The sequence below is a fragment of the Primulina huaijiensis genome, chromosome 8 (genome assembly GCF_012295235.1).
Source record: "Primulina huaijiensis isolate GDHJ02 chromosome 8, ASM1229523v2, whole genome shotgun sequence".
NCBI classification, from domain to species: domain Eukaryota; kingdom Viridiplantae; phylum Streptophyta; class Magnoliopsida; order Lamiales; family Gesneriaceae; genus Primulina; species Primulina huaijiensis.
The window spans coordinates 21,763,069-21,879,360 of NC_133313.1; the positions used below are offsets into that span (position 1 = coordinate 21,763,069).

The 116,292-nt window shown below is 34.4% G+C and overlaps 19 protein-coding genes and 1 non-coding gene across 38 annotated transcripts in view; 13 read left to right on the top strand and 7 right to left on the bottom strand.

The window, feature by feature from the left end:
- Positions 1–320, bottom strand: part of LOC140982504 (uncharacterized) — a 6,025-nt gene extending 5,705 nt beyond the window's left edge. Inside the window, exon 1 of one of the 3 annotated variants that reach the window (XM_073449036.1) lies at positions 180–319. The gene's annotated coding sequence lies outside the window, so the exon portion shown is untranslated. Of the gene's footprint in view, positions 1–100 lie in introns of all 3 variants that reach the window. The other 2 variants (XM_073449039.1, XM_073449037.1) reach the window with 2 other exon arrangements.
- Positions 321–2,292: 1,972 nt separating this feature from the next.
- On the top strand, positions 2,293–10,499 carry LOC140982786 (uncharacterized). Of its 6 annotated transcripts, none has more exons than XM_073449484.1 (16): positions 2,293–2,505; positions 3,837–4,048; positions 4,534–4,670; positions 4,749–4,862; positions 4,957–5,058; positions 5,215–5,323; positions 5,435–5,635; positions 6,017–6,185; positions 6,257–6,338; positions 6,433–6,526; positions 7,482–7,578; positions 8,657–8,750; positions 9,125–9,197; positions 9,586–9,759; positions 9,838–9,960; positions 10,171–10,499. In XM_073449484.1, the coding sequence occupies exons 1-16, from the start codon at positions 2,493–2,495 to the stop codon at positions 10,342–10,344; spliced, it is 1,968 nt and encodes a 655-aa protein (XP_073305585.1). In that variant the 5' UTR covers positions 2,293–2,492; the 3' UTR covers positions 10,345–10,499. The 6 variants fall into 6 exon arrangements, with proteins under 6 accessions (XP_073305585.1, XP_073305587.1, XP_073305586.1 ...); XM_073449486.1 differs by having other exon boundaries at positions 6,275–6,338; XM_073449485.1 differs by having other exon boundaries at positions 4,752–4,862.
- A 3,154-nt stretch (positions 10,500–13,653) lies between these two features.
- Positions 13,654–16,760, top strand: LOC140983329 (zinc finger protein GAI-ASSOCIATED FACTOR 1-like). Its single transcript, XM_073450326.1, has 5 exons — positions 13,654–13,965; positions 14,108–14,327; positions 14,414–14,810; positions 14,977–15,191; positions 15,673–16,760. The coding sequence occupies exons 2-5, from the start codon at positions 14,189–14,191 to the stop codon at positions 16,503–16,505; spliced, it is 1,584 nt and encodes a 527-aa protein (XP_073306427.1). The 5' UTR covers positions 13,654–13,965; positions 14,108–14,188; the 3' UTR covers positions 16,506–16,760.
- A 2,907-nt stretch (positions 16,761–19,667) lies between these two features.
- Positions 19,668–22,435, top strand: LOC140983356 (cytochrome P450 734A1). Its single transcript, XM_073450379.1, has 4 exons — positions 19,668–20,247; positions 20,418–20,662; positions 21,135–21,498; positions 21,816–22,435. The coding sequence occupies exons 1-4, from the start codon at positions 19,753–19,755 to the stop codon at positions 22,227–22,229; spliced, it is 1,518 nt and encodes a 505-aa protein (XP_073306480.1). The 5' UTR covers positions 19,668–19,752; the 3' UTR covers positions 22,230–22,435.
- A 1,120-nt stretch (positions 22,436–23,555) lies between these two features.
- On the top strand, positions 23,556–28,168 carry LOC140983022 (probable protein phosphatase 2C 55). Of its 3 annotated transcripts, XM_073449879.1 has the most exons (6): positions 23,556–23,720; positions 24,588–25,498; positions 26,008–26,332; positions 26,452–26,601; positions 27,168–27,458; positions 27,816–28,168. In XM_073449879.1, exons 2-6 carry the CDS (start codon positions 24,744–24,746, stop codon positions 27,843–27,845), a joined length of 1,551 nt encoding a protein of 516 aa, XP_073305980.1. In that variant the 5' UTR covers positions 23,556–23,720; positions 24,588–24,743; the 3' UTR covers positions 27,846–28,168. The 3 variants fall into 3 exon arrangements, with proteins under 3 accessions (XP_073305980.1, XP_073305981.1, XP_073305979.1); XM_073449880.1 differs by lacking the exon at positions 23,556–23,720 and having other exon boundaries at positions 24,453–25,498; positions 27,821–28,168; XM_073449878.1 differs by lacking the exon at positions 23,556–23,720 and having other exon boundaries at positions 24,457–25,498.
- A 2,576-nt stretch (positions 28,169–30,744) lies between these two features.
- LOC140983507 (ricin B-like lectin R40G3) lies at positions 30,745–32,903 on the top strand. The gene is made up of 4 exons (XM_073450587.1): positions 30,745–31,221; positions 31,313–31,435; positions 32,397–32,625; positions 32,745–32,903. Coding segments are annotated over exons 1-4 (789 nt in total). The 5' UTR covers positions 30,745–30,786; the 3' UTR covers positions 32,747–32,903.
- Positions 32,904–33,739: 836 nt separating this feature from the next.
- Positions 33,740–41,929, top strand: LOC140982576 (uncharacterized). 5 transcript variants are annotated; one of them, XM_073449136.1, is made up of 14 exons: positions 33,740–33,945; positions 34,453–34,588; positions 34,689–34,822; positions 36,561–36,599; positions 36,779–36,871; positions 36,984–37,100; positions 37,986–38,081; positions 38,775–38,888; positions 39,125–39,178; positions 39,476–39,523; positions 39,858–40,008; positions 40,666–40,831; positions 40,994–41,063; positions 41,378–41,929. In XM_073449136.1, exons 2-14 carry the CDS (start codon positions 34,513–34,515, stop codon positions 41,633–41,635), a joined length of 1,416 nt encoding a protein of 471 aa, XP_073305237.1. In that variant the 5' UTR covers positions 33,740–33,945; positions 34,453–34,512; the 3' UTR covers positions 41,636–41,929. The 5 variants fall into 5 exon arrangements, with proteins under 5 accessions (XP_073305237.1, XP_073305239.1, XP_073305240.1 ...); XM_073449138.1 differs by lacking the exon at positions 36,561–36,599; XM_073449137.1 differs by having other exon boundaries at positions 33,750–34,588.
- Positions 41,930–49,898: 7,969 nt separating this feature from the next.
- On the top strand, positions 49,899–57,082 carry LOC140983667 (J domain-containing protein required for chloroplast accumulation response 1-like). The gene is made up of 8 exons (XM_073450807.1): positions 49,899–50,628; positions 54,769–55,163; positions 55,312–55,378; positions 55,653–55,720; positions 55,881–55,946; positions 56,026–56,103; positions 56,283–56,459; positions 56,745–57,082. The coding sequence occupies exons 1-8, from the start codon at positions 50,295–50,297 to the stop codon at positions 56,781–56,783; spliced, it is 1,224 nt and encodes a 407-aa protein (XP_073306908.1). The 5' UTR covers positions 49,899–50,294; the 3' UTR covers positions 56,784–57,082.
- Positions 57,083–58,457: 1,375 nt separating this feature from the next.
- On the top strand, positions 58,458–62,103 carry LOC140982668 (deSI-like protein At4g17486). Of its 2 annotated transcripts, XM_073449308.1 has the most exons (4): positions 58,458–58,854; positions 60,744–61,000; positions 61,180–61,467; positions 61,562–62,103. In XM_073449308.1, the coding sequence occupies exons 2-4, from the start codon at positions 60,790–60,792 to the stop codon at positions 61,807–61,809; spliced, it is 747 nt and encodes a 248-aa protein (XP_073305409.1). In that variant the 5' UTR covers positions 58,458–58,854; positions 60,744–60,789; the 3' UTR covers positions 61,810–62,103. The 2 variants fall into 2 exon arrangements, with proteins under 2 accessions (XP_073305409.1, XP_073305410.1); XM_073449309.1 differs by lacking the exon at positions 58,458–58,854 and having other exon boundaries at positions 58,877–61,000.
- A 285-nt stretch (positions 62,104–62,388) lies between these two features.
- Positions 62,389–63,389, bottom strand: LOC140982667 (peroxisomal membrane protein 11A). The gene has a single exon (XM_073449307.1). The coding sequence runs from the start codon at positions 63,282–63,284 to the stop codon at positions 62,508–62,510; it is 777 nt and encodes a 258-aa protein (XP_073305408.1). The 5' UTR covers positions 63,285–63,389; the 3' UTR covers positions 62,389–62,507.
- Positions 63,390–64,506: 1,117 nt separating this feature from the next.
- On the bottom strand, positions 64,507–66,669 carry LOC140983253 (protein BRASSINAZOLE-RESISTANT 1-like). The gene is made up of 2 exons (XM_073450211.1): positions 66,196–66,669; positions 64,507–65,599 (listed from the first exon to the last, which is right to left on the bottom strand). Exons 1-2 carry the CDS (start codon positions 66,505–66,507, stop codon positions 64,904–64,906), a joined length of 1,008 nt encoding a protein of 335 aa, XP_073306312.1. The 5' UTR covers positions 66,508–66,669; the 3' UTR covers positions 64,507–64,903.
- Positions 66,670–68,597: 1,928 nt separating this feature from the next.
- On the bottom strand, positions 68,598–72,187 carry LOC140983222 (NEDD8-conjugating enzyme Ubc12-like). The gene is made up of 6 exons (XM_073450175.1): positions 72,031–72,187; positions 70,433–70,546; positions 69,487–69,595; positions 69,256–69,334; positions 69,062–69,178; positions 68,598–68,971 (listed from the first exon to the last, which is right to left on the bottom strand). Exons 2-6 carry the CDS (start codon positions 70,539–70,541, stop codon positions 68,834–68,836), a joined length of 552 nt encoding a protein of 183 aa, XP_073306276.1. The 5' UTR covers positions 70,542–70,546; positions 72,031–72,187; the 3' UTR covers positions 68,598–68,833.
- A 66-nt stretch (positions 72,188–72,253) lies between these two features.
- TRNAD-GUC (transfer RNA aspartic acid (anticodon GUC)) lies at positions 72,254–72,325 on the bottom strand. Its single transcript has one exon. It is a non-coding gene; the product is annotated as a tRNA-Asp (tRNA).
- Positions 72,326–73,489: 1,164 nt separating this feature from the next.
- On the top strand, positions 73,490–76,404 carry LOC140982490 (uncharacterized). The gene is made up of 6 exons (XM_073449024.1): positions 73,490–73,675; positions 74,100–74,278; positions 74,629–74,861; positions 74,966–75,136; positions 75,242–75,521; positions 75,864–76,404. Exons 2-6 carry the CDS (start codon positions 74,113–74,115, stop codon positions 76,076–76,078), a joined length of 1,065 nt encoding a protein of 354 aa, XP_073305125.1. The 5' UTR covers positions 73,490–73,675; positions 74,100–74,112; the 3' UTR covers positions 76,079–76,404.
- Positions 76,405–82,521: 6,117 nt separating this feature from the next.
- On the top strand, positions 82,522–84,159 carry LOC140982491 (uncharacterized). The gene is made up of 2 exons (XM_073449025.1): positions 82,522–82,668; positions 83,281–84,159. Exon 2 carries the CDS (start codon positions 83,305–83,307, stop codon positions 84,013–84,015), a length of 711 nt encoding a protein of 236 aa, XP_073305126.1. The 5' UTR covers positions 82,522–82,668; positions 83,281–83,304; the 3' UTR covers positions 84,016–84,159.
- Positions 84,160–85,721: 1,562 nt separating this feature from the next.
- Positions 85,722–86,998, top strand: LOC140982426 (probable galacturonosyltransferase-like 1). The gene has a single exon (XM_073448924.1). The coding sequence runs from the start codon at positions 85,867–85,869 to the stop codon at positions 86,716–86,718; it is 852 nt and encodes a 283-aa protein (XP_073305025.1). The 5' UTR covers positions 85,722–85,866; the 3' UTR covers positions 86,719–86,998.
- A 4,132-nt stretch (positions 86,999–91,130) lies between these two features.
- On the bottom strand, positions 91,131–95,062 carry LOC140983335 (vacuolar lysine transporter YPQ1-like). Of its 2 annotated transcripts, XM_073450334.1 has the most exons (12): positions 94,744–95,061; positions 94,568–94,610; positions 94,261–94,287; positions 93,939–94,034; positions 93,742–93,845; positions 93,247–93,439; positions 92,990–93,109; positions 92,487–92,576; positions 92,311–92,331; positions 92,135–92,193; positions 91,533–91,623; positions 91,131–91,388 (listed from the first exon to the last, which is right to left on the bottom strand). In XM_073450334.1, the coding sequence occupies exons 1-12, from the start codon at positions 94,974–94,976 to the stop codon at positions 91,287–91,289; spliced, it is 1,179 nt and encodes a 392-aa protein (XP_073306435.1). In that variant the 5' UTR covers positions 94,977–95,061; the 3' UTR covers positions 91,131–91,286. The 2 variants fall into 2 exon arrangements, with proteins under 2 accessions (XP_073306435.1, XP_073306436.1); XM_073450335.1 differs by lacking the exon at positions 91,533–91,623 and having other exon boundaries at positions 91,153–91,388; positions 94,744–95,062.
- A 5,660-nt stretch (positions 95,063–100,722) lies between these two features.
- On the top strand, positions 100,723–101,767 carry LOC140983197 (probable calcium-binding protein CML41). The gene has a single exon (XM_073450135.1). It carries the CDS (start codon positions 100,968–100,970, stop codon positions 101,556–101,558), a length of 591 nt encoding a protein of 196 aa, XP_073306236.1. The 5' UTR covers positions 100,723–100,967; the 3' UTR covers positions 101,559–101,767.
- Positions 101,768–103,515: 1,748 nt separating this feature from the next.
- LOC140983182 (protein LYK5-like) lies at positions 103,516–105,527 on the top strand. The gene has a single exon (XM_073450113.1). It carries the CDS (start codon positions 103,677–103,679, stop codon positions 105,525–105,527), a length of 1,851 nt encoding a protein of 616 aa, XP_073306214.1. The 5' UTR covers positions 103,516–103,676.
- Positions 105,528–105,662: 135 nt separating this feature from the next.
- On the bottom strand, positions 105,663–112,818 carry LOC140983183 (protein DA1-like). Of its 4 annotated transcripts, none has more exons than XM_073450118.1 (12): positions 112,396–112,818; positions 111,207–111,324; positions 110,162–110,246; positions 109,786–109,969; positions 109,502–109,622; positions 108,819–108,902; positions 107,138–107,257; positions 106,829–107,041; positions 106,648–106,710; positions 106,420–106,538; positions 106,264–106,322; positions 105,663–106,170 (listed from the first exon to the last, which is right to left on the bottom strand). In XM_073450118.1, the coding sequence occupies exons 2-12, from the start codon at positions 111,315–111,317 to the stop codon at positions 105,878–105,880; spliced, it is 1,452 nt and encodes a 483-aa protein (XP_073306219.1). In that variant the 5' UTR covers positions 111,318–111,324; positions 112,396–112,818; the 3' UTR covers positions 105,663–105,877. The 4 variants fall into 4 exon arrangements, with proteins under 4 accessions (XP_073306219.1, XP_073306215.1, XP_073306216.1 ...); XM_073450114.1 differs by having other exon boundaries at positions 112,305–112,818; XM_073450115.1 differs by lacking the exon at positions 112,396–112,818 and adding an exon at positions 112,077–112,274.
- Positions 112,819–116,292: the final 3,474 nt, after the last annotated feature.

Below are 116,292 nucleotides of genomic sequence, written 5' to 3' on the forward strand. Positions count from 1 at the left end.
ATTTAGGGCATCAGTCAACAACATCAATCACCCAAATTCAGCAACTGACAAACAATTTTTTTTTAAACAGAAATTAGTCAAGCTCAATTTCTGACATTACTAGACACTATCAGAAATGGGAACATCGAAGCAGCTATTTTTCTGTAGATTTTAGCTAGCGCTATATAAGCGTATCTAACCTTTGCATTCAAGCACCGGCCAGCGTCCTCCTCCTAGCCATGTAGATAGATCTCTCGATTTGGATGCGCCTTATCAGGCAAAAAAACATAAAAATAATTGAAACGAAATCAGCAACCAAGATTCGATTCGCGAAAGTCCAAAAAGTACAAACAAACTTGAACGCAAAACCACAAAAATCCAAAGCAAAGAGGTTTCACCTTTCTTCGAAACCTCAAAAATCAGCCGCTTGTAGGGAGAAAAAGGAAATGGATTTTAGTGACTATGGGATTTAGTAGTTGGTGTGTGTTATCTCGCGCCAGCGTTTGGCGGGAAGATGTTTCATTTTTTAATTATTTTATTATTATTATTAACTTTTATTAATTTTAAGGGGCCGGGTTGCTAGCCCTAGAGGGTAGACACGAACCCGGTTTATTTTTTATTGGCCCAAACCGAAGTCGAGACCAGATCAACGTGTATGGATGTTGCAAACAGGATGGTCGAAGGGCGGATGGAGGTGGATTACTGCATGATGAGTCTGAACATTGAATCACATGTATCATGTTTAACATTGGATGTTGTTCGATCGAAGAGGCTGAGCTAGGACTGTTCGCAAGAAGCTTGAACTAGCATGGAACCGATAGCATCAAAAGTTCATGTTTGAAATTGATTCAGTATCCGTGGTGAAGTGGTTGCATAAAAAAAATGTCTTATTAATTAGCATTTAGTTTGATTTTCTTGTGCATAAATATTCTAACTAAAGACTGATAAGTAAGAGTGAGACATATATATAGGGAACATAGCATGACGACATATTTTTTTGGCTATTGAATCATTGAAGTATGATCGAATATACAGATCTATCTCGACTCCTCTAGCAGATTTACAAGATATCATTGACGAATACATGATGAGAGTAAGAGTTCGTAGAAGAATAGCTATTCGTTAGTTGTTATGGTTGAGTTTCCCCCTCTCTCGAATAAAAAAATATTACATTTGATGTCATGATATGTATTTTATTTAAAAAAATTATTTTTATCTATGCGTTTGAATATTAAATGATTATATCATATATAACATAAAAATTTATTATACAAAATTATTCATAAAAAATATTTATTTCCTCTATTTTTTTCAACAATATTAATTTTTTTAAAACGAATGGTCAAACCCTAACTATAATCTAACTGATGGTTAATAAACCGTAATGAAAACATTAAAGAAGGTTACGTTAATGATCGAGGTTTTTGAACCGACAATTCTGAACCGTATTCCTGGCTAACCACGGCACCTTAATTTTTACTTTTATTTTCTTAAACATGGTGGAGTAGCAGGGTTATTTGAATCTCTCAGCAAGACAATAACTTTATATATTTGTAATAAAAAAAATTAAAATTGGACATGGCAATCTCGATTGTGAATACAACAGAATATTCAACGTTAATGAATTTAATTATATTAATAATATGATAATAATATATATTTTATCAAATTTCTTTTACTAAGTAATTTTGATAAATATTTTTTTTATACTTCTCAAAACACCTTCTAATCATCCAAATATACATACCACGTTTATTTATTTTCCTAATAAATAATTTCAATTTAAAAATTTAATAACTTTTATTTTAAATTTTATATATAAAAAAACTTCATTTTCTCATTAGTCAACAAAAAACATTAAATTCTAGTAATAATAATAATAATAATAATAATAGTGTGAAAAATAAACAAGGAGTACTTATCTTGTGAGACGGTCTCACTAATCTTTATCAATAAGACGGATCAACCCTACCGGTATTCACAATAAAAAGTAATACTCTTAGCATAAAAAATAATACTTTTTCATGGATGACCCATATAAGAGATCTGTCACACAAAATACGACACGTGAGGCTGTCTCATATAAGTTTTTGTCATAACACCAAGTTAATAAGCAAGCAACTGCATAAAATATAAATTAAAAAAATGAGAAATTCTATTTCCATATCAAAATTTGTGGTTATATTGTATAAAATTATATAAATATGTAATTTATATATTGATAGAAAAATTGAGAATATGGAATTGAACGAGTACAAAAACAATCGTACAAATAGAAGATGAAAGAAACAACAAATTAAATGATAAATTGAATTACGTGGGATTTCCAATAGAAAAATGGGAGCGCCAGTATCAATTTCCCCTGATCTTTAATATGGGTCGGTAATTAAATCGACAAATTCCAGATTACGAGTCGAATTTGCTCCGAATTATCTGAAAATAAACATCCATTTTGAGATCGAAGAAAGTTGTTAATCCAGTGAATTATCGATCACCGTGTGGAACAAACACCAATGGAGAACTCCGGTTTGTGCTTAACTGTTACTGTTTTCTTCAGTAATTTGTAAAATCTGTCAAATCTATGTTATTTTGATTCAATCATTCTACTGTTCTTTAGAGTGCAGGGGATATATTGATGATTTCCTCATTTAATCTTGCTGCCATTTCTTTTTGTTATGTTTTTATGTGGTTTTATCAATACCAATTTATCTTTGTTGTGAGAAAAATCCGAGGAAGGAATAAGAAACTATTCTGTGGAAAAAGTGATTTTTTGCTGTTTCTGAAGAGTTAAGATTCCTACTTTAAAGCGGGAAGTCAAATATTTCACTTTCAATAGTTTCTTTCGGTTGCTTATGCTAAGCATTATTTTGTCTCCGGGGTGATTTGATGTTCTCGTCGAGTTTAGTTATTGAGAGGAATATATCTGGAGTAACAAAGTTTGACGCATTAAGATGGAGATAGGAGTCAAAGTTATTTTTCCTGCCCCCGTTCTACACTTATTTTCACTTGGATGAACTAATGTTTATCTCTTTATATTTATATAGTTCTTTAAACCCTGCAACTCTCTGCTTACTATTGCCATTAAACTCTGTAAACTTTAAATTTTATGATCAATTCTCCTTTTTCATCTGGATCAAACCCAAAAAACTAACGGAGTTGGTATACTGGTTATATAAGTCTTTGTTGTCGGTTTTGAAATTTACCTTATTTTATTTTTGTTTTCACATTATGTGTCTAGTTTCAAAACTCAAATATGTGTAGTAATAATAATGTATTATCGATACACTTGTCATCAATAATTTTCTACAGTAACGAGGCTTTACAAAATCAAGTTCAACGACTATCAATGCATTTTCAGATAATTTTCTGTTTCAAAGAAAGCATCTGATTACATGTTTTTAATGCAATATGATTTTAGGATGTAATGAACAGATACCTCCCATGTACTTTGTTTATTATGTACTAATAAAATGTGACTTAATGTATAACAGACTATTTAAAGTATGAAAGAAGACAAGTTTTAATTTAGTTCATGTCGGTGGTGATTGCACTCGAGCAGAAAAGAAATCACATGCCGCCTAGCGTACCAGCAAAGATTAGGAGTTCATAGGCAGAAGCGGTAAAATTACAATAAATTAATGAACCTTCTGATTTTTTTGCTCACATGAAATAAGGGTGTAGATTCTATCTACTTGTGTTAGCAGAGATAAATGAAACAGATTTGAAGATCTGAATTGCTCCATGATTTTGTCTTTCCTCCATTGTAGTCACTTCCACCATATCTCCGGACTGATTTTGTTGCTGCCGAGTAATTTTTAGGATGGTGCTGAACATATATTAGGGCTGTTCTTTTACAGGGAGCCATAAGGAGATGATGGTGCCACCAGTTGAAGGTGTTGCAGGAGGTGGGACGGCATATGGATGGAGTGACAGTGGCACACAGACTCCAAGTTTACCAACAGGATTAATCGATCCACTGAAAATTCATTCTTCAGAATTAGTGCATGTATGGTGCATACCAAGCTCAGCAAACGTTGGGCCACAAGACATGCCTCGAACCTTAGAGCCTGTAAGTGTCGATGAACTATATTTTCTGATGATATACATATAGCAGTTGGTGTTGTTTCCATGTTATACTCATAAAGTCTGCGAGTTTCCCTTTTTCATGTTAATGTTGAATGATATATCCATTATGGTATGTGAAATGCTTACCTAAGTTATGCGTCAGATTGATAATGCCTCAATGATCATATATAATTTCCACAATGTCATTATTTTTATGGTCTGTTTACCTGATTTTCATGTAAGATATATGCATGCATTTATGAGGATGTGCATTCCCTTAGTGATTGCTAAATTTATTTGAGTGGCTGTTCATGTGTTCTAGTACCTTGTGAAGAACTTAATCGAGGTGAAAATCTTTTTATGTTATTGCTACTTAATCATGATCATATCTTACTTGCCTCTGTTGGCATTTCAATGATGGATTCATTAGATGCTATAGAATGATTTTGCGACAGTAGTGCCTTCTATCTGACATGGTTTACCTCAAAGATATCTCTTTTAGCAGCGAGAAATGAGAGGGAAAGTGTTCAAATAGCTTTACGCCCAAAAGTTTCATGGGCTGGATCCAGTTTTGCTGGAACTGTGCAGGTGCAATGTAGTGATCTGCGTTCCACATTTGGTGATAGGTTTGGCTTTTCAATATAAAATTTCATAAACTCATGGTGTGATGAAATTAATCCTGATGACCTTTTTTTACCTGTTAGCAGGTTAGTAGCTGGTGAGTCAATAACAGTAAGGCGTGTTGTGCCTATTTTAGGTGTTCCAGATGCTCTTGTCCCCCTTGAAGTGCCTGTGTTCCAGCTGACCCTATTTCCTGGGTACTGGCATCTTTTTAATCATAAAACAGTCACTGCTTAACCATTAAGACTCAACATCTAGCTTACGTGTTGCATAATGCTTATTGCTTTGCAGAGAAACAACTGCAATATGGGTTTCAATTGATGTACCAATTGCACAGCCCCCAGGTCAATATGAAGGAGAATTAATAATTACAGCTAACAGAGTTGACACAGAGTGATTGTCTTTACTCTTTCTTCAGTTAAATATTGTTGCATTGGAATTAGACATACCATTGTTACTTCATCAAAATTTGATGTTAACAACATATCAGCATAAAATGACTAATTAGGGTATTTTTTTAATATGCATTTCTCATTCTGGTTTATTAAGATCTACTGCACAATGCCTGGGTAAAGATGAGAGACATCAAATGTACAGAGAAATAAGGAATTGTCTTGATGTCATGGAGCCAATTGATGGAAAACCACTGGATGAAGTGGTGGGTCAATTATTACTTTGATAGAATCTCATCTTCTTTTTATTTGAGGATTCCTGTGGTTACTGACATTAGCTTCTAATTCTTTTTATTGTTCTATACCTTAACTACCAGGTAGAACGAGTGAATTCTGCATCATCGTCTTTGAAAAAACTGCTTTTATCCCCATCATTTTCTGATTTTTATTCAGATAACGGGTCAGTAGACATGATGGATGAGGATGCCATTTCAAATCTTTCAATCCGGGTGAAGCTAAGTCTGACAGTGTGGGATTTCATTCTTCCTGTGACACCTTCTCTTCCAGCTGTTATTGGAGTATCCTGCTTTTTTTATTTTATTTTATGATCCATGTTTCCCTGTTGCTATTACTTTCCTATAGTTTTGGGTCCTCCATTTCATTTATAGCTAACCTTTTTCCTTTCCATTGTTTCCTTCATCTTTTTTGCACAACTCTCGTAAATGATGATGCTTTATCTTGTAGTTTAGATTTTCTATGTTAACTACTCTAGAATGCTACTTTACAGATGCTGTTCAGAAAAAAATGATACTCGTAGCATATTGGACTTTTCGGTAAATTGATGCAAGCAATTTCACAGCAATTAAATATTTTGATACATTTGGTAAATTGGTACTGAATAAACCTTTCATCTAAATGAAGTATAATCTCCCCGCTCGAATCTGCTTAACTATACACAGATATCTGATACAGTGATTGAGGACCGTTTTGGTGTTGAGCATGGAAGCAGCCAGTGGTACGAGGCACTGGATCAACACTTCAAGTGGCTGCTTCAGTATAAAATCAGCCCGTACTTCTGCAGGTGGGGAGAAGGCATGCGAGTACTGACTTACAGCTGTCCCTGGCCTGGTAATGCAGTATGGCAGTATTCACTTAACCTAGACCACTTAACAGAGATAATCCATTTATGTGCTTTGCAGCTGATCATCCCAAATCAGACGAGTATTTTGGTGATCCAAGGCTTGCAGCATACGCTGTGCCATGTAGGCCAGTAGTCTCATGGTATACATGCGATTTCCCCAAACCCCGTTTAATTTTATCAATAATTCTCTTTCTTATTTTGATTTTTTTATATTTGCCTCTTAATGTGCGTTAGTGGCGATACAGCAAAGGATTTTCTGCAAAGAGAAGTCGAGATTTTGAGAACGAAGAATCATTGGAGAAAAGCTTATTTTTACTTGTGGGATGAGGTATGCACATGAAATTTTTAGCGTCCGCTCATATCATATCCTACATATTCTGGATTGGCTCGTTATGTCATTTTCTGCATTTCTTAAAGTGATCTTTTGAATGACAAGGAAATGAAAACTGGTGACCAATTTAACCGCATTTGGTTTTGTTGTCTTTTATGACTTGGGTTTGAGTTACATCAGATGCTTCCATGGGTAAATAAAGGAATAGGGGGAAGAAAAAATAACATTGAAAATTGGAAGTTATTGACCTGAGTTAAAAAGCTTGAAGAATCTGTGGAAAAGATATTTGAAAAATCTGTCATGAAATATGTCAACAGTGGGATCATTTTGTTTCCGAGGGGCCAAAGTAAGAGTCAAAAGTTAGTTATATTAAATTATACACCTCACACAAAGGGGTGCTGACGTGTAACTTAAAAAACAAAATTATATCCCTCCCCAGAAGCAATATTTGAAGTGTATGGGTGTTGAATTATATCATGAAATAGCAGCTGGAAAAACTGTTAATTTTGCTGTTATTGAGTTGCTATACCAAAGTATTAGATAATTGATCTAGCTATGCAATTAGATGATAATATTTATAAACCAAACTTTAGATTTCTGTAGACCTTTTTTTTCCTCCAAAAAAATTGTTACTCGTCAAGTATGAACAAAATTCAGTATCACTTGGGAATGCTAGAGTTTCTTAGTCTGAGAAGCCCAAAATGAATCTACCTCAATCTGCTTTTTCTTTTTCTACTTTCTACTGAATGTTATAAAAAAACTGAAGGTCTAACCCCTATTTTCTATTGATTGAAAATCTCACGTTTTGTACATATTGTTACTAGATTGCATGTGCCAAATTTTAGCATCAGTTGAATATATGTTTGGTTAATGAAGTCACATTTGAATTCCAATTTTTTTTTCGAACATGTTTCTGTTGCTTCTTTGTGAACTGGCATTCTATGACGTACAGCCACTAAACCTTGAACATTACAATGCTATTCGTGACATGGCGAGTGAGATTCATGCTTATGCACCTGATGCCCGTATTATGACTACCTATTATTGTGGTGAGCAGTTTCCCTTACGCTTCACAAATTGTAAGACTATTTAGGTTCTCATTTTTTCCTTTCATTGAACTAGATGTAGAACTGGTTGAGATATATCTAATGTAGGAAAACTGATATGGCTTATCCATTCTACTCTTAAACCAAGTTAAAACAACAAATAAGCTGCAGCTTTAAGTGACAAAAAATGGCTGAAAACTTGTTTCCTTTCAGAAACCTGTTTGCTTTGTACTCGCGGCTGAAATTATCTTTGGTATGACATTGGTTACAGGGGAAAGCACATTCGCTGATGTTATTGCAACCAAAAATTGATCCGAGATTGCGTGTTATTTCCAAATCATTTATTTAATGCCTGGACGTCTTGTTTTTGTTATTGTGCTGGGTACAGTTTGATGTGCACCCTATCTGTTTTATCCAATATTTTAGTATCCTACTTTAAATGGATCACTTTGTCGAATACATTGTTGACTTCTTTTGAGTACGATAAATTTGTCGCCACTATGTTGTACTTTATTTAAGTATGGACTTGTGACCATTATTGAACACATTTGACATTTACCCATAAACTTTGCATTGTCTCTGGACTTTGGCCTGCCACCTGTCTGATGTTCGCAGCTCAAACAACTGCGTGCTGTAGCACGGTGTTCACAATAAGATGTGATTTTTGCTGAAAGGGAGATTGTTGTATATCTCAAGCAGCTATGTGGATATGGAAGGCTGATTTTGAACAAAGGGACTGACTGGAGAGATTTTTTGTTTGTTTGCAGTTTCACTGACTAGACATAGGTTATATTTCAGTTTTTTTCCTATGATCACTGCTACTTAGACATTTTTTGCATACTAAACTAAGATATTAAATGATGGTGGTGGGATGAGGGATGTAACATTGTTATTGAATTGCAAACAAACTTTGAGCCATGCAAGTATATAAATAATAATAGAGCTAGAAAGCTGCAGCTGCTCCACTGGCTGGTCGATCTAACCATTTCTATTACACATGCTACTGTCAGAGACGCTCTCTGTATGATAGTCAAGTCATTTATACCAGAGATCTTCTCAGATGAGTTTGATCTTATTGCAGGCCCAAGTGATGCACCCCTGGCTTCCAATAACTTTGAGGCTTTTGTTAAAGTTCCCGAGTTTCTTCGCCCTCACACTCAAATCTATTGCACAAGGTTTCTATTTTCACCCATATCTTCATGGTTTTCAATATATTTTAGTTATCAAGTGCACATATTCCATTTCTTGAACCCCGACATGCATCTGAAGTTGGAATTTTTACCCTACTTAGTCTTCAACGCCAAAGTTCCTGGCAATCTTGAACTTTGGCAATTTTGATCCAGGGCAATCATTGTAAATATATATAGTCTCCAATCTCTTGATTATTTATCCCGTCCTTATTGTTGCTTTTAGCGATGGAGGTTGCCATGGATGTGCTTGGTAGAATTGAGTTTGAGATTGCTGCTTTAATTGCGTCATTGGTCAATTATAAATGTAGCTTTCCTTTGATGGTAAAGATTTCTCAGAATCATCAATCTTTCCCTAACAGTGAATGGGTGATTGGCAACCGTGAAGATCTGGCGAAGGATATTATTGCGGAAATTCAACCTGAAAACGGTGAGGTAATGTATCCTGCCTTTTGGAATGGAAAAGGGCACAGAGAAATGATGACATCGGTTCACAATAGAATTAACTATCTAAAATGCAATGTGATTGGAATGTTGCAAGGAATGAGCAAGGCTAGTTCATTCTTGCTATCGATGCTATTAGCAAATATCTGGAACTAGATTTTACTGACAGATGGGACTTCTCATGATATGTAGTGCTCCTCTAGCATGTTGATATGCTACGGCAGAATAGTCATGTTTACAAATGATGGATTCTCGCGAAATATTTACTCCTGATTAGTCTGTATGATTTATAAATTGAACCAGTACATTTGGGTTCTCGGACTGTTGAACTTGGTCTCTTCGAATCGTCATTTGCTCATCATTTATGTTTATCATTCAGGAGTGGTGGACTTATGTGTGCATGGGACCATCGGATCCTCATCCAAATTGGCATTTAGGGATGCGAGGCACACAACATCGTGCAGTAATGTGGCGTGTATGGAAAGAAGGTGGAACTGGCTTTCTGTATTGGGGTGCCAATTGCTATGAGAAGGCAACAGTTCCTAGTGCTGAGGTTATTGGATCTACCTAGACGACATTATGTTGATCGATATGTATTGGCATCTTTGACGCATACGCTTATTCTTTCCAGATTCGGTTTAGGCGTGGCCTCCCTCCTGGTGACGGGGTTTTGTATTACCCTGGTCAGGTGTTCTCATCTTCACCGGAACCTGTTGCTTCACTACGACTAGAGCGGCTCTTAAGTGGCTTACAGGTACGTTTTTAGTGTTTGAATTTGCAAATGTTCGTGATTTATTTAGTTTGTTTTTTTACTAATTTTGTTGATGGGATTCTTTTTAAAGAAACGGATACCCCTTTATGTTGCTATGACACGATGGGTATCATGACATTGAAGCTTGTGAACGACAGCATGATTTCTTTAACCCGGTCTCTGATTACCTCTCTCTGTAACTTGATGTTCTAGGACATCGAGTACCTGAAATACTACTCCTCAAGATTTGGTAGGGAAGAAGGGCTTCATCTTTTGGAAAGGACAGGAATGTACCTAGGCCCTGAGAGGTACACTCATGACCACATGCCAATAGATGTTATGCGGGCTGAAGTTTTCCGGACTTGCCAAACTGAAAGTGAGTTTTGATTGGTTTGCATCCGCTCTTGTACAAGGATTTTCCAGTTTAAAGCCATTACCTTGTTCTAGTGTCTGTTTACGCGGAAATACTAAAATCTTAAACTTCTTGTGTTTTGTTGGGAGATTATATAAATCGTTGTTTATGTTTTCTCGTGGATATTTTTTTTTTGTTTGATTTCCTTAGAGGGAAACTCCATTTTGTTTGCATTTATATATTTCATCTTTTGAGAAAATTATGTTAAGTTTACACCATACTACCATAGTTTCGATATGACTAGAATTATAGGCACTAGTTCCAAATATGGGTCGAAATATTCTCCATTTTGATTTATCCAACTTTGGCCTAACCACACATCGAGCGGTTGAGATCACTTCTGAGCACATCTGAACGTAATTGTTGAACTAGGATTATTTGTTTTGATCACATTGTGGACATGCTTATCTTATAGTTGACTTGTCGATTTCTTTTTCTTTTGATTTAATAATTTGTATTTATTGAAATCTCGACCATGCAAAAGAACTAGATTTCTAAAATTATTATGATTCTACTGGCCATCTTAAATTAATTTTTAGGAGGCAAGGATAAGTAGTTTTCCTAGAAAGTTGTCGTATGCATAATTATATACAATTGAGTTGAGTCATTGACCAAAGGGAGTTGTGTAGTCATCTTTCACATATGCCCCCACAATCTACTCACACGCCCTACTAATTGTTATCATGATCCAATGTAGGTGACGGGTGGATTTAATGATTAATTATGAAGAGAAATATTTTAAGTTGTGGTGTAAAAATCTTGATTTTATTCACTAAAATTTGAGAGAACTGAATTTTTTTTATAAAAATTATATTTTGAACTTTGATAAATTTTCGATTCTCGTTCATCTGTTCGTTCCACTGCATTTGTACTTTGCCCATTGCCCTTTTTTATGATGGAGCTTTAGAAAGGTGGTGATGAGAAAATATTTATATTCCCTAAAAAATTCAACAGACAATTGGAGCTTATTAGAATAAGGGAAAAAGGGACAGGAAAAAAGCAACAAAAAAGATTATCAAAATGGTGATGATTGCCCCTCATGTCTTTCACTTATTAAGATCTCTTTATTGACAATGTTTTGATCTTACAGCTGTGTGCGCTTTGCAACCAGACCTCTTTTTCCTATAGGGAGTTTCATTTTTCCCCCACCATGCCCTTGATTATGTAGATAGAAGAGAGTGGGGTAGATCTATTTTTTATGCTATGTGTGGTTTTGGACTGTAATCAATGCTAAATGAGTCACAATATTCAAATTATCAGTGTGACATAAATTATATCGTATTGTTTTACCTCAAGGTTGAGCGATGTTGTGCCTAAAGATTTGGGTTTTAAAAAAATAAAATCGTGGCGGTCCGCATATGCTACGTTTCGGGTGCACAATTTGTAAATTTTCGGGTTTAATGTGGTAGTGTGCAAATCACGGTAAACTGCACCAGATAAGTTTTGTAAGATAGTTTTGACTTAGAAAATGTGGGAATTGAACTCATAATTATTTAGGCGAAAATTGGGTTTTATGAGTGATTATTTGTTTCGGGCATACACGACAATGATATTTTGTCACTATGAAAAATCAATCAGGGGGGACATTGAAATGGAGGCATGGGAAGTGAGATCGGAAAAGTGCTTGAAATTGATGAGGGGAAGTTATATTTATTTTCATTTACTTGACATAAAAGAGAGTAAAGTAGGATCCTGCAGGTATCTGATTTTGTATTTATTATATTATTTTACGTGAAACATTTCCCCCACCACTCCCCAAATAGAATGTCTTAATTACGTCCGTCTCCCTAAAGCTCTAAATCCCGGGCATGTCCCGTTTGTACCAACTCTTGGCCACATGTTAATTAAACAATTTCATCTAAAAACAAATTTAAACAAATCAAATCCTTTGATTTGCTTTAAGACATGGTCGAATTTGTTGGTATTTAATACTCAAAGCAGTTCACCCAAGTTAAAACAAAACAAGTAATCATTAATTTAAAATAGTCATGGAATTGTAGCTTGCATTGCTCAAATCGAACACTCAAATTCTCGATCATTGTGAAATATCAATATATTTAAATATTTTATTATTTATTATTATTACTATACGATATAAAACTAAGTCGGTAATAATTGATTTAAGGAACTTAATGCTCTCGGAGATGTCGTAGGACACATGTTATGCTAAATATTTGTTAATGTTTACATTTTTTTTGGAAATTTAAATAATTTTATTCTATAAATATTATTGGGTCACGTAGCGAGAAAGACCAAAGTGTATTTAATGTTTAAACAGTGGGTTTGTTTGGTACCAAATTCCGTCACGGGATTTACCAATTTGGGATTATCCCATTCTTTCCCAACAACCAATTTATTTTCATTTGACCGCACTGACTCATCTTCATCAGTATCCATCCACATTTTTCACACTCTATTAGAATTAATGTGATTTAACGGTGTCTATTTTTAAATTATTATTAATAAAATTTAAATTTCAAGATTTTATTCTTCAAAATATCAAGATTTTTATAAGTTCAAAACCAGATTTTAAAAGAGTATTACCTAAAAAATGAGTTCGAATGATACAATTGATTGTGTTTGGATTGATAAATTTTATTTAAAATTTTTTTTATTTGATTACATGAGAAAATTTAAGTGGATAACAAGTTATGTAATTTGTAATAATAAAAATCTTAGATTTCAAATTTTAATTGGGATGAATATCATTTGAAATTATGAAATTAATTTTTTTTTCCAAATTAAATTTATTGCATGATTAATTTAATTTGGAGAAAGATTTATTTCTTATCACCGAATATGACAAGTCATGGAAAGGTGTATTTTGAAGCGTAATTTGTTTAAAAATTAAACTATTTTTTTTATTGTTTATACATATTTATTTTATAAAGAAACATATTTTACAGATTATCTTGAAAATATAGAGAGTGACAACAACATATGATATACAGTGTTGAATGAAATAATTTCTCAATTATTTGAAGTGAATTTATGATTGGAGGCTAAAAGCGTCTTTACAAAGCACGAGCTTTATAAAAAATTTGAAGGTTCAAATTCCCAAGAGATCACTAAACGTCAAAACAGTGCACAGAGCAGTAGCGAGTTCCTCCGACAAGTGTCCCAGCCATGTCAAATCTCGCCACGTGTACGGCCGGATATCGATCAATGTTATCTTCGAACCGAAGAAGCTGAATTTCACGGCTTGGACAAGCACAACTAAGGTTAGATAATCCAACCATGGTTAACTGCCGCCGCTTAAGAAAAACCAAGAAGTTGTATAATCCGAGAGAGAGCGAGGATTATTTTAAATTCCAATAACTAGTTGGAATTTTATAATTCAGTTCAAATCTCTCTTTTTGTTTTTTGCTCTCTCTATATATACAAACAAAGCACAATAGTATATAATAGTAGGCTTGAAAAAGCGCCGTTGTGTATGAACATGGGGTGTTTTGTGGAAGGTGGTGGGTGCTGATTTGAAACAGCGTTCCGATTTTTGCTTGCTCCTGTAAAAAGTTATGCTGGAGTTTTTCAGGTGGTTTTAATGTTTATTAGATTTTCTTAGGAGTTTGGAGTCTTGGGTTTCTTTTTCGGAAAAGGTAATAATTTTCCCAGAAATGTAAAATTTTACTGTTCTTTTCCTCTTTCCCTTTTGGTTTCGTTGCTCAAATTTATTTTTTTCTTGCAAAGGGGGCGTGATAGTATAAGTGTGATTGAGTTTGATTTTCCATATGTTTTCAGCTGCCTTGAGGTTATGGTGTCCATGTGCTTCAGTTATCTTTAGCTCTTTTGCAACGTTTGTTGATTTTTGCCCAAGAAATCATGGCGGAAATTGAGAATTCAGCGTCGCAAGCTTCTGGAGAATCCAGTTTTCTTCTTTCCGATAATCATGTGAAATCCGAACAGTCCGTAGAACCAACTTTGCCCATGAAGAAAAAGCGGAATCTTCCCGGAATGCCTGGTAAAAGAAACTCGATTCCTTTTCGTGACAGCTTTTCTTGAAAAACCCAGATGAAAAAGAGTTGAATGTTTTGTTGTTCTATACAGATCCAGATGCAGAAGTGATTGCTCTATCACCAAAAACCCTGATGGCAACGAACAGATTCGTGTGCGAGATCTGCAACAAAGGATTCCAACGCGACCAGAACTTGCAGCTACATCGAAGGGGCCACAATTTGCCGTGGAAACTCCGGCAGAGAACCAACAAAGAAGTCAGGAAGCGAGTTTATCTATGCCCCGAGCCCACTTGCATTCACCATGATCCGTCGAGGGCTTTAGGTGATCTTACTGGAATCAAGAAACACTTCTGCCGTAAGCATGGCGAGAAAAAGTTCAAGTGCGAGCGGTGCTCCAAGAAATATGCAGTCCAGTCTGATTGGAAAGCCCACATGAAGACTTGCGGCACTAGAGAGTACCGCTGCGATTGTGGCACATTGTTTTCGAGGTGAATTTTCAATTTCTACGGCAGTAAAATGACGCTTGACGTATGGGATTACGCTTTCAATACCGTCAGTTTTTGTTACAAGTTTTTACTCCAATTATGGTTGTATTGGGATCGTTTTCCACTGATTGAATGCTTCTTTTTGTGTTGTATAAATTAATATATATAGGAGGGATAGTTTTATCACGCATAGAGCTTTTTGCGACGCATTGGCTCAGGAGAGTGCGTTGGCTCAGTCTTTGGCAATTACGAGTTCTGGAGGAGATATGACGAAGCTGCAAGTTGTTGCGCCGTCAGTTTCGGCAGTGGTTTCAAGTCCGCCGCCACCACCTCTTACTCCGTCCACTGGCGTTTTGTCGCCGGTGCTATCCATTCAAAGTTCAGGTTGAGTTTTGCTATTGCTAATTATACGGACGCAGACTCTAAACTTTAAAGTTACAGCGATAACATGATCTATGATTTGGCTGCATTGTAAATTCCAAAACGAGGATTTAGTGTAAATTTCTTGCTTTTGTTTGCTTCCCCTCCCTCCCTTTATCTTCTTCTGGAACATGGGTTTTTCCATGGAGTTTAATTTTGTCCGGTTTTTCATGTCTTTGTTTTGTGTCTCGTGTATTATATTATCATAAATTTCTATTCGCATCATTTCTTCTNGAAATTAATTTCTGCTTAGGAACGAAGTGCATCATTGCGTCTGCTTTTTCTGGAAAGGCTGTTTTTAATATCGAATTATTGCATGTAATCGAGAACGATCAGTATCCCAAGGGCTTTTACTTTTGGAAAAAGTTTTATACTTTCATCCCCGCCTTTTCTTGATCGTGTGATTTTTCTCGCTCATGTTGTATTCTTTCTCCTGTTGCCGCAGAGTTACCTGAAAATCAGACAGCCCAATTGCAGCTACCACCAGTAGCAGCACCACCATTCGCAGACGTAGCCACCGTCACTGCTAGCAATTCGTCCACGTCTAGTGGCAACATTGCGGGTAATGGTGGAGTTTTCGCTAGTATTTTCAATGTAGCGACCTCTGCGGAACTCTCCCACTTGGCGGCTCAGCCACCTGTAGCATCTTACTCCACCATGCTTTGCGCAATGGCTGGACAAGATCGACCCATTATCGATCCTATGTCACTTTCTTTATCCTCGACTTTATATCTCTCGAGCGGATCATCATCTCTATACCCTGCGGCATTGGATCACCCTCATGGGCACTACACACCTACTCCACAGCCGGCTTTATCCGCAACTGCATTGCTACAGAAAGCAGCTCAAATGGGCGCCACTTCATCCAACTCATCATTTCTCCGTGGGCTTGGATTAGCCACAACACCTCCTACGGACCGGCAAGATTTGAGAAATTCCATTATAGCCCCTTCACATTGGAACAACACTACTCATGTTAAGCTTGAAAACAGCTCAGTTGCATCCGGGCTTGAACTTGGGCTTCCCTCAAGTAGCTCGCCCGCGAGCTTCAATGAATTGATGATGAACTCTTCTTCGCTGTTTGGGAACAGGCCCGCGACCCTGGATTTCCTCGGTCTAGGAATGGGTGCCGGTGAAGCCTCGACCGGCGGGTTCTCTGCCTTTCTGAGCTCGATCACAGATGGACTCGACATGACAACAAGTAATTCGTTTGCAGGAGTAGGTTCGACGGTGGATACATGGGATTATCCGTCTGATAGGAAGCCTTCAATGCTTTAAAGACATGTTAAAACCAAGATTTAAAATTCCCTCTTCATTTTATGGGGATGGATGGAGTGTGTCTCGTGAGATCTAGCTTATATCAAAACATATATGCTCGTTTTCATCAACGGAGGCAATATTTATTTTCTTGATGTTTTTAAAATTTGAGTAGGGTTTGATGTGGGAAGATTGTATAGGATCTCTTGTAATTTTCTTGCATGGTTTACATTTAATGTTTCTTTTTATTACTCGATTCTTGATTTTGTTGGTAATATACCAAATTTGTTTTCTTTCCCATGTAGAAACGTGACACGATGCCTCCGTTCGTTAAACATCTGAAAGGAAAAGTTTTGCATGCTTTGGCACTTTTCCCTGTCGTAAACGTAAACGAAGGAGTTTGAGGTCATCGTTCATGGATCGATCTTCGGACTTCACCCTTATTTTCGATCAATTGATCATCATCATTATTATTATTATTAGTATGTCTCTTGTGAGACGGTCTCACGAATTTTTATCTGTAAGACGGGTCAACTATACCGATATCCACAATAAAAAGGAATACTCTTAGCATAAAAAGTAATACTTGTTCATGGATGATCCAAATAAGAGATCTGTATCACAAAATACGATGCGTGAGATCGTCTCACACAAATTTTTACCTATTATTATTAGAAAACCAAATACTTTCAAAAGTTTTGACATTATTGAGAATTAATTTCTTCGTGGACATAATTACTGGGAGTACTATTAATTATCCAGTGATTGTTCCAATTTTCCACCGGACGTAACAACTAATTATGATTAATAATCATTATTATTTCCACTCAAGTTGTACTATTATTCAGCAGTCACAATAATAATTATAACTTGGAAAAGGAAAAATAGAGTCGGGCCGAAATTGGAATATCGGATAGTAAAAGAGATGACGCAGACAGCTAAAGAGTGGTTTTTTTTTAAAAATATTATAAATTAATAAACTAATTATAAAAATATTACAACTTGAGATTGTTTACAAAAATATAATAATCCGCATGTTTCTGCTGCGGATTCATAGTTTTTTCAAAAAAAATTTAAAAAATCAAAAAAAGGACAGCCGTAATCCGTGTTTTGCTGTTGCGGATTTAACAAAAAAAAAATTACGCATTCTAACTTTTTTTAATTTTTTTTTTTTAAAAAAGGAGTGGGGCACGGATTCTAAAAATCCGTGACAGACTGGCACGGATTGTCACGGATTCTTAGAATCCGTGCCCTTTTCTCCCTTTAAATCCGCAGCAGTCTGTCACGGATCTTCTTTCAATCCGTGCCTTATATTTTTTTTTAAAATAATTGAATCCGGAGTTCAGAACTCCGGATTTTTATATTTTTACAAATCCTACTAATTTGCAATATTTTAATATATACTTTTTAAAAACATATTATTTTTAAAAAAAACCCCTAAAGAGTTGGGACATATATATTGTATAATAATAATAATAATATATTAATTTCATTTTATTTTATAAATAATAATAAGAAATACTTATTATTTAGATGATAAAAAAAAGAAGGAAAGATAGGAGTAGTCAAATCCGCACTTAATTAAAGCCACGTAACCTTACTGTCGGGTCGACTTCAACTCCTCCCCCACATATTCAATGCATGCACCGATATTTCGGACTCCAGATCTTGGTCCACAATTGATTTTTACATGTCATGTTATTGATTGATGTGGAGAAAATAATATAATATTATAGTTTTTTTTTTTTTTAAAAAAAGTGTGTAACTGTCAATGGATTTTATACATTTATGAATCATGCTATATAATTGAGCACAAATTTGCTTAAAATAAGGGGAATAATTCATTTTTTATATCAATTTCTGTTTTGGTAATGTAATTACAAACCTAAAAAAACAAATTGACCGTTATCATGACAAAAAATGAAAAAAAAAATGGAAGTTACATTATTAAAAATACAAATCCACTCAAGAACAGAATTCAAAGTTGTAAAAAAATAAGATGAAACACCATATCTTTCAAGAGAATACCCATATCGGATAGAAGGTACGACAAAAAAACACGAAAGTTACAATATAAAAAATAAAAAATCGCTATTAACATGATAGAAAATAAAAAAAATACAAATTACAGAACCAAAAATATAATTTCTTCCTCTAAAATAATAGCATTCATGTGTTAAATGGACTATAAGCCTTTTCTCTCATTGAATTAAAATAAAATCATATAGAGCTGTATTTTTATTTTTTTTTAAAAAAGTAGACCTGCATTACTTTTTTCATATTACATTTCATGTCAACTTATTACTTACTGAATGGGTGCAGTCACAGTTTCCTAAATATAGAACTGGAACGACCATGTTAAAATAGACTAAAACAAAGGTTCCTGCTATAAATAAATTGCTTATTCCTGCGGAATGTAATAAATTAGCATGATGGGTCATTATTAAATATTACTGCAGTCACACTTAATTAACTAATTAATTTCCATGATGTCATCTAATAACCCCACTGTTTTCAATTCATTTATTTCATTTTTTTCTCCCAAACATAGTCGACATTAACATGGAAAATTGAATATACAAAAGTTTTAAAGGTACAAACTCAAATTCGATCTGAAATAGTTTGAAATGCTCAATATTTGAACATATTTATGAGCTAAACAATATTTGAACAAATTTATGAGTTATTCGAATAGTAACTCGTAAATAAATATTAGAAAGATCACAAATGTTTTGAAAAAAGTTTGAATCCAAGTCGAATTCAATAACTTCGAAATTAAATCAAAAAAGTTTAGCCCGATCAGGTACCTTAATTCCTTGATGATGATAGAAAAGTTAAAACCCGAAATTTCCATATTTCGACTAATCAAATTTGGGTTAAGTGACGTTTAATGATAAAAAAAAAAAGAATAATGCTATATGTACAATCAAATTTGTACAACAATTCTTACAACACAAAAAATTCAATACAAAAATTTTATTTATCAAAATCTCATAATAAATTCAATGAAAAATATCACGATTTAATTGTTATAAATATAATTGTAAGATATTTTGATTTTACATTATTAAAAAAAAATTGAAAAAGTTTCAAATAATTGAACTCCATGTATGACGTCTTCATCTTCCCAAATGTCAACATAACCCCAACTGTCTCCACTCACACCGACCTTCCCACCCACACACACACACACACACACACACTTACTCGACGCAGTGTCTCTGTCCACCTCCACGAATCGCAGCGTAATTTCGATGAAGTAATTTCGATGAAGCCTATCGCAGTTGTCTTCTTCTACCTCACACCCCTCGTATTCCTCGCGTATTTCATCCGAAAACTCATAATCCTGCCTCTGAAATTCCAGGCGCACTTCAGAAACCAAGGTGTCGACGGGCCTGCATACCGTTCGATTTTCGGGAACTCCGCCCAGATACGACGATTGATGATAGCCGACGCGGAGTCGAAGCCGATCTCCGGTATCTCGCACGACATAGCTCATCGAGTGATTCCTCATTACAAAAAATGGTCGACTCTGTACGGAAAAACTTTTCTTTACTGGTTCGGGCCCAGGCCCAGATTGGCTGTGGCGGATCCGGATATTATTAAGGATATTTTGTTTAATGCAAATGGGTGGTTTGTGAAGGTTCAGTTTAACCCGAATTCTAAGGTCTTGTTTGGTGAAGGGCTTGTTGTGCTCGAAGGTGAGAAATGGGCAGTTCATAGGAGAATCACTAGCCAGGCCTTCAACATGGAAAGAGTTAAGGTGAATTCGCCCTTGCTACTCTCCCTCCAAATAATTCTAATTAATAAATATTTTATTTTTAAAACTAATTTATGTCGACTAATGTCGCCCTTCGGGCTTCGAGTGTTTCTTGATAAAATTTTAGCACTCGGATCGTAATTGTGTATTTTATTATGATATTTAATTAACAGGGTTGGATTCCTGAAATAGTAGCTAGTACTCAAAATATGCTCGGCAAATGGGAGTCAAAAAGAGCAGATAGAAGTGAAGTTGAGATGGACGTGCATAAAGAACTGCATGAACTCTCGGCAGATATCATATCCCGGACAGCTTTCGGTAGTAGTTTTGAGGATGGGAAACGAATCTTTGAACTTCAAGAACAACAAATCGGTCTTGTTTTGGAGGCATTGCGAAGTGTCTATATTCCTGGATTCAGGTGACTTGGACGCAGCATGCTTTCTTGGTTTTCTCTATAAATGAAAACTTAATGAATAGGATGTATTTTTTTGCCAAATAGTAAATTGCTCCATTGACTAGGTTCCTAGGTCTGCTTCTGAGTATGTGTTAGAATGGTATATTGGATGACTATATTGACTAGCTGCGAGCATAGCAGTCTGACTTCAAAAAATACTCAGATTTTGTGTGTTTAAAGTCTTGGTGCTTTATTTACTCAAAAAAAAAAAGTCTTGGTGCTTTATGTGAATTTCTAACCTGTGTACGTCTAATTCATCGTTTGGAAACAACACATGTTTTATGTGCTTTTCAAAATCCTTAAAAATAAAAAAGAAAAAGAAAAAGAAAAAGGAAAACTTGATTTTTGTCCTTGTGGGACTCATATAGACTTGGTTGTCTTGATTTGTAAGAGTGGGAATTTTCAACAATGATTCCGAGTGTGAAACTTGATTCAGGTTTTTACCAACAAAGAAAAACAAATTGAGGCATGAACTAGATCAAGAAACTCGACACTCAATCCAAGCATTGATCGAGAAAAACAGCAAGAGCAGAGAAAATCCAAAGTCTCTGCTTACATTGTTAATGTCTCCATACAAGAATGAGGAAGGTAAAGAAGAGAAACTTGATGCAGAGGAAATAATAGATGAATGCAAGACATTCTACTTTGCAGGAAAGGAAACGACTGCCAATCTTTTGACGTGGGCACTTCTTCTTTTGGCTTCTCATCCGGAGTGGCAGAGCCGGGCACGGGACGAAGTCCTTAGCATCTGCAGTGACAGTGCACTGCCAAATGCAGAAAATTTGTCCAACTTTAAACTTGTAAGCTCTACTTATAAGTTAAATTTAACATATCTTTTATTTTCTTGAAGAAATCATTCACTATTTTGTCCTGATAATCTAGATTGTTTTGGTTGCAAGAAAATAATTCATATATGCTAGAGGGATGGACGAGTCTGGAAAATCTGTGCATATTTAACATGAATAATACAAGTTTTTTCGCGCTTCACTAAAACTTTCTGTTTCCATTGATACATATCTGAGTTCTTTCCTAAAGCTACTGTTCTAATTCAATCTTTGTTTTGTCAATGATCCATGCTTTTTAAAGGGATGATTTTTTCTGGATGTTCAAATGACAGATAACCATGATAATTAACGAGACCCTCCGCCTCTACCCTCCAGCAGTAGCAATGATGAGGCGAACATCAGAGAATGTAAAATTGGGACGCCTTGATGTCCCAGCTGATACACAGTTCTACCTTGCTATGACTGCTGTCCATCACGACACTGATATATGGGGATTCGATGCAAATGAATTCAACCCTCTGAGATTTTCTGAGCCTCGAAAACACCTTGCTTCGTTTTTCCCATTTGGCTTGGGTCCAAGAATCTGCGTTGGTCAGAATCTTGCTGTTGTCGAGGCCAAAATCGTGTTAGCCATGATCATTAGACGGTATTCTTTCGAGGTTTCTTCCACGTATAGGCATGCTCCCATGCAGTCCATGACCTTGCAGCCTCAATATGGTGTACAAGTCCTTTTTAGCAGGATTTAACGTTAGAAATGTCTGTCTATTAATGGATTGTTGAATTAGTCTAGTTTTTATTTGATAAAGACGACTGGCTGTACTGTGGGCTTGATGAAATACGGAAATAAATGTGCTGTGTATATTCTCCATAAAATATGAACTCCCCTAAAAAATCTTGTATTTGAATCAGATTGCGATATTCATAAATTCTCTCTTCAATATTTTAAAAATAATTACTCTTGTTTGATTGGTGGAATAGAATAAAATTAATAAATCATTTGATTAATCACAGAAGGCTGGGAACGTAAATCTAGAGTAAATATAGCGTTGAAAACATGGTTAAAGCACATTTTGTAGGTAATAATCTCCAATTGCTTACATGCGATATTAACCTATTGCGTTGAATATATAAAATAATCGAGATTCTATCATGACAAATTTAAATTATATCAAATCCAAGTAATTATGAAAAAGGGTTAATAATTAAAAAAAACTATTTTATTAAATCTGCAACTTATCTATTATCTAATGAAATATTTTAAATTTTTAGAACTATTTATCTTTATCTATATTTATAAATTTTTAGATAACCATATCTTCTCTAAAAAAATGTGAAAAAATAAAATAACAAAAATTCATCATGTTAAACACTAATATATATGACACATGAATAATGATTAAAATTTTAAAATATAATTATCGTACGAGCTGGTTTGAGAAAACATAATTTTGTTGTATTTTTTAGAATATCAACACAAAATCATATAATAAATTTATGCGTGGATGATCCTGCCGAAGTCTTGGATGCTGGATTTGCCTGGTGGGTGACCACGTGTTGTTTTAAGTGAAATCAATTAGGTTTTAAAATGTTGGTTACCAAACTCTCACCAAAAATATTGATTCATCAAATCAAGTTCTAATTATAGTTTGTGTTCGAATAGAATTTAATGATATAAATAACAAAATTTAAAACTATAAATGCTTCAAGGAAAACACTTTATCTATTAATTTATATTAGTTTTGGTTTGCAAAAGTTGTATACATGTGTATTATAGTATATAATATAAATTAGAATAACGCTAAAAGTACAACCAATACATCGTTACAGCGATATTTACAACCATTATATCGCGAGATTTTATTGATATATCGCGAGATTTTGTATTCTATATATAGTGAAATTTTGATAAATTGAATTTTTGTATTGAATTTGTTGTGTTGTACAAATTGATGTACAAATATAGATGTACATGTAGCATCACTCTATAAATTATTATATGACTAGTAAGTTTTTGGAGTGAAAAAGGTTATATTTTTGCAGTAAACTATTTACACACTTGTGGCACGCCTTTAATTACTCAAAACTTCGTTGGGCTTTCTCTCGTTACGAAGCTTCCGGGTGCCACCTCAGTGGGTGAATTGGCACGTGGTTTACGTGTTCCCTGCAGATAATCGTCAATCAAATCTCCGAACGCTGTTGGGATATCTCATTGGTTCCAGTTCCCGGTATCAATAAAGGTGTGTTTTTTTTTTGTATCTTTTGTTTGCTGAGTGATGACGAGCAAGCGAGGTGGGTTAGAGGCTGGGGTTTATGTGGATTTGACTAGTTCATCCTTTTTTGTTGTGTGCATGTGTTTTGGAACTGGGGGAAATGCGCATATGCTGAGATTGTGTTCTGGTTAGCGTTTGATTTGAATTTTTATTAATTTTTATTAGTGATAATGGTTTTGTTAACGACTGAGTAGTATGGGGTTTCGGCACTTGGTAGAATTTAATCTCACCGAGTTCCACTTTCTCGCCTTTTCTCGGAAGGATTGGCTCTTTCCAACTTTCCCCTCGAGGCTACGCCGACTCAATTTCTCCGGTCCCATCCTGCAAACGAAAAAAAAAAAGATGACAGTTTTATGTTATTGTGTTTTGGACGTGCAAAAGGGAAACTTTAAAACTTCGTAGAGTTGGAAGTTGATCACGACGCGATATACTCTCTCCTTCCTAGTTGGCTCCAGGATGTTTTACGGGTCAAAAGTTAGAGTACAATCTTTAGCAGTTGTTTTTTCATATTTGGATTACTAACTTGTTGTCATGATAAGGTAATTTGGAATTGTAACGAAAATTATAAAGATCAGTAATTATTTGGTTCACATGTTCTTAGACGAGCCAAATAATTTTTCATCTACTTCGCACGGCACAAACGCACAGATTCTGCTAATTCAAAAGTGTAAATCATTAAATATTTTCAGTAAAAGCTTAGTTGTTACTCGTTGAAATCTGTGTATTAAGTTCACATCATGCGATTGGTACAATGACAACGCATTGAACTATTCTATTTTATGTTTTTTACCATCAGTTTATTCATCATCCATGGCCTGCGTTTAAAATTTTCAGAAATCTGAGTTCTCATAACTTAAATTGGAGAGGAAGGTGCTCCTCCTGACTGTTGTGGATAGACGAACTCCTAGTAATGAGATCATCTTTCATTCATGGTCCTTGCGGCTCCTTCTACTTAAAAAGGTGCTAGATTTACTTCAATCGAGTCAGGAAATGCCATCTAACTATTTTTTAAACCTTCGTGGTGCTATCGAGCATGAAGTCCGGAGAACAATCTCCAGGAATCATAGGCGAGTACAAGAACATGAAAATGCTTTGATTGGCCAAGGGAAGTTGCTTTTTGGTAGCTCAGGGTTTCATTACGTGTCCTCAAGGAAATTCACTGACCCGCGGCTACTTGTAAATCCTGGCATTGTTGCCGCTGCTCGAGCGAGTTCTCATATTACCCGTCGAAGAAAGAATCTTTCATTTGTTGGAGCAGTTTTTCGTGCAATTTCTATACCATCTGTGTCAGGTCCTTCATTTCAAGTTTGTGGATACCACTTTGAGAGTCTGTTTTCAGAGGCTACTCCAGTCTTAAGCATAAATTTGCAAAAGGCACTTATGGCTGCTTGTGTATCTGGATCATCTCTTACCAATTGTTCAAGTTTGACTACTAGGCCTGCTGATCCTGTTGTGGTAGCACACCGTTTTTTCAGTTCTTACAGCAGAAGAAGCTTTCACAGCCGTAGCAAAGTTAGCATGATTTCGAGAAATAAAGAACAGCCAAATAACTTGATGTTCTATGGGTATTTTATACACAATGTTTCGAAGAGAAATGGCAGTGGCATTCCATTCCCAGGGTTTGACTTTGAGGGTATCCATATATCATCATCTGCTTGTTCCTTTGCTGGGACTGCTCATGATGTTTCTTTCGATAACTCTACGAGGGAGGAACAGCAATTGAGTTCTTCTGATTCATCGGAGCTGTACGTTCATTTCAATTTGTTGAATTTATACCCACTTCTAACAATAAAGGGATGGAACATTCTGCTGCTTTATATTATAATATAATATGCTTTTTGGTTGCTTTTAGTTTTAGTTTTGATTCCCCTATTAGATGCTATTTTTGCTTTAAATCTTGCGGGTGCATTTGTCTGACATTCTTTATTTCTTTTAGAGGCTTGTTAGGCATCAGCATTTGTTTTTGTTGTTCGAATTCTTCTGATTTTTTGACAGTGAAACACTCTCCTCATCCTCGATCTCTGTAAAGAACTGTTCATAAAGTCCTTCAAAGCTGGAAAAAACTTTAAGAGTGTTATCTAAACCTTGTTACAAATCAAATAGTCTTGCAATCACCATCAAACCTCAGATCAAGATCCACAATGTGGCTCATGTTCCTTATCAAACACAATCCGCGAGTCCACCTAAGAAACTTCTTCATGGTTAAAATCATAGTTGTATTTCTTTTTAGATTTATATTCCTGGCCGGTTGCAGGAACATTCCAACTGACAGTAGGCTGAAACTAAATTCAGCATCTTGTTACCTGCCCCACCCTGACAAAGAAGAAACCGGTGGAGAAGATGCTCATTTCATTTGTACTGATGAACAAGCAATTGGTGTTGCTGATGGTGTTGGTGGATGGGCTGATCTTGGTGTTAATGCAGGGTATTATGCTCGTGAGCTCATGTCTAATTCAGTTAATGCAATTCAAGACGAAACTCGGGGTTCTATTGACCTGACTAGAGTCCTAGAGAAAGCCTACACTAGCACAAAAGCTAAAGGGTCATCAACTGCCTGTATAATTGCTCTCACAGACCAGGTAGCTTGTAATCAGCATATATTTTTTGTGTCATAAACATGATGAGCTACAACAGTGGATCATCATACTTGTTGTATGTATGGTTTAATGGACTTTGACCAATCCTCTATTTTGTTCAGGGTCTCCATGCCATTAATTTAGGGGATAGTGGGTTTTTGGTGGTTAGAGATGGATGTACGGTTTTTAAATCCCCTGTTCAGCAACATGATTTCAATTTTACATATCAATTGGAAAGTGGTAATGGTGGAGATTTGCCTAGTTCTGGACAGGTTTGTTTGTCCCTTCTTTGTTTGTGCTTTCTTTCTGCTAAATTTTATGATTGACTTGTCAGTTAAGAACAGCAATCATTTGGTAAAGTACGCCCTTATTTTTTTAGGGTAGTTTTTGTCAAGTGATTTCAATTGCTCTGTAACGTAATTGAAATTGTCTGCTCGGTGATTGGTTGAACATAATTGTTTAGAACTCTGATATTTAGGTTGTCTAAATGTCTATAATTTCAGATTGCATTCCAATTTCCTGAAATTCCAACATAATTCGATTCTGTTGCTAAAATACTGTTGCAGAATATTTTACCAAGCACATTTGCATTTTGCTGATGGAAGACAACTAAATGATGCCTTCCACTGTGCTTTAAACTTCAGATTCTCTCCATAAATTCACTCTTCTTTCGTTGTACATCTGCTACTAGGATATTGACATTCTGATCATGACAGATTTCAAATATCTATTTGGCCTTCAAAATGCGCACTGTTTTTCATGGACCTTTCTCTTTATGTTGGAGCACTGCTGTTGAACACTTGACCCTGAATTGATTGAATTTTTCTGTGCCATGCAGGTATTTACCATCCCCATTGCTCCAGGAGATGTTATAATCGCTGGGACTGATGGCCTTTTTGACAATTTGTACAACAGTGACATTACTGCTGTTGTGGTTCATGCTGTGAGAGCTGGTTTAGGACCTCAAGTGGCAGCACAGAAAATAGCAGCTTTGGCACGACAAAGGGCAGAGGACAAAAACCGGCAGACGCCTTTCTCCACAGCTGCCCAAGACGCTGGATTCCGTTATTATGGTGGGAAGCTCGATGACATCACTGTAATTGTTTCTTATATCACCAGTGATCACAGTGTATGGCCTCCCTCTACCCCCTCTCTGTATTCACTACACGTACACATATGCACAGATTCTTGTGATTGCTGATTTTCTGTCTGTTACCTGTGAGACGTGCATCATTAAATAGTTTCCTTTTTCGAAATTTAGAATTTCCAGTGTCTAGCATCATTAACCATTATATTGTTTCAATTCCGTAAACCGAAGAGAGTGAAAAATTTGAACATAGAAACGTCTTGGTGATTGGGAGGGGCTGGAAGTTTTGTGGGAAATATTTTTCTTCTTTTGTATTGTTGGATGTATTTTGGAATTATTCAAACATGAGTAATTTTCTCATAGAACAGGTTTGTCACGCTAGTGCTTTTTCTCATGCAGGGTAGCCTTTCAGCCAAAAGCTCTAAATAGATGAGCAATGAGAATTCTCATCAACTTCCACAAGTCAAATTCCATAAAATCTTTTGGGACGACACTGCGTTGTGCGTGCTTTTCCGAACCAGTTGACGTTTTTATGGCGCATGCAAACTGTGTGTCTCTTGTGTGTGTATATATATGTGTGTCTCTTGTGTGTGTGTGTGTGTGTATATATTTCATTCGAGGATTCCATACTCTGTGATTTTCAAAACCGATGCGTGCTCAAATATTCTTGAAATGGTCTTACATAGATTTTATATATTTTTTGGGACTGTGCTCATGGATTTCAAGGCTGGGAGCCATATCTTGAACGTTTCGTTCTTTCGGGATCCTTGTGATGGATATTTATTCATGTTTTACGTCGGAATTGAAGTGTTATTAGTCAGTCTCTCAGGTGAAATATATTGGACGTACGCGTTGTCTATAAATTGCATTTAGAAGTCGAGGGTTATGCAGAAGTATATGTTAAGACATTATAGTATGAAAAATTTAATCTAATAAAACGATGTGGACTGGGATTAAGAGTCAAAATTTTAAATTTGCTATATATACACATTTTTTAAATAAAAAAAATGTCTTTGATATTATAATATTTTTATATCTTTGTTAATTTAACTTAATTTCGCTAGGTGGTGAAAGCAAGTCAATTTCAATCTACAATTGAATTGGATGGATAGTGACAAAGTAGCAAAGTCACAACTCTGTAGACGTCTGAACAATTAAACATTTGCTACATCTGTTACGTGAAAAGTTCGATTGGTTGATCAGCTCTAATGATATTGCGAGTCTAAAATTGCATTTGGATTGGAGGATTTGGACTTTAGAGAATATTGAAATGAAGAGTTTGAAATGACTTCACGTTAGAAATATATTTGAAATCCATCACATTATTATAAAAAACTAATTGGGCAGAGTTACCAAACAAATCAGTGAATTTGTTATTATAGATTTGAATTTTTTTCATCAATCTAAATACAAACAAAGTTTAGTTCAACACACTCAATTTTAGTATTTATTCATATCTTGATACTACAGTTTCTCTATTTTGTAGGTTCTCGATATTTTCCTGGTTTCTCTTGATAATCTGTTCCTACTCTTCATTTTCATCGAGTCCTTGACATGTTTAACTTTCTGTATGTGGTTTACTTATAGTCAAGCTTCCAGTGAAACTGCCTTTGTGGAAGACTTAGTCATATCAATGTACCGAAAGTATTCATATTAAACACTAGTTCAAACATCTACTTTTGATTGGTTTGTCCCATGGATAGTTGCTGCTCCTAGTAGGTTAGATGGATAAATCCATCATAGCAGATAAATTAGTTTCATACTTTGTACTCGGTTTCGAAAGGCAACTGATTTATGCCACATTTTCAGTCTTGTTTCCATTACTTGATCAACAAATTGTTTGTCCATTCACTCCGGTTTAAAATTTTAAACACATGCACTGATTTTTAACTCAAGAATAATGGGGCTTTAAGAACCGACTATTAATTGCTAAAGGCCTAGTATTGTCACTCACCATGCTTCCAGTAAAAGTCGCATTCATAAGCAAGATACCTACGATAAGTTAACGTTTATTCATCCTTTTGATCCGGTGGATCATTGGCTGGTGAAGATGGTGCGTCTGGGGTATCCATTGAGGCTGGGGATTCCTTTAAATATACTACTGTAGGGTCAGTTCCACTTGAAACTTCTTCTGAGGTGTCCATCGAGAGCGTAGATTCTTCACTGGGGAAAGGATCTTGTATCGGTGGAGAATTAGTCTTGTCATCAGGAAGGGGTTCGAAGAAAATATAGATGTGGGAACTGTCTTGAACCCCGTATTCTTTGAGAGAAACGTCTTCTTCATTCATCACATCACGCTGTTCAGCGTCGAGCATCAGAATAAGTCGATCGATGGGAAGATTTTCTTGATTTGCAATCTTGTTTTTAAGGTCCCTTACCGTGGCTTCTTCTTCGACTTCTAAATAGAACAGGCCTCCAGTCAATACCTCTGCCACCACCTTCATTTCAAGAAAAAGAAGCCAATTTTGAGTTTTGAGTTTCATTTTAGATGAGTATGTAAATGGGGTTTAAAGAATTTGTTCATGCAAATCGGATTTTTGTGTTCATGGAGACTGCATTCTCGTGGGTCAGTTCTTCAGCATGCTCTGCTTATTCTGTGTTGTTAGTTGTGTAGATGAATAATTGAAGCAAGTACGACAGGACTTCAATTCATGCAAATCTTCTTTTTAACTAAAAAGGGGAAACAAAAAAACTTTGATTAATAGGATTGATTCCATCCTACAATATAGGACACTACCCATGATAGAATCAAGGGTCCAAATTTAGCCACACATACATAGGGTCCATTAATTTTTTTAAAATCAGATATGTGTGTGAATCTTGTCTCCACATGGAACATCTGGACTTGTCATTCACGTCATTAATAATAATAATTAAATAAACGTGTCATTAATTAGCTGCAGAATCTTTGCCTAATTAATATGAGAGATCATTAGAGAAATTGACTCCTATTTCAAAGTCGTAAAGATTAATAATTATTTTTAAAAATATTTACAATGATATATCATTATTTTATTTTATTTAAATATATACATTTGTAGTACTATTTTTTCAATTTAATTTAGATTATAAAATTTTGAATATGAATTGTATAATTAAATTCATATTTTATCCGCTATTTTTATTTTAAAAAAAATTAAATTGGTTTTTTCGCTAAATCAAGTTCAAAATATAATGGAAGGAGGTAAAGAGCCGTGGAGGAAGAAAACACGATACACGTGTGGAATTGGATTGTTCGAAATTTACAAAAGTCAACGGCTATGTTTTTGTGCTGTTCTATATTTCTAATCGCATCCACTAAAGTTTAACGCATAAGTGTTCCATTTTGCCTTCAAAGTTCAACCACCGGAAATTGCGGTGTATACAGCACATGGAGTACCCCTACGGCAACCACCAGCACCACCTTCATGATCGAGACAGGAGAGAAGTAGAAGATTACCCACCTCCGCCTCGGCCGCCGCTTCCCATTTACGGGGAATTTGCGCCTCCGCCTCCGCGTCCGCCGACGTCGGAAGTCTACCACGCTCCCTATACTGATATTCCAGACCCCTATCCTCCTCCGCATGGACCGGCCTTCAGCAACTACCCTCCGCCGCCACAACCAGCGGGAGATCACCATCACAGCGTCCATCCTCATTTACCCCACTTTCCGTCGATTGTGCACCAACGCTCCCACCACAAGGATGGAGAAGAAGCTGTCAGATCCTCCGTTCGAATGTATTGTAAGGCAGATAGTAATTACTCCTTAAGTATTCGGAATGGGAAGGTTATTCTTGCCCGCCACGATCCATCAGATCCATTTCAGGTGACTCATTTTTCCTTAAAAACTGATTTGTTTCGTAGAAAAATAGTATATGAGTTCTTTGTATGATTTTTGGTGATTCTGATTATTTCAGCGCTGGATTAAAGATGAGAGGCACAGCACGAGAGTGAAAGATGAACAGGGATTTCCCAGCTTTGCTTTGATTAACAAAGCCACCGGACAAGCTATGAAACACTCGATAGGCGTTACTTATCCAGTATGTTTTCTCTTCTTTTCTGTTCGATAATGTTTCCTTATAATAGCTTAACTTTTTGTCTAAGTTTTACTATTTGAGCTTAATGATGGTGATCAAAAGTCAAAAGTAACATTGTTTGATCCGCACCCATGTTTCTAGATGTTTGAGTAGGATCCCAGAATTATCATTCCTGGGAAAGTCAATATATGATAATGATTTTAATTTAGATGTTTTCATGTTTAAATCGAGTTTTTTTATTCGGTGGAGATGAGCTAACAATAGTTAAGGGAGACGAGCTCAAAACAATAGTTTTTAAGGAATGTTTGAGATTCAAGATGATAAGTGTGGCCTGTCCAAAAGGGATACTGAATTCAGTTTACTAGCATGAGTAATTAATTAATGACACTAACTCGGTAGAGCTCTTTCTCAAATAGTTTCAGCTGCTGCATCGAATCTCAATGGGAACATTAATTAGATTATAAGATGAAAGTTGAAATTCACAAAAGACTAGTCTTCGACGCAGAAGACTCTTCTAAATTTATCAGCCATTCCAAACTAAAAGGATACTTGTGGATATGTCACAGGGTGCGAAAATTTGGTTCCCTCACACTCTTGGATCAATCTAAGTAGTAAGATGATTTCAGTGATCTCACACATAGCTACGCTAATCCAAAGATGAGCGAAGGACGTGTAAAGTTGGTCTGGATCCAAAATTAAAGATATTCTTGATTCATGGGATTTAACCAAAAAAGAAAAAATCGCCACATGCATGTGTTGAAATCCACTGGCAAGATGACTAGGTGACGAAGTTGTAGACCTTTGTCTCAAAATAGTAACTCAAAGATTTAACTTTGAAGCTGAAACCACTATGCAAAGAGAGATTACATTTATTTTTCATGCATCCAATATGAGGCTGTGTGTTATGTGTATCCAGAAACAGATCAACAGATGACATGTAACCGTTGGAATAATTTGTTGACAGGTTCAGTTAATTCCATACAATCCTGATGTTCTTGATGAATTCATCTTATGGACTGAGAGCAAGGATTTGGGTGATAGCTACCGAGCTATAAGGATGGTTAATAACATTCGACTCAATGTTGTCTCTTTCCATGGAGACAAAAACCATGGCGGGGTTCATGACGGCTCCACGATTGTTCTTTGGGAATGGAAAAAAGGCGATAATCAGCGCTGGAAGATAATTCCTCACTGTAAGTCTTACGAAATCGTACGAGCTCGGTTCACTTGCAAGAACCGTTCATTAACTTTGTTCTTTGCCAATGTTTTTAACTTTTGTGACGGTTTCCTATTTCTTTTCTGTTCTTTGTAGGAACTAAGAAGGGTTTGTGGGCTGCAAATGATCTGTGGCATTGCTGAGATTCCCATATTCAGTTGTTTCTGTTAGGCGTTGGAACTTGGCTGCATTGTAGTTTTTCCCATGTGTTGTACACCAATAACTTGTGATTTGTATTTATCAATTGGCTTCCACGCTACTCCCTTTAATAATATTTATTTATTATATCGGTTTGATACATAATTCTTTCGCACGTACTTTTTATTAAATTTTCAATTTTTTCATTATGCCCAATGAAAAGTAAACACGTATTGCATAATATAATCATAATATAAATAACAAAAAAAGATAAGATATTTTGCAATAAAAAAATAATATTTTGAGCATAAACATTAAGAATTTTCATGAGTCAAATATTGTTAACGCAAATCAGCATGCATTACACAATATTTTTTCATTACATATAACTAAAAAATGATACATTTGCAATGAAAAATATTACTCTAAACATAAAAAAAAAATAGTTATATGGTTCGATCGGATATCCATTTTACATAAGGGCCAACATTCGGTTTAATTTTGTTATCGACCGATCCGAATTAACCGAATTTTTCGAGATTGACCGAACCGAATTTTTATCTAAAATCAAATTAATCGAACAAAATTAAAATCTATAATTGAATTAACTGATTTTTTTGTTAAAATAAAAAATTATATAAAAAATTAATAATTGAAATATAAGATTTTTTATCATAATAAAACACATTATGCTTTAGAAATTAAAAACAATAAAAACTATGTACAATAATAAATATAATAATATTTTTTGTGAGTTTTCAAATTATTTCGGTTCGACCATTAGTCGATATAATGGTCGATTCTAGTATTGCAAAGTTGACCGGTTAGTATTTGTGAATTTTTTTTTAAACTTAAATATAATTTACTTCAAGAGTAAATTTTATACATTTGGTTTAGACACAATTTGAGTGTAATTTATTTATCACAATAAAAAAAACTAATTTATTTGTTTCTGAGAAGCAAATTTTGTCATTTGTTGGAAGCGATTAGGGATCCCGAAATAAATGTCCACACACAATACAAATCTCGCGCACAGGCATTGTTGGATCTTGCCTTCGGCGATCACTTAATGTGTTTCGTAGCCTGACGCCGGCAAAAAATTCCAAGGACTGGATCGATTTGCCTAACTGTTGTTGTATTTGGATCTTGTTCCCTTACGGTGATTAATTATTCTGATTCAGAATTGATTGATTTATTTATTCTTTAGGTTCGTTGCTGGTTATAATGCGAATGTCTTCTATGGTGGTTTTAACGAAAGATTCGGGACTCGGATCTGGAAATATGGTTGAAAATTGATGGATTTATTTGTTTATTTTGTTGATAATGTGTGCTCATTGAGTTTACTACATATGTTGAGGGTTAAAAATGAAAGTGAAACTATGGAATCGTGTTCCAGTTGTGAAAGATGAATTCTATCTGAGTGTTTTGTGTTATTGGAAAATTATTCCTCTATTATTGTTCATTATCTCTAGCTGGTGCTTCCCCACCCAAAGTTCAACTAAACTTAACCCTGGGAAAAACGTTCGTTAAATTTTTAAGTATTGAATCACAAATAATCTTGCGAACTGTCACCCGTTTGAGGGATCAGATTGTGTTTATGTGCCCCATATCAGCTCCATCTGTTTATACGACGTCATGTATGTTTTCCTCTTTATTCTGCTCGCAGTTGTAGTTTTTGGGAAGGATTTGATTGTATAAAACTGCCTTTTTAATCTCACCTCCATCTATGTTTGGAGATCTTGTACCTAACAACAGTCCGCATTTACGCAAGTCTGGAAGCCGATCTGTTGTGTTTGATGTTGGTGAGAGAAGATTTATCTCACACTTTCTTTTAGACATGGTTTTTCTCCTTTTTCACTGATTTATTCCATATGTTAACTATGTTATGATGTTATCTGCTAGGTACAAATGAACTGGGAAATAGTGCTGAAGAAGATTTCTTACATTCCACAGTGTCAAATGTAATGAAGGGTATGAGTTCACCGTTGCCAAATGTAGCTATTATGCCTTCTCCTGTTCTGCTATGGAGATTCAAGGTATCACTATAACCAGGTTTATCGGGTTAGTTATAAATATAATCTGGTCTCAAGTGATCTTTTGATTTATAACCTTCTTTGAATTTTTAATTTCCCGGGTATATCAACAATTCTTCATAATTGAGGGAAAGAGTATTATGATGAGTGCATTTGGATATTGTAAGGTCCATTTACTTTTTTCATATATTTTTCTTGGTTGCTTGAAGAAAGGGGAACCATTAACAGGAAAAATGAGGCAGATTAACGATTTTTATTTTTCTCACTTTTTGGTTTGATAAAGTAGGAAATTGTAATTCGGCTACACGAGTAGAATTTTCATCATACATTTAATTTCTGTTTTAGTAGAACTTATTATGTGCACTCGTGGTTTGATCTTATGATGTGAAAACATTGTTGGTGGGAGGTCATAGATGCAGGAATCTCTGATTGGAGCAGTAAAATTAATGGGATAATTGAATATTTCATCTTCAAATCCTTAGAACTAGGAGACCGTCTTCAATATGCCAAAATTGTTGTAATTTTCGATGAAATAAGACATTTGCTCTAGAAGAATTTCTACATTTCCCATTTACATTGAAGTTCTGAACTTAAGAACACCAAATGAAATTTGCCTGAAAAGCATATTTCAAAATTAGAAGATTATGAAAACCAACCAGAATGAGCTAAATGTAAAAATAAAGTATATTTAGAATTTGGGGCGATGAGAAGTTCAAAATAAATAAAAAATATAATAATTTGTTCTAAAATTATGAAACAGAAAAGTCTCTTTACACAGGCCAAAATGACTGGATTTGCAGAGAACTTTAACGTGGTCAGCAACTTTGCGAACACTCCTTGTTATCATCTTGTACATCTCACAATCCAAAATTGTCAAAAGTTATGAGTCCTATGGCCATTTGAAGTTTTATCAATATATCACTTTTTTGTTCAGGCTTTTGTTCTAAACTCTTTGGAATCATACTCAACTTGTAGGGCCCTTGGTCTCACACTAGCGAACAAACATGGGGTACCGTGGTGTTACACACCTTTTGTCCTACTTCAATGTCCTCTCTTACCGTAGTTGTACAAAATTCACTCTCTATAAATTGCGGCAAAGTTTATAATCCTTGAGCTTTACTCGTTATGTTATGGATGATTGACATGTGTACAATTTTAATTATTTTATTACTTTTTTTCTATGTTTCTTTAGAAATGATATACATGTCAATCATCCAAGTCATGAAGTGTCAAGCTTCCAGAGGAGCATAGACTTACTAAAACTGTAATGATTCTGGTGTGGCCAAGTGGGTATTAATGGATTTTTATGCTGGAAAGAATTTCAACAAATTGAATTTTTTCATTATGGTAATTTATTCCATCTGGGGTTTCTGCTTCTGATTCTTCATCTTTTCTCCATGATTTATGTAATGATATGCTACTGACTTCAGGTTGGCACAATTTTAAATATGTAATTGATAGTGATAGTTTTGAATTGAGTTTACTTGAAGATCTTGCACCTAACATATTCAAGTCGATTATTTCTCTTTAATGCAGTAAGAGTTAATCAGTTTTAACTTAATATTTTTGTGTTACAAAATTATTATTATTATTATTATGAAATATTGTGATGATTGAGTTCAAGCAAGGTTGACTATTGTGTTACTCAAATCACTGCATCAATGACATAGGATCACAGCTTCTGTTTGAATAATATATCTTTTTGTCCATCGCCTCATTTTTAATCTTACTTTATGTTTAGGTATTGCTGTTTTTCATATGGGTATTCATTTGTTGCAAGGTCAGTGTTATACCTTAAAATGGATGTACACATGCATGCATTCGATTTCTCTAGTACGTCTTTGAATATGTCTTGGTTGCATGTATTTTGGTTGGATGACTAAACCTCAAAAGTTTTGCATGATATATACTTCATTTCTAGTTGGCTTCTATTGAGTTTTTTCATGAATGACACTGCAGATTGGATGGGATTCTGTCATGAGAATGAGTGCAGATCTGAGGGATTTATTTTTGTATGAGGCTTTTTTGTATTATAATCCACTTCTTCTTGTGGTGAGTGAATACCGATATAAGTTGATCTGTTACACAGGAGCAAAAATGTTAAAATTTATTTGTTCTATTGGCCCATAATGTTTTTCAACATATTGTGTTTGCTTTATTGCAGACTATGATGGTTTGGCTATGGGGAATAAATCTGTGGGTTTTTTCCCAGGCTAATATTGGTTATGCTAAAATCTTTGACTTAGATCAAAGTCATCTCGCTCATAAAGAAATATGGACGGTATGCCTTACTGTGAAATCGGAACCTTTAATGCTCTGAGATGTTTGATGGTCCTCCACTGCCCTTGAACCTGTTTGCTGTTTGTAAATTCCCTATCATCACTGTGATATATAAGTTCCCTGTATATTGGGATTCTTGTATTTGTATCGTGAAATATAATTGTTTTAAAGGGTCGAAATTATTGATGTATGCTTCATTTTGTTATTTCTTTGGGAAACTTATAAACCGTGTCTTTTATTTCACTTTTTTCTTGTTCATGTGTTATTTGATAACCTTTCGGTCGTTGTTTTATCGTGCGGTTGTTGTTTGATGCAGTAATTCTTGGCATGTCTATTTGTTTATGAATTTTGCAGTATGCTTTTCAATTTTTTCCCGGGAAGCCATTGTTGGATGTGTATGGACATCAATTTGTATTGAGATTTTCTAGATGTATAGTTTGGACATGCGTTGATAGTACATTTATGCTATCCTGCAAACTGGATGCATTTCATGAATTTCCAATGCTGTAGTCTTGCAAAAATCGGACTTCAAATAGATGAAAAATCTTCTAATGATTTTACTTCTCTGGTTATGAGCTTTTCTTTTACGATGAGTCTCGGCCAAATAATTTTCGTGTCCTATTTGGAATATCAATACTCACTAGTAGTCTTTCGACATCAGTTATTCAAACATATTGTCTTTCCATAGTGGCAAACAGCATTTGGCATCAGCTGTCAAGAAATTGAAGTACCAGTTTCTTTGTTTGGGCTTGAACTAATTTTTCTTTGATTTCATTTCCAATCAGACTTCTAAATATCAAAAGATAAGATTTGGTTTCCCTGTCTCATTTATCTGTGCCATACGTTTGTTATTTGTTACTTACTCATGATTTAATTAATGTCTCAGTGTGCCATCTGGATGACGATCATTGTCCCAACTAGCATGACAGCATATTTGTATCTTTACTCTCATGGAGAAGTTACTTTGGCCGCATCCCAACCAGTGTAATAGATGATTCCTTTCCTGGATATTATTGTAATGTGTTCTCCATTTCAGAATTTCTTGCTGATGATTTGATAGGCCTGTACAAATGATGTGAACCGAGGAGTTCTCTCGTTTTTCTTTAACATATTCTCTCGTTATGCTTTCTTTTGCTATGTAGCTTGAAAAGGAAAAAATGTAGAGGTACTATAGCTACAACAAATGAGGTGACAATGTGATGACCATGTTTGTGATGTGTGTTGAAATCATTAGACTTATGGTGAAGTTTTTTAGTGTTTAAATCATTTTAATTAAGATAAGCTATGGGATAGAATTCCTTAGATGGAGATGTGAAGTTTGGAGATTAATTTACTTTGGACACTTTTATGATTCTTGTCAGTTTGTAGACTAGTTTTTCAAAAGGTCAATTGATTCTATGGCATGCCTCTTACTAATGATGTCAAGAGAGCCTTGATTTTGAAATTAACTTTTTCCCATACAAAATTTTCTTGTTTTCCTACATGAAATTATATATCTTGGAACGTATTCATGGGTGAATTTTTTGACTTGAAAATATTCCAGTTGATGTCATCATGTTAGTCGCTAATTTGACTTGTGATTCACTTGATTGGCTTCCTTGTTAACTTCTTTGTTTTGGATCATCATGCATCTGGCAAAATCTGACCAGCAACGACATTTATGTTGGCACTGCAGGTACTCTTGTATGCCGCTGTTGCTTTGACTCTCTTATTTCCCTTCCATATTTTCCATCTTGCTTCTCGCTACTTTTTGTTAAGGACTCTCTGGCGTATAGTTTTTCCACTACAGGTAAGATAGTGCACCCAGTGTGGGCTTTCAATTTTTGTTGTCCGAAAACTTAGATCTAACACAAATCACTTTGTCATTATTGGTCATGCAGCAGTTAAGAACTTGGGCTATATTAAAATTTCCTTTTAGGCTCTTTTTCTCCTTTCATCGGAAACAGAGATCTATGAATATTAGTAATTGATTATTTAAACTGTAGTTTTTTTCTTTTCTCATGCAGTTTTACTTTCTGAAAACAGGCAATCACATTTGCTGACTTCTTTTTAGCCGATATACTGACCTCTATGTCAAAGGTAGACACCCTCTTGTTGCCTATTGTTTCTTGACAAAGTTATTTGTAGTACAGGAAATCTGTACCTTTGTATGTGATTTATCTGTGTTTCATTTATTTAAGTGGTTAGTACTGTTCTCTTAACACCCAGAATGTTATTTGGGAGAAACTTTAAGAAAGTACTGAATCATTTTGTTTGCCATGTCTTGTACATGATGCAGCTGATGTAAGATCCTACTATTTGTGGTTAATTTTTCTCATGGTGTCTCGTTTAAGCTGTTTTAACTCTGGTAGTGCTATGCCTGCCCCATCCATGCAGGTTTTCTCAGATTTGGAGCGTTCTGTATGTCGAATGGTCCATCGTCAGGTTAGCTTTTCTATGATCCAAACTTTTCATTTTATAATGTTGGATATAGCTGACAGGATTCTTCCAGTTTCCTGTTTCATGAAGCCACTTAGATGTGGTTTATAAGGCTCAGATTTTAATGCAGTCAAAAGAATTTCATTGCTGATTCAAATTTGATTTCTTAGAATTTCAACCTTCTGAACTGTGTTGGCCTCTGGAGTTCTTGAATTTTATTTTTCACATGTTTGATGATGGAATTTTCGTGAAATTCGATTTGAAATTTTCAAGTACATTCCTTATGCTTTCTTTTTCCTCGAAAGCTTACTCCATTTCTAGACACTGCCATCAATTACAGGTTGCTACTATTGCATGGTTTGAGGCTGATTCAGTTTGTGGAAGTCACTCTGTTGCAATACCTATAGTTCTTGTCTTGCCCTATATTTTTCGTTTCTTTCAATGTCTTCGGCAATACAAGGATACAAGGGAAAAGTCATCTCTTTTAAATGGTAAACTAGTGCGTACGTTTTGTTAGGTCATTGAATTTGTGATTTAGAGCATTCTTTTTATATCATTCTGAAGAACTTGTTTATGTTCTGCTTCTCATTCGCATTTTCGCTTTCCTACGTCTCATCGTCATCACTAGGGGTGTAAATGAACCGAATCAAGTCGAATATGAAGATAATTTTAAGGCTCAAATTCAGCTCGAACTAGATATATTTGAGCTCGAGTTTGAGTTTGAATTGAAATATTTGAACATATTCGTGGGTTACACGAAAATAAAAGCTCGAATATAATTATTTAATACATTATTATATAAAAAATTAATAATAAATATCAAAACTCACAGACTATCGAACAAAATAATGTGCTGAGTTCGGTTCGAAAAAAGTTCGAATATGTCCGGGTTTGGATCGAATTCGATAATTTCGAAAACGAATCAATATTTTTCGAGTCGGTTTAAAAAACTCGTGAGCCGGCTTGATTATTTTACACCCCTATCATTGCTTACACCTTTTTCTCATGCCGATTTTAGAATTTTAATGAACATTAGGAATTACAGGCAGATGATAAATGACAAAAAAGTGATTGATTTGAGTCATGAAATTGTTTATTCGCGTGATTCCTTTGAATCATGAATTGATAAAATTTACATATTGTGCCAGCCTTGAAGTATTCATCGGCAGTTCCAGTTATTTTTCTTTCTGCCCTCAAGTATCATGTCTTCCCTGACAAGTGGACGAGTATATACCGGCCTCTGTGGCTTGTGTCAAGTGTAGTGAACTCTTTGTACTCGTTCTACTGGGATGTTACCAGAGATTGGGACTTGAGGTACAGATGCCATGAAATTATTTTATCCTTGATTTCTAGTGAATTTATTTGATTTGACTCTCAGATCTCTTTTCTTGATATGTATCTTTGTTGCTTTTCGTTTGAGATGCATCTTCAGTGCCTTGTCTGGTTAGCTGACGGCTGTTTCTTTTATCTTACCAGTTGCTTCACTCGGATTTTCAAGTTCAGTAAACCACATGTCTTGTCCCAGTTGTTATACGGAAGGAAATGGGTAAAAGCGACACTTCTTTCCTTTTGTTGTGCTGAGTCTCTGATAAATATTACATTGCTTAGTTCTAGTGCATTGATTACCATATTAAGATGTAGATGGCCAAATCTTCTCCAACTCTTGGTTCTCTACGATTGCTAACTAATATTTGCCATACATATCATACGTGGCAAACAATTTTCACAAAAGATTTGGAATGTCTGTGTACACCAAGTGTGTACTATAGAAAGAACTGTGAAATATCATGTCTTATTAGCACATCTGGTGTTGCTACCTATACCTTGTTGAATCAACTCTTTGTTCTTTCAACCTGGCAGGTTTATCTTTGGGTACTCAGCAGCAATCTTATCCTACGATGCACGTGGACATACAAGCTGTCAGCTCATCTTCGACACAATTATCTGACGGTGTTCACCATCACTGCCCTGGAAATTCTACGCCGATTCCAATGGGTTTTCTTTCGAGTTGAAAACGAGTGGAACAAAATGAACTCGAAATCCAACAATCAACTATCCTTGATTGACATCTCCAGTGAGGAAGAAGAATTGCTCAATTCCAATAGTCATAATGTATAGATGATCACGCTACCATATTTGATTTTTACATTTTCGTATGGCAAATCACTACAGTAATCTAACAAGCATAAATAGTTTCTTTTTTGATGGGAACGGAGAAGCCGCTGCCGTCAATTATGCGCACGAGGTCAGAAAGTTTACGTGGGAAAGCACGACTCTTCTGGATTTTGGCATTTTTGATTCATGAATTTATACGATGCATGCCAACTTTGAGGCTGAATTTTGACCGTATATCGTGAATCCTATAAGCTTCCATTCTTTGCCTTGAATTGTTAGTTTTAATTGGTGTTCTCATGTTGCTCAAATTGTATCAAATTGGGAACATTTTTGCGTTAGTTGGAGTGGCTGGGCTCTTAAACGCAACATATATTGCGGATGAAAACATGTGCACATTGAGGCACTGTTTGAGGTTAATAATGTTGGGATAAATTATCCTTTTGTTTTTCAATAAAAATATTAATAATATTATTTATTAAAGTTAATATTGTAATTTAAATTCAATGATTTGATTGATCAAAGATAAATAATTATTGATTTAATTGATGTAAGATAAATAGTTATTAGGTTGATAAATGTTATGATTAAATAAGCATGAGTTATAATAAATAAATTAATTGATTAATAATATGTCACTTGAAACGATGTCTTAATAGTTTATTCCTCTAATATGTATAAATATAATGAACCACGAGATATTTAAATTTGACTACATTATTATGGACTTCAATAAAATCGTGACTCCCAAAAAAGTACATGACATCAAGATCAAAATTTATTTTAATTGTTTGGATTATTTTTAGGGAAAATAACATAGCTTAGTCCATTAAATTGTCCAATTTTGAGTTTGATTTCATTAATATTTCAAATTTTGATTTGTGTATATTAATTTTTTCGACTATTTTGGTCTAATTGCTGACATGATATCTGAAAAATCATTAATTTTTTTTACGTCGTGTCAGGATTTTTTGGTAACACGTTAGGATTTTTCAATGCACGTTGATGTGATACCAGAAAATTCTGACATATATCAAGTTGATTAAAATAGATGAAAATTAAAAGTTGGTATAAAAAAGTAAACTTAAAAAACATAGTAAACCAAAAATAAAAATTGAACAAGTTGGTGAATCTAGAAAACTATTTTCTCTTCATTTTTATTGAGAAACTTCCAATTTATTTTTTATATATTTAAATTTAGAATGTTGTAATAATCGATCAGAATCGGCGCCTAAGTACGAGTATTTTATCTAACAAAAATTCTGAAAATTTACAAATTTTGTTTGAATTGTGCCCCTAAATTTTATGATATGTTTAGCACAGAACAAGTGAACTTCAATCCATTTTACTAAGTCACAATTCTGATCAAAATCAGTGAGTTTTCCCCATCGTTCTGATAGTTGTTTTGTTATCTGATATCGGTGAATTTCTATCATCTTCAGGTGGACACTCTAACAACCAATATACCCACGTAGTTTAATAAATTTGTAATTTTTTTAAAAGGAACATGTTTTATAATTAATATTAATAATAATAATTATTATTATTATTGTAGCATTTACATTATAAATAATATTAATAATAATTATTATTATTGTAGCATTTACAACAAACATGTCCTCCACAACAAAAGTCCCACATGAAAGCAAAAAAATCCAACATTTCATTCAAAAGTCCAAAAAATTGCAGAATGTTGAAAAATTATTTAAAAATATGTTAAATATTTGTGTTGAAAATGTGAATGTTGAATGTTGAAAATTAGGTAAAATTAGGTGTTGAATATTGAAAATTAGTGTGTGATGATGTAGGTAATGATGTATTTTATTTTTGGATTATTTGTAAAAATTTTCTATAAATAGATCTCTCATTTGTGAAGAAAATCACAATTGAGTTGAGAGAAAAATATTATAAAGTGTGTAGTGTGATAATTTTGAGAGTTTGAGATTTTTACTTTTTTACCGTAAATTTTTACTTTTTCACAACACGTTATCAGCACGAAGCTCTAAAAGTCCTCCATATTTTTCCAAGCTCCGAACAGAAGAAAAAGGTAACAAAAGTAATAATATTTATTTTACTGTTATTTATTTATTGTTTATATATGTAATATATAATATAATGTTATTGTTAGAAATAATAAAAATAATTTTTTCAAAAACTTGTTATAAATCCTGGGAGGATGTTAAGACGACATCCCACACTCCCGGTAAGGGATACGACAAGTATAAAAGCCTATAAGGTTTTTTAAACAAAATAACTTATGACACCTAATTATAATAATGTGATATGATATACATAATTATTTAAATATGACTAATATTATATACACCATATTATTACCATAAAATTATACAAATACATACATTTATTTTCTTATACACCAACGGTAATAAACGGTAACAAAACGGCTAGTTTTTGCTCTATAAATACAATCTCACAAATACATTCAATCACTCCAACTTTCTCTTCTTCTCTAAAAATTATTCTTCATCAAATTTTCGAAGAAAAAAAGAAGATGGCTTTCACGAGGTTATTTTTAATTATTTTGGTTATCATACTCACCAGTCTTGTATTTATCGGAGAATATCCTCCTCGTGTGTTTTCTTTATTTTTACGAATACTTGTACTTGTTGTTTATCCATTACTTTGTATTGCAATATTCATTAACTAATAAAATGCATCGTAATTTTTAGTACCACCATGGCAAACTTGGCAAAGCTCGAATTCATCGCTCTTGATATTACTGGGAAAAACTATATGCCATGGACTCTTGATGTAGAAATGCATCTTGAGTCATTGGGTCTAAGCGAGACCATTAAAGAAAATGGTATATCTTCATCACAAGAAAAAGCAAAAGCTATAATATTTTTACGACGACACCTTGATGAAGGTTTAAAATGTGAATATCTCATCGAAAAAGATCCCATGGCTCTGTGGAAAGGATTAAAAGAGAGATTTGAACATATAAGGGAAGTTATACTTCCGACCGCCCGTGATGAATGGAATATGTTAAGATTCCAAGACTTTAAAAAAGTCAGTGATTACAATTCAGCGATGTATAGAATAATCTCGCAGTTAAAATTTTGTGGACATGAGGTTACAGAATCGGAAATGCTTGAAAAAACATTTTCCACGTTTCACGCATCAAATATAACACTACAGCAACAATATAGAGTGCGTGGATTTGCGAGATATTCTGAACTCATCGCCTGTCTTCTTGTGGCGGAAAAGAACAACGAGCTATTAATGAGAAATCATCAGTCCCGACCCACTGGATCAACAGCATTTCCAGAAGTAAATGCTGTAAGTAAAAATGAATTTAAACCTGGAAACCAAAATCAAATTCAAAGACAAGGTTTTGGTCGAGGTCGAGGTCGAGGTCGAGGTCGTGGACGTGGACGTGGACGAGGAAGTGGTCGTGGTCGTGGACGCGGCCGTGGTTTTGAAAATAATCGAGATAGTTATTTCTATAACTCATCTCAAAATAACGTCCCAAACCATCCACAGAAAAGGCATCAAGAAAACATGAGTGTTAATGAAAATCACTCGAAAAGATTTGAAAGTTCTTGTTTCAGATGCGGTACTCCAGGACATTGGTCTCGTATTTGTCGAGCCCCTGAGCATCTTTGCAAACTTTATAAAGAATCGATAAAGGGGAAAGAAAAGGAGACCAACTTCACTGAGCGAAGTGACCGTTTGAGTGATTCAACTCATTTTGATGCTGCTGATTTTATGAATGATTTCTCTGGAAATGATCAATATGTTGGTGGGATAGAAATGAACAATATTGATGCTGCAGATTTTCTCAATGATTTCTCTGAAAATGAACAATATAGTGGTAGAATATAAATGTACAATAATTTATTTTTCATGTATTTATATGATAATGTTTTATTGTACAATTATGATATGTGTTATATTTAAATATGTATTGTCATTAATTTTTTTTCATTGCATATTTTTTGAAGTTCAAATATGGAAAATGCTATGAGCAAAGCTGAAGTTTGCATACCCGATAGTGGTACAACGCACACTATCCTCCGAGATAAAAGATATTTCTTGGAACTAAAACCAACAAAAACAACGGTGAATACAATATCAGGTCCTGTAGACTTGATTAAAGGATGTGGTAAAGCACAATTTTTGTTACCTAATGGTACAAAATTTTTGATCAATGATGCTTTATATTCACCACAATCGAAAAGAAATTTGTTGAGTTTTAATGATATATATTCCCATGGGTATGATACTCAAACAATGAATGAAGGGAATGAGAAATATATGTGTCTTACCACATATAAATCAGGAAAGAAATATGTGATTGAAAAACTACCAATGCTCCCTACTGGATTGCATTATACACATATACGTCCCATTGAATCAAACATGGTAATTGATAATTCTTCAATATTAACCAATTGGCATGATCGATTAGGACATCCTGGTTCAACAATGATGCGAAGAATTATAGAAAATACACATGGTCATCCATTGAAAGACCAGAAGATCTTTCAGAATAATAAGTTTCAATGTAAAGCATGTTCTCTTGGAAAACTTATTATAAGACCATCACCAGCCAAAATCCAAACTGAATCACCAATGTTTCTTGAACGTATTCAGGGTGATATTTGTGGACCAATCCATCCACCATGTGGACCATTCAGATACTTTATGGTATTGATTGATGCCTCCAGCAGATGGTCACATGTATGTTTATTGTCAACTCGAAATGTTGCATTTGCAAGATTACTTGCTCAAATAATAAAATTGAGGAATCAATTTCCCGATTATACAATCAAGAAAATTAGACTTGATAATGCTGGTGAATTTACTTCCCAGACTTTCAATGATTATTGTATGTCTATGGGAATCATTGTTGAGCATCCTGTTGCTCATGTACATACTCAAAATGGATTGGCTGAATCATTGATTAAACGTCTGCAAATGATTGCTAGACCAATGATTATGAAAACAAAGCTCCCTATTTCTATATGGGGACATGCAATTTTACATGCTGCTTCATTAATTCGCATCAGACCAAGTGCATATCATAAATACTCCCCATTGCAGCTTGCATTTGGTAAAGAACCAGACATTTCTCATCTGAGAATTTTTGGATGTATGGTGTATGTGCCTATTGCACCACCTCAACGAAAGAAAATGGGACCTCAAAGAAAGATTGGAATTTATATTGGTTATGATAGTCCATCGATCATTCGATATCTTGAACCACAGACAGGCGACGTGTTCACAGCACGTTTTGCTGATTGTCATTTTAATGAGGAAATCTTCCCAATGTTAGGGGGAGAACAGAAACATACCGAAAAAGAAATTACATGGTATGTATCATCATTGTTACATCTGGATCCAAGAACAAAACAATGTGAAAAAGATGTACAGCAAATTGTGCACTTGCAAAGAATAGCAAATCAAATACCAGATGCATTTGCAGACACAAAAGGGGTAACTAAATCATATATACATGCTGCAAATGCCCCTGCTCGAATTGAAATTCCGAAGAAACAAATTGAAGATAGTCATGATGTCATTAAACGCCTGAAGCGTGGAAGGCCAGTTGGTTCCAAGGATAAAAATCCTCGAAAAAGAAAATTCATAGAGAAACACAATGATCACAAAATAGAGAATGATGTTCCTGAAGAAACACATAATGATCACAAAATAGAGAATGATGTTCCTGAAGAAACACATGATGATGAAAATGTTTTGTCAGAACCACAAACTGACGAGAATCATGAAATCTCTATCAATTATATTAATACTGGAAAAATATGGAACCGAAAAGATATAGAAGAAATTGATGATATATTTTCTTATAATGTGGCAATCGACATCATAAATGATAATGAAGATCATGAACCAAAATCTTTTGGTGAATGTAAAAATCGGCAGGATTGGATAAAATGGAAAGATGCCATCCAGGTTGAATTGGATTCGCTAAATAAACGTAATGTTTTTGGACCTATAGTCCTTACACCTGAAGGTGTAAAACCTGTTGGATACAAATGGGTTTTTATTCGAAAGCGAAATGAGAAAAATGAAATAGTAAGATATAAAGCTCGACTTGTTGCACAAGGTTTTTCTCAAAGGCCTGGAATTGATTATGAAGAAACGTATTCTCCTGTGATGGATGCAATTACGTTTCGGTATTTGATTAGCTTGGCAGTATCTGAAAATTTAGAAATGCGTCTTATGGATGTTGTTACAGCCTACTTATATGGATCACTTGATAGTAATATATATATGAAAATCCCTGAAGGATTTAAGATGCCTGAAGCACAAAGTTCAAAACCCAGAGAATGTTATTCTGTGAAATTACTAAGATCATTATATGGGTTGAAGCAATCCGGCAGAATGTGGTATAATAGGCTAAGTGATCACTTGATGAAAAAGGGATATGTAAATAATTCAATATGCCCTTGTGTTTTCATTAAGAAAACAACATCCGGATGCGTAATTATTGCTGTATATGTTGATGATTTAAACATCATTGGAACAAATAAGGAAATTCAAGAAGTTGTGTCATACTTGAAAGAAGAATTTGAAATGAAGGATCTTGGAAAAACCAAGTATTGTCTGGGTTTACAAATTGAACAAAAAGAATGTGGAATATTTGTTCACCAGACAAATTATACAGAAAAGATCCTTAAACGTTTTAATATGGACAAATCAAATCCTTTAAGTACTCCAATGGTTGTTAGATCATTAAACATAGAAAAGGATCCATTCCGTCCATGTGAAGATGATGAAGATATTCTTGGTCCAGAAGTACCATATCTAAGTGCTATCGGTGCCCTTATGTATCTTACAAATTGTACAAGGCCTGATATATCTTTTGCCGTAAATTTATTGGCAAGATTTAGCACATATCCAACAAAGAGACATTGGAACGGAATTAAACATATATTCCGTTATCTACGAGGAACGACAGACTTGGGACTTTTGTATTCAAAAGATGCTAATCCAAGTATAATTGGTTATGCCGATGCTGGATACTTATCTGATCCACACAAAGCACGTTCTCAAACTGGATATGTATTTACTCGTGGAGGCACTGCAATTTCTTGGCGTTCACAGAAACAAACACTTGTAACAACTTCATCAAATCATGCCGAGATTATTGCACTACATGAAGCAAGCCGTGAATGTGTGTGGTTAAAATCAATGACTCAACATATCCAAATCTCATGCGGATTATCATTCGACGAGAAGCCTGTGATACTATATGAAGATAATGCTGCATGTGTTGCTCAAATGAAAGAAGGATACATAAAAAGCGACAGAACTAAACATATTCCTCCTAAGTTCTTCGCATTCACCAAGGAGCTTGAGAAGAATAAATGTATTGATGTTCGTCACATTCAATCAAGTGAAAACTCATCAGATCTCTTCACAAAGGCACTTCCTACGACAATATTCAGAAAGCACATATATAATATTGGGATGCGCAATCTACGAAATTTGTGAAGAATTGTTCGTGTCAACATGAGGGGGAGTTTACGTGACTGCACTCTTTTTCCCTTACTATGGTTTTTATCCCAATGGGTTTTTCCTAGTAAGGTTTTTAACGAGGCAGTATAAAAACACGTAATGTATACAATCATTATGATCATCATCACAAGGGGGAGTGTTGAAAAATTATTTAAAAATGTGTTAAATATTTGTGTTGAAAATGTGAATGTTGAATGTTGAAAATTAGGTAAAATTAGGTGTTGAATATTGAAAATTAGTGTGTGATGATGTAGGTAATGATGTATTTTATTTTTGGATTATTTGTAAAAATTTTCTATAAATAGATCTCTCATTTGTGAAGAAAATCACAATTGAGTTGAGAGAAAAATATTATAAAGTGTGTAGTGTGATAATTTTGAGAGTTTGAGATTTTTACTTTTTTACCGTAAATTTTTACTTTTTCACAACACAGAAGATATTGTTGAAAAAAATTGGTAAATTTGAAATCTTGAGTTCCAATACCCTTCACATGTTTTACGAAAGTGGCCCCGTTCTACTTTACACCACCAAATCGAAATGAACAGAAGCCTAAAAAATTACTATTTGGCTTTGCCCATATTTTTTGTCTTTTGGCTTTCTTTTTCCTCTTCTTTCTTATCCAAACTAAAAAAATTAATATTTGGCTTTGCCCATATTTTTTGTCTTTTGGCTTTCTTTTTCCACTTCTTTCTTATCCAAACTTTAATCATTCAGACCTTTTTGTGGCTTCAGATTTTCTCTACAATTTATTCGCTACATCGTAACCCCACTTTAGCTGTCTGCTTCCCATGATCCTGCTCCAAATTTGGAAGCCACTTTGTGAATTTTCATTATGCAAGAGATTTACATTTGAAAAAAATCAATTTGTTTTGTCTTTTGATGTTTCTGGATCGAAGGAAAAAAGAAAGGGATTGGAAGCGTAAAAAATGTATCCTGTCACCAAATATCAGCAACCCATTTCTGAATTTTCCTTCATGCAAGAATATAAAAACAAAAAAGATTAACACCCACCATTTCGTTTCCTGTTTTATAGTATTTGGAATTTGGAAATGAAGATAAAGAAAATGGAAGCATAAAGATACAATCTTTAGCAAACTGCTCACACAAATTCCGGCGCAGTTTCCATACTGAGCTTTATCCTTGAATCCCAGAAGCAGACATGAGTACAACAACGGAGAACTTCATGCAGAGAGAAACCATCACGCTGGAACACGCTTTTTCTGGCGCATTCTCACAAATCCCACCAAAAACACCCAACAGAAACTCGGGGGATGTAGATTTTAACGATGTTTTTGGAGGTCCACCGAGGCGGTATTCGACGCAAGAAGCGAAAGTTAAGTACAGCTTCAGCGAAATAGTGGCTTCTGAAGATGACGGAAGCTCATCAACATGGAATGGGCGAAAGGAAAAGCCTGTGTTTAGAATTGATGACATGGGAAGAAGCCGATACCCGAGTGACGATTTCTTTGACGATATATTTAGAGGTGATAAGTGTAATGGTTCGCCACGAAGTTTTGATCGAGATAGTGTGATTGCATCTAGCCCGAGTTTAAGGATCATGAGTCCGGTCTTTAAACCTGAGTTTTTTGGCACTTCACTCCCACCTCAGTTAAGGTACTAGAGTTCATTTCAATCTGTTTTGAGTTGTTAAAATAAATATGTGAATCACACGTTTACATGTGGCTTTGAATCACGAATACTGCAAGCTTGAGTAGCCTCTGAAAGATTCCAATGCTTGGTTTCAACCTGATTGAGTGGAGATTTTTGAGCTTGATCGATTGATCATGCTCATAAAATGCATATGATGTTGCTCAAGAAGGAGGAACTCAGTCTCTATAAATGTCAATCGAGATTTGACAACGTATTATTGAGTTTTAAAATATGAAAGAATTAAGAGTAAAAATTGATTTAAATTTACACCAGTCGCTGTATATTCCAGTTACACACATTGGTTTCTTTCTTAATTTACTCCTCATTGTGAGCGTACGTTATATGTTTACTTGTGATTCTTCCCTTTCTTTTAGCTAGCCTTACCTCCAAATCGACGACCGCTAGGTTTTCTCCTCACGTTCTTCGTAATCATGTTGTTAGAGTAGATGTCTTGTAAGCCAGCGGTTGGATAGAGAATTTATTGACTCAAGTGTAATAAACAATTTTTATTTTAATATATTTTAACTTTTTATGATTTTATTTTACTTTATCTGTATACACATGCAATCAGCATAGATAAAGTTCTTGATTATACTTTAATACAAATAAAGCATAATTCGATCTTGAAACTCATTTGTAAACAACGTATATTCTAAATTCGTTCCTCGTCGATTCAGCCGACTAAAATAAGGATAAAGGCCGCTTGAGCTTGAGACTAACATCTGCGATGTTGTGTATCGTGTTTCATGGTAAGGACATAAAGATGTCCAATCATGCAGATGTGTAATCATACGATGATTGTACCGAACAACTCTCCCTCGGACTTTCTAAGTGGCTATCATTCATCGAGAGAAAAAGTATGTGATTGTGATTGTACATGATTAGTCCTCACGACCCAGGATAACACTGAGGCTGTACATACTAGGATTGTGCTTTGAGTCGTTTACTGACTCCGCGAAGGTCACAAGGTGGCGAGGTTGGGTGCAATTGCGACATATGTAGGAGCCAATACATTGTAGTCTGGAATTCACCGCTCACCTACGTGTGTGGATATCCTATGTGATCTATCGAAATAATAGTGCATAAAATCTTTAGCCCGAGTGTGAGATGTTAATTAGATAAAGAGTTATCTAGTTGTGCATGCGATGACACTATGAATATTTCATGATTGTATGAGTATCACATAGCTATCGAATCCAATATGCAACCTTGATGAACCAATGGTTGCAGATTCGATCAGGATATATGAGATGAAGTGACCATAATGTACGCTAAGTATAACCGACTGGTTCTTGCAGGCACTGTGAGGCCCGGGGCCGAAGAGGGCGGGGAGTGATCGCCGGTGCCATCAGTTTCACTGTCAATGAGCGGCTCCTGGCAGGCTTATAGGTGGAGCGAACATGAATGAACCGATTCCACACGGGAATGACAGGGATTCCGAGACTGTTCAATGTAATGGACTGTACAGTTGAAGAGGGCTTAAAAGATTTGAGTCGTACTCTACTCATATCACGAAGGTGCATCTTCTTTTTGGTAGCTCATCACATAAGAACTTCAAAGTTAAGCGTGCTTGACTTGGGGAAATTTTGGGATGGGTGACCTCCTGGGAAGTTTTCTAGGGTGCGTGTGAGTGAGGACATAAGCACGTTGGAAAGACTCGTCTTGGTACAGTGAGGACAGTCGTCGAATCTGGGGCGTTACAGTTGGTATCAGAGCCGACCTCTCTTAGTACGGTGTGGTTCGGGGACGAACCAAGCGGAAGCTGGTGGGCATGTGAGGCCCGGGGCCGAAGAGGACGGAGAGTGATCGCCGGTGCCATCAGTTGCACGGACAATGAGCGGCTCCTGGCAGGCTTATAGGGGGAGGGAACATGAATGAACCGATTCCACACGGGAATGAGAGGGATTCCGAGACTGTTCAATGTAGTGGACTGTACAGTTGAAGAGGGCTTAAAAGATTTGAGTCGTACTCTACTCATATCACGAAGGTGCATCTTCTTTTTGGTAGCTCATCACATAAGAACTTCAAAGTTAAGCGTGCTTGACTTGGGGAAATTTTGGGATGGGTGACCTCCTGGGAAGTTTCCTAGGGTACGTGTGAGTGAGGACATAAGCACGCTGGAAAGACTCGTCTTGGTACAGTGAGGACAGTCGTCGAATCTGGGGCGTTACAGGCACTATCAGTGGTACCTAGGGAATCATGGGAAGATGCTAGTAGATACTCTTACCATGATTTGATGGGTTTAATCAGAAAAATAGTTTCTGACATACTCATGATCAAATGCTGGTGCATGGAATGTGGGTGAATTAGGGTAAGCCCGAATAAAGGAAAATTTTCCTGAATCATAAAGAGTTGTGAACTCATGGCTAGCTGTATCCCTGAACCATTGAGGGTCACACAAGCACTGGATCATTTGTTCTCGTTGAGAGAATAAATTCAATGAGTTGAATTTATATATAATTTTGAGATAGTAAATTCAAGGAGTTGAATTTATAATAATTAAATTTTGAAGAAATAAATTTAAAGAATTGAATTTATGATATTTAAAATTTGGAGATAATAAATTCAAATGGTGAATTTATAAAATTTTAGAATTTAATATATTAAACTCAAAAGTTGAGTTTATTAAATATTAAATTAAATATAATGAGAAGTATGTTTAATGGGCTTGTAGGAGTACATGTTCAACATACTAAATAATGAAAGTTCTTAATGGACTTTGATATAATTAATTAAACTAGTTGGACTAGTCCAATTAATTAATCAAGTCATTAATTAAACTAGTTGGACTAGTCCAATTAATTAATCAAGTCATTAATGTTAATTATGGAACATAAATCTTGGATTTTGGGAAATTAGGTTATGACTTTTGTTTTAAGATAATGGAGTCATAACCCTAGCCTCCATTATTGTTGTTGCATGATTTTCGAAATCCCTCCTCTCCATTCTCTCTCAAGATTTCGGCCACACCTTGAATAATTTCAAGGGTTTGAGCCGCCCTTTTAGTTTTTGCTATCCAACGTGAAAAATATCTTATATACTTTTTAGTGCAAGTTAGAAGAGAAACAAGTAATTCAGTCGTTGACCGGATTAGGAGATTGAAGAAAGAAGATTTTGAAGAAAGTTCGTAAAAAATTCAACAAGAGCAATATCCGCTAATAACGGAGTAGTTGATGCTGAGTGATTTAGTCACTAAAGGTAAATTATAAACTTTGTATGTATTTTTAATTTAAATCATACGAGTATTCAAGTTAATATTTTGAATGTCAAAATAAAATTTTAAAACTTTCGTTGCTTTTTGTACACGAGTAAAACGACACATGGCCTGTTTAAGATTGATGGTACGGCAAATCAATTGAATAGCTCTCGCTCTTCAAGTTCTTCATCTAGATTTTATCGTAGAAGTCCCTTGGCTTCTTTTAGTAGCGAGGAGTCGTCATCCAGTGTGATATCTGATATGAAAGACAATGTTGAGAACTTTAAAAAGGATAACAAAAGCGCAGAATGTCTAACTGCTGTCAATCAGTTTCATTTCTCCATATACAAATTGGCCGGCAAAGAAGTTCCAATGCTCACGCCTCTCGTTGACAGGAAAAACTTCAGAAATACGAGTAATAACGATAGGTTTGCAAGCTCTAATGGAAAGATTAAAGGTGATTTTACTCGTAGCAAATCGTCAACCGCGATGTATCAAGACAGGCCAGTTGATGTAGAGCCGGAATCATCGAAAACAAAATGTGGAAGTGAAGATATTAGACGCAAAGAAGAGACAAGAGAGCTGCAGTACTCTGCTGAAGCACCTTATGATCTTTTAGAGTCTAAAACCCAAGCAATTGCTGGCGTCGCTATGCAAGATGTGAGAACAGAAGCAGTGAAGTCACGTGATGATATTAATGAAGTAAACAAAGTTGAAAACGAAGTGCCTGTCAAGCCTGAAGCAAGGCCTCTTCGCGGATTTCTTGTTGATGAGGTCGATCTTTCAGGGAACATCGTAGAAATAAAAGAAAATGAGACTGGAGCTCCAAAAATAGAGACTCTTGATGTTCATGACAGTAAAAGTGTCAAGAAAACTGAAGAAGTACGAATTAATTCGAATAGAAAAGATATAGCCAAATCAAATTTTAAAGGGGTAACAGAAAAGTCTTCAACAAATCTTGGTAGAAGTGGTGTCAAGGGCAAGGTGCAGGAGTTCGTTCAGAATTTTAATCATGAAGCTGATTCAAGGCCTAAACTTGATATTCCTATGAGGAGTCACAGTAAAAGATGGAAAGGTGCAGGCATCGATCTGAAAGACAATGAAGTCAATGTTATTGAATCAAAAGTCAATGAAAACGTTGAATCAAATGATGAAGAGAAAAAGCCCGATGTCTCGCTTAAGGTACAACTCACTTTTTTTTTTGTTGAAGAATATCACTTTGGAAGATCAAGTTGCAGCATACGATTGATGTTTTTTGGTTAACAAAAAGCAGTTTCTGTCTTATAATGGAGGTTGTGAAACAGTGATTGTTTTTTCGTGTTGTTTTCAGGTAGAGAAAAATATGAACAAGGATGACGCGCAACTAAAACCACAAACAAAGAACCCAAGCTTTCGAAGTAACTACCTTTTTCCATTTTGTAGAATCTTCTTTATCAGGCTAATAATTGTTGAAACTTACAAATCAAATTAGGACATGAGGGATGTTTTCTTCATTTCTGTCAAATAAAGTTTAGATTATTAAAATTCAGAAAAGTTAATTGCTCTTCGTTCTCTTTGAAATTTGTGGTGAGTTGTCAGGAAAAAGTGGTCATATTTATTAGAACTGCGAGATATCACTCCAACAATTTGGTTTTCATTTTGTAATCATAGAGATGATTTGTATTTTTTCAGAGTCATTTCGCAGGGTTTCTAAGGTATCTGTGGAAAATTCAGACGATCCTTTCGAAGATTACTTCTCGGTATAATTTACTGATCCCCCGTACTTGTAATTATCTTCAAAAGTCTTCTAACTGATCAAGAATATTATTAAGTAGACATATTTTTATGCTTATTGTTTATCTTTTGTGAAATAAACCATTGGATTTTGACCATTTATCCTTGATTGTCATGTTTTCACAGGTTCAAGAATTATCTCCCTGTCATGAAACAGTTGCACAAAGGGATGAAGTTTCCGAGGAGAAAAAAGTAAGTTCCATGTCTAGACTTTGCTTTTGAATGCATAAAAATAAATGCTATGTCAATGGTTTATTATCAATGCATGCAGACTATAGATGCTAAAATCCGTCAATGGGCGGCTGGGAAGAATGGAAACATTCGCTCTCTGCTTTCGACACTCCAATTTGTAAGTATCTTCGCAATGCTAATCCCAACTGCGGTGTGCTTCTGTTGAAACAAAGGCTGGTACCTTACCATGTACGAGTCATGAGTTTCTTGAGTAGAAATAGTCGAAAAGACTGACTCCACTTGGCATTGAGGGCCGGCTGAAAATTCTGAGTTTCTAATATATACTTAGTCACACAGGTTCTTTGGCCTGGAAATGAATGGAAACCGGTAGCCCTTGTTGATTTAATAGAAACAAATGCTGTGAAGAGAGCATATCAGAAAGCTTTACTTCGCCTACATCCAGATAAGCTTCAGCAAAACAGTGCTGCTTCTAATAAAAAATACATAGCGGAAAAAGTTTTTGACCTTCTTCAGGTAATGTCACAGTTGGTAACTCTCTAAGCAGCAAAAGACCAACCACTCGTCTTACAGTAGAAACTATTACAAAAAAGAAAAAAGAATCTGCCCCTTTCTCCTGTTGATGTTAGTTGATTTGAATTAAGATTAAGCACTGTCATTCTATCTAATAGCTTGAATCAATACACAACCAGAACTAATAAACAGGGAGTGGAACAAAAATAAAAAGCAATGCAAAAGTCGTGCATTTTTCTGTAATATTTTCGAGTACACATGAAGAGTAGTTGTCTTATTTTCATGCAGGAAGCATGGGACCATTTCAATACTCTAGCACCTCTTTAACCAAGTCAGAAGGATGCATATGGTGTATATGGAGGCTATTCATTGGAAAACTCTCCTTGTGCAGATGAAACTGCGGATTTGTGCAGATGAAGATATTATTTTTACAGGCAAAAATTATACATTTGTTCATTCATGAAATATATATAGCTAAACTGTAGGATAATAAGTGTGAAAATTCTCTCTTAGCTTTGTTTTCACAGAGTGCTGTATTTAGAGACCGCATAAGCATTACATTGTTCTTAAAGTTTTCATTTTCTGTGTAAAATTGGATGAGCATCTTTTATGAGGCATTCTTCTTCTTCTTCACCTCCATATCCGCCGCAATTGTAAGACGATCGCAAAATTGATCTAAAGCTTGTGTTTTCAAATATTAGGTCTTTTTTTTCCATGGGAACACTAGGTTAGCCTGCAAATCACGCTAGTCATAAGCAAAGAAATCGATATTTGTTTTGAAGTTAAAAATTATGTTTGGCTAAAAACAAATGTAAGGGTTTGTATTGTAGAAATATTAGGAGTATCATTTATTCAAATGGCTGGAATATAAATTGGTAAGTAATATCTTATTTTTTTTAATGGGTATATTAATTTTCAGGTTTAATTAAAATATTTTATTGAGAAATAAAAATGGTCAAATTTGTCGGATAAACCTCAAATTAGAGATACATAAAATGTTAGTTGAATGAAGGCAATAATATTAATAATGTAAAAAAATAAATATCTGTATTAAGCTCGTAAAAGTTTACCATTTATTAATCGTATTTGTAAAATAATAAGAAAATAATAAAAAAAAGGACGGAAAATTAATTTGAAAAAAATAATCAACAGAAGCATTCTAAAAAAATATCGAACACTAATTATTAACTAAAAAGCTGTTCTTTGTTGTTCAGCTTGCCATTATTACACAACACTAAAGCTATTTTTCCTTAATCGGAGGCAAGATTTTCATGAAGGCTATTAAAGACAACACCACAAGTAGCTGTACCTCTTCATTACAAAGCTGGCAATTTTTTTTTAAAGTCAACATATTTTCTTAATTTTTACTGTCAAATTTGGTGGACTGGAATCCAAAATTTAAAAAGATAAAACATTGAGTTTTGGGATCTCACCGTGTAAATCTTGGGGAGAAATACCATGTGAGTCGGGGCCCTTTGGGGTATGGTAAATTTAACGTAGGACCATGTCGCTGTTTATTCGTATTTGCAAGAGCATGGTTAATTAACCTCGACAATTTCAAGTATTTTTCATCATTCGACTGGATTAATTCAAATTCTATTGAGGCACATGACCAATGAAGGTTTCTTAAGAATAAACCTCGGTAAAAAAAATGTATATAATTTTGAGCAAATTTTCAGTTCCATATCTGCAGAAATTGACGAATGCTCAAAAAACAAAGAATCCCATTAAAGAAAAAAGACTGGACTCTTTCTCTGGATTTCATTGTGGTGTTTTCTCATTCATCGGCTTGCCATTTACTCTCTTATTTCACTGCTTCTGTCTGTGTAACTTTATTCTGGAGAACAGTGAACAAAGAGAGAGATTAAAGAAAGGGGTTAAGGGGGTAAAACAAGAAGGCTCGAATTTTATTCTTCCGGCTATTTGTGGTCAAAGACAAATAAAAAGGCTTTTAAAAAAAAGATTATAAATAAAAAGCAGACAGATAATTGTTTTGTGTTGTGTCAGTTTCTCCTTTAACTTCCAAAACTTGGGGTCTCTTCATATATAATTCTCTGTCTACTTTTTTTTCCCTTCTTTTATCTTTTAGTACTAGACTAACTAGCTTCTGGTACTACAATTTGTTTAGGACTAAAGGGTGATTTTGTTAGTGATTTCAAGGAGTTTGTTTGCGTTCCGCAGTGGTTCTTTTACCTGGGATTTGTCAGAAAACAATGAATGTGCGCTTTTAATTTAGGGAGAGAAAGAGACACTTGTGCTAATTAACCAATCTCCAGGTGCTCGCTCTCATTCTCACACAGTAAAATTACATTCTTTTGTACAGAGTTTTAATTCAATGTCTGAAGAAGCTGAAAGGTGAATCTTCAGCCTGCCCACAATGCCATTTCCACTTAAATCTGTGAGGCTCTCTTCTTGAAGCTTTGTTTTTCTTGTTCTTGATTTCTGTTATTTAGGCACAAGTTTGGGTTTTTTTCTCTCCTTAATAATGGGAGCAGTTCATTTCCCCCTTTTGGTTGCGTAATTAGGCTGAATTTTGTGGTCATTGGTTGAGCGCTGATCTGCTTTTTCAAGAATTTGTTGAATGTGCTGTTTCTTGATTTTTATTTTGTACTTTGCGGCGAAGGCTCAAAGTAGAGAACAAGATCTGATAAGATTATGGGCTCGATAGAAAATCTGAATCTGATTTCAAAACTTCTGGTCGGTTTCTTGGACTGAAGTCACTAAATGCAGGGATCTCTGCTCAAAATTCTGTTGATTTATTTTACTTTATGCTGGATTCTGTATTTGCTTATCAAGGCTTGGGAAACATCCTATGTGTTTTAAGAGATTTTATATTTTAGACTGTGAAATTCAAGAAGGTTCCCCGAAGCACTTTTCAACAAAAATGATAATATTTTCTGTTTAGAAATTATAGTTCTTCCACTATTTGATGAATCTGTAACCAATTCTATGGTAATATTAAATTTGTATTTAAATTTACATGCATTGTCCCTCTTATTCTGCTTTGAACTGCGTAACTTGCCTGTAAACTGCTTTATCTTGTGGCTGACCATTAACTGATTAATAAAATTATTTCTTAATTCTTTATTTTATAGTTTAAATGTGGGTGTACTTATTTTCTAGTTCATGCTGACATGATAAAACTGTAGAACATATTATGCCAGAACATGTAAAACATATGTTTTAAACTTTCATATCTGGTTTTTCTTCTCTTTCCTTTTGGTTGATACTTTGTCATCAAGTTCTTTTTTCTATCACATCTGTTTCATGATTTTCGAGGAGTTGATTGAAGAATGGAACCACAATCCAACTCCTATAAGGCAATATGATAATGATCTTTGAACTTCTTAAGTCATACATGCCTCATTGTTCTCACCGCTTTAGAGCCAACTTCAGCTGATGGCTATTTTAGTTAACATTTGGCTGGAAATGTCAAATATTTACCTTATATCAGATTCAAGATTTATATAATCAACAATTATTGTAGTTGAACTATTAGTGGCTTCCCACTCCCGTCAACGTTGACTTTCAGAAGTTGAAATTCACGTCAAATATTAATTTTCTGAAGTTTCCCGTTTTGCTATCTACTTGAGAAGTTTTATACTAATATTTCTCCCACAGAGAAATTTCCTTTCTTGTTGGAATTTATAGCTCCGAATCCTTTGTCCTGGGTTAACTAGGTCTAACTGATATATCACGAATCATATTCAGAAAAGCAAGGTTTTGTGGGGTTTTGTAGCTTCTTGAAATTGATCATCTGTTTGAAAAAATATTATCAGAAGCATCAGTATGCAACACATTTGGCAGATTCGATGACGAAAAGGTGTTATAGTTTATCTGTATCTGAAAGTGTTACCTTGAGAAGATAACTAGTATCTGTTAACAGACAAACATAGAGTACCCAATTCTATGTGATTTTCAAGTCATAAGAATCGGATTCATGTGATCTTCAAGTAATTGTTTCAATGTGTCTGAGATCGAAGTAGAAGCAGCTATACTGAGATGCATCGACAATAATATGAGTTGGAGATGAGAGGTTTATTGTTAGTTTATGTCTCTATTCGTCACCTGCGAAAGAATTTTCTTCCATTCGATAGATGATTTGTTTTATACTGGAAATTGAGAGAAAATTAAATGACGTTTAAAAACCATTGAGAAAAAGAATCTACCCCATTTTAATTTTTTTTACTTTTGTTCAGCTACCCAGTGCGTTTGCATTACCTTGAGAAACCTGAGTATTCACCTAAGCTGTTGCTTCTTAACTTTGTACTTTTATGTTTTACCCAGATGCTATAGGGTCTTGTTTGGTGTTCAGTTGCCGTGTAGATACATCATGACAATGGGGTCGAAGAATGGGTGGAAATCCATAATGCCCCTCCATGTTTCTGCGAAATCAGCTCAGCGTTTCTGTTTGTTTACGAAAGTGAAGTCAGATGATGATGGTGCCAAAAATACTCCTGTTTATCTAAATGTGTACGACTTGACACCCATGAATGGCTATGTTTACTGGGCTGGCCTTGGCATTTTCCACTCTGGAGTAGAAGGTAGCTTTTATCATATAACTTTTGTGACTACTTGTTTCTGGTTCTTATTTCTCATTTACCTTGTGTAACTTTGTTTAATTCACAATTTAGGATTATAATGTTTTGTTAAGTGAGTGTGTGAAAAGTTTGTAAATCCTCGATCACTCTGCAAAGAATCAACCCTTTTGTGTGCTTTACAGTTCATGGTGTAGAGTATGCTTTTGGTGCTCACGACTATTCATCGAGTGGTGTCTTTGAAGTTGAGCCTCGACAATGCCCTGGATTTAAGTTCAGGAAGTCCATATTCATCGGTACTACATCGTTGGATGCTTCTCAGGTTCGAGAGTTCATGGAACGCCAAGCTGCAAGTTACAATGGTGACTCATATCACTTGATTGTAAAGAACTGCAACCATTTTTGCAAAGACATATGTTACAAGTTGACAGGGAAAAGAATTCCAAAATGGGTAAATCGACTTGCGAAATTAGGTATTTTTTTCGTATATCACTTGAGTTATGTTGTTCAATCGTCAATGTTGTGTTCTAGTACACATTTTGGCTAATTTTGTTCTATCAAAGCCAGGTTCAATGTTCAACTGCGTACTACCTGAAGCCCTTAAAATTACAGCCGTGCAACATGATCTCAAATACCAAGCATTTGACGACAACGAGAAGAGAAGGCTAAGAAGTACTTTCAGCTGTCTCTCATCCATCTCGTCGAGGCAAAGACAGTTGTCTACTTCGTCATTGCTACTACAATCTCCTTTAAAAGGATGCTTACCACCTTGGGAATTGAAAAGGTCTTCAAATGGTTCGATCAAGGAAAGGTAAGAGGAGTGATGGCTTTGTACCGTTTCCTTGCTTTCGAAATATCTGAAGAGGAACAATATGGGTTAGTTTCTTGAGCTTGTTGATGTTTTCTGTGTTACATTCAAGAAAAAATTTAGCAAAAATGTGATCTTGGAGGGAGTATTGTGTGAATCATGGTGCGTTCTTTTGCCCCCCTCCCTCAGTGATTATTTCCAGTATTCCATCCATCTTTACTGAGTATTCTTGTGTTAGCAGTATATGCTGTAAATCGACTAACTCCAAACAAAGTATCATTAATCATGCTTGTGCTGTTCATTTGCCGCTTTCTGTTCTCTGCATGATTTTGTTTCAACTTTAAACGGGAAATATACTGATTCAGTCTACAATCATAAAATTTGCCAGAAAACCACATCAGAAACTGCTACTGCTAAGATAATAGACAATCAAGAAACGTGCGTTTATGCTCAATCTATCTGCATAATGGGTAGCGTATGCTACGATCCTCAAAGAATCGGCAATCTCAAACTTACAATTGTGCTAAAAACAAATACAAATCCCCCTTAAGGCTTCAAGACAATTTCTGACGCAAGAATTTGAGAATAACTCATGACCACAAGAAAAGGGGATCTTTATTAGAATATTGGTGCCAACTAATACAAAAAACAAAAAAAAGAAATTCACATTCTGGTTCTCGCACTTATGATTTGAATTTCAAACTGTCAGCAAGAAACCCAATTCTTGTGAGAACTAATAAGAGCCGACAGCAGGCCAGCGGCTGATACCAGAACCGGCGATGAAAGCCTGCCTCTACCATCTCTAATATCAGCCAAAGACATCAACCCATCAGCAAAATCTTGGATCACAGAAAGCCTCTTCATCAGCTTCTTCTCCCTCAATTTTCTAAGCTTTCCCTGCTCCTCCCCACATGCAATACCCCTCAACATCGCCAAATTAATGCTTGTCATCAAACACTTCTCCTCCGCATCAAGCGTCCGCAATTCTCGCACTTTCAAGCTTATACTACCAAAATACCCCATAAATTCGCACCAGGCACTCCATTTCTGCAATGCGGGTAAGTGCCTCTTATCAATTAACCCTGCTTTTCCCAACCACACGAACTGTTCGATGAAATAATACAAGCCCTCGCCACCATATGCGATAACGTAAAGAATCAAGTTCAAGCAAGTAGTGAAACGGGTCGAACGCAAAGCGTTGACATCTTGAACGAATTTGCCCAAACGAAACGCCTTGCGGCTGATGCCTACGCTCGATTCGAAGGATCCGAGGCGAGTGATGAGAGGTTGTTGCGTGAGTATGGATGAGGCGAGGATGATCTTGGTGGCGTAACGCGAGATTTTGAGCAATTTGTCGACCCCATCTCGCTTGGTTAAGTAGATTTCGAGATGGGTCAAGAAATCTCTGTCGCTTGAGCTAGGCTTCACTGGGATTATAGGGCTTTGAGGGTGAGGATTTGGAGCTGGAGATTCGGATTCCATGAGAAGAAGAAATTGGAAGAACTTTTGAGGAGAAATCAATCAGCTCTGAATCCCAACGACCCCTTGAGCGAACATCTACTTGATATGTGTGCCGCTGGTTCTTTGTACTAGTTAAATTGACCATTTGAAATTTTTACTTTTATATAATAATAAAATCATTCAATTTTTAAAATTTTATTCTTAAATTTTGTGAAATATGTCTAAATATATTAGCTTTATCTATTGAGCATTTGAAATTTTTACAAAATTATTTTTACATAATAATAACATCATTCAATTTTTTAAACTTTATTCTTAAATTTTGTGAAATATGACATATATCTCATGGTGAAATATTACGCAAGAAAACATTAAATTTTCATGATACAAACGGAAAAACTTGTGTGAGACGGTCTCACGGGTCGTATTTGTGAGACGGATCTCTTATTTGTGTCATCCATAAAAAAATATTATTTTTTATGCTAATAGTATTACTTTTTATTGTAATATGGGTAGAGTTGACCACGATCTCACATGAGACCCACTCATATATATATATATATATATTACCACTGATTCAAGTTTAGACAGAACCCAAGGCAAATATATTTCAAATAGAGTGAAAAAGAACAATCATGCGTCAAGCACTACCGTGTGACAAAATCCATTCAAAATTCTAGTATATAAAAAAAAATCAAACCAAATATTTAAAGATGATAATAAGGATATGCCCCTAACCCTACATCCAGACCAGACAGCAAAGCCTATGCGCAAATTGTCAAAAAATGTTGGCCACAGTAACTTTAATAGATGAATAAACAAATGAAGCAAAATAAATGAAATTAAATTAAAGTAAATATTAAAAGGAGACAGAATGAGGAAAAAATCAAAGAGAGAGGGCATGAAAAAAAGGGTTAAAACTTATAAAGGTCTATTTATTCAGATAAGAAAGAAGCATCAATTCAGAGAATATTCTGTCTTCACCTCTATTTTCTTGGAGAATGTATAATAATGGAGTAAAAGATGAAAAAAGTGAAATTTAAATCATAAAAGTTTCCCAAATAAAGTTCGATAGTAACCACACATATAAAATGGTTCTCATTTGCCTAGGTATTAATGATATTATATGCAGGATCCAACTCAAAAATTATAAAGAAAATAGAGTGTCAGTGTGATATTTCGAAACCAGCACTTACATTTTAAAACAAATTGATATAGGGAAGTTTAAAAAGTAGCACAATCATTAATTCCAGCCACATACCATTGATTAATTATAAAAAATACATCAAACCGAGCACCTGTGGATCAATCCACCAGTCTACAACAAATAACATAGTTCTTGATCACAATAATGTTTGTAAATAGGCCCCAAATCAATTAATATGGGAAAAATAATTACTAAAAATTGGAAAATAGAATAGAAGAGGTGAACAGAAGACAACTGAAAAAACAATCCAATCTAGAAACAGAAACTCATTCAAGCTCCAATCCCTTTGTAATGACTAACTTTTCTTATTTCCAACTCGTCATCTTTCACAATGGATGTTTACTTCTGCAGAAATGCTACTCTGCTTTTGCATGCTCATAGTTACACAGGAATATTGACACAATGCCGAATTTGAGAGTTTTTAGCCGATGATTTAATTTCGCATATTCCCACTACCTAGTGTGAGCTCAAGATCATCAATTCCAACCTCGTGAATCATCTCCCCTTCCCATGGCTTCACCGCCATATTCACCAACCCAAAATCTATGCCCTTTCCCTTGTCTGATGTGGCATCCTTGGAAGGAACTTGTCGAGCAGCAGGCTTCACAAGGTTAAAAGTTGGCGAAGTTGGAACAACATTGACTGCATTAGCATATGCTTGAAAGTTCATCCATTTCAAGGAATCTATAGTCGAGGTGTCTGACAACTCGTCGCACTCGGGTATAGTAGCTGGTGTAAAACGATGAGCACGAGTTGGACTGGCTGGGGCGGATGCAGCAAAGAAAGGGATATTAAATGCAGACATGGATTCTTTAGCAAGAGTTTCCAAAGTGAGAGTTTGCTTTTGGATTCTTGTGGGGGAGGAAAGAGGTGGGGTGACGGGAGCACTGTTTGATATTCGGAGAGATGGAAGAGCAGTAGGGAGCGAATTAAGGAGGTATGCGAATGGGTGAGGAGGAGCATTGGCATCATGGCGAGACGGGCTGGGGAATGAGGAGGAAGATGGGCTCGGCTGATACGAAGGAATCGGACTAGCAAAATATGAAGACGGAGGGCTTGGATTTCTTGAAGAACACGGGGTAATATTAGTTGAGGTCCCTCCTACTTCCATTGGACATGGCTTGCATCCCTGTACATAATTGACGCATAAACTCAGATTCTCCAGCAATCTACAATTCAACGAACTTCACAGAGAAAAAAGACCATACAAGGGAGAGTACACTTGATGCAAATGAGGCAGTAGAAAAAAATCTGATCATAGTTTAATGAAGTTTTTCTCCAAAAATATTATTGAAAGTATAATTAGCTATCAAAATCTCACGAAGTGACAAGATTAATTTTTTCGGCTGAATTTAAAAAAAAAAACAGAAACAGAGGGAAATGCAACAAAAATGAGAATATCAGATCAGGATAGAACTTTTATTTTTTCTCATGTAAATTCTAAAAACAGTGGATTACAGATACTGAACAAGTTGATCCACTTCTAAAAATGCCTATCCCTTTCAGATTAATAGGAAGAAAAAGTAGGAAAATAGCTAGAAACAACAATAAAGAAAACACCAGCCATGATCCAAACATAGGAAACGGGAACATATCTTGAACTCACAGATCTACACAAATCCAAGAATAGCCCATTGCCAAAACTTAAAAATCACCTTCAATAGGAGAGATCCCACAAATAAAATCAGCGCCCCAGACTCCAAAAAAGAAAATAAGTTACGTTACCTTGCGATAAGTTGTGCCATCGGGCTCAACGATCCAACCAGCTTCAGCACAAAGAGCTTTCAGCACTTCATTGTTGTCACAGTGCTTAGGCAGATTATAATTCCCCTGCGCCCTTAACCCCGAATAAATCTTGGCCGCAATTGCTCTCCTCCGCCTCTCTCTTCTCCTGTTATTCTCTCTTTCTCTCCAAGATGGCTTCCTCCTCCCCGCTCCATCACCTCCACCGCCGCCATCCCCGCAGCCTCCGCCACTTCCACCGGCTCCCCCAGCTGCCGACGACGAAGCCGTCGATCCTCCGGCTTCCCACATCATTTTCAGGGATTCTCCTTTCCAAAATGAAGCCTTTTCTCTCTGTGATTATATATAAACCTGCGTGCTTATATAATAATTGGAGGATTGTAGTAGGCTAGACCGTAGAGTACTCACGAGGAGTACGCTTCTTCCCCGAGTGTGGAAGAATCTGTGTGTTTCTGTGTTAAAGGGTTTCTATTATATTAAAATAAATTAATAAATATACAAATAATAATAATAATAATAATAATAATAATAATAATAATTAGAGCAAGTTTAAACTGTAAATAAATGCAGTCTACTGAAACTTTTGGCGAAAAATAATATATCTGCAATTCAGTTTCACCCGGTGGGGCCATCCCCTCAAGATTATTTTCTTATATTTATAATTAAATTTTATTTAATAAAAAAAATTGTTATATATATATATATATATGTATATATTTAACAACAAAAGAGTTTAAATAATATTATTTAGTTTTAGTGCACTTGTGATTTAGTACGCGAAGAAAAAAATAAGCACAAACTAATTTGTGAAACATATGTTTAATTCGATCCGATTCATGATAAATATTATTATTTTTATAATAATATAGATCGAATAAATATTTCTTATGAATATAAATTTATAACGTACTATTCAGGTTATTTGATTTTATTTATTGTTTTTATTATAAATATTCTCGCGATAAATCTTACTCAATTATCATCATGCTGTTGCAAAAGAGGTTTAGTACAGTGTCGGACCAGAAGGGTTGTCTCCTCGATTATTGAACTGGTCAACAAACCAATGGAATCATTCCACGTCATCCATGTGGTCCCACATCCGTTCGTATTTGTCATCTCTATCCCCACACTTCTATATTCAACGCCATAAAATAAGTTTATATGCTAATAAATAATTCATGGTTAAATTTACTCTTTGATTGATTATGGCTGCGCTGTCTTGTGGTAGTTCTAATCATTCATACCTCTGTAGGAGTAGTTACGATTGAAATTTGAAATGGAGTTTCAAAATTCGATCTTTCGATCATACTATCCACATAATTCAGTAGTGGAATTATGATTTTCCAATGCATAAATACCTTAGATCAAGTTAATTAACCGTCTTGATTTTTCTAAAATAAAACAAGTATTATTTATGTAGTCTAATAAAACGTCTTATGCTATTAAAACTATGACAAAAACTTGTGTGAGACGATCTCACGAGTCGTATTTTGTGAGACAGATCTCTTATTTGGGTCATCCATGAAAAAATATTACTTTTTATGCTAAGAGTATTATTTTTTATTGTAAATATCGGTAAAATTGACTCGCCTCACGTATAAACAAGAGACCTATTCTAAAACTATAGAAGTGTTTTAAATTTTTAACGAAGATTTGACTGGCATTCTTCATCAAATTTGTGGGAAAAAAATTCCAAATAATAAATGTAGATTTGGGAAAGAAAAAAAAACACAGTACACTACTAGTGGCGTTCGAACAAAAAGACAAAAGAAACAATGGAAGGGCCAGCCAAAGCAAGAGGGCAATTTGCATTTCAATCTTGGTGTTCCTATTGGAAGAGCACTTGAGATTTACAACCAATAATTGAAAACACTAACATGCATGCATATCAACTATCACTTCTTGGCCTCATTGTCAAATCTTTCGCAATCATATCCCCACATGCCTTCCAACCGTAGCATGCCCAAATGCTACTAAATATTAATGTAGCATGAGCATAGCCCAAAGTTCGAAGTTCTCAGTAATTTTGAGCAACAAACTCTTAATACATAAATCTCCTTCACGAGCTGACGTCTGACGATAACCCCTCTCACAAAAAAATCGATCCTAGGGCATTTATCTAGAGACGGATCCGAAAGGAGGCGACAATTTTCATATGGGATTCCTTAATCCGTCCACGGGGACATAGCATAAAGGAGAGATTTTGAGAGATCGTAAATAATTTCCGATCGAAGAAAATGAAAGAGTTGTCTCAAGATAGTATCACGTTTGATGATGTTGAGCTGATGATGAACCATGTATTGGGACAGCATATATACCTACTTACTACCGTACAAAACACAAACTATGAACCTAAGAATTAAGATGCATGGAGGCAAATCGACTTCAATTCGGAAAAAGGTTTAATCGTAAGAGTTTTTGCACAACGAATCATCCATATGAAGTTCCAGAAGCATAAAAACACCTTTCAGCATTCAGTTACATGGATACCAGCGAATCTTTAAACAGGTTCAAGTTTTTGTGGCGGAAAGACTGAACATACACATGCAGCCACAAGTACAGATTTCTTAGATCTTACCAATTTTGCAAATAACTTGGTATCTGATATGATCTTCAAGTGCTATATGCAGCGAGGGAACAAAGTCTGTCCAACGTAACCACCGATCATTGCCCTTCTAACATTAGACGCGAATAATTTTGGGTTGTCTCTCAAAACCGCAGCAGCGTCATGATTTAGAGGATCCTCGTAATTGGGTTCCTGCAAATACATGGGCTTTTGGTTAAAAAACAAATAAAAATTAAGCCTTAAAAAAACAAAAAATTTGAGCAACAAGAAGGACGAGACTACCGTGAAAAGGTGATACAGCCCATAGATGATCGTGTTTATATTCAGCACAGGTTTCCAGTCTTCTCGAAGAATGTTTAGACATACATTTCCTTCTAAGTCGATATTAGGATGGTAAACCTGCATAAACACAATTAATCAGCGACAAAGCTTTATTTAGATACATGATGTAATAGATAAAATAAACCTTTCTTTACCTTTGTTTTGCACTTGACCTTTGGCGCTTCATGAGGATATATGGGAGAAATTTGGAAAGAAAAAATAAACACCCCACCCCTGAAACACATCGCACTAATATCAATGGTTGTAGAACAAATTAATAAGGCATAAATTAGTAGGATAGCACCCTCCAAGGGGCCTATAAATGAGTTTGAATTGCCATAGTCAAGGATCCCCGATTAAATAGAAAACATAGAATGAGTACTAACTGATAATATCCTTCATCAGGGCGAATGGTGACTTCAAAGTTCATCAGGTCATCCTTGCCATTGGGAAATGATATGCTACATGTCTTCGGCAGATTTAGTTCGCTAATATCTATATCAAATAGAGAAGAACAAAGTTAAAGTCGGAGGATAATGACAAAGGAAGTCTCAGAGGAAATGCAGAAAAATTCGAAATAAATTGTTTAGCACATGATGTGTGCATCAAGGAACGACGACTTTGAAATATCCTCTATGGGAAGGTGAACCTTTATGGGTGTGGGCGTGAATGGGGAAGAGCAAAAATTTCCATGAAAAATCCCTCCAAATAGTTTAATTAGAAATGGCCATTTAGAGTTAGTTCTCCACTGACAAATCAACAAGCAGCGTAAACAGCAAGCTCAAATGAGCTGTGAAATAGAGCATGTTAGGAGATAAAATTTTCATGATGAGAAAAATGGCATGGGAAGAAATAATAGCTGCTGATAAGCTGAATTCTCTTTAAATATTAATTTATTTGAAGTATTACATGCCATTAATGGAAACAAAAACCGAATGAATAAGCATCAAAGAACCTTATGTGAATTTTGACCAACACTTAAATGTTAAAATAGAATAGATCCACCATGAAGTTGCCGATAACCCATAACTTCTCTCCTCACTAAGTACTTGCTCTTTCACATGCAACTTCAGGTGTTATATTTGAAACTTTCAAAAAATTCACAGTTTAATGTACCTGGAATATCAGTAAACAGGTTAAACTATTCATTTGTGTGGAGTTTTCTACCTTCTCACATTATTTTGGTCAAACTATTAAAAACCAAACAATAATACTCGTGAAAGAATCCTAGAAACCAAAAAGATATGAGAAGTCATAGGTATACATTCATTTGAAGAAACAAAACAGATAATCATATTCATTCCTCATTCATTGCTGAAGGATAAAAGAAACCTTTGTTAAGCCGTAATTCACCAGCACTTTGCTTTTTCATGGGAGGCCCCCCACTGGCATTTTCAGCAAGTTCTCTTTGCTTTTCCTTTACTTTGAACAACTTGATCATGGTCCCTAAATGTATAATATACATATGCAATAAAAAAATAATGTAAAGAAAATGAATATGAAATTAAAGATGTAAAAGATACGTATAACAAAGAAAAATGAACAACTGTGGGCAAGAACTAGCTGTCAACCACTGAAATTCAATCCACAAGGTCCGAATTTCACATCTTCGAGATACAAAAAATAAAGAATGAAGGTTACAGCAGAGTAACTTAAAAACAGGACACCAAACATGAGAGTAAAATAAACTCTAGATTTACCAGAAGGCAATTTAATAGGATATACCATAGACTAAAAGACCAAGTAAGATGATCTTGGCTTTATTGCTTCCATTGACAGGATTAATGAGCATAGAGGTAATATCAATCATTTCGCTTTAAAAAACTTTTCCTTCCGGGACAATAATTAAATATACCCAAACTGGCTAGTTGTGTGTTAAAATATTAACTGATAATCGTCATTACTATCCACCATGATAAAATTGAAGATAAAAAAGGGTGGACAAAAGAAATGAGAAACATAGAGCGGTCAAGTAGAAATAGAGAAGTGATCAAATAACAAAAGCAACACCTACAACAAACAATCAGTTTATTTACAGAAAAGTGAAGAGATCATAACTATAGAACGAGGATTTTAATGGCCTAAGTCAAGTTCATGTTTCAGCCACACTAGGTCATCCAGATATGGGAGAAGTAATATTGGTTCTGTAAGACTGTTGAATTACAATGGAAACTAAAAGCCCCAAGCATTTTCGAAGGATGAGAAATACTCTTTATTAAATATTTAAATGAATAACAGGCAGTTATTCTGAAGCGAGAATAAAATCTAAACTTAATTCGAATGACCAAAAGCCAGCCATTGATTTTGAAATTCTAAAATCTCCTTGCTTTATAGGTAATACTTCTAAACTGCATGATGCTGAAATTCAAATTACCCATTACTTTAATGAATCATGGATTCATGATCTCAAGTAAAGCTAGCAGAAAATTTCGATCAACGGAATATCAATTAAATATTCTGTTAAACATCAAAATAGCTTTTGCGACTAGACTTCCGAAAGATGACACCATAATTGTAAAACTACTTTTTTCCTGAGAACTCGCTTGGTCTAACCATAGTTCTATGCTTTAACAATACTCTTAAGTTGCAGACAAGGAAAGACATACCTAAAACTAACATCCAAGGTGTATCTTACATCTATTGATGGTAACTGGACACCAAAAGATCAATGAAATATAAATATATTTCCCACAAGGGACTCGTGGCACTAATACCTAACTAGAAACATCTTTACCGAGAGCTTATGTTGGTAGCCAACAAAAATTATATACTGTAATCTGAAAAATTCAACCTCTAAATAACTCGATTTAACGCAATCAGAGCTAACAACATAACCATCTCCTGAGGAACCATATGGAGCTAAAACTAAGCACAGACAACGCGTATAAAGTAATCTTAACAAAAAATAAGATGGGTGATGGAAACTATACCTGTCGAGGTAAAAATTCGAAAAAATTAAAGCTTCGTTCAGCTTGGGGATTTGAGATTTCAAGAGAGAACTCACGAAATGGAGCCTTACATGGCTAAACCGAGTGTTTACATAGAGCTGCCAAAACGTGACGTGATCATGTTATTCACCAGTTTACTATTCTTTTATCTAAAAGCGTGTCTGCGACATTACGTGTTCTGTGAAAGTTTGCAAAAAAAATTAAACGCCGTTGCCGGGGATCGAACCCGGGTCACCCGCGTGACAGGCGGGAATACTCACCACTATACTACAACGACTTGATGTGTTTCAAGATAGAATATATTTTAATAGTTAATAATCTATAATTTTTATTCACTATTGGTTATTGAAACCAACGATAAGAGTCAATTTTATTTTGAATAACCAGTAAAAACTTTAAGTTGTCTTTACATAAAATGATTTTTATGGATTTAAATTTATTTTTATTGCCTAGATAATTTATTTTAAAAAATTCAAATTCATTTCACTAATTATTTACACTATATCTATATAACTCACAATGAATTTAAAAAATTCTTACAATATTGGATANTTGTTGAAATATTAATGTATTGATAATAAAATATAAAGTCGTGAAAATAGTGGGAACGTCAAATGTCTCCGGATGCATGGTGATGGGACTCCCATTATTATCCCAAGTATCAAACATTTGACCAGTTTGGATTTAGATTATACTTTTGACTCTTATATATATATGTTGATAATTAAGTAAAAGATTAGGATTTAACCAAATAACTGCGAATATAATAAAACTATTTAATTGAAATAAAAGATAAATTTGTTTAATAAATATGCTTAAACTAGATATTAACTGAAAATTATATATTGTATGTTCTTCCAATGGGTAAATTAAAACTTTAATCCGATTAATGGGTAAATACCAACAAAAATAATAAAAGAATTCTTGAACTTTCTAAACAATTATAACCGCTTTCCTACCAATGACATTGTCTAGGCCCTACGCATATCGTAAACACAAAAATTTTTGTGAGACGATCTCACATATCAATTTCGTAGATCGAATTCTTATTTGGGACATCCATGAAAAAAAAATATTTTTTATGCTAAGAGTATTACTTTTTATTGTGAATATCGATAGGGTATCGTGAATGGTTGTTTTTATAAGCTTAAAATTTTAAAATTATAAAAAGGTACATAATTTTTATTTTTGAACCCAAAAAAAACCGATTGAAATGCCCCCATCAATACTGAGAGAATGGCGTCAGCAGGCGGGTGGGCGGGTGGGAGGGGAGTGCATGCGTCAGCAAAACCATCGAGTTTGCGACTTCTTCGAAGAAAGGTTGGCTCTGACTCAGATGTGGGCTCCTTTATCAGGGGGAGATGGAATCTTTACCTTTATCTTCGTAATTGCGTAATGCAGCCACTAGTGAAGTGCCACGTACGAGAACAAATGGGAGAAGGAACTTTATTCATTGACTCGCCACTGATGGCAGCCTGTGAGCTTATCAAAACCCCGAAGCAGCCCCTCTATAAATAGACTTGTTTATCCTAGATTCTTTCTTTATCAACCTAAGTTTGAATAGAGTTGACTTGGTCCAACTCACGAAGTGAAGCAGAGAGGACTTCACTTCGGGTATTCGGAAAAGGTTCCCATTTTCTTCATCTTGGTTTTGATTGTTCTTTGGCTATTGATTGTTGGGTCGTTACCAAATTTGGAAATTGATGCTCTATTTTCACGGTGTTGATTTGATGTTTGATTGATCGTTTTGTGTTTTAGATGACGGGGTTGAAATATTGTTCTGGCTTTTGTGGCACATAATATTCTTGAATGAATTCTACGTCTATTTACTACAGTTTCAGCGGAAAAAAAATTATTTTTCAAATTGTGGATACTTTAAGGCCGATGATACTTTCAGTTTGATCAACTCGAATTCGTGTACTTTTCTTGATTCTTATATGATCCGGAATCCATTCCCTTTAGTTGTTAGACTTGATCAACTAGATCAAGAGTCGATTTTTCGGTTTATCGCTTATTCTTATTAAACTAGACTATGCATCATGCCTCTGTAGCATTTGGATTCCCATGTGTCCTCCAGCGCAGCCATCCTCTTCTCCTGCTGAAATTGGTTTCTACTGGAGTGATGAGCAAATATTTTTGTTCCTGGATGAATACACACACGGAGCCCCTCTCCCAGAGAACGTGCTGGCAGGTTCAAGCCCTTACCTGTACCCGCCCTCGAATTTACCAGGTTAACTTCGATTTTCATTTACTTATGGACTTTAGATCTGGATGACCCTAATGATATGATCAGTGGATACTACTGGCTCAATTCCGCGTAATTCGATACTCAGTTATATATATGACAAAAGGTTTTTTTTGTGTGTGTGATTGATTCGGTGTCTCTATCATATATACACATTTAGGATTGAGCAAAGTATGTCGTATACAATCATATGGATCGAGGTCTTTGAGTTGATTTGTTTTTGTAGTGATCTCAATGTTAAGTAATGATATTGCCTCGTAGAGATCCGTGGACTGTACATACTTACTGCTCTAAAGTTAAACTCAGTCACTTCAAACTGTGTGGGGTATTTGCAGAAGGGATTTGGTACTTAGTACACTCGAATGAGAAAAAAGAATCAGATTTCGGATTCTGGAAACCCAAAGGACAAGCTTGTAAGATATACTCGAACTCTGTGATAAATGGATGGCGCTCTACTTTAGAATATTATGAAGGCAAAGCCCATGATGCTGCTCAAACAACAGATTGGGTTATGCAAGAGTATAGCTTTACTCAGAAGAAATTATTGGGTGAAAAAAATAACCCAAAGGTAGCTACCGCATTAAAAAAAAAGGATGCATATTTTTATGATGTCGCTTAGTTATATATAAGCCAACCCGCAAATCACTGTTAGTTTGGTTGGTCATTTTGCAGGAGCTAACATCACTATGTAGAGTCTTCCTCTGCAACGGGAGTAGTCACATAAACGGGGCACACACCAAAGGCAGCAAAAACATAATTGAATCAGAGGATATTAGTTTAAAGGCATCAGTTATTCCAAAAACTAATATTACCTCTAAGCAAGATTCTAAAAGTGAATCTAAGGTGGGCAGATTTACATTTGCTGTGGGTTATATTTGATATAAACTGGATTCCTTTCTTAATGTACCCCTTTCCTCTTTGCTCTTTGTTTTATTTTGTATTTTGTAGAAAAACTCTTCTCCACGAGAAATTGCAGACTTCAAATGTTTCATGAGTGGAGACTACTTGGAAGTGGATGATTTAGAAGACCCTGAATCACATTCTTCGAGTTCACAGAACTCGAGCTGTCCTAGCAAGTTATCAGATGAATATTTTGATTGGATGGCCTTATTACATGAACTTGAGGAAGGGGATGTTGCTGATACACAGGGAAAGTATTTGAGTTCTAGATACAGTATCACCACGTCAGTTAAATCAAATGATGTAATTATGGTTCCTCCCTCATCAGGTATGTCAGTATCTCCGACGTTGCTACTTTGAAGTCCACATACACTCATGACAAACTCCAGCACGAGAGTGAGGGGTGTTATCACCTTGTAAGATTTTAAAAAAAAAAACCAAAAATTTTATGTATGATAAGGTCTCACCCCCTGAAATCTGTTTAGTTGGCCCATCTCGCTCCTCCCTCTCCGGAATTCATGTAAAGGCCTCAATTGCACTGTTGTATAGATTTTGGCAAACTTGAGATACTTCACCCAACGAGATATGCAAGAATCACAAAGTTTTGGCATATAAAGTAGTAGCCTAGTTACTCATAAAGCTTACTTCTTTCACTTGAATATCTACCTAGGACCTATATTCACTGGCGCTGCAAGTACTTCCAAAAATGAACCATTAAGAGATGAACACATGCTAGAGCTGTCTACAAAAGGGGATGGATCGGAAACGAAAAATGAAGGCAATTCAAATTTCTGCGATGCAATCTTAAACGAGGAAAAGAATGAGAATGATGCGGGCAGAAAGAAATTTAGGCTTAAGCAGTACTTCTGTTTCGCTTACTTTTAAGTCGACCGTCAACCAATCATACAGCGAAAGAAGTTGGAAATACGGGTCTCCTTAGCATCTTCGGATAGGTGTCGAAAGAACGAGCAAATGAGATGAGGGATGACGATCGATGTTAATGGGAATTAGGGAGCAAGATGTTTTTACCACTTTGATTTCAGTTTATTTATTCATGTCGAAGAGATTAGGATATTGATCCTGCATTAAAAAGAAGCGAACTCTGGAAAACTGCAAGTGCAACATCCGTTTACATTTTGTATTATTCGAAGTATCAAATTGTTACATACAGTGTGATTTAGCTGAAACATACTTGAACGCTTGTCATTCTACGCTCCAGGGCAAGGCTTCAAGTTGTTATGTATTTGTTGCCAAGACTGTCAAAACAAGATAGCAAAACGGCCTGCAACTCGTGACACCCACTATTTGGGTGAGTTGGAAATTATTAACCCAATCCACTTATTTGACGAGATGGGTGGACCCTTGACTTATAACTTAGCGGACAGGGCAGAAAATGACCAACCCAACTTGTCTAGTTAACGTGGTGGGACGGGCCAGTTCGACGATCCTATAGCCGACGAGCGTATAGCCCATTTTGACTAGTCGATTTGCCTATGATGTAATCAAATATAATGTCTTTTGTGTAGTTAATTTTCAATTTAGTTTAAATATACATGTCACTTTTTGCCAACAAAATAAAATACATTCAAAATTTTAACAACTTTGTAAAATCAACTATTTATTATGATTAAAAAAAAATTTGTTTATTTCACACAAAAAATTAATTCCAATAATCAAAATAGAAAATTTTAAAATTTAAAATATGTACAACGTATATATTTATTTTAAATCATTGATATATTTGAAATATTAAATTTTAAAAAAATGAAAAATTAAAATAAATTTAAAAATATGTTTAAAGACTAAGTGATTTATATCAAATTAAACAAACTGATGTGCGAACTTAAATTGGTTCAATCAACTATTGAAATTAAATCAAATTTATGTTTAGTATCAAAATTTAAGGTGTATTTTAAGTTATATAATTAAATAACGAGGTTGTTATTATTATTGGTGTTATTATTATTATTATAAACACAAAAATTATGATTAATTTTTAGAATACAATTACTATAGTAGTTAATGTGAAAAAGAGTGAATTGTGAATTTTGAAACTAACATTTTTAGGGAGAGTAATATTGACAATTAATTATTAAAATGATAAATTGGAGGGTGATTAACAAATTATAATGGAGTATAAATAACATTATCCGAACTATATTTAGGTAATTAATGGAAAACCTTATTAAAAAAATCGGTTAAAATATTGATAAATTAAAAATCCCGATAGACGAAACTTAAAAGTCCTAATAGTAAACTTAATCGACGAGTCCGAAATTTATACAACAAGATTGATAAAATTGGCTAAACTGCATATAAATTTTTCTCTATTGTTTTGTTACAACAATAACAATAATATAAATACATGGCAATCTTTATAACAAAAAACAATTATATATAAAACAAGTAATTATAACAACGAAAACTTTCATGTATTGTTCATCAATCGTGTTCACTTTTGTGCTCATTGTTGAGAATATCGTTGAGATGATATTCACTTAATATGTGAGGCCCTAGGCCGAAGAAGGAGGGGATGATCGCCAGTGTCATGAGGTTCTACAGACAATGAGCGACTCATGGCAGGTTTCTAGTCGAAGAGAACATAAACGAACCGATCTCACATCGGAATGAGAGGGATTCCAAAACTGTTCAGGTATGAGACTATGCAGTTGAAGATATGGCTGGGATCGGGTAGGGACCCGTCCCGTAACCCCCTAACCCGATCCCCGATCCCCGTCCCGATAAGAATTGGGAATAAAAAAATATTCCTGATCCCGTACCCGACAAATATCGGGACCCGAATGTTCGGGATCCCGAATGTTCGGAATCGAGTCGGGAAGGGAGACAAAATCTCGATAAATATTTTTTAAAAAATTCGGAACCTGAAACTATGAAACCACATGCCTTATGATGTGAAACTAGCATAAGAGATTGAGTAGAGATGTGGCTTCATTTCCCAATTCTTGGATTACACTTCTGATTAGGAGGATGCTTTGTCATGCGTGTATTCTGATAGTTTGTGTTTTAGAAGATTCAATATACTTTTGTATCATTTTGTTGAGTATCATCTTCTGTACTAAAGTGCTATTGAAATAAAATATCTCTGTTTTTATAATTTTCATTACTTGCATCTTCTCAAGTCAGTGTTGATGTTTTCTCTGGTTAATTAAATTACAAATGCAATGATTCATCAAATTAACCCTTTAAAAATGTTATGGTTCCAATGGATTCACTCATGAAAACGTGCAACAAAAACCAGAACATTTTTGCAACCAAGTGCTGAAATTGTATGTTCAAATTAAAATGTAACATGAATGTTCAATCTGAAAATTATCTACCATCTATCAAACTACTATTTCCATTCTGAGAAAGCAATCACAGGTTGAGAAACATCAAACATTTGTCCAAACCGACATTCAAATACTAAAGCAAGAAAGAAACAATTGCAAAAGGACATCATCCGCCTAATTTTGATTCCTCCGTACGTCTAGGACGTCCTGCGAAGTATAGTAACAAAATCATTCATCCAAACTTTCACGAGGATGAAACTTTTAGTCCCACAGGTCTCAGCAAGAGTGTGTTCCGAACAATCAATCATCTAAAAGTTGATGAAAGAAAATGACAAAATCAGAATTCAATTAAATAACATATGAGCAAACAACATACGCACTTTGAGTCTTTAGCATAAGGTTTTTAAAGTCAAGATGACTTCATAACATATCATGCCAATCTAAATATAAAAATGTATCCAAACAAAAAAAAATATTAGATTCTTACCATTAATCTATTATTCTTCCACCACGAGACCTTTGGAGCTTACACTTGAGGGATGCATTACTTTGTTGTGTGCATGAGGGTACCTACAAACAACATATATTATATAAACATAATCTAAAAATATAAAATATAAATATATATCAAGCACCAACTTTTTTTAAAAAAGAAATATATCAAGCACCTACTTACCATTACACAAAACTATAAATATATACCAAGCATGAACTTACTTCGCTCCAACTTACTGAGCCACATTCTTCTCCATGAACATCAATGACTAAATAAAATAGATAATAAAATCATGTGATCATTTTCACAATTACAAATAGGTGATCAATAATTGAACATAAACATACATCCACTAGTGCACACAAGTGCTTCATAAAAAGTACTAAAAAATTTAAGTAAACATAATTTAAGTATTCATAAAAAGTACTAAAAAATTAAATATTTACTTACTTGTGACCACTTCTTCACAATCTTTATAAAAATTTAATTCTTCTTCTGTCGGTTCGTTGTATAAGTTAATTTCTTCACCTCTAAGCCAATCACTAGTGCACACAAGTGCTTCCACTATTTTGGGATGCAATGATGCCCTAAATGGATCCACGACCCTCCTCCCAAGGCTAAAAGCGTTCTCACTAGCAACAGTAGATGAAGGGATTGCAAAAATATCCTTGGCAATTTTTGAAAATACTGGAAATCTTGTTGTATTCCCTTTCCACCACTCAAAAACATCAAAGCTTGAGCTCCATTTCACAAAAAGATCCGACAAGTACTTGTCCACTTCATTAGTTATCTCTTCTTGATTTTGAGATTTTTTTATTTGTGACATTTTCAGATGATAGTTCAATTTAACGGGATCATTCTTATAAATTTCCATCAACTCTCTGTCAACGTCACCATCATCAATCTCGTTAAAAGTATCAAAAAGTGAAATGCCTTTATATGCATGATACAAATCCATTAGACAATTCTTTAAACCATCAATAAATGATTGTATTTTAGTAGCATCCAATTTCATATCCCCCAAATGTATTGCAATCATTTGAAGTTTATAACGAGGATCTAGAATATGACCTAGGAAAATAAGCTTGTTCACCTTCTCAAGATCACCCCAATACTTCTTGAACTTACTTTCCATTCTCATAGCTATTTCTTGCAATGAAGGATCTATGATGTCAAGCATTGTCTCGTTAATGACGGTCCCCATTGAAACTATTTCCTCCCAAATCAAAGTTGATGTAGTTGTCTTGCTAGCACTAAGTTGCAACGTAGTATCATAAAACCTCTTGAGAAAATTGACAAAGACTTGTGCTTTTTCCCAATCCTTTTCGTTGGGAGGCCCCACTCTCTTTTTCTTCTCCGAGCCATCAATCTCCTCAAAATATTCAGCAAATTGTGCATTCTCTGTCATCCTTCCAAACACTTTCTCAAACTTGTATGCAACAGAAAGCATTTTATAGGTGGAATTCCACCTTGTAGGTACATCCATTGGAACGGTTGACATTTTATCCATCTTCAATAGGATAGCACACTCCCTAAATTGGTCCAACCTTGCCCCAGAAGAGTGAATATATTTCACACAGTTTCTAATAGACTCAACTGACTCATTAAGAAACTTCAATCCACTATTGACAATTAAATTTATAATATGACAACAACATCTCAAATGCAAGTACTTACCATCAAATAACAGAGTTTGCTATGGGCAGGAACTTCAGTTTTGCAATACTTGCAGACAGCAACAATAATTGCAGACAGCAACAATAGCAATGACCTCATTTTTTTCATTTTTTCTCACAATTTTCTTGGCATGTGACCACACATTCGCTACATTTTTTCTTTTAGCTCCAACATCTACTACTTCTTCTTGGATGATAGGTGTTTTGGATGGAGATAATGTTTCAGGTTGAGTGGTGGAAGGAAGGCTACTACTTCCACTAGATGCATCCATATTCACCTAATCAATAATAAAAGAAAAAGATGAGTTGTCTATAAATGTATTCATAAGTTCTAGTGCATTAAAAAACAAATATTTGAACAAAGTAAACCAAACAAACAATTCAAATAATTCTAATGCACAATTAGAAATAAATCATTCACAAGCTTCCCCGATTTCTACTAATCTCTAACTTAACAAAATTTCAATTAATATTACAATTCTTATGCTTGTTACTGATATACGTCTTTATTTTAGAGAACTAAATACATATTTGACATATTTTATCAAAGGCTAGTTTTTCAAAACTGTATTTTCTAAGAAATATTGAAAAATTAACTTGTTATTTTCTAAATTTATAATGAATTAATAAGGTAAACGGTGCAGAGATTGTTGTGTGAGCATCTATGAAATCCGGGATGGCCGGAGGCATGAGATGTGGTTGCCGTTAAAGAACATTAACTGTGGAAGATTGTGTCTCGCAGTGACTGTTTCTGAGTGCAACAAAAAGGTACAATTTATCCTTCGACGCTAGCCCGTTTATATGCAATCCTGCTTTTCTGGGGATGATCCCACCTGTTTCATTTGAATCTTTGAAACAGGGCTTGGAATTTTTTAATGAAACTCACCCAACCAATCAAAATACGACCCAAGAATCAGAGAACTTCGAATACATGCTAATACTTACAAAAAATCAAAGAAAAACAAACAAAAAAACAAGCAAGAATTCACGAGGAAGACAACCAAGACTCACGCAAAAACAGGGCTCGTGTAATCGGCTCGGGCTGCTCAAATGGAGCAAGGTTCTCTCGATTCAGGCCGCTACAGAAGACGTCTGGACCTCAGCTGTAACCCACAGCGGTCGAGCACCGATTCACGACGACGCAGCGGTCGGATTCGGGAGAAGGAAAAGGGGCGGTGGGTTGGGTTTAGGGCTTTTAGAAAGAATGGTGCGTATCATGTATTTGGGTGAAAATATGAAATTTGATAGGGTCCACACGCTTGAATCATTGTACTGAAACTTTATTTCCTATTTTTTAAATCTAATAAAAAATTAGTAATATATTCGGGTCGGGTCGGGAATCTCGTCGGGTATATCCTATATTCCCGATCCCTTTCCCGATTCTGAGCGGGTCCGGAAAAATCCCGATCACTCGGGTCGGGAAAATTTCGGGTCGGGCCCGGGTAGGAAGTCGGGAAGGGTCGGGAATTTTTTGATTTTTGCCAGCCCTAGTTGAGGAGAGTTTTAAAAATTTGATATGTGTTACTCATATCGAAAATGTGTATCATCTTTTCATGACACATAAGAACTCCAAAGTTAAGCGAGCTTGACTTGAGACAATTATGAGATATATAATCCCTTGAGAATTTTTCTTGTATGAGAGATGACATAAACAATATGGAAAGACTCGTCTTGATACTCGTCTTAATATTATGAAAACAGTCCTCGAACATGAAATGTAACATAATAGATATACAATTTTTATTTATTTATCAACTTCAATTGCTAAGTGTCAAATGCCATTGGTAAAAGCTTATCCAATTTGACAAAACCGGTTCGAGTTGGTCCCATGATTCAGGAATCTAATTGCACAGGGATGTCCAATAATAAGTTGCCACGTGGATATTTGAAACCCCTCGGCATCTTCAATTTTCGGGAAGGTTCCGCGCAGTCAATAGAACCCCTTCACAATCTTCTTGTTCTCGTTCCATATTCTCTTGTTCTACCTTCACGCGGTTCATCTCAAATCTGAATGTAAGTTCTCTCTCTCTGGTTCTTGTGATACCTTTTTTTCCCTTCAAATATTTAGTCCTGGGTTACTTTGTTTAATTTTATATATATGATTTAATTCGGTAAATATAGCGATGTATTCTATCAGTTTTGTGTAAATTAGTCACGGATGGATTTCTATTTTCGCTTTTGCCCGGTATCATTTAGAATTACGAATTTGTATGCTACGCCTTAATTATTATGTTAGAATCACGATCATACCCTATCGCCGAGGTGATTACTCCCTTGAATTAAATATTCTGCATATATTTTTTTATTACGTCCTCTAAAATTTTTGGAGTTTTAGAGCATTAGTTTCGGAACCAGTAAGAAAATCTGGGCTCTGCCGCTGAATCGATCAATATGGACAAAGGGTGTGTAAATATATTTTGATTGCAAAAATGTTCTTTTATGGGAACTCATACATTGTCCGGGGCGACTGGGTTGACTCCATTTTATTTGTAACTATTCAGTTTAGGAGTTCATCTATTGATCAGTTGAGGTCTTGCACATTACTGTGGTAGTGTGGTTATGGTTTTTACCTATTTTCTTTCAACCTGTTCGAATGACGACTTTCGAATAAAACTCCTGTTGTAGAAGTTTTGACACTGAATTAGAAAGATGGAAACTGGGTTTGGTGAAACAATGAGCACGCAGCCCCCTAGCCCATCATGCTCCGGGAGTAGCAGCAGTGATGTTGGAAATTTTGAGTGTAATATTTGCTTTGACTTGGCTCAAGACCCGATCGTTACACTTTGTGGTCACCTATTCTGCTGGCCCTGTCTTTATACATGGCTACATGTCCACTCTCGTTCGCACGAATGCCCCGTTTGTAAGGCTGGGATTGAGGAGGAGAAGTTAGTTCCTCTATATGGGCGGGGGAAGAACTCGACCGATCCTCGCTCTAAATCGATTCCAGGGATGGAGATTCCGCATCGCCCCTTTGGACAAAGACCTGAGACAGCTCCTCATCCGGATCCAAATGCTAACCCATTTGCACAGCAAGGGTATGGATTTATGGGCGGTTTTAGTCTGTTTGGCGGTTTTGCACCTGTGGCTACTTCCCGGTTTGGGAACTTTACATTATCAACGGCACTCGGAGGTCTCTTTCCATCTATTTCTAACATCCGTGTTCACGGATTTCCGGTTGTCAACATGCACAGGGCAGGTCCTGGTTTCCACTACGGGTATCCTAATGCATTCCATGGAGGACATGCTCAGGGGTTCCCCTTCCCCCAGCGTGGCGATCCGCAAGAACAGTCAGATTCTACACTTAAGCTTCTTCTGTTGGCAGTCGGTTTTTGTTTGCTCCTGACTCTAATTTGGGGTTAAGGTACTACTGTAAATGGTAGGAACATCTAAGTAGTGATTGTTGCCTTTTGATACACACAAATCAAGTTTTAAAGTTTTATTTAAGTTGTATTATAATCAGAAAATGAGTGTTTGGTACAATGACAATGTCTGATTCTGTTCAAATGTATGTCCTTTGAAGAATTTTATAACACTCTCTCCAAATATGTTTGGTGCCTCGTAGTAGTATGATCAAATCAACTACCACTCCATCAGAATCATTTTCATAAATTTCGGTGAACCTAATTTGTGGTTGAACCCTTTGATTACAAGTCAAGTTGACATTCTATGGAGCTGCCACAAAAAAGAAAAAAGAAAAAACCCCTTGAAGGAACGAGAAAACGGAAAAAATTACATGAGTATAGATTAACATTCTGAATACATCTCTTGATTCTTAGTACGTCAACATAAGGACAAATGAAACATCATTTTTGATTAAGAAGGAACAACAAACGATGATGCTTAATTTTTAGTCTAAAGATTTGAATTCGTGGGACCAAATTTATACCGTATGCTTGCAGTCTTGTAAAATCCCTAGTGTAACCATTTAATTTAATTACTTGGAATAATTTAATTACTAACAAACAACGTTAAGATCGTATGATATAATTAGAGAACACATAATTAATAACAGAATAAAGATTTTAGTCGAAGGATGATTTAATCTTGGAATACTAGTAGTGATTCTCTATATTTTTTGCCCTCAACATCATAAAAAAATTAAATTAGTAAAGAATAATAACTTTTCTTGATTCACATATTTGATCACAATTATAATATATATATAGTAATATAATGATGCATGGTTGAAATAATTTCAAAAAACCCAAAAAAAATATAACTCGGAATTAGGTCCCCACGACGACTTAGTTGCCATGCACCAACTCAAAAGCTAAAACAAAATTAACTTTGGTCATGTTCTTCTTCACCACCAATCATAAAGTGGCAAACTTTTGGATATATTTTTAATTAATGCTACTCTCCATCCATGCATTTTGGTTCATTATCCATGTTTTCATCTTTTCATGATTGCCATACTTTTTTTTAATAATCGAGCTTGGAAAGCGAATAGGGACATGTGATAAAGAGAAAGGAAATCTAATTTTTTTTCTAGCCAAAATAATATTGAAATTTCGTGTCTCATGATATATTATAAGCTACTGATAGATCTTGCTTTTCTCTATTGAAAAATAATAATTTTCCTTAGTCCGATGATTTAACGAGATGCCTGGATTCTTAATCGCGACATAATATCCACTGATTTCATGCTGATTACCGAGTATGAAAGGAAACCGGGAAAGAAGTTTCCATTTGAATAATATCTCACTGTCTTGGACCGAGCCCATGTTTTGGCTTTGCAACCCGGCCAGTCATCCAGCTATCCCTTCAATTTTTTAACCACCAAAATTTCAAACTCTTGCTGAAAAAAATAAATAAATAAATTCAAACATGTTACTTAAAAATATATATAAAAAAAGACTTAGAACTCATTCAAACACTTCCCCCCACCTAACACACCCCCACCCCCAATCCATATATATAAAAACCACTCGGCTTCTCCACCATTTCCAAAATGTAGAAAGAATCCCACACATGAAGAAGCCCAAACAAGCAATCTCATCTCTATTTTTCATTACCAACATTTACCTATTTTTTGCCGCTTCTCTTGCTACACAAAATCATAGAATCCCAATCCCACAAACATTTCGAGAAGCCCCAAAATTCTATAATGCCCCGCACTGCCCTTATATTTTTGATGATGATACAAACAACAATAACGAAAACAACAAAAAAATCTGCTTGTCCTCATCTAATCAGATTGTCCACGTTGCGATGACACTGGATTCGGCCTACATCCGAGGCTCATTGGCCGCCATCCTCTCCGTCCTGCAACACACGTCATGTCCACAAAACGTCTACTTTCACTTTGTCACAGCCGCCTCAGCCTCCCCCTCCCTCCTCCGCACCACCATCGCCGGATCCTTCCCATATCTCAACTTCCGAATCTACCCTTTCCGAGACTCGGCCATGGCGGGTTTAATCTCCACCTCCATCCGCTCCGCCCTCGACTGCCCACTAAACTACGCCCGTAGCTACATGGCTGACCTCTTACCGCCATGTGTCCACCGAGTCGTGTACCTCGATTCCGACTTGGTCCTTGTCGACGACATTGCGAAGTTGGCTGCCACCCCACTTGGGGGTGATAAAGTCTTGGCGGCCCCGGAGTACTGCAGCGCTAATTTCACCTCGTACTTCACCCCAACATTCTGGTCAAACCCTTCACTTTCTGTGACATTTTCCGACCGGAAAGCATGCTACTTCAACACCGGAGTGATGGTGATTGACCTGAACCGATGGCGGGCAGGAGATTACACGAGAAAGATTGAAGAATGGATGGAGTTACAGAAGAGAATGAGAATATACGAACTGGGCTCTTTACCACCGTTTTTACTGGTTTTCGCAGGAAATATCGCCCCGGTGGATCACAGATGGAATCAACACGGGCTTGGCGGCGATAACTTTCACGGGCTTTGCCGGGATTTACATCCGGGCCCCGTTAGCCTGCTCCACTGGAGTGGTAAAGGGAAGCCATGGGCAAGACTCGACGCTAGCAGGCCGTGTCCATTGGATGCACTTTGGGCACCTTATGATCTGTTAAAACCTCCATTTTCATTTGATTCCTAAACTAATTAACTATTAACAGATCATAAATTGTCCAAAAAAATTATCTTTTTTGTTCGGTGTATCTTCTTATATCAATATACACATATGTAGATACAATTAATATCAGGTATATACACATACATATATATGTGTGTGTGTACAGTGGAAGAAGGTGATGATTTTCGAGATATGCTGTACCGGAAAGAACTATTAATTTTGGTGGGTTCATTATTTCTTTTCTTGGATAATATATATTTATATTTCATATTTCAATTCAAGGTTAATTGATCGTCAAGATTCCTCGTAATGATGTATAGTTTGGTGAGTGATTTTTTGTGAGAGAGTCTCACGAATTTTTATCTCTGAGACATATCAACCCTACCGATATTAACAATAAAAAGTAATATTTTTCCATAGATGATCTAAATAAGATATACATCTCACAAAATAATATCCATCTCACAAAATACGATCCGTGAGATCGTCTCACTCAAGTTTTTGTCTAATTTGATTTACATATCGATGGGATTTATTTAGAGTCTTATAAATCTTATTTGTGAAAGTAAATAAATCAAATCGGTGCCAATGTCTCTTACACGCTAATTAAGCTAGTCTCATCTACATAATTAATCTTCATATATCTTCTAATTTACACGAACAATTTTAGTCTTGCAAAATATGAACACTAATTTTCATATATTTATAGTATTTATAAAAATTGTTTAATTACAGTTTTTACTTAACAATTTTTAAGATATGTGAGGTGTCCTAAAGTTTAAATTAACCACGAAACTTTTCTTGGTATATGTGCTCATTAAGCTCGACAATAATATTTAAATTAGTTTAATATATGATTACTATGTTATATATTCAGCAAATTTTAGCTTTTAGTGCATTTCATTGTAATTAACTAATCCTTTTTATGATGACAATTTTTTGAGGTATTCCCGTCATATTATTATATTCTGCAAGTGTCATTTGACTTTTTCTTTTTTATAATCGCTCCATATAGCCTTATGGCTTAGGCATCAACACGGTTACTATAAATTCTTATATATATATATATATATATTTACCAAGCATTTTATATCTTCTAGTCACAGATTTCACTTATTTTTCAAATTATGATAAGGGCATATTACATCTCAGTCCTATAAATTAGTCTGTTTTGAGTTTTAGTCATTTAATTAACAAATTTTATCTTTCAAACAGTAACTTGGTTTTTTGTCTTTTTTCGAAACTATTAAATCTGTCAAATATTAGTTATCTGACACTACATGTGATAAGAATAAATCTTATATTATACATATTAAAATATAAATAAACAAAAATAAATGAAAAAGACAAATTTTTTTCCTCCAATTTTGAAGTATTGAGAGTCGTTTTTGCTTTATTTTTTTTCTTTATTTTTATCTGATTAATTTTAATTTGAGTGATATGGGTTAAATTCTTGTCACATGTGCCACATAAGAAAGAATCAGTATAAAAAAAATCATATTCGGAGGATTTACTAGTTTCGTACATAAAAAATACCAAGATTAAAAAAATCCAAATTTGTAGGACCGAGTATTTGTCGCTTTACCAAAAGCTATAGCTAGCTTGGTAATGATGCAACTCAAATCTTTTAAACCGTACAGCAGCTCAAGCACTACGGTTCGATCGCTCTACCAAGCAGGGACAATTATTGCATCCAACAAAGTTACTATATGAAAACCAAACTTTAAGAAATCATAGGACTAAAGCTCAAAACATGTCAACTTGAAGAATTAAAATTACAATAATCCTTTATCAAATTTAATCACATTGATATGATCTATTATTCAATTTTAAGTGTATATAACTTTGAAATTAATTTATCTTACTTTTTAAATTATAACGAATCACACACAATACAAATTTAAAACTTTAAACAAGTTAATGACAAAATCTGAACATTCAATCGTGTGTTGTAACAAAATACGACATTGAAACATGAACATCTGAAAATCATACAGGAAATATAATCGTTTTTAGCTGATAAAACAGTGAAAAAATGGCTATAAAATATTTGGAATTTTACTCGGATTTAGTCTGTCGGTGCAAGAAGTGAAATACAACGTAAAAAAGGTTTTCCCAAGTCCACGTCCTCGTTAATTATTTAGCAAGACTTTTGAAGGGGGGCAATTATTTTCTCTCCCAAAATTAAATAATCAATTTCAAGAAAACAGAATATATTGGTATTGTTTCTCGAGGAAAATAATTAATAACGGCAATCACATCGTTTCAATGGATTTTTTAATATATAAATTTTGTATTCTTATTTTTTTAAAATATACAAAATTAATCTTCATTGCTCAAATAATTTTTTTGTTATTTACCACAAAATTAAGTCAATTGAACATGATTAATCGACTTTATCTTTTTAAAAATAATTAATACTATTAATTTAACGCGGCTTAGGAACTCCATATATCCACCTCCATTACTATAAATGGGCGTGACAGAATATTTTGTTGATCTTATTCTATAAAATTTAATATTATGTATGCTACTCTTGACTTGACATTAACATATCATATCTTTTAACGCGGTCTACCAGAATTTATTAAATTACTATTTTAATATTCAATAACTAGATCCATATCGGAATCTGAGTTCGAATGGCTGTAAATGTTTTTTTTTTAAAAAAAAAAATTAGTATTGAATAATTCTGAAAATATGCTTGTTCTTGAACCACAACCAAAAATTCCAAATTATCTAATGTTTTCTTGTTGGTAAGCAAGCATGGTTTTTTTCTTTAATGGACGAACAATTCAAAAAATTTAGTTAACTTTTTTTTTATATATATATAAAACAAGTGAAAATTGTTTTTTTTTCCCCAAAATATAAATTAAACGGAATATTTATCATCGCTTGTTGGAGCTGATTCATGAAATTGTTTACTGGGTTTACCTTAATTTGTTGACTTGGTTAATTTAATGACAGCAAATGAGAGTTAGATCCATGTTGTCGGCCAATATTTTAATGTTTGTATAAGGAAAAAAGGTAATTAGTAAATTATAATGACGTTTTGTCAAGGTCAAATTGTGTTACCAAATCTATTTAATCAGTTGATTCCCTTTCGAAAATATTTTAATACCGAGATTCTAAGTCTATCAGAAAATTTAACCATGTTAGTTTGGTAAACTATATTGAATAAGATTTGTGTGACACATTCGTTCAAGAAAGTGTTGATACGAGAATCAAACTTATGTCTATCTGTCAAACCGCTCACTTAATCCATCAACTTGAATACTTAATCGGGGACAAGGTTAATTCGATCTTATTCTTAGGACATATTGATCTAATAATATACAATGAACCATATATGATTTTTCATAAGAAGTCATGCATTTGACAACATGAAAAATGAGATGCGGGCATACTAAATGGCATGATGGCTGCCTTTCTCATTGGGGAACAAAGTAGTGAGTCCAATCGGCCTCATATCCCTCAATTCGTTCTTTCATACTTCAAACAAGCTCTTTTACAGTAAATTGGCCGGAACAGACAAAAATGATGCTCAAAATATTCAGCTCTTTTTGATTTGTTCTGAATGTTCGAATGATGTTGTAGAAAGATTAGGCTCATTTATGTTACGGGTTGATCCAAATTCTCCCCATAACTTTGTTATATTTGCTGTGTTGACTGATATGAAAAACTGATATCATACCGTGTGAGATCCTTAACTCTTAATCATTGTTACAATATAATTTGATTAGAGTTAATTAATTGAAGCAGAAAACGAGTAAAAATTTTCTTTACAATGAGCTCAAATGTGTCAACTATAATTATAATACTAAAAATAGTATATTAAAAAGTCTTGTCTAAACATATCAGATCATAAAATATGTCCACACATAACTAACATCAACTACATGCAAACAACTCATATCCTCGGGACATGCCCACGTATATAGATACATATATATACTGGGATATGCAGCTCAACCTCAACTCAGATGTGACTCCAACCAGAAGTACCGTTTCCGGTCTCCTGATAACCTGGAGTAACTGACATTGTCCACACACAAAGATAACAACAGCCAGGGGTGAGCAAATGCTCCGTATGAAACAATTATAATATATACAACATGTATCTACACAATGATTTATGATATACAATGCATTCATATCGTGGAGATATCAGGTTAAATGCCTATTCACTGAGCAAGTATCGGAACCAATCGAATTACTATTAAATCAATGCTCGAGCCGACACACCGACCTCAGTCAAATATAAGAGAATATCCGTATGATAGCGTCGACAAAGCACCATCAAATCCCAAATCTCAATCAATCAATCATAGGCCACAAATGATTATGTTTTTGATTCACATAATGTCTAACATAACATCATGATCAAAACCCCATAATCAAAATCCAATGATATAAAAGTGTCCAAAGATTATAACTCATAATCACCAACACAATCTCAAAAAAAGTAACAGAAAATACACCAAAAAAAAAAAAGTGAGTAATACACACAGGTTCATAGTTACAAATCACAATCTCAAACAACTTAATAGTTCAACGTGACTAAAACAAACGAGTGAAAGATACAATACAAACTAAACTATGGATCGTTTATCTGCTTCAATCAATACGTAGTGTTCCGAACGCCGGCTTTTATTTTCTCTAACATATTTGTAGAAGATGTACTGAAAAATTATCTGTCCAAATCATTTAAGGACAAATCAAGTTACGGGTGATTATTATCTTTTAGAACGGAGCTAGACAGTGGTTGCACAAAATTTGCGAATGAGATAAAAAAAAAAAAGGAAGAAAGAAGGAAGAGTTAACGCAGCAAAGGATACAAAAAAATCCAGCACGACGCAAACAATTGCGTCCAATAACCAGGGCATATTTGCTTTTATCACCTTCCACTCGATACTTCTCACTAATATGCTGCATTTACAATGCACAGTAAATAATAAAATGATGCATTTAGATGGACAAATTGCAATTTTGATCTGGAATATTTTTTTTATTTCAGAAATTTAATTTAATTCAAATTTCAATTTTATCCTGATATCTTTATATTTTTTTGAATTTTAGTGTTTTTCCGACGCTGATCTATCAGCACGGAAAAATGTCTAAAATCGCTATTAATAATTGAAATGTGAGACTGAGATTTGCAATTTTATGGATTTTTTTTCTATTATGAGCATATGACTTTTTGGACACACATATATAATTTTGATATATACATCAACCGGGCCAACTTCTGTGCGCACCAATGAGGTGACAACTACTTATTGAATATATAATTTTGATATGCTTCGTCGAATGCAGTATGTGAGTATCACTTCAATATTGATGTGCAAATAAATAGGCACGGTTGGTAGTAGCATAACAAAATTATCTATATATATATATATATATATATATGTGTATGAGATGAAAATGTAGGATATACCTTGCAACATATGTAGAATTGGCAACCAGTGCGAAAACGAACATCAGAGGATTCAATCCCTGTCTCATCATATACATATATATATTATATGTATCGAACAAGAGATGATTATTGATCACTCGTCTGAAAAAAAACACTTAAAAAGTCTGCTCTATATCACTAATGTACGTACATACCTCCACACTCCCTCTTTGGATCTGCAGAAGAAATACTGGAATATTATTTATACTAATACAACAATTAAATTAGGTTAAACAAGTCCAAAATAGTTTCCAAAACGTGGGTTTGTAAAATTAATTTCTGAATCCACGAGCCATAATTTTACTCAAAACATCTACTAAAGTACACTTACATTCAACCAAATTTGTGGGATTCTCCCGCCCATGTAAATGGCTGCCATCAACCATCCCAACAATTGCCCATACGGATTTTCATTAAGTTCCTGTCAATTTTTCACTAATGTCATAATTAAGCAGTTTACCAATAGCCAAATCTTTGAGAATTAAAAATAATATCTTATTGGAGAAAATGATTTTTTTCAGTACATTAACTTGTCTAATTTTGCGTTTTTGTCTCCTTAAGTTCTCAAAGTCTAGTTTTTGTCGACTAAATTTTAATTTTCGTTTATTTTTGTTTAATTGCTGATGTAGTATATGATAAGTCAACAATTTTCGATTTCATGTCAGTATTTTTTTGTGTCATATCAACATTTAGACTAAATTAAGCAAAAACTAAAAGTCATTGCATAAAAACAAAAGTTTAAAAACTTAGTAGAATAAAACCCGGAACTAAACAAATTACTGAACTGGAAAAAACTATTTTATATGGTGTATTGAGTAAATATCAGCAAGAAACCTGGAGTGATAGTGATGATACGATCCCAGCTGATAGGTTTTGGCCACCAACCAATTCCCTGAAAGCCCGGCTCAAGTGCGGGAGATTTGCTGAAGTAGCAGCAAAAGTTCCATACCCTACCTGAATAATTTTTTTTCTTCCATTAATTACTATTTTTTCATGAGAAAAGAAAATTTAAACAAACTTATACGTTTTGGGTCAAGCCAAGACGTGTGTGTATGCGTTGTTAGATATTACAGATGATTGAATGCACATACGGGACGGGGTATTGGTCGAGGCTGTGTGGCGACATGTTTGATTATCGGCGGCAGATTATTTTCGGATTCATTATCGTCATCATTTTCTTCGGATGAAGAATCATGTTCCAAAACAGGAGGTCCACTTCTTGCTTTTATGTAAGAAGATGATTTTGTTGGAGGAGTATCACTTCCTGCCAAGGATCTTGCTGATCTGCATTCGTTTTTTTTTAAACATTACAATCGCTCGCGCACAGTCACACTAAAAATTCCATGTATTTATGCATAATATGAATATATTATTCAAGCGTCTTTCTATTTTCTAAAATAGTTTTGAGTCTCTATAATAATTCCATCAAACATTAAAAATTTATATTAATCTTATAATGTAATGAAATAAGTTTTGTCATTTACATATAATTAATTTAATAAGTACAAAATTAAATTATTATTTTTAGAATATAGTAAAATTTAAACTAATTTTAGAGACAAATAAATGGTCTCAGCGATGCTTACGTAAAGTAGAATTTCCTCTTGTAAGGTACATCAACGGGCACAATTTTTGTAGTTTTACTTCTGTCTTGACACTTAGGTTGTAAAGGTTCAGTCTCCTCTTTAACCTGCAAAATCAAGAAGAAGAAGAAGCAAAATATTACTTTTGGAAAACTAACATATATATGCTATTAAATATTAACTTATGAATGTCTACGTACGCTGTTTATTTCAGATTTGTTGGGCTTCCACCACTTAGAAAAATGGTTGTAATATAGGCATTGTATTGCTAAAATGACAGTCACACTTGTATAAAGCTGAAAAAAAACATATATTCCACAAATTAATTAGCCAATCTAAATAAAATTATAGTCTAAAGATCTGGTGCATGTCGTTTTCTGCTAAAGGAAAATGATGTACTACGAGACTAAAAAATTTTAGCTTTAATTTTGTAATAATTAATCTATTTAAAATTTCCAATTTCCTTTTACTTAAAGTAAAAGTTCCGTCCGCAAAATATGTAATTCGAACTTGAAGACTTACCACTGCAGTGTAGAACTGGGTGGGTAACTGCATCAAATTAAAAAAATAAATCGATGAGAATTTTTAGTAAAATTAAAAATAAAATATAAACTTTTCAGGCAACACGAGTTTTAACATATGCTTTCTCAAACCAACAGGACTTAATTAGTTCCATTAACTCGTCTACTTGTTGATCTCTGAAGCATAATATTTAGGTTTTTTTAAAAAAATCCTTCCATTAAAATAATTTAAAAAAAGTCGTCTAGTACTTGTTTCCCATTCGACCACCTTTACCAACAAGCAGTAAAAATAGAAGCCGGAAATTCACCGTGGCTGGTTCGAGAATGCAGCCCACGAGATTCAACACATCGCTGCATCAAACAATGAAATTAAGAAAACAAATCTTCATGTTTTACATAGAATATTTCAACTTTATTTCAACTGTAAGTATACATATTATTAATGCATGATATATACATGTAGCTTGCTAGGCCGCTCACGTACCCGATAATCCAAGTGGAAAGAAAAGCGAGAGACACGCCATTGGCGGATTTGTTGGAGAAATTGGTAACAATCTGCGGGATCTCTGCAACCGCCCAAGAAATCAAACTTAGTACACCGAAAGCAAACGAGATTTCATCGTTAATGTTACACAGACAGTCCTTGAAAACATCTTCGATCCATCTGATACAAGGTTTCTTCTCAGCTGGGCAGTATGAAAGTCTCAACGGTTTCATTTTTAATGTTCTTTTCTCGCTTTTCCGATTTTCCTTTTCTCAGGTTTAATTTAATGAATTGGGTCATATAAATAACAGATGGTACTGTCTTAATTGGTTCTTGCTACTTCCAATGTATACCGTATGCGTACGTATATGCTTGTCGTTATATTGTTTTCACTCGTGATAATTGATCAACCAGAAGTTTATGTTGTCCATAAATATCGAAAGTGAAACAAGTTTCTACAAAAATATCAGTCTGTCATCAATTAATTATATGATGATAAGATTGATTAGAACGTATTGTTTTGCATGGTATAATAATCTGATTTAGATAAACATCAGGTATATGTATAAATTCATACACCAAACATCATATAATACTAATTGTAATATATATATCTTATTCTTATTATGTTGGCGATGAGTACCACATTCGACTCGTACACTGGACAACTGTCAAACAGCTCCTTCAATCACATTTTGACATCACACTGCCAACATATTCAATCGGTGCTGAGACATTACAGTTTATATGGCACATAAATTTTATTTAAAGCAAAACAGTAAAATTTTATAAATTTTATTTTATTTTAATTTTCGAGGAAATTTCTGGATATATATAGAAAGGAAATTTAATATAACAAAATTATATATTATACATAAACGGCTAATTCATTGGACAACGACTAGCATGACGCTGGATTCATCGCTGCGCGGCATCCTGTCCGAGTAAAAAGATTATATAATGTAATAATAATTAAAAGCCACCGAATTAAACTAAATCCAAATTCCAAAATATTAAAAGCACAGTTAAATTATTTACGCTTTGGTTCAACAATCCTTGGCCATAAATTAACGTCGTCCCTTGAAATTAAAGTTTAGAATCAGAAAAATGAAAAATTAAAATAAAAATGATAACTTGGATATTCCTAGGAATATGTCCACATACAATGTACGACTATTTTAGGTACAAAGGTGGTGGAAAATAAGAAAAACAAAATATTTACAAAATATGGATATTCCATAGAATATGTCCAGATACAATGTATGGGGTTACATTACAAACATAGATCTTCGGAAGCCGTATGTCGCAACATGCCTGTGGTAACGTTTATCTTGTCCTTGTCAAAATGATTTATTTTGGTGCAATGAGACACCATTGTAGGTTGTAGTGGTGAGCAAGATCATCTTAACCCCATAGAAAAAAAATCAAATCAAATTAAATATATAGTGTTAAAATATTAGAATTTGAGTCTAATTTCATCCCAAAATCAAGCTCAAGTGGAAGATTGTTAAGATTCGAACTTAGATCTAACTCAACCCCAAAAGCTAGTTCAAGTGGGGATGATTGTCCAAATCCATATATGTAACTCACGGATTATTTATTCAATTGATGTGGGACAACTAACAAAGATGGTCATGAAAATCTATATATAAAACTCTCAATAACTTAATTTAGCCGATGCGAGATATTTAACAACTTTCTCATACTTCATGATTGGACAACTGGAGCGTAAAGTTTATAAGACATTGGTTGGTGGTCCATAAGGACAATACAACACATAACGGTGAGTATGAGCTCTGATATCATGTTAATATATTAGGATTTGAGTCTAACTCCACACAAAAAAGCAAACTAAATGGAGAAAGATTGTCTAAGTCTATATATACAACTCCGAATAATTTAATCTAAATGATGTGAAACATATAACATATAGTTCGTCTCAATCAAACTAACTATATCCAAAAAAAATATCTAACTTAAAGTTAAATGAAAAATCTAAGCCAAATCGGAAAAATCGATTTTATTGTTATTAAAAAATATATATTATAGAATTTGTTAAAACTTTAATTTGCCATGAATGTTTTGGATATATGTTTTATTATTTTTGTAATCTTTTATTAATAATACATGATTCTCAAACTTTCAATGTCTTGAATTGATAATATGTAAGCAACTAAACACTGTCATTAATTAAATTATCCGCGAAGCGATTTTGGTAAATTTATTTTTAATTTTTTGCTAGAATTTGTATGATGGATTGTTGAAATAATAAAAATATATTAAATAAAATAAATATTAAACTAGCGGCCGGACATACATATTATGCATTTGTACAATATAATATATATCACACACACACACACACATATATATATATATATTATTGTGGACAAAAACTTGTGTGAGACGTCTCACGAGTCGTATTATGTGAGACGAATCTCTTATTTGGGTCATCCATGAAAAATTATTACTTTTTATGCTAAGAGTATTATTTTTTATTGTTAATATCGATAGGGTTGACCCGTCTCACAAATAATTAAAGATTCGTGAGACCGTCTCACAAACGACCTATTCATCTCACAGGTCGTATTTTGTGAGACAGATATCTTATTTGGGTCATCCATAAAAAAATATTATTTTTTATCGTAAGAGTATTACTTTTTATTGTGAATATCGGTAGAGTTGACTCGTCTCACAGATAAAGATTCGTGTGACCGTCTCACAAGAGAATTACTAATTATTGTGTAATACATATCTCATATTTAAAAATTTATTTGGGTTGAAAATTGAAAGACGTGATGATTTCTATTTGAATATTATGCTTTGTTTTGTTTTGTACTAATGGAGATGTGCGTATTCGTAACTTTCACGCGTTTACCTTAATAGGGAAAACGTAGATAAATAGGAAGATCAGACAGAGAATATAGATAGATAGATAGACGTCTGTCTCATTATCAAATGAAAAAATATAATTGTTGTAATTGACTTCATTGCTTTCTTACATTTTTTTTTGTAGACATAAATGATGATTGATGATGATGGAATTTATTTTGAAAATAAAAAAATAATCATTTTGATAATTCGTATTTTGTATGCTAAATCTGTAAAGATACATTACATTCATGTTAAAACACTTCAATATTGGTAATTTAAATTATATTCGAAAAGATCAAAATATTTAATTTTAAAAAATAAATTAAAATTTAAAATCGATTTACCATCTAAACAAAACCAAATCGAACCCCAATCAAACAAAAAATTTAGGCATGAATTTACTAATTCAAGAATAGGAAAACTGCATTTTTAGTCGTACATATTTACCTATTTGTGATTTTGATTTTTTTTTTTATTGTCGAAAAAACTTAAAATAGATGAATATATTAATTAGTATTTTATGAAATAATATTAATTAATTATTATTTTCAAGCAACTAAATTTTTTATTCAATTAAAGTCTTGGATATAAAAAAACCGAACCGAAAACACCAAACCATACTATGAAAAACCGGATCGAACGAAAAAAAATGATTCAGATATCGGATTAGGCATTCGTAAAACCGAACGTAATATTAAAAATCAAACTGAACCGTCCAATGAACATTTCTAGCTATCACGTAAAAAACTGAAATTTGACAACATATAATAATAAAATCGCAAAAGATAAATGTATAGAACCAAAAATATAATTTTTTCATTCATAAATTATGACGTGGTTTGGTCATCTGAATTTAGTTTGATCTGAAATTTTATTGAAACCAAACCAACCGCACTTGATCACCAGGACGAATTAATGTGATAATAGTAATTAGTGACATGAAAAAAATCAATATTTTGATATTAAAAATAGTTTTTGAAAATATGAGCTTGTCCCGAGCTTTACTCATCTCAACAATTAATGATATGCGTGCCACTTTTTTTATTTTATTATTTCTCTTTTTATTTATTTTCATAATTTTTTCTTTATCATTTTTTAACCATTAATATTTACTACATAAATTCCATTATAAATGATAAAACTAAAACTTTGAAACTCTTAATTATGAATTTAAAAAATTACATTATCGATAAAAAAAAAAAATTAGTCTAACTCCTTATAAGGAGAAAAATATTAAAAAAACTACATTGTTTTTTTTTTTTTGAAATTTTTTAATTTGTTTTAATAAAATTTAAACTTATAATACATTTATATTCTTCATTAAAAAACTATTTATCAAGTTAGAGTTCGCTTATAATGAAATTTAACTAAAATACTCATTTTACCCCTTATAACTCATATTTAAATATACCATTTTCATAAAAGGTAAAATATGTATAATCCTAATTTGGCTAATTTGTATTAATTAAGTCATTAGTAAAAGTTGATACTCTTATCATTTTGAATTTTAAGTTTTTTTATTTAAATTTGAATGTTTATTAGTAAATATTATGTTAATGGTTAAAGATGGAAAAAAATAAAATTCAATTTTAAAAGAAAATAGGAAAGAAAGAGAAAAAAAATCAACCATACCTGGAAAAAGAAAATAAGGAAGAATGAAAAACCGAAAAAAGAAAATTGAAGAAAGATAAAAAGCAAAAAAAAACACACATGTCATTTATTGGCCATGAGAGTAAAGCTCGAAGAGAACATACACTCCACACGTATTAGAGTGAGTCTATGTTATATCGAGAGATTTATTTTCGATTTTTGTTTTGTATTAGATGATATGTCGTTTATCTCACTATAAAATAATTGATGTATCCTATTTTTTTGTTTTCAACTAAGACGATCGGCCGATCATATGATACAAAAACATCGTAAATAGAACTTATGTATAACATAGACTCAATTGTATTATGGACAGAGGACGTCATACTAAATAAAAATTATACAATGGAACACAAAATTCGAAAGTAGCACGTAGCACTCCTTAAGCGAATGAATGTCTATGTATTGATGAATCATCTCCACTGAGTAATTGAGGAATGTTGGTCACCAATTAATTGGTTCCACCATGGAAAATGTTCCTCCAAATCCCCTAATATTAAATATTTTTTTTAGGGAAAATCACAATTTTGGTTACGTAATTTAATTTTGTTTTTGTTTTTATCTATATTATCAAACTTTAGTATTGATTTTTATATTTCATTTTAATGTAACTAGTCATTTTTCATCGAAAGTGTTGATGTGACACTACATACGAAGTGTTACGTCGAAAAAAATCTTAAAATTGCTACAATAAATTAAAACATAAAATTGACACATAGACTACTAAAATCGTAAAAAGACAAACATGGAAGACTAAACATACAATTTTATGTTATTTTTAGCAGACTAAAATATATTATGATCCATAATTATGTAATTATTATATGAATTATTATAAAATTATTATACACAACTTATAAATTGATATATATACACACGCACAAAAATTATATAAAAACAATAATATGTTGTTTGTCAATCATCAATATCTCAATGTATTTTCTTATAGTAATTTTTTAAAAAATGAGATTGATATATAGCTAGTGAATACATTAATTTAAAATTTTCAAAAACTTTAAACCTTTTGGGTGTTAATATCTTAAATTACCTTCTCCCCATGATACTAATTTACAATCATAGTTCAAATTTTAACTGAATGAAAATTGATCTGATAGAACCAAAATTTCCACATAAAAATATGTATTGCATAAACGAAAATATCATGATAGTATTTCAATGTTGGAAACTTGAAATATTTTATTGGATATTAAAAGAAGGATAGGATACGTAGAAAATAAGTCTAGCCCTCGTTCAATTTATAATAGTTATAAATGAAATCAGCATAAGTTTTAATATTTTTTTATTGCAATCAGATTTTCTTTATTTGGCGATACATGTGTGTGCGGGAATTTCTTGGAAAATTCTCTACTCCAAACGGCGGGCCATATCAATTATTGTATTTTTTTAAGATATAAAGGGAGAAAATTTCCTGTAAATTTCCGAGGATGAACTGATTCGGACTTGAATTATAAAAGGTAAAAGGTAATAAAGCTATCTTTTTTAGTTGATCATTCACTTGTCATATTTACAACTGCACGAAATTGCCATACAATTTCTCAAAGTCGGTCATGGCCTGCCAGCCCCATTCCTTACGTTACAAGAAGCTGAATCTGTTCGGCAACCGATAGTTTGGTGATTTCTATATAAATCCGTCGAAATTTACATATATAGAATTGACGTTCTTGATTTTTGATTCAATCATGGCGATGCTATCAAGAATTAAAAGTTCATTGATGGGCACCAGAGCTCATCTCAAGCTCCGGTTACCCGGCCTACGCCGTTCGAGGGAAAGACGCGAAAGTCCATCAACTAAATGCACCGCCGCAGACGGCGGCGGAGGTGTTGCAATCACCAAAGAAGATGAATACTGGCGGGTTTTCCGGTACTTCGACACGAACAAAGACGGCAAGATTTCTGCGAATGAGCTGAGGAATTATTTCGCGTCTGTAGGAGATTCGGTGTCGGACGAGGAGGCGAGGAAAATCATACAAGAGTTCTCCAAGGGAAAAGGCGGCGGAGAGGATTCCATGCGGATGGAGTTTGGAGAGTTCGTACGCATGGCGGAATTACGAGACAACGATGATGATAACGTTGTGATACTCCGACGGGCTTTCGAAGTGTACGAGGTTGACAAGGGCAGCGGCTTCATCACGCCGGAAGGGTTGCGCTGTGTTCTGCTGCGGCTCGGGGACGTGAAATCGTATCAAGAATGCGAAGCCATGATTGGCACTTACGATCTTGATGGAAATGGTGCGCTGGACTTTAACGAATTTCAGAGGATGATGACTTAGATTGTTCGTACGATGTATGAAAAGTGAACAAATTGCTCTAAAAGTCGTCATCGGTTTTCAGATGTTGCAAATATCCAAAATTTTAACAATTGTTTGAGAGATTTGTCGCTATTTGTACCGAATGTTGCTTGTTTGAAGACATTTTTAATCTTTCACAATATAGTGATTGATTCCTTACAATTCATGAAATCGGTTAATGTAACTTTTCATATGCCCAAGATTTACGTTAGCTCGGAGTTTACTCAATATGATGAATATCGACTATGGATTTATCATCATAAAAAAACTTATAAGTTCATCATCCATAAAATAAAATGAATGTACTTTAATTTATTTCCATCATTAATATTAATAATTTAACTATGCAGTCATTAATATAAGACAGGTGAATGAATTATCTATAATAATTGCTGAATCCAATTAATTTATGTGGTGCATAATTAAGATTCGAAATCGGGACTTTTACTGTCGGGAAGATAATATTAAGGCTCTGTTTAGATTTAAAAGTTTTTTTTTAAAAAAAAACTGAAAAAAGTGTTTTTAAGTTGGCTTTTAATGTGTTTTTTAAAGTGAAATTAGTTGTGTTATTTTTATATTTGGATTAATAGATAAAAAAACAATAATTAACCTTTGATTGAGTTTATTAAACGTGTGTAATGCTCAATAGATACCTGGTGTTTGTTTGAATATTGATATAACAATAATAAAATAAAATAAAACAATACAATATAACCTTCGTATGTATTTCAAAATTATTAAAATTTGTTGTCTAAACCTTAGCCTAACTACCAAATGAATCATTGTATTTTTAAGATTTTTGTATTCTTTAGAACTTAAAAATTTATGTACTTAAGTCTTTAGATTTATTACGTCTATGTATTATGTTATGTATTGTTTTTCCTAAAAATAATTGAAAAATTATTTGATAAAGCATGTTTCGAAATTTTGATTTTAATTCGAGTATTTGTAAAAGTAATTATTAAATTCATTTTTTCTTTCTACCGAACACTAAAACTATTTTTTTGTTTACATAAAATTTAATTAAAAATACCAAAGTCGTCAATTAAATTTTTTTTTTTTGAAATGGTCAATTAATTTTTTTTACAATTATAATTTTGTATATCAAACTGATTTAAAAAAAAAAAAAAGGCACGCAAACCTTAGCATTTGGAATTATTGATACCCTTCGAAGACGGGGGGTACTAGTTTTTTGTTCGAAATTCCAAGAAAATCTGTCCGGATTTTGAGATTTGAATTATAAGAAAGTGGACCGACCCATAAGAAAAAATCAAAGACAATAAATCTTTTGTTTGTGTTTGTTTATATATTTGTCCCAATCTTAGACCACGTCAAAATATACTTTTAAAATGAAAATTATAATAATATATAACAAGATTGTCAAATATGTTTTATTTGTTTTTTCCCCCTTAATTTCTCCAGGATGTTAACCATATACACATGAAATTCAATTTCCTGTGAGTCTGTCTTTATTGTTGCATTTTCAAAAAAATAAATAATTAATTCAGATAATTTTACAATTACGATAATATCCTTATTTTAATGTAAAAATAACTAATTTAAAAATATTAATTAAGCTAGAAAGAAAATTTTAAAGAAATCTTTGTACAAATAAGCAATGCATGCACAAATATACTAATATATATAAATCTGAGTAGGTCTCTTGTGAGATAGTTTTACGAATCTTTATCTGTGAGACGGGTCAACACTACCGATATTCACAATAAAAAGTAATATTTTTTCATGGATGACCCAAATAAGATATCCGTCTCACAAAATACGACCCGTGAGACCGTCTCACACAAGTTTTTGCCTATAAATCTTGTCCTGTCTGTGCATTATCTAACAAACTACAAATTCCCCACCAAAGATGATTCCACCATGCACCCGGTTACTGAGGCAATGTTGCATAATATTTTTTGTCTTAACACTATTTTCTTCCTTGAATTCTTGATTCTTGTTCCTACATTAAATTCCGTAAACCAAATCCATGATTTAATAATCATTCCACGCGTTTATTCCTGTTATCACTGCAATTGTTTAAATTCAAGAGCCCTCGCAAACGAATAAAGCACGAAATAATCCCACCAAAACATAAAAATGAACTGGTTTCTCACTTCTGTAGTATCTCTCACTTTATTCACTCCATGCATAAACACGCAGCAGAAGTATGTAGGAACTGCAGCATCGAAATGCACCAGAAGTGGAGAAACAGATGCATCTGAATCTTTTCTCTACTCATGTAATGGTGAATCCTCGTCTTGCCGAGCTTTTCTGATCTTCGCAGCAAGATCTCCATTCAACACAGTTCCGACCATTGCAACTCTCACATCATCTGACCAAACAGAAATCATGAAAATCAATAATGCTACGCGGTATACGGTTTTTAAGACAGAGCAAGAAGTTGTGGTTCCGGTGAATTGTACTTGTTCAGGTCGGTACTATCAAGCAATCAGCACTTACCAGGTTCTAGGCGAGCATGAAACATATCGTGTGATTTCAAATGACACGTTCCAGGGATTGTCAACCTGTCAGTCAATCAAACTTTCAAATATTGACGTTGGGTTTAAATTGGTACCTGGAAGCAAGTTGCGAGTTCCTCTACGATGTTCATGTCCAACGAGGGGGCAAGTTCTAACAGGAACTAAGTATTTGCTGACATACTCGATTAGCATGGGAGATACCCTTTATGGTTTGAGTAAAAGATTCAATGTAAGTTTAAAGAGCATTACGGAAGCAAATAGTTTTCCTGACGAGCGTTTCACCATCTATCCTCTCACGACAATCTTAATTCCAATGCCGAGGGAACCCTCGAGCTCAAACACTGTAACTCGTGGTTACAAAGTGAGGGCGTCAACTTTTCCTGCACATGTTGCTCGAAAACACATGTCAAAGAAAGTACTCTCGACTGCTGGTATATCTGCTGGAGTTTTTTCTCTGGTAATATTTCTTAGTCTGCCAGTTATCTTCCTGTGCTACAAGAATAATAAGCCAGTTCTAGAAAAGAGAGGAAGAAATGAAAAGTATTCTCCAGAAGACTTGGTTCTTGAAATTGCAAGATTAGAGCGTGTTCTCAAAGTTTTCAAATTCACTGAAGTAAAGAAGGCAACGGGGAATTTTCGAGAGAAAAGGAGGATAAAGGGGGAGGTATACCGTGGAACTTTTGGAAGAGATGTTTTGGCAGTTGAAAAGATTGCTGGGGACTCACGAACCGCGGTGAAGATATTGTATCAGATCAACCACTTCAATATAATCAAACTCCATGGATTCAGTGAACATAAAGATGACACGTACTTTGTATATGAGTACATGGAAAATGGCTCTCTCCAAGAATGGCTCGGCAGAAGAGGATCCGACAGCAAAAAGGGGTGGAATGAGAGGATTCGTATTGCACTTGATGTGGCCAATGGACTTCTCTACCTTCATAACTTCATGAAACCAGCGTATGTCCACAATGACATAAGAAGCAGCAATATTCTTCTTGACAGCAATCTACGAGCAAAGATAGCAAATTTTAGTCTGGCAAGAAAAGCAAACTCTGATGATGTAATAACACGGATTGTGGGCACTGAAGCATACAGGGCACCTGAGCATATGGACACGGGTCCAATCCCCCCCAGGGTTGATGTGTATGCATTTGGGGTGGTGTTATTAGAATTGTTCACAGGGAAAAATGCGGTATTTGTGCAGGATGGCAAGGAAAAATTACTGTCGTCTGAAGTAGCAGCTATAGTGGAAAGCGAAAATTCAGAAGCTGAGCTGACCTGTTTCATCGAACTTAGTCTTGCTGAAAATGGAGGAATAGTATGGGCGATTCAAGTGGTGAAATTAAGTTTAAGCTGCTTGGAGCAAGATCCTGAAAATCGACCAAGTATGGTCGAGGTAGTTTCGGTTCTTCTGAAATTGCAATTGAATATGCAAAAGCCAAGTGCAGTAGCACTAGTCAATTGATAAGATTGCGTTCAACGAGGAAAATTAAGTCACCACCTTAGGCTCATCCTCTGTACTTTTCGATATATATTTTCACATTAGTCGGTAAACATACCAAGTATGTGGTATAATAATACACACCACGGATAAGCATGGTAAATCTAAAAACAAAAAAATTCAATATTGAAGATGAATGTTCATATACAAGGTACAAAAATGACTCCCTAAACCTATCCTGACAGCTTCTGTACTGATGCGTGTTGTCCTATATACATTGGCCATGGATATTAATACAGGAAACGCCCGGCTATAATTCAGTAACAAAATATAAACTCAGAAGGGAAGAAGTTATCAACGTCTGCAACTGAATTTCAACGAGGAAAGTTTCCTGTCTCCCTCATGTGGTCCAGAGTCCTCCGTAAGCCAAACTTCAGCACCGCTTGGTCAGCAGCTCTAAAACCATTTCCATATGTCTCAGATGTATCTGTTGCTATCTGGTTTTTGAAAAACATGCCAAGTTTTCTCTCAAAAGGAGACCTTGGCCCCCGTCTTGAGGTTGATGCTTTATTACTATCAGACAAGGACTGGCTCTGGGATTCCAACCACATATTGGCCATGACTTGGCAGATGCCTTCTTCAATATCTTCTCTCAGATTTCGATAACCTTTCAGAAGATCACGATAAACATGTTAATTATTCACGCTCTTGATAAATGATAAATGACAACTATAACATGGGGGAAGGTATGAGAAAAGACCATTTAGTCTTAACCAAGCATGCATCATCTCATGAGCTAATATCGATCCAGTCAGCAACCTGCTCAACGCAACAAGAATCAGAAAATGAAATGAAACTTAAAAGACTTTTAAGAAGCGCAAAAAAAAGAAACAATGATAAAATATGTATATAAGACCTTGGAAGACCGTATAGAATGAGAATTGCAGTCACTTCACAATGTCGTCTTAGTTTATAAGGCTCTGTTCTCATGCCAAAAACTTGATTTCCAGCACCCAATCTTGGTCGCCTCAAAATCTGGTGATGCAAATGACAAAAAAGAGTGCAAATTTAAATTTAAATTCAAAGTAACTTTAAACTAGCCAAAATGGGTGATGAGAAAGAAATTGGCCACAGAGACCCTTACAGTGCTAATAGTTTGTTCCTCGGAAAGACAGAGACCTCGAGTCTCAGCTACGTGATGATGCCCCTGCAAGAAATGAAAAATCAAATTAAAAGCCACCTCCAGTATAAACAACTGGTGCAACAAAGCTTCAAAAATAAAGTTAAGGTTTTTCTCTCGTCGTGTGATTGAAAAAGTTTCTTACATGCCTCTCTCCACCCATCGCTTCATTCAGAGCCTGCCTCTCAACCAATAGTATAGGGATTTTCTGAGTCACTTTCATATTTAATCCCGCGAAGAAATCTTGTATGTCATGTAAAAGGGGCTGACACTCATTGGTATCCATAATAGAAGAGTCCATGCACTCCAAGCAAAGCTTTCGGCCATCATTAAGGACAGCACATCTCGAGTCCCATGACTGAAACAAGACAAACATTTAATCCATTGCACTCACTAAGGTTTCATGCAAAAATAATTGGGTTTCTATAGATTTGGAGTGATCTGTTACACAAACCTCCATACGCTCGCAACTACAGCACCGAGGAGTTCCATCATGCTCATGACTAGGACAGTATTTCTGGGACCAAAAAGGATGTGCCCTATATTCAATAAGACCGGTTGCATTTGTTCGAATCTGTGGAGCAGAAATAAGAGTTGAACCTTATCAATAAAACAAAAGTAGCAAGCACATGTTTCTAATGAGAATAAGAGAGTCAAAATATAGAAAACGTTACACGAGTTAGAATAATCTACATTAACAGAAACAATCGCTTAAACATAACATCTAATGGAGGATGCACATTTTTTCAAATAACACAATACTCAAACGCAGCGTTTGGTTGGGCGGATTAGGTGTGATAGATTATTTTATCACACCTAATCCTGCGTTTGGTACGATTTTTATTTAACCAGCCAAATCCTTCCTATGAGTGATTAGGTGGTATTACGTGTGATAAAATAATACCTCCTTCCTTCGTAGGATTATTAATCCCTCCTCTATCCCTACTCTCTTTCCAATTTTACCCTTCTTCCTTCACCGCTATTGAAGGACCTAGGCTGCCGGACCGCCGTCGCCGCCGTCGCCGGACCTCCGTCACCGCCGCCGTTGCCGGACCGCCGCCGCCGCCGGACATACGCCGGACCGCACCGCCGGACCTTTGCCGGAACGCCATCGCCGCCCTCACCGGACCTCCGCCACCGTCGTTGTTGCCGGACCGCCGCCGGACAAACGCCGGACCGTACCGCCGGACCTTCGCCGGAACGCCATCGCCGCCGTCGGACCGCCAAATTACCGCCGTCGCCGAACCACCGCCGGACTGCCCGACCGCTGCCGCCGGAGTGGAAGAAGAAAAAAAAAGAGGAAGGGCAATTTTGTCCTTTCATAAAAAATTTCAAAATTATCCTATACTTAAAAATCTTACAAAACATACTAGCATATATTACATATCTACGACAATCATTTTCTTTATCATTTACATACTAATCATTAGTTTATTTTATCCTGAAACCAAACGCAGCCTTTGGCTTAAATTGAAAAACATGATTCCTCCACTGCATCCCAAAGATCCATCTGTTGTTAAACAACAAGCATGGTTAATTGTCAAAATTTGATATTAATATTACAAATTCTATGTTTGGACTTTGTATGCTTTTACATAATACTAGTAATTTATTTTGGTGGGGTTTATTTATTTCAAGTTGCATTTTCGTGCATGTCTTCGACATTGCTAAAAATTACCCAAGCATTTGGATGTTTCTGTTATGAGATTAGGGTAAACTTCTTGCAATGGTTGCAATAAATTTTTGTACAAAGTATAAATATATTGGAATAATTTTTCATCATCAAATAATGTTGAGCAACTCTTGAACTTAATCGAATGCAAAATGCATCGAAGTCTTGAGTCTTGAAAATTGTTTCAAAGATATAGCTCGGGATTAGATTAATGATGTGATGTTTGGTGGTTTATGTAGCTTATATGCTCCAACGATAAGGTACAGTATCACTGTTAAGCTTCCAAATGTTTCGAAATTCGTAACATAGTATCTGTCTAGGATCTGTCAACCACAAGGTCACAAACATTAAATTCGGAAAACTATAAAAGATGCAAATTTCAACCTCTTAATACATAGAGAGATATAATGGCCTACAAAATTTCAGATAGTGAGCATGATAATCCATGGTATGAGAAACTTACAAAGTGCTGGCAGACATCACATTTCGGATGATAAGATTCCCTGTAGCAAGCTTTGTGATATGGATAACTTCCAGACACAGAAAACTGTAGCAGAAAAATACTAATTGAGATTTCTTGACATTTTAAAGAGATTGATGATGCCCCAAATCCAATATGACGATTCAATTTGAAATTGCTTCTGCAATTAAATTTGAACATTAGGAGCATCTAAAGTCTTTTTATGAAAAAATAGCAAATATCATATATTACTAGCACGTTAATGATGTTAGCAAGCTTTCAGTTTCAGTAAAAGCATAATTCTGGTTAAAGCACCATCAGTTCTTCTATTCTTCACCTTTCGAAGCTCTTATATCAAATCAATAAGCTGGTTACAAGTACAAAAATGGCGATATCATATTGCATTTGACCTTATTTATGCATGTGGATAGATTCAATTAAATTTTGGTTTTTTAATAGGGCATCGACCACTGTGCACCCCTTTCATTTTCAAAAATAAGGCTACGAATCAATGGAATATTTTAGCAGTAATCCCGAGTTATTTAGGACCAGAGTTTAAAAAATCGCATAGTAGTACATACATGCATGTGGTCCAAATTATATAAGCATATACTATATGTACTAATTTCTAATATCAGTTCAAGATAAGGTAGACAATCTAGATGGACAATTGAGAATTGCTGTACCTCATAATCTGATATTGGTTGCTTGCATCCGTAACATCTAAAGCATTCTGGATGCCAAACAGCACCCATACAACTCAAAAATCGTCCATGGCCAATCTCTGTATTACAGCCAGCGCAAATCCTACCAGTAAAAGTAATAGAAAATTAGTAGAAGAAATGACCAAAACTGAGACCATTAAAAATATGAGTTCAACAATTAGAAACACAAACAAATGCGATGATGAACTCAGAAGCAAGAATTTTTTTTTCTTTATTGTGTTTGAATGGATTTAAAGTCCAATTACCTTAAGCTTGTCGAGTAGGGAAACGTTATAGGTTGGTAAAGGCTATCATAACCGTGTCCATATCCAAATCCAAAACCACGTCCATATTCATTTTGGTGACCATTGTCACGTGAAGACTCAGCGTTCAAACTCTCCTGTAGAGCCCGAGCAAGCAGTTCATCTTCTTCCAATTGCGGTTGACTATCTGTGTCATTGAACGATATTCACATATGTATTTTTCAGTAAATTTGTATGAATTCGAACAAAGTGACAAAAATGTAATAACAGAAAAAAAAAAAGTGACAAGCACTTTAATCCAAATTTTAAATTTAAAGCAGCACTCGACAAAAGTACAAGTTCCAGATTCATCAATCCCGAAAGCCAATTGCCAACTCACCTATCACAGCTTTTCTTTTCTGATCTTCTTCTGAAAGAGATAAAGCAATAGCATGTTCTATATCTTCAGCCTCTGACAACGAATCCTATACCAATGTTCACCAATAAACAAAATTTTTATGCAATAATAATAATAATAATAATATTAATATTAAGCGAATAAAATAATTAATTCATATGTCGAAAGTGAATTCATGCCACCAAGGAAACATTTGGTATTTGTGAGTGAAAACCAATTAACCGTGAAAGGACGTCATCTTTGTCCACTCAGCATATCTATTTGATTTGAGACCATAATAAGACCTATCACTATTCGTATAATAACTAGTTAAAAGATCCAGCTCCTCCCAGCTGACTTATGATACATTTTGTTTAGTATCACTGTGATTTTGTTGCCTTTGTTGGAAAAATTTGGTCATTTACAAAAGCATAGAGCATATTAAGTATAATAAGCAAATAACAAACCTAAAATTAATACATCAATAACTCGAAGCACCGAAGCATAGTAGTTACACATCAGGCAAACCAGACTAATGACGAACAGAAATAGATGGTCTGAATTTAGCATATGTTCTCAAGACATTATTAACATAAAATTTGAGGGACTATCCAGTTATGGTTAGTCCCTTTATATAATATACACAACCTTCCATCCCGGATGGACTATTACAACCGCCAATTTAATTATCTTCCATGTTGACTTGGTTTGAACCGTAGCCAAAATCTGAAGCCCCATTTTTCAACATGAACTTGGGAGTAAAAATAAAATTATAAGAAGTTCATTTAGATTTGGTTTCAAGAATATCCAGTCCTATCCTTCTGTCATAAAAAACAACACATCTAGAATCAACTTTCAACATTCAGGAAAAAATAAATAAAATTTAAAAAAACACAACGAATTTATCAACATAATTTGAGGACTGTAGGATCAACTGAGCTTCTTTCTGCTTCTAGCACCGTGTCGGATACGAGGTAGCAATAAACTGATGTAGGTTAGTGAATTGTGTTAGACTTGAGAGAAGAAGATTGAAAACAAAAGCACTTACCAATGAACTAGAAGGACGATTGGCAACATTATCTGCTCCATTTCTCCAATTATGTAGCCCCTCTGAAACTTTATGATTTGAACCTTTGAAAATTTTGCTAAGCCAGCCCATTGGTTAACTGCAAATGGCAAGGGCCGGTAGAGCCATATCATGCACCGAACAATAAATAAAGACGTAGAAGCAGGACACACCACTTTGAAGGATAAAACGAGATGAATGAGGGAAAAGTGGAGCACTCACAAACAGAGAAACACATATACAAACTATATACTGCGTCATTCATTTTCAGTTCTTCTCTTCCCACTCGAAATCTAAAATGATGTGAATGGAGTTTCACAACTTTTGCAGAATTTTTTATTGACAAAAGAATTGCCAGGACAGCAAAGATGTTCAAAAATTATTGCCTGCAGCCGAACCAACATTCTTGGCTAAAATAAATATTGTTTCGATCATAATGAAAAAACTTTTTGATCAGATTTATTTGACAAAAAATCGTGCATAGTTTAAACCAAATACTTGAAAAGATCATACAAACTGGCAGACAATAACAATGTAAATTACCACATAAAATGTAGGTCGAGTAATCATATTCTTCTTAAATATGCCAAAAAAAGAGAAAAACAAATGGAACCCAATGACACAAATGTAGTAAAATTGTATATGTATATACATTTGATCATCTTGAAAGAATGCAAAGTAAAGAGCAGCCCACAAAAATAAGCAAATTGTACCAACAAACAAGGAAACAGGGAGTCCAATGCAGCATAACTCAACACAAATGTGCTAATTGTTCAACAAAATCAAATATAACTTCTGGCAAAAAAAAACTTAGAAGGCTTCAAAAGGCAAGCAAGTAGAATACCGATTTACCTAGCAATCATGCCTCTAATAACCCAAATGCTTAAATTTCAAACAACACATAGTAGCTCATAACAGAACAACAAGGATCCTCAGTTTGTCGAGAAAAGTAGATATAATAAACACAAACTCGTAATAATGATCGTTCCAGCTCAATGTATCTTATAAACTCAAAGATAATTAATCATCCTGTATTTCAACAAACAACACAAGATATCATGAGCTTTACAGTTGGCTGACCTGAAAATAAACCCCCCAGAATCTGCAAAAGTGGCGGAAGCAATTGGCAATCGAATCAAAACAAACCAAACAAAACCGATTCTGCACGTACCCTTCAATGCTTTAATCCAAAAAACGAATCTTTGCACCAAATGAGAACCTTTTCAAGAAAAGATTGATCACGCAGAATCTTTCTAACCTCAATCCCTTAGACAAATTTTAAAAGTAAAAGAATGATTTTAAAACAAATGAAAAGGAGTACTTGTACCAATAATCCACCATGAAACAAAAAAAAAAAAAAGAAATCTTGTGGAAAAAATTGATTCGTATGAATAAAAGAACAGCAAAATGAGAACACGTCTCACAATGTTTTCAAAGTCAATCGGGAGATAACATATAAATGGTAAATTACAACACAAAAGCGTGAGCTGTTTGACTAAGAAAACATCAAATGCAGTTGGAATTTTTGAAATTGTGATCTTTCTCGAATAGTTGGATGAATAGGCATACGCCACGAGATTCCGAAAAGAGAAGACAAGACAAAAATGAAGATAATTAAACAAATTAAATATAGTAGAGTAATTAATTTTTTAAAATGTCGGAAAGATTTTGTTGCCTTTTTAAGTTATATTTCCATATAATCCTACGTCTCCGCGTATCTAATAATTATATCTAAACTCTCCTTAGAACAAATAATTAAGGTGAACATTTAAAATTTCAAAAATACCCCTCTCAAATTACAAAAATACTCTGTTTTTTTTTTCAAAATATAAATAGTATTGTAAAAAATATATTTTAGTAAATTTCATATCCACTTTACAAAATTTTGAAAATTACTAAAATTATTTATTTATCTTTATTTAGATTATTGAATTTTTTTAATGACTATACAATTTCTAACATAAATAAATTATTATAAGAAACATAAAAAATAAAATTAACAAAGATATACCAAGATATCACTGTGAATTTGTATTATCTCCCCAACAATATGTGTGTGTGTGTGATTATTATGGTGTTATACAAAATAGATATCAGGCCATCTCCAACCCATTGTATCATATTCTGCATTACATTTTGCGGTACATTGGTGTTACACCAAAATCATCTTCAGACCATTGCAATACAATAGAATATTCTCAGAATATTTTTTTTTATTTCAACATTAATATTTATATTTCCTAATAATTATTTATAGTTTGATAATACGATAATATTTAAATCTTATAATTTATATATTAAAATTGGAATTAATTATTTCGTATAAAAAAATTAAATTATTTGAATTAATTATGTCATATAAAAAAATTAATCAAAATATTCTTTTCATGTTTCGTAATTTTGTTGTTTCTTAGTTGTTGTCGTTGTTATTTGTTGTTTCGTAATGTTTGTTGTTGATTGTTTGTAATTTGTGCCATTTTTAATGCACTAATAATTTAATTTGGTTGTTTTTAAAATTTATAGTTTTATACTTAATTATTTTCAAATCAAAATATTAATTTTTTCATAATTAAAATTTCAAAATTTTAAATAAACTTAATTTAATATTTATTAAATTTATTAAAAAAATAATTTATAAATTTTATTATTTAATTGCAAAATTAAGCAATTAAAATAATCTAAAACAATTTTTTTTAAAAAAAAAAAATTTAAAATGCATGCTGCGCAATATGTGGAGTTGAAAATAGTGCAACTCTATTTCAGCGCAAATTGGAGAGTTGTGTTGGATCAATAATTTTAACGCTACAAATTACAATAGGATTGACACTATTGTAGTCTTAGGATTCCATCCATGGGCCCAAACTAAAAAATGAACCCGGGCCTTAGAATTGGGTCACAAGAAACGAAACTATGAATGAGCCAGGCCTTAGTTTTTAGTGCGTGTTCGTTCTTTGGCCCGACTATCAACGTGGGCCCGGAATTTATGGGCCGGACCTGGCAATTATTTGGTATAATGGTGGGCCCTGAGCAGAAACAAGACACTTTCAAAATGAAAATATGTGTGTGAATACATTTGAGGATTATTACCCAACCAAAATTTTGTCAATATCCAAATGTCTACAAATGATAACCAGCATCGTTAATTGGTGAGGATTTCCTTAATTTTATTTAAGGAAAAACATGTCTTCATGTAATATATGCAGTCTAGACTTAAAAGAAAATGACAAAAACTTATGTGAGACGGTCTCACGGGTCGTATTTTGTGAGATGAATATTTTATTTGTCTCATCCATGAAAAAATATCACTTTTTCTGCTAAGAGTATTACTTTTTATTGTGAATATCGGTAGGATTGACCCGTCTCATAGATAAAGATTCGTGAGACCGTCTCACAAGAGACCTACTCAAACCTAAATGGTACTCAAATCTAGTAATTAATTTCATACAACCACCATCAAGAGAATTTTCTTACTATATATATATATATATATAACAGGTTTAATATTTACTTCGTCTACATTGTACACGTTTTATACATAGGATATTAACCCCATAAAATNCCTGCATTAGATTAAAACGTGTACAATGTGGACGAAGTAAATATTAAACCTGCAATCTGGTCGAATGAATATTCCATCGCAAAAGTCTTTATTTTGAATTATTAACATTAAAAATATGACTAGGTTTAAAATATTTATTAACAAAAATAAATATGGTCGTTTGGAATCATTTCCATCACAATCAGAGGTTCAAGATAGACCCAACTTTAATTCAATAATACGATTGTAATTAATAAGGGTAAAAAAAACACATGTGACTACTCAAAATAGTTAATTAAGCGACCAATTGAAATATTGTTCTTTCGTGTGTGTGATGTGTNTTCAAAAATAGTTGGTTAGAACTTGTTTTCCACCTTTAATGAATCATATTTTAATTTAGAAATTATCATATGATCGAATTTAATTTGGGGAAAACTGTATTTTTGGTTTGGTATGTTTGTATATCTACGGTTTTGATGTTTTATATTATCAAATTTGGATAAGTCTATTATATTTTTTTATTTGACAATACTAGTCATTTTTTTCGACGTGACGCTTATCATCAACACTTCACATTAAAAAGGACTAAGATCATAAAAAATGTAAAGATACAAGATTAAAACTTGAATTCGACAAATAGAAGATCAAAATCAAAAAATGCTAATTTTCCAATTTAATTCTATTTCACAAGTCATTATAAAGCTCTTCCAGTATATTTCTATGGAATATTATTTTTCAGATAAATATAATAATCATATCTGTTGAGGAACAATAATTTTCCTCACGATTCAATAGAATTTGCTAGGTTTTATAAGATAAACTACTCAAGGGTTATAATCTTTTTTTAACTATTTACATGCTTACAAAATAAAGTTTGGGAATTTATAAAAAACGCGTACACTTTCTTTTTTCTTTTTTTTATTTTAAAAATGAAGATAATATAATGGTGGTTGTCACCATCTAACTACAGCTTGCTGTTTGTAGTCCCCCACAGGGCGCTGGGCAAACAAACGGGGCAATTATAATTTTATCACTATGAAGTATTCCAATTCATGAATTCTGAGTCACACACAGCATCCACATATTTCCATCCTCGACAACACAACTGCGTGTGGTCCTCGACAAATTTACACATTACGAATCTATTGATACCGTCTCACAAATAATTTTTTTTAATGCGTGACTTAAATAAGAGATCTGTCTAACAAGATTGACTCGTAAGATCGATTAACGAAAATTTATATACTTGGCAAATGATATCCAACTTGACCCAAATGATATTTATTATATTGTAATATATTTATAGAGTTGTTTAATTAAGTTTTAAACAAAGTTGTCAAGTTCTCTTAAATAGCTCATGATTTAATTTTCTATTTTTTATTTTATAGATTTTGAGGCAGCATCCAACAAAGGGACACCTGATCCATATCGATCAATACGAAAGGCTAGTGTAAAATTGTAAAAAGTTAAGAAATGTGAGAAAAATTGAACACTTATGATTTAATTGTGACATGAAATTATTACTATTGT

Coding starts and splice junctions, on each gene's coding strand:
- LOC140983356 (XM_073450379.1), top strand. CDS start 19,753: ATGAAGCCTATCGCAGTTGTCTTCTTCTACCTCACACCCCTCGTATTC. Junction 20,248..20,417: donor TCAACATGGAAAGAGTTAAG/GTGAATTCGCCC, acceptor TTTAATTAACAG/GGTTGGATTCCTGAAATAGT. Junction 21,499..21,815: donor ATTTGTCCAACTTTAAACTT/GTAAGCTCTACT, acceptor TTCAAATGACAG/ATAACCATGATAATTAACGA.
- LOC140982576 (XM_073449136.1), top strand. CDS start 34,513: ATGTTTGGAGATCTTGTACCTAACAACAGTCCGCATTTACGCAAGTCT. Junction 34,823..36,560: donor TTCTGCTATGGAGATTCAAG/GTATCACTATAA, acceptor CTTTATGTTTAG/GTATTGCTGTTTTTCATATG. Junction 40,009..40,665: donor AAAGTCATCTCTTTTAAATG/GTAAACTAGTGC, acceptor ATATTGTGCCAG/CCTTGAAGTATTCATCGGCA.
- LOC140983183 (XM_073450118.1), bottom strand. CDS start 111,317: ATGGGCTGGCTTAGCAAAATTTTCAAAGGTTCAAATCATAAAGTTTCA. Junction 109,970..110,161: donor GAAAAGAAAAGCTGTGATAG/GTGAGTTGGCAA, acceptor TCAATGACACAG/ATAGTCAACCGCAATTGGAA. Junction 108,903..109,501: donor AACCAATATCAGATTATGAG/GTACAGCAATTC, acceptor TTTCTGCTACAG/TTTTCTGTGTCTGGAAGTTA.
- LOC140982491 (XM_073449025.1), top strand. CDS start 83,305: ATGGAAACTGGGTTTGGTGAAACAATGAGCACGCAGCCCCCTAGCCCA.
- LOC140982668 (XM_073449308.1), top strand. CDS start 60,790: ATGACAATGGGGTCGAAGAATGGGTGGAAATCCATAATGCCCCTCCAT. Junction 61,001..61,179: donor TTTCCACTCTGGAGTAGAAG/GTAGCTTTTATC, acceptor TGTGCTTTACAG/TTCATGGTGTAGAGTATGCT. Junction 61,468..61,561: donor AAATCGACTTGCGAAATTAG/GTATTTTTTTCG, acceptor TATCAAAGCCAG/GTTCAATGTTCAACTGCGTA.
- LOC140983507 (XM_073450587.1), top strand. CDS start 30,787: ATGGAGTACCCCTACGGCAACCACCAGCACCACCTTCATGATCGAGAC. Junction 31,222..31,312: donor ATCCATCAGATCCATTTCAG/GTGACTCATTTT, acceptor TGATTATTTCAG/CGCTGGATTAAAGATGAGAG. Junction 31,436..32,396: donor CGATAGGCGTTACTTATCCA/GTATGTTTTCTC, acceptor ATTTGTTGACAG/GTTCAGTTAATTCCATACAA.
- LOC140982667 (XM_073449307.1), bottom strand. CDS start 63,284: ATGGAATCCGAATCTCCAGCTCCAAATCCTCACCCTCAAAGCCCTATA.
- LOC140982786 (XM_073449484.1), top strand. Junction 4,863..4,956: donor CAGCTGACCCTATTTCCTGG/GTACTGGCATCT, acceptor ATTGCTTTGCAG/AGAAACAACTGCAATATGGG. Junction 9,760..9,837: donor CAACAGTTCCTAGTGCTGAG/GTTATTGGATCT, acceptor TATTCTTTCCAG/ATTCGGTTTAGGCGTGGCCT.
- LOC140983667 (XM_073450807.1), top strand. CDS start 50,295: ATGAGTACAACAACGGAGAACTTCATGCAGAGAGAAACCATCACGCTG. Junction 50,629..54,768: donor TATATTTAGAGGTGATAAGT/GTAATGGTTCGC, acceptor TCGATCTTTCAG/GGAACATCGTAGAAATAAAA. Junction 55,947..56,025: donor AAGTTTCCGAGGAGAAAAAA/GTAAGTTCCATG, acceptor CAATGCATGCAG/ACTATAGATGCTAAAATCCG.
- LOC140983335 (XM_073450334.1), bottom strand. CDS start 94,976: ATGAAACCGTTGAGACTTTCATACTGCCCAGCTGAGAAGAAACCTTGT. Junction 94,288..94,567: donor GCATTCTCGAACCAGCCACG/GTGAATTTCCGG, acceptor AATTTGATGCAG/TTACCCACCCAGTTCTACAC. Junction 93,846..93,938: donor ACAAATCTGAAATAAACAGC/GTACGTAGACAT, acceptor TTGATTTTGCAG/GTTAAAGAGGAGACTGAACC.
- LOC140983197 (XM_073450135.1), top strand. CDS start 100,968: ATGGCGATGCTATCAAGAATTAAAAGTTCATTGATGGGCACCAGAGCT.
- LOC140983182 (XM_073450113.1), top strand. CDS start 103,677: ATGAACTGGTTTCTCACTTCTGTAGTATCTCTCACTTTATTCACTCCA.
- LOC140983222 (XM_073450175.1), bottom strand. CDS start 70,541: ATGATCAAGTTGTTCAAAGTAAAGGAAAAGCAAAGAGAACTTGCTGAA. Junction 69,596..70,432: donor TGAATTACGGCTTAACAAAG/GTTTCTTTTATC, acceptor TATTTGATATAG/ATATTAGCGAACTAAATCTG. Junction 69,335..69,486: donor CCTGATGAAGGATATTATCA/GTTAGTACTCAT, acceptor GATGTGTTTCAG/GGGTGGGGTGTTTATTTTTT.
- LOC140982490 (XM_073449024.1), top strand. CDS start 74,113: ATGTGTCCTCCAGCGCAGCCATCCTCTTCTCCTGCTGAAATTGGTTTC. Junction 74,279..74,628: donor CCCGCCCTCGAATTTACCAG/GTTAACTTCGAT, acceptor GGGTATTTGCAG/AAGGGATTTGGTACTTAGTA. Junction 75,522..75,863: donor TATGGTTCCTCCCTCATCAG/GTATGTCAGTAT, acceptor ATATCTACCTAG/GACCTATATTCACTGGCGCT.
- LOC140983022 (XM_073449879.1), top strand. CDS start 24,744: ATGCCATCTAACTATTTTTTAAACCTTCGTGGTGCTATCGAGCATGAA. Junction 25,499..26,007: donor TCTTCTGATTCATCGGAGCT/GTACGTTCATTT, acceptor GGCCGGTTGCAG/GAACATTCCAACTGACAGTA. Junction 26,602..27,167: donor ATTTGCCTAGTTCTGGACAG/GTTTGTTTGTCC, acceptor TGTGCCATGCAG/GTATTTACCATCCCCATTGC.
- LOC140983253 (XM_073450211.1), bottom strand. CDS start 66,507: ATGATGTGGGAAGCCGGAGGATCGACGGCTTCGTCGTCGGCAGCTGGG. Junction 65,600..66,195: donor ATGGCACAACTTATCGCAAG/GTAACGTAACTT, acceptor AATTATGTACAG/GGATGCAAGCCATGTCCAAT.
- LOC140983329 (XM_073450326.1), top strand. CDS start 14,189: ATGGCGGAAATTGAGAATTCAGCGTCGCAAGCTTCTGGAGAATCCAGT. Junction 14,328..14,413: donor GAATCTTCCCGGAATGCCTG/GTAAAAGAAACT, acceptor TGTTCTATACAG/ATCCAGATGCAGAAGTGATT. Junction 14,811..14,976: donor TGTGGCACATTGTTTTCGAG/GTGAATTTTCAA, acceptor TAATATATATAG/GAGGGATAGTTTTATCACGC.
- LOC140982426 (XM_073448924.1), top strand. CDS start 85,867: ATGACACTGGATTCGGCCTACATCCGAGGCTCATTGGCCGCCATCCTC.